The sequence below is a fragment of the Thunnus maccoyii genome, chromosome 10, assembly GCF_910596095.1.
Source record: "Thunnus maccoyii chromosome 10, fThuMac1.1, whole genome shotgun sequence".
NCBI lineage: Eukaryota > Metazoa > Chordata > Actinopteri > Scombriformes > Scombridae > Thunnus > Thunnus maccoyii.
This window is the reverse complement of record NC_056542.1, coordinates 6,251,921-6,396,099: the sequence shown is the minus strand read 5'-3', so window position 1 is coordinate 6,396,099 and position 144,179 is coordinate 6,251,921. Positions and strand designations below refer to the sequence as shown.

General features: G+C 39.5%; 2 protein-coding genes and 1 long non-coding RNA gene across 8 annotated transcripts; all 3 read right to left on the bottom strand.

Moving 5' to 3' along the window:
* Window positions 1-29,001: 29,001 nt before the first annotated feature.
* etv1 (ETS variant transcription factor 1) lies at window positions 29,002-53,441 on the bottom strand. Of its 4 annotated transcripts, XM_042424966.1 has the most exons (15): window positions 53,023-53,441; window positions 52,473-52,599; window positions 51,975-52,199; window positions 51,568-51,671; window positions 50,896-50,986; window positions 50,518-50,565; window positions 45,932-45,985; window positions 38,747-38,876; window positions 37,301-37,489; window positions 35,860-36,107; window positions 33,397-33,468; window positions 33,233-33,301; window positions 32,975-33,144; window positions 31,238-31,339; window positions 29,002-30,541 (listed from the first exon to the last, which is right to left on the bottom strand). In XM_042424966.1, the coding sequence occupies exons 3-15, from the start codon at window positions 52,117-52,119 to the stop codon at window positions 30,320-30,322; spliced, it is 1,644 nt and encodes a 547-aa protein (XP_042280900.1). In that variant the 5' UTR covers window positions 52,120-52,199; window positions 52,473-52,599; window positions 53,023-53,441; the 3' UTR covers window positions 29,002-30,319. The 4 variants fall into 4 exon arrangements, with proteins under 4 accessions (XP_042280900.1, XP_042280901.1, XP_042280902.1 ...); XM_042424967.1 differs by lacking the exons at window positions 33,397-33,468; window positions 53,023-53,441 and having other exon boundaries at window positions 52,473-52,843; XM_042424968.1 differs by lacking the exons at window positions 52,473-52,599; window positions 53,023-53,441 and having other exon boundaries at window positions 51,971-52,096.
* Window positions 53,442-55,829: 2,388 nt separating this feature from the next.
* LOC121906150 lies at window positions 55,830-57,469 on the bottom strand. The gene is made up of 3 exons (XR_006098546.1): window positions 57,200-57,469; window positions 56,514-57,123; window positions 55,830-56,399 (listed from the first exon to the last, which is right to left on the bottom strand). It is a non-coding gene; the product is annotated as an uncharacterized LOC121906150 (long non-coding RNA).
* Window positions 57,470-59,884: 2,415 nt separating this feature from the next.
* Window positions 59,885-139,631, bottom strand: dgkb (diacylglycerol kinase, beta). Of its 3 annotated transcripts, XM_042425249.1 has the most exons (24): window positions 139,305-139,631; window positions 136,406-136,545; window positions 129,208-129,284; window positions 127,596-127,743; window positions 123,634-123,771; window positions 119,338-119,387; window positions 117,812-117,886; window positions 117,209-117,328; window positions 115,041-115,158; window positions 114,305-114,393; window positions 113,813-113,929; window positions 113,433-113,531; window positions 112,312-112,413; window positions 110,005-110,078; window positions 109,295-109,369; window positions 105,941-106,026; window positions 105,176-105,265; window positions 104,326-104,486; window positions 94,764-94,828; window positions 80,273-80,363; window positions 77,741-77,936; window positions 67,018-67,138; window positions 66,646-66,706; window positions 59,885-61,175 (listed from the first exon to the last, which is right to left on the bottom strand). In XM_042425249.1, the coding sequence occupies exons 2-24, from the start codon at window positions 136,473-136,475 to the stop codon at window positions 61,068-61,070; spliced, it is 2,331 nt and encodes a 776-aa protein (XP_042281183.1). In that variant the 5' UTR covers window positions 136,476-136,545; window positions 139,305-139,631; the 3' UTR covers window positions 59,885-61,067. The 3 variants fall into 3 exon arrangements, with proteins under 3 accessions (XP_042281183.1, XP_042281181.1, XP_042281182.1); XM_042425247.1 differs by lacking the exons at window positions 127,596-127,743; window positions 129,208-129,284; window positions 136,406-136,545; window positions 139,305-139,631 and adding an exon at window positions 124,664-124,710; XM_042425248.1 differs by lacking the exons at window positions 127,596-127,743; window positions 129,208-129,284; window positions 136,406-136,545; window positions 139,305-139,631 and adding an exon at window positions 124,279-124,417.
* Between the last annotated feature and the right edge of the window lie 4,548 nt (window positions 139,632-144,179).

Sequence of the window (144,179 nt, the reverse complement as noted above, 5' to 3'; positions counted from 1 at the left end):
TTTAAAAACTTTTTTTTGTATTATGTTACAGTATATCTACAACAACCAACATAAACTATCTGAATTCTTCCACCTCTAATGATTGATTTAACCCCCCCCCCCCCCTTAAAAACTTAACAAGATGCAAACTAAATATAGAGGCACAAAAGAGCGGAAAGGAGAATAAAAGAGGGTGGGTGGGGGTTGGGGGGTTTGGCGTTGGGTGGAGGTCCTGCAGGTGAGGGTTTAGCCTGTCTCTCTTTCTCTCTCTCCGCCTGGCTGCAGCTTGGCGTGCCACTCACACCAGCGCCACATTTGCATGTGCAAAAAAGCCCTGTGCTGAAGTGCTGCGGCGGGTAGCCTCTCTCTCTCTCTCTCCCCCCCCCCCCGCGCTCGTCAGCGTGTGTGGTCGACCTGTTTGCGATTTGTTTAAGTGCTTATGAAAGCTCCTCATCCACAGCCGCAGCCTGTCTCTCAGCCCCTGATAAGTTGTTTTGACATCTAATACCTGCTTTTTCCAGGCCCCTGGGTTTAGGAGGTGTCTCTGTGCAGCGAGGGGGGTTAGAAAATGGCACGCAAGTCACAGTTGTCTGTCACGGTTTCTGCCCTCAATGTTTGTCTTTCTATTTCCATACTCTGATTCCATTTGGATAGAGCCGAATTTAGAGCCAGGTGGTTGTTTTTGAAGGTCATTCGGGGTATTTCAGGAGTACCTGTCCGCAAACGTACGCCTGAGGGCCTAAATTTAGGCAAGTGGGTCCAGCTTTAAGACCTGTTTTGTGGCCGTCTGTTTTCGTCCGTTTTACATTTGACATTTAAATTCGACACGAATCATTCAATTACAAGGTTTTGAGAGGTGAGGTAGATGTGTGTTAAGATGTATTTTTACACTTTTACAACCTTGTGATGGTTAAATGTTGACAACATAAGAACAGAGAGCAGGTCTGTGGGGTCTTTCTTTTAAATTATTTTGGTGTAGAATACACTGCGAGTCACTGGGACATTTTACAAATGTGTTTCTGTCTAATTTCATTAGGATGTCATAGAGAGTTCAGTATGTTTTAGTTCAGAGTACTAAACACTGTCCTGTTGTGAAGTCAGGTCACAGGTCTTTGCCATATTAGTGCTATACAAATCTTTAAACTTAGTGATTTTACTTTTTAGTAATAGAAAACTTTTAATTGAAGTGTATTTTTGAATTTTCATTGATGTTAACAGATTAAAATCTTTTTAATAAGACACAAAAACTCCCGAAACTCCTTCAAAATACACTGGATAAAGAAGTGGTCACATCTGTTTCTGTGCTTACATACACGTGGAGATACGAGGTTTCCACCTGACAGCAGTATAATGCAGGTTAATGCAGTGGTTGGTCGCCCGCCTGTGTTCAAACAGTAACCGGGCATCTCCCTGAAGAAACGGTGCCATTAATCTCAGCCAGGCCCAGACAAAAACCGCTCCTCGGCTATGTAAACAGTCAATTCAAAATACTGGTTTAATTAATTTCCCTTTATGATAATGATTTCATCTGGGCCAATAAATAGTAATTTTTGCTGTTTTTTTCCCCCTCAGTGTAACCCCAATATTATTTCTGCCGTTTAGTTGAAGCTAAAAACGGGGGCAAACAGGATGAGCGCGTCATTAACGCCACACGTCGACATGCGGCAACGGGGGGAAAAGCATCCAGTCTGTTAATAAGTAATGACTGCCCGAGATCACAGGAACCTTACACTACAACAAAACAAGTTAAGCACACGCTTTGATAATGACTGTTAATAATTCAATATGTGTAATTATTGCTTTACAGGAAAGCACAATGGCGGCGGTTAGCTGTAGGGACGGTGGTAGCAATTAAAGACGAGAGATCGGGGTCAGCGGATCGGCGGGGGGTTTCTTGTCGAGTCGACGAACGCTGACCTCACAGGTGTTGTTATAAAAACTTGTAATTTTCATGAGAAGAGTGAAGAAAAAAGGCTGGAAATAAAGAGCAACAATGATTTATTTTTGTTCTCTTCTGTTTTGATTGAACATCTTCACGTCTTCTTGCACAAAAACTTAAATTTCTTGATCAACGGGTAACCCTTCCATGATGACATGCACAGCACCCCTCACTGCCGTCTCTCTGTGTGTGTGTGTGTGTGTGTGTCGTATCTGCGACCTACTACTTCCTCAAATTTGCTTCTCCATTGTCCCTTACACCTTGATTCGCACTAGCCAAATGTCGAGGTTGCGCATTTGCAACTCAAAACTAACCAGATCAATGATAAACGTAATCACTCTATTTGTCATCCCCAGATTTGAATTTCACAATGAGCGTGTGGAGAAGAGGAGGGAGAGAGAAGAAGAAGAAAAAAAAAAAAAAACTGGAAAGATGTCTGACTTCTCTCAAAATCAATGTCTTTCAACAGCCCTCCGCTCCTCTTTGACGCGAAAGGGCATTCACATGCATTTGGCGGCCATTGTCGGCTGCAAAATGACTAATCATAACATCATTGATGTGTTAAAAAAAAAACGACTACAGACGACAGAACCATTGACAACCTTTGCTCCCATCCAGAGAGAAAGAGTTAATTTGATCATGATGACACCGGTCTCTTTTCAAGCCCCTTTTCAGGCCAGCAGCAGCAGCTGGGGCTGGAAGAGCAAGAGATGGGATGAATCCTCGGCAAAGTGAGGGGGAGAAAAATAACAAGAAGAGTCGTTATTACGTCTCCATTTTGGGACTGAGAGGGGTTTCTGAATTGCCCTGGATTGCGCTGGTGCGCTCGTTCATTCCTATATAGGCCCTCAGAGCGGCAAATGGGCCTTGGGCCAGTGTGAGGCGCTGGAGCTGGAACAAGAATAAGATCACAATTGCATTTAAAGCCCAGAGATGGAAAGAAGAGGAGGAGAGACAGAAAGAGGGAGCCTATGAGCCCTAATTGCCAGATGGTGAATATTTTCGCTCCCTTTCAACGGCGCATTAATTGCAGGGCTGCCCGGGGGTTGAGACGTACTGATCAGTGTGGCAGAGGATCCTGACCCTGATTATCCCCCCTCAGACTCCCCCCGCTGGAGAGACAGTGAGCAGTAGGGGGAGTGTGTGTGTGGGGGGGGAGGTCTGAGAAGGGAGAGGAGGGGGTTTTGCAACAGTTACTCACCCAATCGTTTGCCTACTGAGCCACCTGGGCCTTGACACTTTTGAGTTTGGAGTTGGAAAGGAGGCAACGGTGAGGAGGCAGGGATGAGGGTCTTTATGGGGCAAGGAGAAGGGGCATGATGAGGATAGGTAGTGCGGTGAGGGGGAGGGAGGGAAGACAGACCACCCCCCTGTGCTCCTCTCTCTCCTCCCAGTCACCCACCTTTCCCCTCCTCCTCTTCTACCCCCCCGCCCCCCTTCTCCTCAGCCCCTCAGCTCCTCGGCTCCTCGTTTACATATCTCCAAAAGATGTAATTGAATTAAATAAAGCTTTCCTTCGGGGCAGCTGCCACAGCTGCTGTTTGTGGCATGTCAAAAGGCCCGCCACTTTAAGAGCACTTACATATGCTCCAAATTAGCAGGTCAGATAGGCGGACGCACGATGACAGGGCCGAGGCTGCCAGCGCGACAAGGGGCCCACAGCTGTGAGCAATTCACTAACAGAGTGGGGGCTCTTTCAGACCTCTGATTATGAAGGGCAGTGGTGCACGTGCTTATACAAACACACACACACACACACACTTACAGGCATGCGTGTAGACACACACACGCGTAACTATTTATATGTAGACACAGGGGTCACTGCAGTATTTAGGAAGCATTACTGATTTATTAAAGGACGATAAACACAGCGACACTTTAAAAAACATGATATAATTAAAAAAAAAATTGAAATCACCAAAATTGTCAAAAATATTGATGGAAACATAACTGTATTTAATTGATGGACACATGACAGATAATTGGTGTGAATCAACGCACGTCTCTGATTTCTACATTAAGATAAAAAACAAGAATTGGTCACATGCACAAAAATAGTGAGTGAAAGGTGCAGAATTAGGAGCAAATTACATTTATATTGCTGTATATTTGACAGTTCTTTTCCAGTAGCCACCTTCCTATTGAAAAAGGGGTTTTATATAGCAATTATACTACTAACAGGACAAACTAGTGACATTTTATTGTCTTGTTTCTTGCAACACACACACACACACACACACACACACACACACACACACACACACACACACACAAGAAAATTCACTTAAAAACAAACCAGAGATGGTAGTTTAAATTGAATATCCTATCAGTAACCATAAAGATGATTTTCCTCAAAAGCTAAATAAATTGTGGTTCCAAGTGTCGTTAAGTTTAGGGAATCACAAGGGGAGGTCAGAAAATAACACATATGAAAAATATGAAAGTGTGAAAGTGTCACATAAACTAATAATTCACATCTCAAGTTGCTTTTTTTAATTTTTTTTTATATATACTTGTCACAATCTCATAATCCCCATAATCCATGTTTAGGTTCAACCTCTCTGAGAAACAGTGATGCATCAATCAAAACGTGTGTTTATGTGTATTTATGTGTGTGTGTTTACACTGTATATGCGCCATGTGTGCAAGCATGTTTGCGTTTATGTGTGTATATGAATAACTAACTTTTATTTTCTGGACTGTGTAGCTTGTTCATAAATGTTCAGATTTGGATCATGAAAAGGAACTTTTTCTGTCTTTGATTCATTATTTTGTGGCTGTGGCTTAAATACCCAAATAAAGATCTATCAATTAGTCAATCAATCTCTGTGACTTCCCACAGTTGTTTTAAAGGTGTGTACAATGCTGAACATGTGTATAAACAGTGACACAGTTGTAGTTGTTTTGACAGCAAAGTGCTGGATTTAAAAGGAAAATATGACCAGGAGGTTTAGTGCTGATTGTCAGCTTTAATTAGATAAAGAGTGAGTGACATTTTATACAAATTCCTCTGATTTTAAGGTAAAGAAAGTAAGAAATGTTTGCAAAATTGTATAATGGCATCAAATTTAATATTTGGTATAAAATCCAAACTCTTGGTATTTTCCCTGGTGGTTTATTTTGGACTTTTTGTCTTAAAAAAGGTAAAACACACAATCACTTTGTTTGTTAATTGCACAATATCAAATAGAAGATAAAATATAAAACGTCAGATTAAAAATTAATTCAGTTGGCTTGAGGTTATTTGACTGACTTGGCCAGTCAAGAACATTACACTTCTCGGTTGCTGCGCCTGCATGTTTTACATGCACTTTCCTCCTGCATTGTCCAAAAATTGGGTAACTATGTATAAACCAAGTTACAAGTCCAATAAAAAGGATGTAAATAACCTCAAACAAGTTGAAAATACCACACAGTTTTAGTTTTCTTTAACATCCAATGTGCACTGCCCATATCGTAAATTGTAAATGTCGCAAAAATCATAAAAACAACGAGCCAATATTTATGTTGTAGCAATGATGCTGCTCATTGAGGGTTTGAGTGTGATGAGCAGAGGCCTCTTTCAAAGGATGTCAACACTTTAGTTGAGTCACTGTACACTATGTATCCAGTGAGACACGTCTGTCATATCGTAATCAACTGTTGTGAACAATCATCTAATGACTTGTCACTCAAGGTCTGCTGGGCAATTATGTAGCATTTGCATGGCAGTGAATGGTGTTTATGACAAATAATCCATGTCCTAATTGCTTGTCTGTTTTCCTTAAGACGTGTAGTGCTGATAGGATGTGATTAGCTGGAGGCTGAAGAATAAAAACAAAGTTGACACTGATCATACAGGTTATGTTTAGAAGCAGAGGGAAGACTTTTAGGATTGTCTAACGTATAGGGAAAAGCTTTTGTGTTGCTACATTATGTTTTTGTACAAAGTTTCAGCTCTCCAGTTTTTAAAAAGTTCATAACAAATCATATTTTCTCCTTCTTCTGTCTTGTGAAGACTTCAGTAACTCTCATTGACAAGAAAATATGGCTCATAGTAATTTTTGTTGGCTGTATAAGGCAACGTCACCTAACTGCAGATATCACAATCATACTGGATGAAAATATTTAAAAACTGTTCAGGGGAGAATTGTACGGAAGATCGAAGAAGACACGTTAGAGATTGTGATCATAAGAAAACTGTCTGACATTCATGATTGAACAAATAATAATTCAGTGATCACAAAAAAGGTTTTGAGATGAGATGAGTTTCTTATGTTGTGATAACAAAACAAGACAAATGTTTCTCATGATCACACACAACAAATGATTACAAGAAAGATTTCTTCTTTGGTCATCCATAGATTTGATAGATTTGAGCTTCATAAAAAATAAACTAAAAGTTGCCTGAGTGTCAGAGTGATCCGCGTCCTTAAATCAACATATTTATGATTGAAACTTTGCGGTGGGACAAAGTGGAGAGAGACTGTAAAAGAGTGATTTGTGCATCATTTTTGAGGTGTAACAAATTCTGGATTGTTTACAATGAATAAGTTATGTCAGCCATAATCCTTTTTTCTGCTAAAAAGCTGTTTGAAACTGTTTTTAAGCATGCAAAAGTATAATAGACTGATGTCTCAATAAACTGCATCTTTCTTTTTTAATCATGCTAACCATGGCTATAGGGATGGCAATGTCATTCAGGCGATGGATTGTAATGACATATGGTACAGAGTTTCCCAGAGGATGACTCCTACTGACTTTAGTGATCCTCTGACTTTTCCTCTCGTGCCACCACGAGGTTGACATTAATGATTTTTTACTGTTGGATGGAGTTCCATGAAATTTGGTATATTTCAAACATCCATGGTGCACATGATGAATCCCCTGACATTCCTCTAGCGCCATCATCAGCTCAAAATGAAATTTGTCCAATTTTTTGGTTTATTTTTATTTATATTTCAACAGAACAAACATAGGTACAAACATACAGGTAAACAAGAGGTTCAGCATCACAAGATTCATGTATAACAGGTGTAAATTGTGATTGTGATGAAAAATAGTTGATATAAACATAAATAACAAGATAAACATATAAACATAAAAAATACATAAGAATAAAAAACAAAAACAGTAACTCTTGAAACTTTTCCATCAACCTCAGTTGTATTTTGTGTTTAGAGCTAATTAGCAAATGTTAGCATGCTAACATGCTAACCTAACACGGTGAATGTGGCAGAGACTCTTAAGCTTGTTGAGGGATGAACCCAAAAATGTTGTGAGGTTGAAGGTTTCTGACGGTATGATGGGCGTGTTGGGACAGATTATTTAAAAACTAAAAACAATGAAGAATGATTCAGTTCACAGAACCAAACAATGCTTCCATGTACCCACACCGACTGTTTGCTGGCTGTCTTACACATTTGTACCAAACAGTTTGATGATTGCTGCTCTACCACTAATTATTTCTTCCCAGCATCCTTTGCTTCAAATCATAATATGAAATGAAATAAAAACAGTTAAATTAGAGACTTAGTTGACTCTTCATACAAGTCAACACACATGGAGAAATAGTAAATGACAACATCAGGCCAGACTGCACACTGAAATCATTTTTCATGCTACTGTAAGAATTTAAAGTATGAGGAACCAACAGCTACAATATATAGCTATGAAACTTTATGGGTTGTTTCTTGTCACAGACTCAGTAGATTCTTGCTCAAACTGACAAACTTTGAGGAGGACTGAAACAGATTTTTGGGGAATTGTGGTGTGTTTTTTAAGAACTAAAAGAGTGAAAGGCTTTGTTGTCACCTGGAAAATGCAACCAGACTCAAAGAATAAACAGTTCATACTTCAGAAAAGAGGCACTTTTTATTATTTTATAAAAGACGTGCACCAGTAGAGCACAAACTGAGGAGGATCACAACTAATCCAGGGTCCCTCTTCTGTGTCCTCTTCATTTAAAAACACATTGTTTGACTTTATTTGCAGACTCCTGCAGGAATAAAAGGCTGTCAAACAGAATTTTGAATAAATAAATCATCTTTGACTATATATCTGTATATTAATACTCGGCACTATAATTTTGACTTTGAGGGCGTTATTGTTTTTTGTTGTCCTGTGGCGGGCAGAAAGGCTGTGACTCAGCTGTTTGCATGCAACATTGGAGAATAATGGATGTGAAGGCACACCAAACACGCCCTTTAAAAATGCATGAGCGCCCCCCAAAAACCACCCTCTCCCTCCGCAGAATAGAGCTATCACTGGTGCCTGTTATCTCCCCGAACCCCCAGGTAGAAAATGGTAATGATACCACTTAACATCGCTGCACATATGGAGGGAAAATGGAAATGCCAACAGCACCTCAACTATAAAGCAAATCAAATTGAAATATTAATCCGCTGATTAATATAACATTATGAGAGCCCATTCTCTTTGTTGTTAAACAACAAAGGGTTGCAAAATAAGCAACTGCCTAAGAGGTAAGGGGTTTAAAAGAGTCCCACAGAGGTGCTAAAGCCCCTTTCAAACATCATTACTCTGCATAATGTATTCCCTTCCACAGTGCTGAGATTTGATATTGATGTTTACTCATTTATTTTTTAATTAACGTTCGTTGTTAATGAATTCTTTGATGAGAGGCATTTTGTAAATCATTATCCTTGGAAGAGGGAAAAAAAGGATGCAACGCTCTTGCCCCTTATACTCGTGACAGAAGAAAAAATGCAAGGTGTAAGGGGAAAAAGTTGCAGATGAGAAGTAAGGTCATTGTTTAAAGTTTGTTTTTTGATGCGTTGATTCCCCCCTCCCTCCCACCCCCCCTTCCATTCGCCTCCCGTGTTGCTGTTTTTCTGATTGCATCTTCTATCTACAGGGATGAGCGTACGGAGCCGACAGGGACTCATGCAGGAGCTCTGTGTGTGTGAGGGAGTCGGTGTGGATACTTAGTTAATTACAGGAATATAACTCAAGGCTTTCAGCAAGACGCTCCATCGGGGAGGAGGGGTGCAGTTTTATCCACGGAGCCCTTGGTGGAACTCTGTCCTTCCCCTCTTTAATATTGATCGCTGGGGATCTCTTGGAGGACACAAAATAGGCTTGGAGGTTGGGAAAGTTTGTTGGACCAACAGTTTACTCTTTCTCACAAGTGTCACAAGCATTTCGTATTATTTCAGCATCACGGGCCATAACGCTGCTGCCCCTCATCCTGTCTCACAGCCGACATGACAGCCAGTTTGTTTTGTACCACGTCGGTGGAACCAGTTAGTGCCTCTCATCTATTACTATTACATTCAAGTCAAAGCATCCGATATTCCTAAAAAAATAATTACCCAGCCATCTTTGAAAAACCATTCAACAACACTTACCGCTGTTCTTACAGACTCTTAAATATTCAATCTGTTGTATGATAAAAAATTTTTTTTAACCTGTTAAATTAGCTTATAAATTAAACTATATATTTGTGACCTATTTTTTTTTTTTTTTAGTAGGACTGTATAGTCTTGGAGCTGAGACATGGCTTTGAAAGATGGACATTGAACACGTTGGTTTTTTTGCGTTTTCATTATATTTATTGACAATCAGAAAAAATATAAAATAACACCAACCTTGTCTGTCAAGATTTTCAGCATCAAATCCCTTTTTGACATAATTTATGGCCTGCTTAATAAAAAAAAGCCTTTTGATGTACAGGTACAACAGTTTTTGATGTTACAGAATACACCTTTCCTGTGCAGGATTCCCATTGCGGACCAACACATACGGTATTCCTTGGAAACCGTGCATGCACTATATGTACTGGACGTAAATCATAATATAAAAACGTTGTACTTGACTTCTTTCTCTATTAAAAACATGGAGTGATGAATCCTCTGTTTGCCTGCGTTGTAACAGGTGTCCAAATTGCTCTTCTTCTGTTGCATCTCTAGCCTGTTGCAGCAGCCATTCAAGGCGTGTTTGCTGCCCTCAGCAATTATTAAAACACACTTCACACTCTGACCATTAACCATTGTGTTTCAAAAGCACTGAAGTCTTAAACCTGCATTTTAATGATTTTTGTTGACTGCGGTGGGGCAGCACAACAAGCCGTAAACACAACACTTGACACCCTGTGAGCTTATAAAGTTGTTGTTGCAAAATGGTTGTCTATTTGCACATGCACCATAAGTATTCTTGGAAGTCATGGTTAAGGTTACCTGACGAATGTAAGTCCAATATTGACTTTCCTTTAGCTCTAAGAAAAACATCTGGCTGCTAAATGCTCTACTATGTTCACCAGCTGCTTGACAACTTAGTCTGCCTGCTGTTTGGTGCTGGTCAGGCAGTGCACAATTGGTTTTTCAGAGCTTTTTTTTGTTGAAAACACCTGCCTGGAAATGTCAGCAATTTACCAAAACAACAAGTAAAAAGATGCTAAAATGCTCCGTAGAGCTGGAAAGTCAGGTGATAATTCTCTATAGGTTTGTCACTACCAGTGACCTATTTAACATTACATTAAACATTGTCATTTAATCAGTCATTAATATAAAATACTGACTAGAGCAGCTTGATTCAGTTTTTATTTTGTTCTCTACTAACATGCGTGCAAGTATATAGGATACAACACAGATTCCTGTCACCACCGATGTGTGAACAATTTTTACGAGGAAGGAAATATATCGAAAAACATTTTTTTAGGCCTCAAGGTTACACACTATGTGTTTAAGCGAGAGACTGTTAATGTAAACATAACTGTTTGTTTACAAGAAAATTCCACGGGGTGCATCTAAAGAGAGACAGAGAAAAGAAAGGTCAGCAGGGAAATGCATCATTTAACAATTATTTTCCAATATTGACAAGAAAATGCAGCAATCGGTTGCTTCACATTGTTCAGGGACTGTGGGTGTATGATACTGTAGGCTAGTCTCTGTGTGAGGTTTTGGACCAGTTGGCCACGGATGAGTCTCAAGCCCCCAACCCATCTGGAGCCATCTTGGAGATGAAGCAAAAACCTGGAGCTTGTCCATCTCTTGGCAGGGCCGGTCTCGTCTCTACACATACAAGGTTGATCGTCTCTAATCCTACCAAAGAATTAATTGCTTAATTGGATCAATTAGGTGTCCCAATAGGTCCCGATGACGTGCAGTGGGTGCATCAAATAATTATGAATCAATATTTGAAAGGATTGTGTGGTTGAGGCATTCAGGTCGTGGAGTGCTGAGAGTTATTTGCGTCTCACCGTCGTGTGATGTTGAGACAATTCTAGACAAGTTTCAAAATCTTACTTAATATCCATTTGCTCATGTCACAATCTCATTTCAATCATGCAAGCACTTTTACAAGTTTGCTTCGCTCGACGACATTATGCAGTGCTTGTTTTTGAGACAGAACTATTTTCATGACTTATGGCATTTGCAGTATCTCAAAGATCGCACTGCTGTTTTTCTTCCTTCAAGCCAGTTTTAAATGGAGCCAAACTGCACAGCTTTAAAGGCACATTCATCAAAAAGCGAGTATGAGTGCAATGCAGATGCTGCCACTTTTTCTTAAAAAAAAAAAAAAAAAAAAAAAAGAAAAAAAAAGATTGCAAGTAGAATTATGGCTTTTCATCAGCCGATAAATTTCACTTGTGATTAATTGCAACACTCACTTTTGGGATCACTTCTACACAAAAGAGCATTTCTGCTTTGTAAAATTCATATAAAAGAAATGCAAATCAATGGTGTTCTTGGCACCAAACATATGCTACCACAATGCCAACAAGCCTGCCCCTGACAACCCCAGCTGGGGGCTTGTAAGACTTGCTCTTGGCAAAAGACGTTTTTTCCACCCGCTTTGCAAATGATCACCAATTAATACGAACAGCATCCAATTCTAATTTTGCACCTGGTAAGATTGTGAGTATCTTGTAAAGCTCTTCTAAGCTATGGATCAAAATTACTGGATGTTTTTTCTCCCCCCCTCCCTCCCTTTTGGGATCACAGCAAAAAAAAAAAAAAAAATAAAAAACGATGGCAAAAGTCCATAACCCATCAAGTCCAACATCAGTGGAAACCATGAAAATGACCGTTTAGCTTGAAAGGTGTCGTGTTTCAGATGATGAGAAGAGAATTTAGCTGAAGGGGTTTCAGAGGCAAGAAATGCAAGAAAGAGAGGGATCTTTTATTCTAACACAACAACATGGTGTTGATACAAGAATAAATCTGTAGAAAAAGAAAAAACCTGCTCCACCTCTTATGAAAAGATCTGAAAACTGTCTTGTTTTCTTGGATCCAAACAAATTTAGCCATTACTGTCCTTAAAAAACACACAGGTTTCCTTGTCTTTTCACTGTAAAACCTTCAGAGGGGTAGGAAAGAGAAATTAGGGATGTGTTTATCACTTGGTAACACAGCAGCATCCATCCATGTGATGAATTCCACATATTTCCCAAAGAAATGAAACTATAACAATTCAAAGGCGTTTCACGTCACTAATTGCTCATCAGCGTTCTGAGCATCTCTGCCTCTCTTTCTCTCTCTCTCTCTCTCCATCTCTCACTCTGAAATTGATACTCGCCATACGACTTATGATGGATAGGAAGCTTTAATGAGCTCTTACAAGCAATTAAGTAATCAGGGAACCCTGCTGCTCAGCGCTGGAGCTAGCAAGAGCAGTGACAAACGGAGGCCCATCAGTACTGTAATCAGCACAGGACACAGTCACCGCTGCTCACCACTCCCTAACCAAGGGCAGCAATGGGCCGAGCAGCAGGCTCCCATCTCATGTTATTGTTTTGTCTGCAAATAGTCTCTGAACTTTGTGACTTGGAGACGTGATCTCGTTGGAGTCTCCACATCCAAGATGCTTTTTCCGGAAAGTTACACAGTTGCCTTGTCAGCATGAGGAAGAAAAACAGAACATACAAGATTAAACAAAAGTTCTAGTTAAAAATACCAACAATGGACGTAGTGCGTAGTGCCAAAGAACTGTACATGACTCTCAAAGTTAGTGTCAAACAGAGCCCTGTAGGGCCCACACAGCTTTATAATGGAAGAGCAGTAATGGGCAACAGGTAACAGGTGTGGAGGAAGGTCCTATTAAGTCCTGATCAGGCTCATAAAGAAACATGACACCTTTTTGTAGGAATAAGGGGAAAAAGACACAAAATATGAAAAAAGAAATCAGCAACTTTGAACACAGTCACATAATTATCAATTACTGCAAAAGTGGAAATCTATACTTTGTACTTAATTCATGCTTTTGTTACTTGTTACTCTAAATGATTTTAACCAAATACAAATCCACCAGTTAAAATTCACTGCAGATTACCGAACAGATTTTGATGATTTGTTCTGAAGAAACATCTCATAATAATAATATTTCAGTGCAAAACAATCTTGCTGTCATATCATACCTAATTTGTTTGTGGCACTTGGTTTTCTTCTCAGTTTCCTTTAAATGTATTTTTCTGTCCTGTTTTAAAGGTACAGTGTGTAGAATTTAGTTGCATGTAGCAGAAAGGACTTCGCAGAAATTGTATATAATATTTATAAGTATGTTTTCATTAGTGTATAATCACCTGAAAATAAGAATTGTTGTGTTTTTGTTACCTTAGAATGAGCCCTTTATATCTACATAGGGAGCGGGTCCTCTTCCACGGAGCCCGCCATGTTTCTACAGTAGCCCAGAAGGGACAAACCAAACACTGGCTCTTAAGAGGGCCTTTTGCGTTTTTCGCGAGTTTAGTGGCCACCATATGTTCATCTACATGCTTGGAAGGGGAGGGTGAGGGGAGAGGTATTCAGTTGGTTGCAATGTGCAACCTCACCACTAGATGCCACTAAATCCTAAACACTGCACCTTTAAAAACAGTCAGCAGTTGTAAAATCTATTACAGAAGGTTTTGAATAGATTAAGGAGGGGAGTAAACTTTAAAGGAAAACTTCACTTTAGCATGTTCTTCCACTTTTGCAGGGCACAAACATGTTTCTAAAAATGTGATGCCACATAAAAAAAAAAACCTGCATTGCTCCTTGTTTTTGTCCTCATGCTGTCGTAGTCTGTATGGGATTTCTTTCTGTATCACTGTTAAACATGCAAAATCAGTGGCCTGCATTTAAAATTAAATAAATTTAGTTAGTCAGTTAGCTGGCTAACATTTACAGGAATATTAATTAATTTAAGTTGCCCTTATAAACAAAGAAATCATCTGTGTTGAACTCTGATTAGAAATTACCCACCAATTAATGCTAGCTGTGAGCTAGCTAACTATAACACAGTTTTAGCTAAATGCAAGCTAAGGAATAAAAATGAAAAATGTCTTTCACTGTCACATTACTAAAAATCTATATTAACAAAATAATTTGCAATGATAGTGACTTCTTTGGTGAACACATCACACTGATAGTGCTTTGCTAACTGACTCTAGGTCAGCAATATTTCTGTTTAACATGCAGTAACATTACCCAGTAGCACTGAAGGTACTGAAGTAAATCAACATTAAATAATAAAAAAAAAGCATTAATGCATTGCAATAATAGTTTGACATTTTGAGAAATACCCTTCTACTTTCTTGCCAAGACTTAGATGAGAACATTGATACCACTGTGGAGCTACAGCCAGGAGCTTAGCTAGTTAGCTTAGCTTAGCGTAAAGACAGAAGGCAGCAGGAAAACTAGAAACTGCGTCCAGTCACTGGTTGCCAAGCTAGTACGTTAGTACACTTTTATATTTCTGTTTGTGTACGGATTAAACAAACATAGGATGCTCTAATTAATGAGCTTTGGAGGTGCTTGAACAGTGGCTATGATGAACCACACTTAATAACTATTTGACACCTGGTGTTTGAAAGGTTATCTCACTTTTACCAGTTTTGTATTGAAATCCTCAAAATCTCTGAACAATTGTTGCAGGACAGTTTGAGCTTATATGTGTTGAATGTGGTAAACAATTCATGTTGTGACAAGGAAAATGAAATCTAATTGCAAGACTTGGCGTTCTCAGCTCCCCGCTCACCTGGGGCGTCTGAGCTGGTGAGCTCTGTGTTCTCAGCTCGGCATTCTCACCCACCCAAAGCATGTTGGGCGCCCCAGGGCGGCGTGACACCTCTCCCACACTCTGCAACTCCTCTGAATAATTCTGCCCCGACCATACGTCTCACATCTCATGCCGTTTTGGGGGCCTGAGACGATGCGTTTCACATTGAAAATCAAATATGTTGCTTATTAATAGGACGACTTTGGCGAACGCTACCTGGAGAAATGCCGGAGGGGGGAGCTGGAAGAGAGGGACGCCTACAGTGTGGTGCACTTTCTCTCTCTTCTGTGCAAAGGGGAAAACAGCTGAGGGTGCAGATTTTTCATCGCTAAACTGGCACAGTTGATGTAGGTGCACGCACGCACACACACACACACGTGCACGCACACACACACGCACACACTGTATGGAAATCAGAGAGCCAGGGTGTGTTAGTCAGCCATGCATGAAAAGCACAGAGCTTCATGTGTTTACTGTACGTGTGGGGAGAGAGAGAAAGACAGATAAAGGGAAAGAGGAGGAAAGGGGACAGAAAAAAGTGGACTCCAAGATGATCCATCACACGGACCCACACATGAGCTCTTCTTTGCTTCAAGGCAGACGAGAAAACATCAACAACACACAAACACACATGCCATGTCAGTCAAAACAAGGCCTGATATTTGGGTGGCAGCGCTACCAATAAAAAACAGTGCCAGTTATTTTTGTTCGCTACCATCTGGTCCATTATATTCCTCCTTATTCAAACATGGACTCCTGCTCTGTGCAGTTTGTTTGTTTCATGTTACTGACACAAAAAGGCTGTTTTTAAGAACAACAAGGCTGCCGATTTCTCTCTCAGGCTAAACGGAGAGCGAGCTGCGCCTCGCCGTGCCGCTAACTTGGCGTCATTTCCTCAGATTCCGTACAGATTGCACCAGCTAATTATGATCTAATAACTGGCAGACTGTCTGTTTCAATATTATTACAGGAAGAGTAGGTTAAATGAATAGCTCATCATCTGCCCCCTGTATCAGTCATGTTGTTTTAATGATCATAATTCCACCATTAAATCTTAATAATATGTCAAGATCATAAGGGAGACATGTCAATTTGGGGCTTCAATGAGAATTAAGTCAAGGATTGCTGAAGTTGAGCCTGTTTTTTTTTCTTCCCTGTGAAGGCTTGATTTCGTTAGCAGTGTCCACACACACACACACACACACACACACACACACATATACACACACACCGCACCAGAACAGACACAGAGTTGCTTCTGAGTCAATCTTATATTCAAGAAATTAATTTCTAATCCCTGATTGATGTGTGGATGTTGCACAGGAAAGAGGTAGGGGTAAATGTTTTCTAGCTTTGGCATGCTCAAGAACCCAAATATGCTTGTTCTCATTTAGTTAATGAGATTATTTTTCATTTATTTTCCATCTTTTCTTTGAGATCATTTAAAATGTGTTTTCACTCAGGAGCTTGGAAACAAACAGCTGGTTGAAAACTCACCTCATGGTCCGTTTTGTAGCTGTTCTGGAGCCCAGTTGTGCTCGAAATGTTGGTGCTCAGATGTCTTTTTTTTCCTGAAAACTTTAAAGACTTTTTGTCCATTTTGAGTGTCAAAGTTTATTCTTTACTTTGGAAACAGTCACTTCAAGGTCCATTTAGTAGCTGCTAACTGGAGTCTTGTTAATAAAACTTTAAGATAAACTATAAATCAATTTTTAGGTAAAAATTACGCTTTTGAGAAAAATTCAAATAGGATACCATAACAGTTAGCCACCCTCTGAAGTAAATAACTTGTTAAGGGACGAGCGTGTCGGATTTAGTGGCATCCAGCGGTGAGGTTGCAGATTGCAACCAACTGAATACCCCTCCCCCTCACCCTCCCCTTCCAAGCATGTAGGAGAACCTACAGTGGCCATAAAACTCACAAAAAACTTGAAAGGCCCTCTCTAGAGCCAATGTTTGGTTTGTCTGTTCTGGGCTACCGTAGAAATATGGCGTTTCATCATGGCGGGCTCCGTGGAAGAGGACCCGCTCTCTATGTAGATATACAGGACTCATTCTAAGCTAATGAAAATTCTTGGAAAATTCTTAGTTTCAGGTGATTATACGCTGATTAAAACATACTTATGAATATTATATTCTATTTCTGCCAATAGAGCCCCCTGAATCCTACATACTGGTCCTTTAAGTGACTAAAATCCAGGTGTGTTTGATGCTGGAAGATTATTTCTTGGAAGACTCTTTGGATCGTCTGTTGGAGTGTAAATTACAGCACATTAAACTTTGAAAGGTCTCTAAGGACCCAGGCACTTTCTGGATGGACTTCTAGAGTCCCTGAAAAAAAAAAAAATCACCGCTTTAAGGTACAAACCTGTATTCTAATCACTCTTCCCTCAAGGTTTTCTGTTTGTGAGGTAGAGACAGTCACTGCATACAGCTCCCAGCTAAGAATAGCTGCAGGAGAGGGGAGAAAGCAGCAGAAAGTGAGGCAACACGAAAGGCAGAAAGAGAGAGAAGAGAAGAAGGGGAGAAAAAAAATAGGAAGCGGGTGACAAAAAAAAAAAAAAAAAAAAACTCAGGAGGGAGTGTGAATGAGACAATGGCTCTGTCAAGGAGTCAAACGAAGTAAACATCATCAGTGCGATTCAGCAGTGACTCAGTCTTGCTCTGGATTAAACACGACACTGGAAGTGCGATGGGACGATCAATCTAAATCAATCAAGTGTCTGAGGGGGTGGTGTGTGTGTGTGTTGGTGTGTGTGTGTGTGTGTGGACAGGCGTGGGGCCTATCAGTGCGGTAACGGGGTGTACCCTGCCCCGAGGTCACTGCTCTGGTTAGAGGGAGTGGAAATATAATGTATATATATCTGTGTGTGTGTGTGTGTGTGTGTGTGTGTGTGTGTGTGTGTGAATGAGTCTATTGAAGGATAGCATGCTGCAGAGTTGATAAAAGAGCATTGTGTGTGTGTGTGTGTGTGTGTGTGTGTCTGTGTGCAGGAGGGGGCAAATATAGTCAATGAATCCATTGAAGGACAACAGCCTGTATACAATAAATAGGAGGGATCGTATACTATAGTTGTTGTATATTGGGCCATATGGTGGAGAGGAAGCTCACACAGGAAGTTCACTGCTACATTGTCAGAGATGAGGTCGTGATGGTGGCATGTAGCATGTCTGACTTTCATATAGGACTTAACCTTAATCATGCTGTAGGTGCCATGTGCAGATATTGTAGCAAGAATTTTTAAAATGTTGACGTTCTAGTCTGGTGACATGGTTGCAGCTCACCAGCTCTACATCTTGATTTTTTTTAGAATATATATATACATACACTCAATAGATTTGGTGCCAACTTCTAAATACTAATCCTTTTCAAGCCAAAACGTCATAAGATTTGATCTTCCTCTGGGAACGTTCATTCCTGTCAGAGTGAAGAAGCCTCTGAAACAACAAGAACACAGCCCAAGTTCTTATTATTTTGTGTTAGCAGTTCTTGAATGCACATTAGATAGACAGATGGTCACATTTCCTGATTTATTCGCGATCGTTATACTCAGGTCTTCAACTTCAATTTCAGCCGTCTGGCCGTCTTACATGTGATACCCCCTTCTTTCTCCAAGTCTCATGTCTGTCTCCACTGAAAAAAACGAAACAAAAAAAAGTACAAAGTAACATACTGAGAGTTACAGTGTGATATTTTAGTTTTAACATCTATCTAACCTACCTAACTATCTATCTATCTCTCTATTTTCCCCTCTCAGCTACCAAACAACCCTACTGTTGAAGTGGACATCTAAAATAGAGCGCTGGCAAAAATAACAATGTCGTTTCACATGCTCTAATGCCAGTTGATCAATAGTAATTACCTACCTGTGGACCTGGCTAGCGGAGCTCCTTAGGCCCCTGGGGGTTTTCACTATAGACAGCTCACAATCCAGTCCCAGGTAACTCCATAGGACAGACCTTTTAATTGCTTTGTTCACTGTGAGTAATTGAGGGTTGGAGCGTGTTTGCCACGAGGAGTGTGACTTCACTTGGTCTCCGTCTAATTAATCCCGTCACACAAGCTTTCTGCCTTTAATTTTCACTTTGCGCGCGGCATCGTGAGGTGCGAATACAACTGGAAATATAGGTTGGTAACTGTATACGGCACGCTGAGCCAGATGCACTACAAACGCAGCCATATGGATAGACAGAGAAGTGTTTCTGTGTGTTTTTTCCTCAGTGTGGAATGAACATATTGCCAGACATTCGATGCATCTTTTTAGCACAGCAACTGTCCCACTGCTCTGATCTCAACCCTCGCTAAGCCACAAACCAGATACATAGAACAGTATCAATATGGTTCCATTAGCATACTGATTAATCAACTGGTTAATTAGACAAATTTCCTATAGGCTGATTACGCCTCCTGGACCTCTCGGTGAGAAGACATATAGAGTGCATGAGTAATTTAATTATTCTGACTGTCACACAGACATGGCATGGTGAGATTTTTTTTTGTATAGCACTGTTGAAACACAAAGGCAGTTCAAGGGCTTAAGACTTCAGTAGAAACATAAATCCTAATGTTCCTATTTAGGTTTATGTTTACATAAATATATACAGTACATATGCACTCATTGTGCTGCAGGGCCAGTGGATAAAAATGCACACCAATCCCATTCTGTATGTTAAACATTAGACAGTTTTGTGGTGGTTGAATAAGAAAAACAACAGCATCGGTCTTTTATTCAATCACTTAAAATAACCTGTGTCTTTATTAACCTTATCTCCAGACAAGAATGTCAATATTGGATGATTCTGCTCCAAAACCCTCGATTATATTCCCTTCTTCATCATAAAAAGATCCAGAATCTATGAAAATGCAAATATTTTTCATTTCAAATCTTTAACTGCTGGACACAAGATGTCTCCTACTTCACTGTCAAGTCCATGATCGGCTTCCAGACTAGTTGTGATGTCACAAAATCAGCTCTTATACGTCTTCGAGATTTAAGGTGAGCACTGAGAAACTTTGTGTCAAACTCTGAACATGCATTATTCTGCACAGTGAAGCTCAAACATCCAAGTGAAAGAACAACAAGCAAAACACATTTTTAAATGGCCTTAACCATTTAGGAAACATCATGGTTATGGCAAATAAACTATGGTGAGGATTTGTTTGATACTCTAGGCAACTAAATATGAACTGTGATGGGAACTCAGCCCTCCTGCATAAAAGTCAGACATGCTACACATCCATCCACAGAATTGATCCATCTAACAAGTTCCATCGACCTGAAGATTACGGTTACGTAAGATACTGTTATTAGTCTTTGGAGCTGCTCCTAAACAAACTAACGTGCCCATACTCTTTGTGGTGAAGGAACATGTCACCCAGTGCAGCGGTGCGGTTCATTTATGTGTTTTTTTTGGGCAACAGTGGAGGTCGACAGCACACAGGAATGAGATGTATCAAGCTTTGGACACACACACACAATACTTGGAAGTAGATCAATTCATAGATGGTTTGGCTCTGCACATGAGATTTGTTGACAATAAAAATAATATAGAAAGTCGTCTTTAAGTTTAGGTGACCGAGGCCACGTGGTTAACATTAGTGAATGACTGTGGTTGTGGTTAAAAAAATAAAAATGTCAACACTACACTGACTAATAATGAATGACCAGATGTGAACTCTGGACTCATACTTGTATAACCATCTAGTTTACCTCAACCTCCAATCAGGTTTCACTCTCCTGGTCCAACATCTTGGTCCACTCAAATGTTACTAAGCATAAAGCCAAACTCGAAGCTACAAATCATGCTATCACAAACCACTGGGTGATGTCAGCAGATGCTCTTCTACTTTTTTATGTGCAGTCTATTCATTTGACACAAGAGTAGACCTTTCTTAATGCTACTTTAATCATTTTTTGACATGAGAATGATCATTTTTAACTGAAACAAATATTTGGTTTGGTTATCAGCCTTCAAAAACCCATCTAACCTTTCCCAGACAATGATTCACTTACACTTTTCCTTTAAACCTGTAATCTGAGATGACACAGTTTGTAGTGAAATGTTATTTTGTGTTGTGTTTTTTTAGAATATTACGCAGCATTGAACCACCTTTGAAACCTCACTTGACAAAAATGCTCAGAGCTCAAATGAAATATTTGACATTTCACAGGACAGCAAAAATATTCCACCCGAGTATCATCCTGATCTGTAACTTGTAAAATATTCTGAATATTCAACACTCCATCTTGAACCCTACCCCCGTGCTTGTGGCCTCTGTTTGTCCTGTAACCCACACTTGCAAAAAAGTGAGGCGGAGCGGGTGCCGCCGTGAGGTGCGATGGGTGCCGGCGCTGGCACCGCCAGGCTTGGGTGGCCGTGCAACAGTATCTGCAGGCTGCCATCCTTCTGTTCGCAGAGCATCTGAAGAAAGCAAACTGCACTGTTGCTCACACTCCCCGATCCCGTTGTTGTCATTGGCCGGCAGCCACCAATAGTGAGCCAACTGAGTTAACAGACACTTCCGCTCAGCACATAAGGAACCATCTGTTTTAAAAGCTAGAAAGAAATAAATAAAGAGCCCTCTCTCTCTCTCTCTCTCTCCCTCTCTTGCGTCCTCTCTCCCCCACTTTCTCCTTCTACCACAATTCTGCAGTATGCAGAGCTCTGCTATTATCCTGCACCCCACTCTTCATCATTTGCAATCTACAGCTAGCTACCAAAATTACTGCTGTGACTACAGAATATTGAACGTCTACTGCCCTGTATTGGCCTTTGAAATTGTGCCAGGAACGAGAAACTAACCAATTTCTTATTTGAGAAAACAGTTTTATTCCATTTGTTTTCCTGGTAAATAACTAAATTGTTTATTTGTTTTTGTGCCTCGTCTCCGAGCTCATAATGCTTCATCAAACGTGGCATTGCAGCAGTTATCGCGCACAAAACTCATTTGTAATTTATTGGACATTAGCAAGGTCAGAATCATATTGAAGCCTGATGTTTGTAACATCTTGAAAATCACGGTTGCACGCCCTTCTTGGCTGCAGCGAGCTCCTCAGACGTGCCAGCTTGTAGCTAAATAAATATTGGCTGAGGGGCATTTGAAAAAACATATTGTCCTGGCTCAGCACTCAGTCCCCCTGCCCTCTGTTGCCAAAACAAGACGACGGGGGTCCAGAGCAGAATCTCTTCTCACATGAACGGTTTCGTAATGGTCAGCCCGCTGCCACGGCCTGCTCCTGCAGCCTTTGTGTCTGTGCTTACAGGTCCTCAAGTGTAATATATTTACTCGGCTCTTCACCGTGTGGCCTGCGGAGGATCCTGGAAGCGTGCCATTTGCGCTATCACACTACGCCTTTGTTTCTTATGCGGCTTACGAGAAGAAGGACGTGCTTGTCCTGTGTGTTTTGCAGGTTTTGTGATAGCCAGAGATATCTTTGTCGCTCCTATTTATGACATGTGTTTTGAGATAGAACCATAAATATGACTGTTTACCCCAGCAGGGTTTATTTTCCTGGCATTTTTTTAGTGACTGTGAACTCCTTCTGTATGTTGACAATTGTTTGCTTATTTTAGTTTATATGTATTTACTGTACATGTGTTCTAGTTAAAGCCATGACATGATGCTTTTAGGGTTTAGCTTTTCAAAATGACTTCTGAGTGTTGTTGGATTTTCAGTATCACGCAGGGAAACAGTAGTTTAACTGTATTTGACTGTTTGATGACCCCTAAAATCCACTTTAATCCCTTGTACAAACTCACAAATCCCCTTTTTTTCCCTTTACTTTAATTGCTGCATTAAAAAGAGTCCTGTTTACTTTCTAATACTTCAGCACACACGTCTCATTTTTCCGTCTTCTTCCCAGCTTTCCTCACGTTAGTCTTCATGGTCGAACTTCTGTGGAGAAACACAATGACTTTAAGAAAAATATTACTAAAACATTACCGCCTGCATTCAATTTAACCGAGCGAATACCCCATGAATTCTGCTCTCAAAGAAATTAAGGTGTATCGTAACAAGTGCATTATTTAGTAGATTTGACATGGCTGCCACATATTCGCAGAGAAGGAATTAATACGCCTGTGGAAACGAAAGCAAGAAGAAGAAGAAATCTACTGAAAATAATTAATTATGAGAGCCTATTTCTAGTCCTCCTCTTAAGCCTATTTAAAGGGCATTAGGTATTATGAATGTGAGGTGGTCTAAATTTACCCCTGTAATATCTATCTTCATCTGACTACATTAGTATACTTTTCCAGGCTCTGCAGGCTCCTCGCTTGCTATTTAAATCACATTGCATGACTCTGAAATCCAGACTCATCTGTTTTTCTTTTTTTCTTTTTTTGTGTCGTTATTTCACACACACACACATTTGTTTCCCCACCAAGCTTAATCTCTCCATGTAAGGTTTACAGCAGCTGCAATCAGATTTACATACGTGAAACTGTTTTTCTTTTAATAAAATAGATAAACCTGACATAAGTATTTGCTAAACGGGTGAAAGGCGCCCATAAGTGACTTCATGAAATGAATAATGTATACACTAAAAAGAACTCATTTGGGAATTAAGGAGGATAAGTAGCAGTCCATTTTGTGCCTGTTAGGGGCCCTCTCGGAGCTACTGTGGCTGCATTAGGGAGAGCTAATGGGCCCTGGGAGGGGGTGAGGGTGGGGTGAGGATGGAGGGGGGGGGTTGGGCCCTTTGCCGCCCAAGGTCTCCGGGCCCGGTGACAGATGGTTGGCCACCTCGCTGGGTGGCTGTGGCTACAAGGTCTGTCGTGAGGCTGATCCGCGGCGTTGACAGCGTCGCAGAGATCAAACGACATTGTGGAAGGTGAAGAGACGGGTGGCGTGCCAGGCCGGAGCAGGAGAGACGGGGTTAGGGTTCCACCAATTTAGGAGTTTTGGAGATAGTTGCCAATACTGATATTTTTAGACCCAACTACTGATGGCTGACATTTTGTTCTGCTGTTCAGTAACCGGAAAAAGATACAAAATTTGGGTCTTGGAAAAGCCTAAAATAACATTTGTGTGTATATTTTGTACCTTAACAAAAATAAAAGATATAAGTCACTCTAGTCCAGTATAAATCTGCATGACCACAGGGCATAAAAACTGTTTGTCGAACCTCCCCTACAACTTAATTTCCTTTGTAACCTTTTATTTATTAATCAATAATGTATCTTGTTAATTAATTCTTGATTTAAAGGGAGTAGTACATCCCACAGATTCCCCTCCGAAGAATAAATCTTGTGGTTCCCAAGCCTGAAAACGCTGCTAATGTACAGATTTCATGTTGTTCTTGGCTTTAATTCAGCGTTTTAGTGTCACATGATGATCTAAATACCGTGTAAGAGGACTTGTTACACTTTGACCAGAATAAATATAGGAGGAAATGATGGATTTATTTTAATTTTTGTACAGGAAAACATATGTTTATATTGAATATACTGGATACTGGCAGCTGTAGTCAAATAGGAAACAAGCTTTAGCCTCTTCCCAAGAACATTATTTCATATCACGTCTTGTATTATATAAAATCCAGAAGGATATATCTATCTATCTATATATATAAGGTATATACCATCCAAAAATATTGGTTCTGGTGTAAGTAGAATGTAGATTAATGCCAATTAAATGTGAAAACATGGGACGAATTCCTGCCTATAAATATTAAATTCATTTACAACACAAATAAAAGTCTAAATAAAAACATAAAGCAAAAATTAACATCATTGCAGGTGTTACGAGGTGTTTTTATGTAACCGTTTGTCAGAGAGAAACCTTGCATCACATCAACAGAGAGCATCATGAGTGGCCAATATCCAGTTTTTCATTAAAGCGAAGTAGCCGCATACTGTGTTCTCATTTTTTTGGGTACTGTTTATTAAGACGCCAACGTTACAGCAAACAGCTTTCATCAGGTTTCATCACGCTCTGATGAAAGCTGTTTGCACAAACACGAGCGTCTTTATAAAGTTGCAGAAAATAGGAAGATAACATGCGGCTACTTCATTTAAATGAACTTTTTTTTTTTTTTTGCCTGGCCAGCACCTAAAATATACTGTAACTGGGTGTGCCCTCTTTTTTCTTTTCCTTTTCTACTTTTTTCCCCCCACAATATAGTAAAAACATTTCACTTGCCTGAGGTGAGTTTGTACATACAGATTCACTGCAGAGCTTTAGGTAGTTTTCACAGTGTGTTGGGTGTAAATGTCGGTTTGAGGTCTTTTGTCAAATCTTGTTACTTTAAGAAGCCTGTATGTTCATGCACCATGAAGTTTTATATATTTTCAGTTTTCTGTGATATTATCTCTTGACTAGTTCAATGGGTAGTTGTGTAAATGAGCATAATTGGCTAAAACTGTGGCAATAAAAAGGTCTTCTGAATGAAATCTCTTTATTATAACGTCTTGGTTGAGGTGTTTTTCTCTGTTACGGTGCAGTGGATGTAAAAACATCATATCGTTCATCTAATGTTCCAACGTTTTGACTAGCCAAAGAAATAAAAGTGTTTTTATGAGTGTCTGTGAAACTAAAGACTTGATAAATCCCCATTCAAAACGAGCACAGCATCAATTCCCCTGCACCGATGCCCCGTGGGCACAAGAGACAGGGCCCGTTAGGCGATTAGCCCGTCTTACATTCCCGGTGATCGGATTAGATGATTCCCACAGTCTAGTCTGAAACTACTCCCGACCCGCAGCTCCGGAGAGCATCTCAATATCCAATTTCACAGCTTTCTAAACCTGGATCACGGAGGCTATTTATTACTGTCACAGGCTTTTGTGTTTGGAAGGGGGAAGGGGGGGAGGTGGGGTGGGGTGGGGGCTTTTGTGTTTCATCTGCTCCGGAGCAGGAAGATGATCAACAAGAGTATAACGAGTGAGGAACCAGTGGCGTTGCCTGAAACCCAGCAGCCTTGCTAAATTGGGGCGTGACGCTTGTTTCAGCAGTCAGCAGCTTCTCCAGGACCTTTGATCCACACGCTGGAGTGACTGCTGCTGAAAACAATTATGACCGCAGTGTGTGTCCTACAGCACATTGTAGTGTGGTCCGTAATTGACAAAGAAGAAATGAAAAACAAAAAGAAAAAATGTTGACTTGAGTCTGGATTTGGGAATCGTAACTTCTAAAGAAAATGGGGATGTTTTTGGAAGTTTTCCATTACAACTCAGAATTGTGCTCAGAAGTGCAGTAAAATAAGTGATTTTGGGGCAGATGTAGCTCTAATGCTGGTTGGCTGGCCAAAAGAGAGCCTCCTAGATAATAAAACCATTTATAAGGCAGTCTTAAACCGAACCAGCAGCTATAATAGGTGCCACCATTATAGAGGCGTTATAATTTCCCTGCTTTTTCCTCTTAGAGCCTCTGTTGTTCCTCTGAATTACCCCTGAATGATTTATGCTCACTGGTCTGGCCACTGATAGACCCTGGCAACACAGATAGAAACACACTTAGGGCTTTTTGGTGTGTAAACACACTGTATTAAAAGCCAACTTGTTTCAAACAGCCAAACACATTTGCGCCGGCGGGGGCCGCTCGGTGTCATTTCGCTCGTCAAACACCGCAGTGTCACAGCCAATCAGGGGACTCGACGGGCAACACAAGCCATTTAACCTGAGCAAACACAGTGTGTCACGAAGCCTGAGGATGACTTAAGAGCCTGAGCAAACACTGGCGAGAGCCATCGGGCACGAATCAAGGCGGCCCGGCTGAGGACAAGTCACTCTCGTAATGGGTTTGTGATGACTCAAGATCGAGCGGCCATCTGTCTGTTACAGTGGGGGAGGACCACAATTCACAGTTCAGATACACAGAATATTAGCCGGTAGTGCAGAGGAGGGGAGGATTTGGCTGGTGGCACAGGATGTAAAGCATATGTCCATAAATGGTAAATATGTTGGTAGCTGAATTCTCTGATCAGGGGCCAGATAACAGGATTTGCATGGTGATTTTCAGCCTCAGTGACATGACACCTTAAAAGGTGTAAGACAAGTAATCCTGCGAGTGACCTTAAGGCTCTTCCCAACATTACAGGTGTATAAATGCAGCAGCTCACCACTGACATGAAAAGCTCACCGCATATTTAAAGCACCGAGGCGTTTTGCATGGGATTTCAATGACGAGAGTTTGAATAAACCGCAGTCATTTGTGTCCGGTCTGTAACCGTGAAGTTCATTTGAACAGCAAAAGTCAAAACCACATGCGACCTCGGAGGCCAAGACTACTTGTATTGTACAGTGAGGTCCCCACAGCGTTACCATACCTCTCTTAGAGAATGAAAAGTCTGTAAAATGTCTTAATTATGTGGATTTTTCATGTTATTTATTTAGCTAAATGTCTATATTGTGTGTAATTTCATAAAAAACACCTTTACACTGCCAGGAGGACAGTTCTGGTGGGAAAATACTGATTATTTTTTGACCCAAATGCAGTCAAATTTAAATGTATTGAGTGTAAAATATCTTCCATGTTTAAGTTTCAACTGTAGAAAGTAAACCTCATTCAGATTCGGGTCCAAGTCCCCAAAAAATATCAAGGACATGAACACAGTTTCCTCAAAAAGTAGCTCCGTATCGCCAGTTATTCAGAGAGAGATGATTTTCAAAATTAGGCTACAATTTCAAGGATTTCCTTGAGCAAACTGCACTGAAAGAATTACTCTTACATTATTATTTCTTTTTTTCCTCTGAGTGCATTATGTGCTAGGCAGCTTTTTATAATGCACACACTGTGTATACAGTATTTTTTTTTTCATATTAAAAGCTTTACTGCTGTTTTCAGTTTTGTATGTCAGAATAGATGTTGTTAAATATCATCAGGGAAGCAATCAGGTGTTTAAAGTTAAGGGCAATTCCCTGTGCTACAGACAATCAATAAAAAATCTAAGAGTGGGAACTGTAATAGGGTTGGCTTGTAACCTGCTCTGACAAATTAAGGCAAGTACTGTTTTTTCATTACTTACACATCCGTTTTCATTTTTCCCATCAGTGGAACCAATTAAACAATGCTTCCTTAAATTAGTCATTGATTTTTAGCAATAGTGACACTTTATAGAAGGAAATAATAACTTTAAGGGAGTGTTGTTGTTTTTTTTTTTTTTCTTTTTCATTACTGCCAGTCTTGTAAGAGCACCAGAAACAAAGGACAGAAACAATTCACCTACATGAAAAAGTGGTGTCTTAAATTAGCCATTGATTTTTCCTCAGGTGTCACTTTGGTTAAATGCTTTGTGGTTGGGAGTTTTCTCTCCAACCTGGAAATTGACAAGAGTCCATAATCTATTAGTCTTCACACACACAGACAGACTTTACACATTTGCTTGGTTTCCCTACAGTGTTTTTTTTTTCCAAGTGCCAGTATGTAAATGTAAAAAAAATGTGACCTGAAACTAATCTTTTCTCTGTCAAGAAACAAGTGATAAACGGAGGGTTTGGTTGTGGGAAATCACCACAGAATTGCATTTTCTATCACATGCAAGCGATTGATAACACTGCCAAGAGAGAGGCACGATTTAACAACAAACTTTTTACGTCATGATTAATTACGTAAAAAACACCTGAAAAGTGGTGATAACTTTGTTTTTTTTTTTCAGAACTATTTTATTACAGAAGTTTCGCTATTGCCAATCCCAATCCCAGAAGACAACGTGAACCTCGAGAACAAAACTCAGACAGACCAGATTCTTTTTTTAATGCTCAAATTGAACAAAACAAACTTAAAAAAAGAAAGTCAAAATGGAAAAAAAAACAACAACCAAAAAAACATGAGAATCCAGAATTAGCAGACCACAGCTGCCGCACTTTTTTTTTTTTTCTTCTTCTTCTTCTTCTTCTTCTTCATGAAACTACAAAATACACTTACAATTTGAAGCAGCAACAAAATGTGCGTTTACCTGATTATACTATGGAACACTATTTTTGTTATAACATGAATGTTTTTTCATCACATTATAAAACTCTAAATATTTCTTATACCTTTTTTTTTCTTTTTACCAAAAAAAAGCAACCCTATCAATGGTAATGCAACGGGTTTGAGCAAAATATACACCTCATGTTCACCTGGAACAAAAAAAAAACAAAAACCCAAAAAAACAGGGAAATATTTGATTTTATATTTAATTTTTTTTTGTCTTTTTATAGTCAATTAAATCACTTTCTCTATGTTATTTGGGGGATGCAAATCATATCCTGAATGTGTTGATTGATTGCTGATTTAACTGTACATACACTTTCACCTGTTATTCATTGAAAAAAAACTGAACACCGTAATGAGAAATGAACCACCGCTGCTTTGATGTACAGTATTTCAAAATACAAAGGAAACCGCTCTTTACAGTATATTCAGTGAATGACTTATTTTACAGCGGCCCAGTAAGCTTTATTGATTATCCTCGACACAGGCCGTTCACATGTGATGCAGAAAAAAAGTATTTTCATCCGCACACAGTTCAGTACGATTTGAGTGCATCCTCGTGTGCCAAAAGTCTCATCTTTACCGCCCCGCAGAGTTTTCAGCCGTTGAGAGAATGATCCCGAGGAGTTAATGTTGTTACAGCAGAAAAAAAAAAAACACCTACTTGATGAGATCTACAGTTTGAGTGGATGAGGGGCAGAGATTACTGACAGACAGAGATGCTGTTTTCAATCTGGCGGTGAGGCAGTTCTCACTGATGGCAGCTAAATGTCTCTTTTTTTTATTATCACATTACTTTTTCAAGTCTATAATCATGTCACTTCACCATAAAAGTATCGTTACAATACGTTGCCAGTAAATGAGCATGAAAGTACATGATGGCTGTTTGAGAAACTAAAAAAAAGGACAGAACTGATCATCCTTCCGTTTGCTGCACGTGTGAAGACGAGACCGTTTTTTGTTTTTTTTTGTTTTTCTTCCTGTGAACGTTTGCAGGAAATCAAAAGTCTTGGAATATGTCCTTGTCCTGTCTCACCAGGGTGCCGCATGCTCAAAATCATAAGGATTTAAAAAAAACAAACAAACAAACAAACAGAATAAATCCCACATTAATGTACAAACATAAACAACGGTAAAAAGCCAACCACATAGCTAGCCCCTGGCAGGTTAACACCGCGCCGTTCCTGTCCATAAAGTGCACTCTCCATCCTGCTGTGCGGCTTGGACGTCAGAGAGACGAGAGCAAAAAAAGGAGGATGTTCGTGTGTTTATGTGAGCGAGAGAGAGAGAGAGAGAGAGAGAGAGAGAGGGGAAGCTCCGCTGCATGTGTGTGTTCAGTCTTATTCCCGGAGCGACTGTGAATTAGAGGACATGACAGTTTCAGGTGTACGGAACAGGCGGGGGAGGAGGGTCTGGGCAGAGTAGAGGTGTGTGTGTGTGTATGTGTGTGTGTGTGTGAGAGAGAGAGAGTGTGTGTGTGTGTGTGTGTGGTTGTGGGGCTGACGTTAATAAACGTAGCCCTCGCTGTAGGGGTGCGGCTGGCAGTAGGGCCCCTCCTGTACGTAAGCCATGTTTTCATCGAAGTGCGACAGCGGCACCGTGTCCTCCTCGTTGATCTGCCGCTCTATATCCGTCTTCAGCACCGGCCGCTGATTGTCGGGGAACGCCATGGAGAACAAGGCCTCGGGGTCGCACACGAACTTGTAGACGTATCTCTCGCCGGCCACCTGGAGGGAGGCAAACACGAGGAGGTGATAAATAAATGGGTGGCAAATTTTGGTTTCACAATCATTTCTTAGAAGCAAACACAAGCAATCACAGTGAGCATATTCTACATTTTTGTCTTTTATGGGTTCCCTCCTTTCCCTCTTGCCCCTATTTTCCTAAATACTGTAGTTCTTCAGCTCCATCACTGCAGTTTAAATCAAACATTAACATGAGCTGTGTCCCAATTCCAGACTACACACCGATTCTAAGCAGGTTTTAGTCTGTATGCATACTCAAAACCCCTTTCAGTGTGCTGTTGATGTACACTATTCTCCCACAATGCACTGCACAAACAACGGTGCAACCAAGGAACTGCTCACATCCACTAATAAATTTTTGTTAAATCATAAAGTGCACATGAACAAAGTTTCAGTCTCCTTTGATCTTCACCAGATTCACTATGTTTGAGACGCTCCACCTCCTTATATAAGCTACCTTGTAGACATGCCCCTCCTTTAACGCAGGTGGTATCAATCAGGTCATTTAGTTTGCACATGAGTCAAAACTTTTCATCTTAAAATGGTGAACTACTTTCATAATATGTATACAATATATCAACAAAGATCCAAACAGAGATTTGGATCTCCTACAGTGTTGCAGATGTTCTTTATTTTTTTATTGTTAGTATAAATTCTCTGTATTCATTTTTTTTTTACCTTTTGCATGATTCCCTTCTCGTAGTAGTAGCGCAACGATCGGCTGAGCTTGTCGTAATTCATCGCCGGTCGATTCTTCTGTATCCCCCATCGACGTGCCACCTTTGCAACAAACAGATAAACAACACAGAGACAGTCAGTTAAACATAAGCAGAGAACAGGATGCTAAAAACTTATCAAATTTGCAGACATGCACGGTTGACCTGATTTCCTGACAGGAGTGTTGCGGCAGCTGTAATGTTAAGCAAACTTATTAATCCATATTTTCCTAATATCAGTAATTAGAGTGCGTCCAGCCTGAGCAGACCTGACCAGGGATGTGTTCATTAGGAGCTTGTCACACACCCAGCGGAGGAGGCAGCAGATGTTACAGCACCTGTCTACCAGACCACCCACCACCCAGCCTCGCAGTCCAAACCCACATCCTCACGGCGCCTCTCTTCAGCTTCTCTTGTGCAGGTTTTTTATTCTATTTCACACTCTTCTCTTTCTCCTCGTCTCATTTTGTTCATCTTACCTCTCTCTTTCTGCAACCCCTTCACCAAATAAGACAAAAAAACAACATCAGTGGATCTGCTGTGTTTTTTTTCTCATCCTCATGACATGCTACACCTGCCCGCTGGAAAGGCAGAAGCTGCTTGCTCTAACGTTTGTCTGCAACATCCCAAAGCGAGTGGTCACCTGATGGCATGAATGGGCCCCCCTGTTAGCTGCAGCTGGCCCGTGACACCGTCGGGCTGTGTGGACCTTTGCCAGGTACCCCTCTATCACCTCCTTTCTACACTCCCAACCCCCCGCCTGCACCCTGCATCCTCCTCCATCCTCCAACAGTGAGCAACAGTGACTGAGCCCCACTGTGTGTGATGTGGGTGCACACAGACCCAGCCTCTGTTGCCATTTCAAAAGGCCCAACCGTCAACATGAGTTATATTTAAAGGAATATGTTCTGTGAAATATTTAGCAGGGGCTGGCCATGAGGGTGAGTTGGTTAGATGTGGTTAAGTATAAGAAAAAAAAAAAAACGGTTAAGGCAAACCAAAGCCTGACCTGACTACTTAAAAATCACAGAATATGATTCATTCCTCTTCAAATGTTGACCTTTGACATTGTCTGACTTTGCCTGGATTTACGATGCAACCTGTTCTTTCGTCTCCCTCGTGTACTTGCACATTTATCTGCAACATATGACTGCAATTCAATTTCATTTATTTATTATAGCGCCAAATCACAAGAGAAGTTATCTCAGGGCCCTTTTATATAGAGCAGGTCAGGACCGTACTCTTTAATTTACAGAGACTCAACATTCCCCCATGAGCAAGCACTTGGCGACAGCGGCAAGGAAAAACTCCCTTTTAATGGGATAAACCTCGAGCAGAACTGGACTCTAGGTGGGCGGCCATCTGCCTTGACCAGTTGGATAACACACTGAATGGGCTGCAAGTAATGATTAATTTTATTATGTTTCCTTACGTTAAAAGAGTAACTGTTTCGTCTATAAAATGTCAGAAAATAGTGACAAATGGTCAGCACAACTTCCCGACCAACAGTTCAAAACCCAAAGATGTTCAATTTACAGAGATGTAAAACTGAAAAAGCAGCAAATTTTCACATTTGCAGAGAATGTTTGGCATATTTCTTTATTAATTAAACACCTAAATGGTTAATCCATTATCAAAACTGTAAATACTCTAATCTGCTAATCATTTCAGCACTAAACTGGGTAATCTTTTCTCTCACCTCCTCTGGCTCAATGAGTTTGAACTCCATGCCGCGGCCTGTCCAGGCGATGAAGTGGGAGTTGGACGGGTCGTCCAGCAGAGCCACCAAGAACTGCCAGAGCTGCAGCGAGCCTCTGCGCTGGTACGACGGGCCCTCACGGTAGAGGCCTGACTCCTGCTTGATGTCACCTACAGACCACATGACAGACCATCTTTGTATGACGTCTCAAAATAGCATTGAATTCAATGACATACGCTGCACTTATGGAGGACTCACCTTCAACCTTTTCAGGCACAACGCAGGTATCATCGTAGAAATGCCTCGCCACTTTGTCGAACATACAACCTGGAAAACAAGTTAAAAAAAGCAGCGTTTGTTGTAATACCCTGCAAAAATCCAAAGTGCACCATCACAACATTCACACGTATCATCGGTGGTACCTTCAGTCCTGTTAGTGTGAGTCAGATAGCCGTCTTGCCGTAAGTAGACAGAATGGCAGCTAGGCACTTCAGCTGAAAGCCAGGCAAGAATGGAGAGTGGGTGTTAAAGGGCCCGAAGGCAGCATTAAGAACACTATCTCAGTTATCTGTGAGCAGTCAAAGCCTGTTCACTCAATGCACCACTGGCTCTGATTAAAGAATATGCCCTCCAGCGCAGGCATCGCAATGGCTCCCAGCCACGGGCGAGCTCACTATATCACACTGCTAATACACGCTCCGAGCGTCTCCACTCAGAGGAAGATTTACTACCGAATAAAACACGGCGCTTGTGTGAAAACACAAGTTGACATGATGTACACGTTTTTTTTTCATCATGCGAGGGCTCCAGATGATGCTTTTCAACACTTTTTTAAGACCCGGAGATGTTTGTTTTCAGGACTTTTCCCACTGAATATTGTTCAACAGCGTTAGCTAAACACAACTAAAGGTTGTGTCATTTTTGATAAAAATAAAATGTGCAAAATATTTGTGATTTTTTTTCTCATATCGAAGAAGGTTAAATTAAACTGGCTTGGAGCTTTATTTATTTATTATTTGGTACTGTCATTAACATCATGGATTTAACAAAAGATTGAACTTTCACCTGGATTCTTCTGCTCTTTTCCAGAAACAGACACATTTCTGTATGATTTTTAAACCAAAAATATAAATTAATGCCTTTCATTTGAAAGATTTTGAACCAATTACATGATTAAAATTGTTAAACTTGACAAGTCTAGTCACTTACTTCTCAGTGCTTCTAAAACTGATGTGCACTTTTGCACAGAAGCACGTATTTACAAGTTTTCTTTGCCTCACAGTCCACATCGGCAGTCCGTTTTTACTGTACATGTCAGAACCTCCCACACAACTCAGACATCACGGCCGTGGCTTGTGATCAGAAACGGCCAAACAAGTTACAAAGTGAATGTTCAATAAACAGACTGAGGCCCTTCATTTAGGCCCATAAACATTTCTCTGAACTTCATCAAAGTAATGGGCTTGTGGAGGAAATTGCTACTAATGAAATTACCAGCTCCCCGCCCATCCTTTCCAACAGGCCTGCTCCAGTCAACATGCTCCTCTGTGACTGCTAATAAATTCACTCTGATGCTCCATCTCGGATATATAGTTCAGTACAGTACTGGACATGACATTGGCAAGACGTCTTGGCACTTGAACTATGAACTAAAATATATCTTCTCTCTATTTATAATGTCGTCAGCATAGTCCTCGGTGACCTTTATAGCCTCTTGATGACAATGTAAGATTCTACGTTTATTCTACTGCAGTGCTCGGTGTAAATCTAACATGCTGAAACAAATTACAGAAAATGTAGATTTGATGACTGATGAATTGTTTTAGTCAGTTATTGGGAAAAAAGTGCCATTATTTGCTGATTCCATCTAGCTAAATGCAAGAATTTGCTTATTATTTTTAGTTTTTACATCTTGCAAGTTAAATATCTTTTGGCTTTAGGCTCTGAAGACATGAGATGTATATTTTTATTTTATTTTTTTTATATTTATTTTACTTTTTTTACATACTGCTGCTAATTGGCTACAACTTGGTAGTTTCAAAAGAGCTGCAAAAGCTACAAAGGAGTTCCAAGAAAAAGGATGTCTTTGCACTGAAGCCCAAAATATGAAATTATGCAGTAATTGGTATTTAGGAGTCACTTAGTTGTGTAACTCAGTAAAAAACAAAGTAAACTTGCCACTGGAAAGTGAGAAAAACACCCAAATCACAGTTGCCTGGCTTTTCTGTGACAAAAACTACCAAGCTGCTGTTAGGAAAACAAAGAAAGTCTAAAGGAGAGAGAGAGAGAGAGAGAGAGAGAGAGAGAGAGAGAGAGAGAAGACCTGAAAGAGGCCCACAGTGTTTTTCTTGAACTCATCGCCATGGGAAGAGGTAGCTTTTCTCCATGACTGGTCACACAGACTCTACTCCAGCTCTGCCTCTCCTGGGTCCTCTCTGTCCGCCTTGTGAATGAAACCAGCAGTCATTCATGTCCTGATGTAGCCTCAGGCTCCGCAGAGGCCTCAGGCTGGTGATAAGGTCCCTTTACTCTCTAACTAAAGGGAGCGGACAAGCGTGGGAGGGCGGATTTTGGATTGTGACCAGGCATTGCCCCCCCTCCCGCCCCCCCTCTTTTCTATTAGAGCACCACAGGAAATGGCGACCGGCGCAGACACCCGGCCCAACCAGATCCCCTGCCCTAATAATGGGCAAACTCAATAAACGCTACCCCCTCCTCCCATGTCCTCTCCCATTCCTGAAATGATAATGCTCTGGCAGCAAAAAAAAAGAAGGCTGCTGTCACTTTTTAGTTTTCATTGAAAGTTAGTTTCTTGGGTTTTTTTTACTTACCAGTTATGAGTTACACACAAACCAGCACTTTTTTTTTTTTTTTAGATTTCTCACCTGAGTCATAGGTGAAGTCCCGCGGCTCCTGCTTGATCATCATGGTGGCGGGGTATGTGTGGGGTAGCGGCGCACCCATCATGGCCGGGTGTTCAAACAAGGGGTCGGGGTACTCCTGCTTGAAGCCTTGAGGAGGGAAGGGGATGCTGGGCTCTGACATCTGCCTGTGGTAGATGGGTCGTCCGTCCCGAGTTATCGTCGGCGGGGAGGGGAACGAGTGGCACGGCTCTGAGAGCTGACGTCGAAATCTGAGGAGGAAGACGAAGATCAGTGGGTTCATTATTATCAGCTGAACAGAAAGAGCCTTAAAACCTCATAATGTTTAGTTGTACTCTGTTTGAAGAGGAGAAATGACAACAATGACAAGTAACAACAATCAAAATGAAATTGAAATAATTTTAGAATACATATTGCAAGGTACAATTTAACTCTTGTGACTTAAAGGTGAAAATATAACAAAATACTGTAAACTTAAAGGCCCATTTATTGGCTATCATTGAAGAATGAATGAGGACTATAAGAGATGGTTGAAAGTAGGGCTGCAACTGACGATGATTATTTTCATTATTGATTAATCATTAGGTGTATACAACATCAGAAAATACCCATAACAACATCTTAAAGCCAGTTATAAAGTCTTGTTAAATCCAACTAACAGTCCAAAACCCAGAAATAATCTCTTGACTCTCACATAAGACAAAGAAAAGCAGCAAATCCTCACGTTGAAGAAGCTGGAACTGGAGAATGTTTGCCATGTTTTGCTTGCTCAGATTACCAAAACAGTTGCTGATTATTTTTTTGTTGACTGGACTGTCAGCAAGCAAGTTTGAGCTTAGTTTATTTTGTCACATACACATTTCTCAAAGGTCAAGAATGGACTTCAATTCTAAAATTACACTAGAAATAAAGCCTGAGTAGCTGAACAGAGAGCCTAAAACATGAATTTAATGCTCAAATATTTAAATACTGCACAATTTTTAATACATAACAGTCTTGTAAAACTGTGGCGATGACCCTTATTGATTTTACAGGCTGAATAATGGTTACGATCGAAGAGGCTGGAGTTGTCGAGGTAAGGTAGCTAGCCTCCTGACCCTCTATGACCAGGATACAAATCCCGGAGGTCAGGAAAGTGTTGCAAGATAAATCTGAGCGAGATGTTTAACAGAACAGGAAAGCAAAATTAGAAAATATATAAGCCTATTTCCTCTAACTGCTAACTGAATGTATGTAAAGCTGTATTTCTTTGCTCCGCCCACTGAGGATTCACTCAACCAATGAGATGCGACACCTCTATAAAAGCCCCGCCTTTTCAAAATGTCTCTGTAACCAAAACTCTGATCTGCTGCATCTGCTGCTGTGACTTTATTATAATGTGTTCTGAGCTCAAAGCCGCAGATGTAAATGTGATGTAAATGTAAAAGGCTGCGGGCTGCAGTACCTGTGGTCCATAGAGTAGGCGTTATCAGGGAGAGGCTGTGAGGACGGTATGTGGGTGTAGGTCCTGTCTGGCTTGGGTGTTGGGGCCGCTGTGGGTGAGGCATGATGGAGGGGGGACACGGGGGTGCTACAAGGGGGCGTCACTGGGCTGGAGGGCTTCATTCCTGCAGGCTGCTTCTGCTCATAGGCACTGTGGCAAACAGAGCGGCCGAAGCGTCACTGAGAGGGTTTGATTTCTTCTAGAGATGACGTTGAATTGTTGAATTATAGACTTCACCTTGCATTGTGTAATTGTGTTGGAATAAAGCTTTATCCATACACTTACACATGAGATGCTTCTGTTGGTATGCTTTAGGTGTTAAATGTGTTTGACACCTGACTGAGTGGTAAATTTAGATTATACATTACTCTGGTTACATAGATGCTGCTCATTGTTGGAAGATATTAAAGAAGAAGAGGAACAAATATCAAGAAATTACAGAAAATGTAGATGCATTTAAAAAATTGTATCTTTATTGTTATTTTGGGGAAATTGCACTTTATTTTGTTGGTTTTCTTTTTGTGCAGGATGTCAGAAAAAAGACTTTGAATTTTTACATTTACATTTATATTAATGGTTGCTTTTGCATTCTATCACATTAAATTGGTATTTTCTTAAAGGGAGTTTGGTAAAAATATTCTCCACACATCCGTCCTTCCACAGTATAATCTTTAAAATGAAATGTGTGCTGGTTTATTTCAGTGGTTATATTAATGAACACCACCTCTTGGCATACATCTCTATATGCATCTGAGCAGATGTCACCAGGTAAGCAAATGAACCACACATATGATTCATCACTTATGAAAGACAGTTTCAAAATTACTCTCTTGCATACAAGACATTATACAAGCGTGCGAGGAGAATGAATGTCGTGTATTACAAATCAAATCAATTCGAGATTGAGTGTAACTAAGCAACGCTCGGGTCCAACAGGCCCCTTAATGTTCATTTGAGAAAAAAAAAAAAATTACTCAACATGACTGTATTTGTCACAAGGTGCCTTGGATTTACATTGAAAAAAAAGTGATGCCTGCAGTTTCTAGTGCATCTAGTGTGTAAGTGTGTGTAAAGTCATTTTCAGAAAAACAACTAAAGTTTATTATTCAACATACCTAAAATATTCTGATGCTTGGTCAAAGTGTAAAGTATAAAAATAGTGTCATATTTTTCAACTAAGGACAAGAGCTGCTCCATTTCATTTTGGGTTTTTGGACACATTTTTTCACCATTTCCAATAAAACTGGTGGTTAAAAGCAGAATATGGAGCCAAATAACAGCAGCTGTGCTTATAACTTCTTTTAAATGTTGCCAATTTAAAGCTGTGAAAAAGTTCTTTCATGGTGATATTTTAAGTCTTTCGTGAAGATATTTTAAGCGTTCGGTCGTGTGTCGTGCGGTGCTCACCTGACGTTATACGGGCACTTCTCTCCATACTGGAGTTTGAAGGGCCGTTCTTGACTACAGTTGGAGCTCAGCTCTGAACACGGGCTGTGCAGCTCCCTCTTGATCTTCAGCTGCAGTCCGTGGAAAGCCACTACACCGGGAGAGGAAGAGAGAAAAAACAAATTTAGGTTCTGAATGATGATAAACAACACCCCATTAAAAAAAAATTGAGAAGGTCAATAATGTAGGTTTTGAGAGCAGCTGCAAATACAGATTTTTGTGACTATTTTCTGTCAGTGCTCAGCATTTTTGCACATGTTTACAGCAGAAAATTACATTTGGCAGCGTGAATAAGCCACCAAAATAGAATATATACAATCACTAGACAGAAAAAAGGTTAGCAGCTATTAACGACAGGTTGATCCACCACCTCTATGTCCACTTATGTCACTTTGCACACATTCATTCATAAAAAAAAACAATACTGGAAAGACAATGCTGCTGGCTTTACACACTGCCATTATGTATCTATAGTGGATGATGTGACTGGCCAATATCCAGCATTTGACAAAAGGACAAACCAGACAAACTGACCTGACAAATATTCTTCTGTGAACTATGTACAACACGCAGCCGTGTCCTCCGAACTGGAAAACAGCCGTATTGTATTACAGATACCAGTATGTGTACCTGTATGAATGTGAACCAGCCCATTACTGATTAAGAGGATACATGATGTATAAATTGAAGTTAAAAGCATCCGTTCTCCAAAGGATTTGACATCACAGGCCATCGCTTACACAAACAACTCACTTCAAATCTCATTTGTTCGGCCCTTTCCTGACGGGGACTCTGTTAGTGAAATATGACAATCATAAAACCGGGTGTGCGGTGAGCTCCTATAAATGCTTTATCTGCTTTCAGTTGGCTGTCAATATGATCCAGACGACAACAACGGCGCTCATTGATCTGAAGGGGGGGTGGGGGGTGCCTGCCTGTGCTCTCTACCTATGGCCCCCACAGTGAGCCCGGTGCATCTGAGAGGCTGTTAAGTGCCTGATCAGTCCTGATTAACATCCCATCATCTCGAGTCATGATCAACGCTAATCCAATTGGCTGCGCTTCTGAGGAAAACCCAGTCAGTCAGAATGAAGTCAGGCTCAGACTACCTCGCCAATCACCGTCTCACCGCGACAGCACACAAAAGCAGCAGCGAGGCCATCCCACAGTGCTCTATCAAACACACGGGAGAGGGCCAGTCGCGGTTAAAAGGGATAATTTTTGACTGATGCTTCAGGCTGAGAGAGTCTGCCTTTTCCTGAGTTGAAAACAAAGCCACCAGAAAATTATGAATGGAGAAAGGAAATCCATCAATCAACTCCTGGTCGACCGAAGTACAAACATTTAGACATTTGATGACCCAAAACACTAAAATTTGTGGTTTGGTAGTGTTTTTCTTTAAAATACACCCACCAGCCAGGAAGGTCTCTAAGGCTACAAGGAGCTGAAAGAGGAGGATGTTTTGGGGAGTTTCTCACGGCAGACTGACAGCTGCCGTACGAGCAGGGGTCGATCTGCCAACACCCCATCTGACGCACAGCCGAACCCCCGGGGGACGGGCCACACGGGCCCGGCATGACAAAGCTCAGGGGTTGTTCGCAGCCCTCGCTGGGGGCCTGACCTTTCTGGGTCATCGATCGGAGGTCAAAGAGACACTTCCTGAGGGGAGACCTTTGACGACGCTGGCATGGCAGAGTGTCGTTAAAGGCTTACGGTGTCAAAACAATACCTTAGTTTTTCCTGTCGAGATCACAATCAGTGTCACTTTAATTACCAACGACAATAAACATACATGAATTTGTTTTTCTGAGGCTAGGGAGAGTTAATTCCCCTGACTTCTGGTGCTGCTAGACTACATCTATCTATCTATCTAACTATCTATCTATCTACAATAGCTTCACGTGTGCAGCAGCAGAGTGCCTTAAATTAGAAATGGAAATGTCACAATAGATTTCGTCAGTGGGGTGCCAAGGTACACAAATCAATAGTGAGGGCATTGCCTCTGACTAAAACAGAGACTTCCTTTTTAGTCCAGAATGTCATGCCCATCACTGCTTGATTGCTCTCATTATCTACATATTGATTAACCGAGATGGTAGGGTGTTTAAAAGAAGCAGTTAGAACAATTACTGGGTCTATTTTGAATGCAAATGTGTTTTTTTTTTTCTCCTCTGTGCCATTAACTTAAATATTCTGTAATTTTCTTTGGTCTTTGGTGAACAGATTCAATAGCAATCTTTGCCTGAAACTGAATAAACAACACATGTTGAAAAACACAAGTCATTGGTCTTCTTACCCTTTTTTTTTTAATGTTTATCATTCAAGACAAATTTTTCTATAAAACGTGGTTCTAATAATTTAATTTTAGATGTCATTTTTCTGCCAAATCTTAAAGTACTTTATCAATAAAGCCCTTGGCCCCAACTGTTGAGTATTCTCAGGTACAAATTGTGTGTTTTGGCAGAATCAGAGCCTGCGTTTGGCAGATATTTCTCCAGTCCATTCATAAAAAAATACAGGTCTTTTGGCAACAGCGAAAAACCTTCCATTCCATTTTCACCTACTGTAGGTGCTCGCCTTTGCTGTTAAATGATGGAGGCTCAGATCTGCTGGTAACGTGTGGCCTCATTTTACACCTCCTCTACTCCTTCGTTCCCTGCTAAGTTATGCTAATGGTAAGCATCTGTGTTGGAGTTTGAGACAAAGAAAATTCTCCTTCTCCTCCTTCAGCCTGAGGACACTTTCGCTTCGAGGCCGCTCACATGCTGCTTCTGTGCTGCATGGATGGAGAGTGCGAAGGAAACTGCCACTGCTTCTTGAGAGGTGGTAACTCTGAGGCCATGAAAATATAAAATAGCGCTGAAGGAAAAGAATTTCAAACCTGCTTTTTAGGTACAATCTTTGAATGTACAAGACTCTTAAAGATTCATTTCTTTCTCTCCACCTTTGATTATTTTCAGTTTCCAGCTATTATTCTCACTCTAGCTGTCGACTGAAAAGAATATTTGAAAATATAAAAATACTGTTGCTTTATTAAAGCTCTTAATTGTACTGAAGCAGAGATTAAACTTCCAGTGTAAAAGTAAAAGTAGCTAAGTGGAGTCAAATTACCGATATAAAAGAAGAAAATACTGGAGCTAACATTTAGGGCTACTCAGTTTTCTCGGCATGCACATTCAATAAATTTTATTATGTTTTAATCAATCCTCTTTCCTAAAAATAAGATTCTGTAATTCATTAAACTCACGTCAGAATATTTTACTATGACAAAAATGCAACACTGTTTCAGTTGCTAATGCTACCAAGCTAGCACAGACACAAACACAACTGAACAAATAGATTTTTTTTGGTTAATTCTAATCCTACTATCATAGACATTTTTCAGCATTTACAGTTAATGTTAACAATAGGTTCACATGAAATTTGAGGCAGACATAAGTTGTCAATGCTTATATAAAGAGTGATGAAATGTAAACCTAGCTAAGCTAATATACTGACTTCACAAAAATAGGCTACTGAATTATTTTACAGGACAAGAAGATGAGCGTTTATCTACATTTTTCTTGTCAACAAATTCAACACACCTCAGTCCATCCCTCAATAACACTTTCTGACTTTCCTACCCAGTCTGAGGCACCCAGTCCCAGGCCCGTTCGTTACCACTGGGGACCCAACTCTTTAAAAAAATGGGTCACAAATATATAATTTAATAATTAAAAAAAGGTTATACAATTCCATAAGTCAGCTGGACATTAGCAAACTCGTCTCAAACAGGAGTAAACACTTAATTTGTCGTTGCTAGTGAGTATTTACAGCAGGACTGACTGAAAATAAAATCCAGTGCCCATTTTCATGACAAAGAAGAAACGTGTCACCCAGTGAAACAATGTGGCTCATTGAGGAGTTTTTTTTTTTCTCTGTCTCCAGTTTTTCAACAACAATGGAGGTCTATATGGCACAGAGGAATATGCTATATTAAGAGTCGACCATACAGACAATACTTGTTCGTAGGATCAATTCACTGTTTGTTTTGGTCTTTCTTGGGATTAAATGACCATTGGGAAAAATACAGTATATTTCCGGGCCCATCCCTTAAAGAACCAGTGTGTAGGATTTAGTGGCATCGAGCGGTGAGGTTGCAACCAACTGAATACCCCTCCCCCTCCCCTCCGTTAGAGTGTGTGTTAAAACCTATGGTGGTCGCGAAACTCGTGAAAAACATGAAAGGCCTTCTCTAGAGCCAGTGTTTGGTTTGTCCGTTCTGGGCTACTGTAGAAACATTGCGGTGCAACATGATGGGCTCAGTGGAAGAGGACCCGCTCCCTATGTAGATATAAAGGGCTCACTCTAAGGTAACGAAAACAATGATTCTTATTTTCAGGCAATTACAAACTAATTAAAACATACTTATGAATATTATATTCCATTTCTGCCAATAGATCCCCTTGAATCCTACACATTGGTCCTTTAAATGCACATCAATTATCTAGTTTGTTGCCTTTATATTGATATATATAACCTTTATTTAAACAGGGAGGGCCTTTGAGAGCAAGCTCTCTTTTATAAGGATGCCCTGATTACAGTACATATAAAAACAATAAAAGCCCACAACAGTTCATCAACAGACTATACAGCAACAATCAATTCTAAGAAAACACATGCATTCACACTGCTCTGTGTCCGTCAAGAGATCTAAATTGATTTTAGCTTGTCTAATTGTACAAGCAGATTGTTCCACTCGTGTAGAACTCAGTAAAGCCAGTTTCCCAGTCTCACTGATAACATGTTGATTTTCAAGAACCAAATAGTCTAGGGACCTTGTGCGCTACGACAATGATCTATAGTTAAAAAGACATGTGCGATACCCAGGAAGTTTTCCAGTAAGTGCTTTGTAAATAAACAGAATGCAGTGCCTTTTCTCCTCTTACTGCCAACCAATTTACAACATGTAATTGGCTACTTCCACCTGCACTCACTGTCCTCTCCTGTCTCTCTCTCTGCTCTTTACATTCAACTCTTCGCTTTCTCTTCATCTTCATCTCTTCCTGTCTATCCCAACGTCCGCCCCTCCATCTCTCAGCTCGGTGAAAACCCATATGGGAGAGCTGCCGGCTGGGATGCCTGCTCGAGCGCCCAACCACGGTGCCCTCACCCTCCCGCCATCTGTTAGTGCCTCTCCAGTCTGCTGCAGGTTTGCCAACAGGACAATTCAGATGGTCAGCAGACTCCTGCCACTGTGGCCACCCACCCTGGCTACCTCTGAAGGACAACAGGACAGTCTCGGTGACCTCTGGTTCTCTACTGTACACTACACCGCACCTCCATCTTGGATTTTAGGGAAGGTTAATTCACTACCAAGGGTTGAGTTTGTGGAGAGGTTTGTGTTGAGCTCAATGTTGTAGTGAACAAGACAAAATCAAGCAAGATTAATGGAAAGAATTCGCAAAATATTTGAAGGATGTAGTGAAGATGAGGTTTAATTGTTTTTACACCCCTGCGGTTTAACATAATTAAGTATGGTATAATTTAAGTCTACTTTATTCAGTCTCTGGAGCAATGTGAGTCACACAGTTAAGTATTTGTAAAAAAAAAGAGCAAAATTGGGGTAAGACGGGTCATTAAATGGTAAATGAAGTTTGTTTCATAAAAGCAGGAGTTCAAAAATGACTTTTCAGAGGTATTTAAAGCCTGAGCTCCTCTGATTGGTCTGGCGTTTAAGGTGTAGGAGTATTGATAAAAAAAAAAAAAACAGAAAGAGAACATAGACCCCCTCTGGTTTTTAATCTACACAACCAACAGGAACCTGCTTAAAGGCTGTGATCTGGCACGCATGGGGTTAAAAGGTCTGTGATCTACCTTAAATCCAGATCCATCCTCGCTTGTTATCTGTGATCACTAAAATGTCCCAATCTAACGTAGAACAAAGAGCTTTACGAAGCAAATATCAAACGTAATTATCTCTTTGTTCCAGTTAAGAATCTTAATTTCTGCATTTTGTTCAACTTTTGTTTCCAGGTTAAAGGGCATTGAGGACATAGGGAAGACGCAGGGTGTGGACACACAGTTTTGTGTCTTTTCTCACAGTTTCATGGGTGTTTTGGCTCATCTGATAGACATGTGCTCGCTCTGGGTCCCACTGAGCTCCACTCACTCCATTTCTGTCCCTTCCTTGGCACAACTTCCTTCAGAAGTGGACGGTGCCAAGTCACCAGTAACTGCGTGCAACCACCGTGCACAACCAGGTGAAGTACCCCTAAACTACCTCATCCTTATCGCTGTGAGCATAAATATAGATAGATTTTTATTTTTATTTTGGGGGATTATTCTTAGTAACATACTTTGATATTTTGTCTATAAAAAAATAGGGAAAGAAAAAAAAATCGTGCTTTTACTTTCATGCTGTAAAATCCCCAAGAAAAGGTTGGTGAGAGAACCAGAAGGCCAAACAAGCCTTCAACTGAAAAGGATAAATGTGGTAGTAACTAATATTATACTGCCCGATTTAGAAAATCTAACCACACTGGATGGTTTTGCACAAAAAGTACTTTGAGGAAAAGGCCATGTAGTATCTTGTAAGATGAGATTTTTTTTTTTTTTTTTTTTTTTTTTTAAATTCAAAACAGCCACCATCAGTTGACAGCAGTTTGGCCTTCCCACTGTTAAAAATATCACTTCAGTTCTCTAAAAAAAATCTGCCACAATATTTTGATGTTCCCTTATGCAAATAAGTCACAGTGCAATAATATCTCAGTGGTGGTGAGAGGTACATGAGCAACAGAGGGAAGGGAGAGACAGATAGAGAGAGAGAGAGAGAGAGAGAGGGAGAGAGAGATACCCCCCCCCCCCTCACCCCCACCCACCCATGCACCTGTCTGCAGACCCGAAAGACTACTGCAGCTCTCCAGAGAGCACTTGTGCGAGCAAAGGTGAGGGTACTGAGAGACACGGAAAAACACACACCGCCACGTGCACTCTCTCTCTCTCTCCGAGTACAAACACACCAGTTGGGACGAGTGAAGAAAAAAAAAAAACACACACACACACACACATACACACACATACACCGCAGATGTTCACACAGACATATACGAGCACTAACACATGCACAAACACAGAGAAAAAAAAGCGACGTGGTCTCTTACTCACAGTTTTCAGTCTGGAAGTCTGGAACAAACTGCTCGTCATTGTCGGGAACTTGAGCTAAAGATACAAGCAGAGAAGAAGAAAGGGAATGATTGTTTCTGATGTTGATGGACAACACGGCATTGATCACAGTTCTCTACAGTCCAATACCCTCCTCTGGCAAACAGTCTCCAGGGATATTAGGTTGGCCTATCCGAGCATTGTTTGCTTCTGCTGTCGGTTAAAGAACACAGCTGAAAAAAAAAAATGTCTTACTAGAAATTAGGGCAAGGATTACTCCTGTTCTCTTTGTTGCCCATGTATGTTTTCTTGGTTGAATATGCTTTAAAATCTTTATCTTATCAAGTCATGTTTGCCTATCATAGCGTGCTTAAAGAGAAATAGTGAAAAAAATATTAAGAATAAATGAGACTTTTTTAAAAAATACAAATAAACTGTTTTAAAGAATTTTTAAGAATCAAGTGTGATGTTTTCTTGATTCTAGTGCTTGTTCTCTTCTACATAAAGATACTGACACTGAAAAATGATTAAAACAAGTTGATGTACTAGACAAAGTTAAAATAATCTGAGTGGGATGGCACATTTTTTTTGACTTGTTTGACCGAAAATACGCCAAAACCATAGAGAGGAAATTGCAAACTACAAAATAACCTTGAAATGTTTTAAAGCAATATTTCTCATAAGATTTACTAAAGAACTTATACAGTGAACCACATTTTTTCCAACAAGCACCAGCCTGCGAGGGAGATTACATTTTGCTACCTCCTAATTCCACTTCCTGAGGTCGCCTTGTCCATTGACTGCTCCGTATCCTCGGCTCTCACTCCTTGCCAGCAGCCAAACACCCATTGTTAACAGTATCTAATTGGCTTCTTCCCTACTGGTGAATCCACCTGTACCTACCGAGTTAGGTCTGTTCCAAACCTCCCAATACTTCACCTGTGCTTCAAACGCCCCTGCACTCAGGCTAATGCTAAAATAATGAAGCCTGCTCCGCTCCGCTTCCAATTAGGCATGTACATTATTTACATGCCACATATTTACACTCAGTGACAGTTTTCCATGTCCCTCAAGTTCAACTCTCTCTGGTGAAAGGCAAAAAAAAGGAGATTTAAATGTGTCATTAGCACGTCTATTTATACACACAATGAGGTGGATCCTCATTATCACAGGATCAGTAACATGTCTTGACATGTCTAGAGATCTTTAAAAAAAAAAAAAAAATCACTGATTTTCCATTATTGTCACATGATCTGGGGTGTTTTTTTTTTCTTGCCAGAGGTGTGAATTGAGGAGAATAAACAATCAACAGATCAAGAAGAGAAATTTCTCCATATTTTCCAACAATGTCAAGCGGTTGAAGAGAGCATCAATCAAAGACGTAGAAATTATTTTACACAAGATTGTAGTTAAAGCTACAGCCTCAATGAATTACTGTTGATCTGTAACCTTTTATATAAATATACTTTACTGGACTACTCCACTCTGTTACAAGCTTTCTTAAAGGGCCATGACATGAAAATTTGGAAAATATATTAACCAAAAAAAAAACATAAGCGAAAATCCTTACACGAAAAGTCTTTCTTTCATCCTCAACACTTTGACTGTAATTATATTTGTTCCTTTGTCCTTTTAGTGCTCAAAAACCCACAACAGACGTATCTTCCAAACCAACACAACAATGAAAAACAAGAGTGTAACTCAGTAACAGCTCTCGTCTCACGATTACACCAACCCACAGAAACTTCAGAGAACCTAAGAGTTGGAAAGGGGACAAAGAGAGGAGAGGATGAGAAACCCAAAAAAAAAAAAAAAAAAAAAAAAAAAAAAAAGAGGGCAGCAGTGTCTCTGTGTCCAAAAGGAAGTACAGGATGGATGAGTCACCGGCCTCAGTCTGTGAATGAGGCAGCTGATCTCTGCAACAAACTCCTGGGGAGAACGGCAGAGCTGGAAATCTGCCGCCATTCACAAAATGAAAAAAAAAAAAAAAAAAAAAAGGAGGGTCACGGACAGAGAGGAAAAAAGGAGTGAGGATGAAAAGAGAGAAGTTGTAAAAGCTGTAAACACAAGGCCTGAGCGGGACAAGACTGTTGGAGGCGTTTACCAAATTTATGCTTTCAGCACCAGAATTTCACAGAGGAATCAGTGCAAGCGAAATAAAAAGTCAGAAATGTGTAAAGAACAAGACATTTATTCCTGGCACTTAAATGAGTCCAAAAAAACCTGGGTGGAGGATAGACGTAGTTTCGAGGGGGTCAAACATATATATATATGCCTGTCAAGCTGAAAAACCCCTTCAACCTCTCGGTCTTGGAGTCGGAAATTCAGTCTGTCTCTCATAATTCCTCCTCTTGTTCCAATTACCTGAACTAATAAATCTTAGAAATGGGAAGGTATTCCTTTTCATCTTAATGGACAGGAAGTCATTCATTAAATCTACAATCTTGAAGCGTACATCATCACATTGATCCATGACAGGCAGAACCGTAATCCTTAACAGTAATACCTCTTATCAGCCGCCGCCGTCTCTTTTCTCACTTTGGATACTGAAATATTAAAATCGTGTCTTATTCTTTTTTACACGCCCTGCGGTGTGCGGCCGCACCGCCTCATAATCGAACTGCTGCTCAGAGTCGGCTCAACTAGTCTAATATCTGTTTCAAAGCATACTTTTCATTTTTTAAAAGCCTCGGATGGCACTGCGAGCATTTTCAAACGTGTTAAAGAATAGACGGATCCTATAAATGATTGAGAGTCTTCTTCACCTGTGTAAATCGTGTGAGCTAAAATTTCCCTCAACACTTTTTTTCCAGGGGATGTATTATGACTCAATCCTTAAAAAAAGAAGTATTAAAGTTGATTCAATTATATTGTGCACTTGAGAGTTCTACTTTAGAGCGAGAATTATGGCTTTACAACCTGAGCACTGACTGATATGCTGAAATAGATATATTTTTTTTTGGGGGGGGGGGGCAGGTTGGCATTTAATGTTGCAATTGTATGATGGAAAATATAAAAATTTACGAATCACAATCGACTCTTTTTATGCAAATAAAACTAGGTGATATAGAAAACAAAACAAATATTTGTGCTTTTTACAGTAAATATCTGTTTGTCCACATAATTTCTAACTGTCCACTTTTTAATATCACATAATTAAAGTATTTAATTATAACACCTACAACAATTTCACACATTTATACAGATTTTTTTTTAAAAAAAACAATCCTTTCTTCACAGTGGATTTTTATATATTAACACATTTAAATATTAAATAATTAGGTTTTAATTTTCATACACTACAGCACTGTCTGTCTAAGCCAAGTAGGGACAGTAAAGCAAAGACGCAGTCTGCTGTTACAACTGCGGAGACAAATGTTACAAAGTGACTGTCAAACTTAATTTTTTATACCAGTGCTGGGACCCATTTACGGAGAAAATAGTAGCATTTAGCTTTACTTTTCAGATGTTTATAAAGATTTATATACATGCAAAAAAGATCAAATCATCCTTTCCAAGGAATTATGTCCTTTCACTCTACTTGCTCTCTGATTTCACACTGACAGCTGATGAAACTCTACTGATGCAGTTCAAAAATGCCCAACTCTCACTCTACTCAGATATAAACTTTCAGATTACATGCAATAATCAAAGTAAGTTGCATCTTAGTGAGATTCAAATACTTCAAGTCAAGGCAAGAAGCCAAGTGGAACATGCACATGCACATAAAAACACAGCAAAAGATTTTTTTTTAAAATAGATGAACAATATTCACCACTGACCAAAACTTCGGTGCTGCAGACATGGAGGAAAGAGGACACTCGCACTTAAATCCTGAAGCATCACGTCTCAGTTAGACCACAATGAGCAAGTCTTGCCATTAGAGAAAAAAAAAATTAAAAGGCAAAGAAATGGATAAATATATATATATATATATTTAAAAAAAAAATCAACTGTCGATTTGAGAGATCAAGCCTATTTTTTTGGAAGTCTGTGAGAAAAAAAATTATAGATCCATTCTTTTTTTTGCCGCCAAGAAATGAAATTGAAGAAGACAAGGTGATGGTACAGCTGTAGAAGATAGAGAGGTGTTCTGAGAGGAAGCAAAGAGAGAGAGAGAGAGAGAGAGACTGGGAAAGAGAGCAAATGAGAGAGTGTGTGTGTGTGTGTGAGAGAGAGAGAGAGTGAGAGGGAGAGAGAGAGAGAGCGAGAAAGAGAGTGAGAGAGAGAGAGAGAGAGAGAGAGAGCTGGTAGGTTACAGCAGAGCTCTGGTGGAGGTGGAGGTGGTGGCGGCGGCTGGCGTGCAGCGCGTTAGCTCCTGCCAAAAGCAGAAGAGACAGTGAGCGTCGGAGAGCCTTCTCCTGGTAATTTGTGATGACACTCTCTGGGTAGAGCCTCCTCGGTCTCCCTCAAGACCCCTTGCTCACAGTCTCTAATGTATGCATGACACACAAGGTGCCTCTTCCACACAGGCTTTTAATTGGACTGCGATGCTAGGCATGTAACTCCAGGCAGCTTTTTTCCCCCCTCACAACCTATCCATTTTTACCCATCTCTCCTCCTTTTTGCTCGAGATTTAAAACACTCACCTTCTGCCAGCCAAGTCTCCTGTAGCTGACTGAGGTCCTGGAAGAGCTCTGGAGGGGGGAAACCAAAGCAGAAAACAGGGCTTGAAGGCAGTTTTAAAAAAACACAGTCAAAAGCCAGGAGAAGCATAAGAAACGGCTGGCTTCATTACGGCAGGCTGATATGTCGTCAGAGCCAGTGGAGCTCATTGGGCACGGGTGCGCCTAATAACAAGTCAATTTGTGTCTCTGACCACTGACAGAGGCTTGTGAGAATCATCACAGGCCACTGTGTTGTAATTGAGATTCTGTAGTTAGCGGTGCAGGTGGCCACAAACCAATTGAATTTTGCTAAATGTTTAGGAGCCGTGAAATTAACTTCTCCCCCTGCCCTCTGCCTACCTTCAGTGTCCAGAGCCAGGTCGGACTTAATGAATTTTCTCTTTCTGTTATTTGCTGGCCTCTCGCAGCTTGTTGTCTTTTCTTGCGTCTTCTGCAAAAAAAACAAAAAAAAACACAAAAAGCACACAAATCAATCTTTTTTTTTCTTTCCCTCACTGGAGCAGTGATTATGTTGTTGGCTGCAGCACACGTGCAACTGAAAGAGCAAATGGAAGAGCCTCAATGAGCCACTCATTGATGCCTCACGCACCTCTAAAGCCTGACCCGTGCAAAGGGACCCGTGCTTCACTTATCAGATGTAATTAAGAAGTTGTAACATGGTGCATATAACCAAAGAAGCTGTGTAAAGCAGTGGCCACTTTGTTTAGCTGTTTATCTTTGATGATTAGATGAAACGTAAATGGTCCCTGAGGGAGAAATGAGTTTTGGCAGCAGCAGCAGCAGCAGCAGCAGCAGAGAGAAAGACAGAGATGAGATCAGAACAAATAGAAAGTATTAGAGAGAAGAAGAGACATTTACGACAAGAAAATATATTGAAGATACAGTGAAAGAGAGGGAAATAAGGTAAAGATAAAGCATTTATGCATTAAGAATTAGAGGAGGGCATACAATGTGCATCTGTTATCTGATTTGCTTCCAACTTTTTTTTTTCCCCAGACTATGAACACTCACTTTGGAATTACAGTAAGGCACTTGCTGGTCGTGAAATCCATCCATTCTGTTCCGTTGTGGCTTTAATTGACGAGCGATCTGCAAAGACTCCACAGTCTCCCGTCCTGTGCGAGATGGATAGAAAGCAGAGAGAAATGTGACATTAACGATAGTTTCTCATGTTGCCCAGACTGGCAATGCGAGGTTCATTCATTGAGGCACAGTTCGGGAACCTCTTACTACTGTTTTGAGACCGAAATTAACGACAACACCTCCGGCGATGCTGCAAACTTAAGTTGACAATCTGCAGATTTCGTGCGTAAACGAGGAGTGCGCCTAGCTTTAGGGCGCACCGAAATGTTTTACAGGATGAGAAGAGGGCTAAACTTCAAAAGCAGAGGAAGTGTGAAAAACTAATACGCACTTACCAAGCGACCTCGCGCCGCTTTCATCCGCGTGTAGAGTGCCACAGAGCGGCTGCAGGATCTCCACAGTCCCGGCTGCTGCCTGCGCTTCTCCCAGCTCTCTGTGTTGCTTTCTAGCGGCTTGGCATCGCCTCCCGGGGCCTCCCATGGAAACAAGCCGCACTCCGCTTCCTATTGGTTGTCAATGTCTTTCACTGGATCAGATTGCTGGCAGTCAATCACGCACGGCTGCAGGCGGCAAGCACGAGAGAAGTCAATGGCAATATTGAAGTGTAAAGCGGTTTTTTTTTTTTTTTTTTTTTTTTTTTTTTTTTAAAGTTTTGACTGTTTGAGTGATTTAAATAGCAAAAAAAAAGGCACTAAACGTAAGCATAATTTAACATGCATTTAAAGTTACACTTGAACAAACATGCAAACTGCACCTGCACACCCCCCTCCCCAAACACACACACACACACACACACACACACCGTCCTGTTACCCTCTCTCCGTCTCTTTTACCTCGCACACAGTGTAGCCTACAGACAAACACACTCCTCAGTCCTCTCCCGGTCAAGTTTGTGTCCATGGTAACAGTGTTTTGAAGAGCCTCCAGAGGGACTTGCTGAAGCGCCAGCTCTTCGCTCTCCTGTAAGGGATACATTGTTGAGAGTGCTGCAGACCTGCAGAAGGCACTGACCTGGAAGTAAAGCTGAGGTCACTGGGCAAAACTGAAGACAGCTTCCAAAAAACTAACTCACATGGCCGATAAATAAGAGGCAAGTTACTAAATCTAAAAGCTGGTGCAGTGGGGAAAAAAAAGTTTGAAGCATGTTGTTTTGCTGCAGCTTTCCTGCTTTACAATGATGCAGTTAAAAGTATAAACACATGAAAGCTTCTGAATACAACCACAGTCTGCTGTTGTCCAGGGAATTGTTAAATTTCTCAGAAAACCCGCTGAGGGTTTTAGTTACACAATACTTCTCAGAGGCTGAGCTGCTCTGGAGGCAGAATTATATCTTATTGGTTGAAAATATTCAGTAGGTGGCAAACTGAGTTTTAAATATCTTACTGTAATTAAACTGTAATCCTGACCAGGGGCATCATGCAGTCATTTCTTTTTGAGGGGGCACAGTTTCATAATGCATATGTCAATGTTCACACCAAACCAAGTTATTAGTAATTCTCTGCTTTAGCTTCTATGTTTTCGATCAACCGCCCCCCCTACAATAACTATCTAGAACTATAATGACACTTAACATTATACTGCATTTAGCAATACTGAACAAAAGACTGTTAGCGAAAAGGCTTCAAACTCAGAGTTAACGTTAGCTGGTTAACGTTAGCTGGTTAGCCAAGCAGCACCCGTTGATTGTTTAATGCTGAGTTAAGAAAGCTCACAAACATCTACTGTTTGTACTGGCTGTATTTAGCTCTTAACTCTTCTAATGTCAACCCCTGTTTTGACAAGAAACAATAATTTAGCTACTATGAATAGCAAAGGACAACAAACTAATGCTAATTTTAATTGCTTGTGGGTTTTAGTTTAAACCTTTGATGCTAAAGTCACTTTAAAAAGGGAAATTCTGACACTCTAAGTAATTTACAAATTCATCCAAGTCAAGTGTTTTATGGCATGATGATTATATTATTAACATTAATTAAAATATAGCGAAAACAGAATTCAACAGTTTGTAAAGCCATCCAATCACAAATGTTTGAGGGGACACAGCACCTCTGATTGTGACGCTCCTGATCGGTAAAGTGGGACCTCTGCTCAAAATAAAAATATAAATGGAGCAATATGTGAACATAAGCCAGCTGTTGAGGGTAGTTACTATTGATTGCTAAGGGATAGTGTGGCTAGCCTGGAAAGTCAGCTAAACTAACACAGGTAGCTGTTTCACTGCAGTTTTTGCAATTGTTCTACAAATCTTTCAGCAACAGACTTCATACTGTTTCCCCCTGACGTTGTAGATTGCAACCAACTGAATACCCCTCCCCTTCCAAGTGTGTAGGAGAACCTAAGGTGGCTGTAAATCTCTCAAAAAACACAAAAGGCCCTCTCAGGACTCAGTCTAAGGCAATAAAAACACAAAGACTCTTTTTTCAGGTGATTAGACACTAATGAAAACATACTTATGAATATTATATTCCATTTCTGCCAAGTCTTTTCCACTAGAGGCCACTAAATTCTACACGCTGCACCTTTAACTCATTACACTTAATATTGGCTTAATACATGTTGTAACTTATACTATAATTCTGTTTTATACACAGATAGTAATTCTACTACTGCACTTCTGTCAACTCTGCAGACAACATCAGGTTTCCCTCCCTTTTTTTCCTGTCAAAGGATTAATTTCTGGAGATTTACTTATCCAAACTGAGGGACCAAGGAAAGGTGTATAATATATTGCAGGTTGTAAAACCCTCATAGACAAATTTGCCTTTTTGGGTCATAAAGATAAAATTTACTTGACTCTTTAGTTTCACTTTTAGTGTCTTTCTTTCTTTTTTACTAAAACATTTTACTGTTTTTTTTTCAAACCACCAAATTAATGACACCAAGTTTGTGTTCCCATGCAACAAAAATTAGCAGTGGTGCAGGACAGATCCAGGATAAATCCTGAAAAGGGGACTTTACCATTGCATTAAACACTTGACTGAAAGACGGACATATCGGAAGCCAGTAGTGGTCACGCTGATGCCATCTTGGATCCAGGCAGGGTTCCATTACCAGACGGGTGAAGTGGATGTGAAGTGAAGTATCGTGTCATTCCTGCTGAACCCCCCCTGAGGACGGAGAAACGCAGGTCAAGTGCAGGCGTCCCCCCATCTGACACTGAGACGTGAAGCAAACCAAGTGCCACACCAGACAATAGGATAAATAGATTTTACATATCCTTGGTGTTTATTTTGTATTGTTTTGGTTAAAATTGTAATTACCAAAAAGAGGAAATTTTACTTATTTTTCTGCAGTGATAGATCCCCCTACATTCGTGTTCTTTCGTGTGGGGGCGTGAGTCTTCAGAAACGACTAACAACGTCAGTACTTGTAATTTCATTGGTGCAGTGTCTGTGTGGGAGGGCACTAAAATGGTGTGTAGTATTGTTGGCCTTTGCTTGGTCCCATCTCTGATTTATTTGAGCACTCCCTACATTACTCCATGTCCTGATTCAAGTCATGGGGTAACATACAGAGTGCTGAAGTTAATGGACTACTCATTGCTATGAGTTTTGACAGTTTGGTCATTATTTTTCTTATTGTCAACAAATCTCATGCGCAGAGCCAAACCAACAATGACTTGATCTACTTACATGTATTGTATGTGTATCCAAAAGATTGATATATCTTATTCCTCTGTGCTGTAGACCCCAAAAAATGTGGCTCATTGACATGTTTTTAATAGTTTTTGGAGAACAATGGAGGCACAGAAGATTACTATATATCAGGCTTTGGATACACACACAGTACTTGCAAGTAGGATCAGTTCATTGTTGGTTTGGCTCTGCACATGAGATTTGTTGAAAAATATAGAAAATATCCAGCCATATCCTTTAGCCATCACCGCGACTGGGCCCATGGAAGAGAGACAGAGAGGGGGGAAAAATGTCTTCTAATAATGGCTTGAATCTTAGAAGCTGTATCCACAAGTATGACAGAATGTGAAAAACATTTTTATCCTTTTTTGAAAAATGTAAAAGTATGCAGAGTAGCTGCTGTACAATTATATTTCCTTACACAAAAATAGAAGAGAATGCACATTTCATTTTTCTTTAAATGAAATGAAAATGAAATGAATGAAATTTTTCTTCAATTTCTTTACATGTGTGTTAGAGGGTCAAAGGTAAATGTACAAACAGCAGAAAACCATGTCAAATAACAATAGTTTTATTATTTCCATTATCAGCTGTTTAGTCAGCAGGCACTATTTCTTTTAAGCAGAACAACACGTCGGTGTTATTTCTAGAGTGAAGCAATAAAAGCAGAAAATTAATACTGTGTACAAAAATACAACCTCACTGTACAAACGCTGCACTGTACAAAACAAAGAGATGCAGACTCATCGGACTTCAGTCTCTACTGGCGTACTGGGGAGCACTTTTAAAGACTGAAACAGTCAAGCTAAGATTATTATTTTTTTCTTTCAATGGATCTTATTTACTGCATTTCCGGATGAGCAAAATTCATACCAAAATGACACCTACAATCACAACCTAAGCTATACACTATACGCAAACTCATTAATTAAATACATCCAGAAGGACCCGTTGGCAAAAATACTTTTATTACAGCCGCAGAATTTGTCACAATTTACTTTCACTCTTTTTCTGTGTGTGTTTGGTTGAAGAATACACTGACTACAGGCTTTTCACTACCCTCCCTTGTGTTGATTTCCTGCATACATTATGGTCTTTCCCTCCACTTCTTCACTTCTTGACTCACTGAAATTACATAACATAAGAACAGATACAGATACAGACACACATAAGCTGTGATCAGTTGGCGCAAACGCGACAGGAAAATATTGGTATAGTAATCTTCACAACATGCATTACCTTTTGGAAGGCTGCTGTATCCTCCTGTGGCCAGAGACATCCCACTGCCTCAAAACTCTCTCCTTGTCAATTTTCACTCTCTTGTGAACATGTGTAAGCACCAGTCCTGTGAGCTGTTCATTGGACATGCTGGCTCTGAGCCAGAGAATGACCTTTTGCAGGCACATGTTGTCACTTTAAGTGTAAGAAACATTTTCAACATACATTTTATGTTGGGAAAGAAGGCCATTTATATTGCTTGCAGAGTTTCAAAAGCTGATGTTGGCAGGGACTCATCTTCTGAGTGAAACTTGTGCCTCCAGCGTTCTATTTCCTGCTCCGCTGTGTCTGGGTCAGGTAGGTCTTCTCAGTACCACTCTACCAGCTCTTCCTCCCTTTCTGCTATCAGCTTTTCTTAGAGCTTTTGGTACTTGGTGAGCTGCTAGCATCGCAGGCTTATTCCTTTGAGAGAACCTGGCATCCAGCTCACTAGTGATTTGGTCTATAAATGGATAAAATACATTTACCCTGTAGTGGTCTTCCACTGAGTCTGTGGATTAGTTAGGCCTGTATTTCTGTTTCACAGATCTTCTCCGCTTGGCTGGGACCACATCGACAGAGTTGGGCGGGGCTGTGGGTTTTCAAAAACATGCACTGAATCCTCACTCACATCTTTGTTTGGCTATGACTTCACGTACATTTATTACCTCTTCATATGCTGTGATGATGTCCAAGTTAGTAGCATGCAATTGTTTGGTGAGGGGCTGCATGTCACCTAGAACATGGCTGGTTATCACAGCAGTAATGAAAGTCTCGAATGATTCCATACTATGCCAGAGATTATTAGCCTTTCCAGAGATGGAGGTTGGTTCTGTCCCCATGAGCAAGCACTTGGTGACAGCGGCAAAGAAAAACTGCCCTTTAGTTTTAGAAACCATGAACAGAACCGGGCTCTAGGTGGGCAGCCATCTGCCTTGACTGGTTGGGTTGAGAGAAAAAGAGGGAGGGGGAGATGAGAGAGAGAGACACAGAGGAGCACAGTGATAACAATAATAACAATAACAACAATAATAATAATAGAAATATGACTAATAATAATAGTAGTAGCAGTGGGCGTCAAGCTGGACTATGGGGGCAGCAGGTGGTCCACAACCGAAGGTCCACACCTGAGAAAGTACAAAACTACAGGGAAGATACCATGTTAGTAACATGCATTAATGGGACATGAATGCGTAAAGATGGAGAGGAAGAGGAGGAGAGGGGAGCTCAGTGCATGATGGGAACTCCCCTGGCAGTCTAGGCCTATAGCAGCATAACTAGGGACTGGTCCAAGGCACTACCAAATTGAGAGCATGGCTCCTACAGCAGGTGTACACCGCCCTGGGGTACAGTTCTTGGATTCTCTTTTGTACCTCACTCACTTTTCCACTCATTGCAGAGGCCCCATCATAGCCCTGACCCCTAAGCAAGGTTGCCTGAAGACCCCACTTTGTGAGCTGTCTGAGAATGGCTTCAGTTATTGTTGCTGCATCTTGTTTAAGTAAGGGACAGAAACCATGAAAATCCTCTTATCTCAGTTTTTTCTTCCTCTTCACTGATGTAGCAGACATATATGGACATCTGTTCAGTCCCACCTATGTCCATGGACTCACTGGCGAATACAGTGAAGTACTTTGCCTCCTTTATTTTCTTTAACAGAGTTTCTCTGACTGCTTCTGCTACTCATTCTGAGTTTGGGGGGAAAGGTAATAGTAGTAATAGCGTTCTTCCAATCAGCGAGGCCCTTTGTAATGACGCCAAACTTTGGACACTTGGGACCTTATTAAAGGTGAGGCAATGAGCACATTAGGTTGCATCTTGAGTGAGTGCATGAGGTGAGTAGCGAAGCCGTTCATATTTTTTTCTCCCACAAGACATAATATTTTAGCTTCTTTCCTCCAAATGCCCGCTGGGGATACTGCGCTGTTGCCACCCACTTATTTTGGAAACAAACAAGTTCCTCTGTATCTGTAAATACGTCACTCTGTGTGACTTTATCCTTTAATTTCACAGGATTGAAAGGATGTAAAGTGACTCCTGTTTCTCTGTTCTCCTCCTCTGTTCCTCTGTCTGTCCTGCTCTATGTTCTCCTCTCTGTCCTCATGGTCACATTTTTCTCTGGTTTCTTACGGTTTAGGTTTTTTTTTATTTAAACAAATAATCTAACGTATTCTGTCATAATCTTTTTGGCCTTCTCTTCTCTCACTGGTCAGTCTCTCACTGTTTTCTGTGGGAGGAGGGTTAGATCTTATTGATTACATCACATTATGTTGCGTAAAGATAATTTCAAATAAAGGGTTTGAATGAAAGCATATAATTATTATGAAAATATAGCAAGAGTAATACAGTGATAACACACAAAAAAACCCCAACACATCCAGGGTCTGCTATGTAGGTGTATTTTAACATTTTAAATAATCTGAGCACTTAGAGGGTTTTAGTGTTTTAATTTCCATACTAATTTCTATAGTTGTAAAATTCATCTTTAAATCTGTGCATTTAAAAATGTGAAAGGACGGGCACCTATTAAGCCAAAATATTTTATCAATGTAAAACACATTAATTACAGAATTTCATTTGAGAAAACCAACTCTGAGCCTGGCCTCTCTCTTTGCTGTTAACTAGTGTTTACATGTTCACTAGCTAGTTAGCTATCATAGCCTCAAGCCAGTTATCATTGCTTGAGTCCTGCACTGGGTGAAATTCTGCATACTGTATCAACACTGATGCTCTAGTTAATGTTGTTCATGAAAGCTTCTTATCTGTTACTTAACCTTTTACTTACCGCACACAGTAGGCTGCCTGGTCGATGCACAGATAGGGTAGAGACTAAATACCCTTGTTGGGCATACTGACCCAGTACGCCTTGTGGTACCGATGAAGATGTCCGAAGGCAGACACTTAAACAACGTTTTCAACTCCTGATTATACAGTTATATAGTGGTGATTTTTTTCAATTTAAAAAAAAATGCATACACACACACACACACACATATATATTCATAATTTTTTTTTTTTTCTTTTTTCTTTTTTCTTACCAAGGTCCGGACCTCAATGACTGCGGCTGTAGTTGTGCATATTTTTCTTTGGTGAGGCCTAATGAGATGCATTACCTTTTAAATGCAGAAATGTACTGAAACCGTTACCATCTAGAATATTGTCCACTTTTTGTAAAAGGAAACTTTTACTGTATACAAAATAAAAAGTTTACAATTAATTGATTTTTTTTTTAAAGGTTGACTATAAAATAATTTATAGATGGCATGTGCACACAAGTGGCTGTAAAACGCCTGTAATAATTGGATGGGATTGATTTACAGTATTGATTCTTTAAATCAAGCCAGTACTATATATATGTCAATAGTCATTTTGTATTTAGACTTTAATTGGTTAATGTACGCTTGTATGGGCAGCAGACTGTAAACACTCAACATCAGACATCAGAACAAATCAATGACCAGAGGAGGTCACAAACTGCTTCTTGTGAATATCCAACAATACAGTAATTGCACCATCATGCAGTCTGACTGAACACTGGACTCTTTTCTGCTGCCTTATCACTGTTTTTCACTTGCAAAGTACCTGAGTACCTGTTCAGAAAAACACAGGATCTCATAAAAATACAGCCATCTCATAGATAAAATGTGATATGATTAAACTGAGCAGCACTGTAGATTCAAAAATGATCAATTTCCACAAGTGTCAAAACAGATCTTGGTCACTCATGCAACAGAAAGTGTGCACACAATTGGTAAAACTGTCTGGAAATCTCTCGTGCGACGTAAAACAAAGAGTGTCATGCATTTTTTATGAACAATCAATAATCATTCCTAAACTTTCCACTGACGGAGCAGCAAAACAGCAGAGTCAAAACATGACAAGAGTGATTTGCAAGAACCAGTAAAAGAAAGCAAAAGTGATTCTCAGTCTTTTCACTACTGAAAGCCATACATGAGTGAAGCCCAAACAAATACGGGGCAAAGAAACTTCACTTGTCACTAAACACATTTGGGAAAGATCAGCTGCAAACTCCAGATATGTCAGCTCCAACAGTAGCTGCCTCTTTCGCTGTCCATCATGCATCAGGGGTATGCAAATGCAAAAAACTGTTAAAAAACATCAATAGCAGCAAAATATGAATAAATAAATGCATCATATCACAAAACACATTCATCTGTGGGTTTGTTCCACGTGGCACAGATCACAACAGCAAAAATAAAAACAGAATTATAGAAAAAATTTTTCAGAAGTGGACTTCCAGAAATAGCTTCAGTAGTTTTGGAGCTAAACTGCACTACACACTGTAGATCAAAGCATCAGTCCTAAAGACACCTCATTCTGGATTAAATGAGGGCTTCCCAGTGATGTCTTCATGCTGAAGGCAACACATACTGAACCTACAGTTTGCTACTGTATGCTGGGCTATCAAACAGGCATCGATGGCCCCCCTTCACCAACGGGCCGAGTGATGATCAACTTGTGAGCGCTGCTCTGTAAGTGCTTTTGAGGACCTGAAGGTCTTGAACCATGACTTGATCACTCTTTGCTTTCCGTGCGTGTTCTTCTGATGACTGAAGAGAAGAAGCTTCGGCCTTGTTGTGGTCCCATCAACATTGGAGCCTGATTCTTGTGGATGATCTCAATCTAGTGTGAGGAAGAAGCAAAGAGTTGAGTTTTAGTTTCTGCAAGCTGCTGGGCAGAGTGACATTTAGAGAGACATTGAAGGAAATGGCACTGTGATGAAACATTGTCTGTGTGTCTGTAGGTTCCTTGTTTCAGGAGGTCAAGTCAACCAACTGCTTTACTTTTATCAACCAAGGCTCCAGTATACTCAATCAGAGGTGCTTGTTGAATGGTCGAATAGCTATGGACACTTCCTACCCCCACACCTTTCCATCTGGGGCTGTGCACGACAATTTCTGTAACCTCCCAAAACTGACAAACTGACATTCACACTCACTTCATGCAGTGATTGATCAGGTGTGAGAAAGGAGCCAGGGTTTGAACTTTCTAAAGCTCTTTGTCATTGTTTACACACCTATTTCTGTCACTTTTACTGTAAACAACCGAGTGCAACACTACGAATGCCTGAAAATGTGTGCTGTCATCCCCATATTTAAACATTAACGCGTCTCACCCCTCTCTACGATCGTCGGCTTTACACTCTGCTTTTGAGTGTGACTATTTAGAACAGCTATAAACACTTTTGCCCTCCAACGCAGTTGGACAACACATCATACAAACCAGTTGTTTTTGAGCATAACCTGGTCTTTATGAGTCACACCTGGGTAGAGGTTTCAAAAGCCTTTCCACCTGGGCAGAGTGGTGTTAAATTTACTAAACACATTAATGCTGTCAAGCTTCCTTCAGGAGGAAGATCACACTTTCAGCAACACTAATGATTTGGCTTTATGATGACAATATTGTCAATTGTTTTTTACTTTTAAAGTGCAGGGTGTAATGCATATTGCCAACTCTAGGGCTTGGTAGAACGGCTTAAGACATTTTGCCAAATACATGTAATATCTCGTTTAAAGGTACCCTGTGGAATTTTTTTGTTAACAAACCGAGTTATGTTTACGTTCACTGTTTCTCACCAAAACTTATATAGTGTGTTCGAGGCCAAACAAATGTGTTGAATTCATTTCCTTTCTCGAAACATTTGCAGAGTTGATTTTTGGAAGAATTGGAAACATTCATTGTTTACATCCATTATTCTTTCTTCTAGCCTTTGTTGACGCATTTCAGCCACCAATTGCCAATAACTGGAATAGCGTGAAACCATCGGCGGGACTGTGTATCATTTCACCTACATGCCTGTGCGAATGAATGGTGACCTTGTGTTTGTGCACAAAATAACTAACAGTGACACGCTCTTAAAAACATTACTCCATAGCGCTACTAGTGGTCAACAACTCCACAGGGTACCTTTAATATATCCATCTGAATGGCACTCAAGAACATTGGAAACCATGAATCTTGTTAAAATGCTAATAAAGCTGGTTCAAAGCTGGTTTGTGTTTAAATTCACAAAAACAGAATCACACAGAGATTCTACAGCAATATGAGGAACAGTTTATATAAGCAGCAGTTAAGGGATATTCTATATTTTTGTTATTGTCAACAAATCCCATTAAATGAAGTGTTTTCTGTGTAGCCAACACCTGATATAGCTAATTTCTCTGTGCCATAGACCTCCAATGTTGTTCAGTGAGCCGCACCGGTGCACTGAGTGACATATTCGTTCATTATTATGGACATACTCATTCTTTTTTTTTTTTTTACTAGGTATTAGGTAGTTTATTTTGAGTCAATCCACATACACTGTCCTGCTGATGTAAATACCAAATCTGCCTCTGAAAGTGGTCCAAAACAAATTAATTATTAGTCCAACTTGAGTCATAAATAAACACAACAGTGCCCTGCTGGGTTTTTTTTAGCTTTTTAAAAAAAGAAACTATATACTGGATTCCTGAGCTACTTTGAAGGATTTATGTCTTTGAGTAGGAGGAGGGAAAATAATGAGAGAAAGCCTAATGCATTGTTGGTTTTAGTCTTTCATGGGATTTTGCTGATAATAACAAAACTTTAGAATATCGCCAGCCTTATCTTTTAAATCACTCATATTTATCCAAATGAAACAATCAATTTACTGACTATAGTTTCACACATCCCACTGTTATCTCTCTTATAACAACAAAAAGTGTCCCATATGGGTCCTGGGTCCATATGGGTTCTTGTCAAATGGGGTCTGTTTCCTAATGAGTGCATATATGAGGGTCCTTAATGTGACAAACCACGAGAATCCCTGAGGTTCATGACTCTGAATAACAAATGGTTACACACATTTTGGTGGATTATGGTAAAGTATGGGCTTTATGGATATAATTTCTTACAACATCCTGTTTCCCAACAACGATGCCATTTCTGTTGAAGGTTGAAATTGTAGATCAATGGACTAACAAATACCAACCATCAAGGGATGTCATATTAGGTGCACAGTTCATTACACTGTTGTACTAAGAGTATAAACGCAGTAATGGGGAGAGGAAATGCTACCATCTGCATTAAAGGGACCATGTTCACTTCAAAGGAAAGCTGCCATTTATTGTACTTTGACCCACAAGCAATTACATGCTTTTGAGGGCTTTCCGTCATCATTAAACATGATTGAACTTAATGTTTCTGATGTACTTTACAAAATACATGATAATCTTTCTGGGTAAGACATTGGTCACAAACAGAGGATCTACAGGAATATTTGAATTAATTTGGAGGGTAACCGGGTTCTGTTTTAAGGATGTGACATTAAGGGAGACCCATTACGCTCATTTCCAGCACTACATTTTTATTCTAGGATCCCACTAGAGTAGCTTTGCATGATTCACATTTCAAAAAACTCCTAATTTATCTTATACTGGCCTTGTATGCAGCCCCTCAGTTCAGCCTCTGTCTCTAACAGGCGGTCTTAGCTCCTGTCTCTTTAAGGCCCCCTTCCAATGAGCCCACTCTGTTGGCCAGCTTTCTAGAAGCCTGCCAATGCGCAGCCATCAGAGCTATCAGAGTTGTGTTAAGTTACCGCTGATGCAAAGCCAACATATGCTGCTTTACTGCTTCCTATTAAAAGCTTTTAAATTACTAAATAACGGGAGACTCTTATTGTCAAGAATTTAGAGGAAATTAAATGTATTCCTCACCGAATTAGCAGAGCTTCATTAGCAGTGCTAAAAACCAGTCGACACAATAACATATGGAGATATTTGGAGCTATTTGTTCAGCGGATCAGTCAGAAATAATGCAGGGAGGAATACTACAAGCTGAAACAGCCACAGTGATGATAATGTTTGATGAAGGGCTGCAGGCGACCAACACACCTCCAAGACGTGAACTGCTTATTTTACTTTGCCGTGCTGTGTAATGGAAAAACACTCATAGAGTGACTAACACTCATAGTGACTACCCCCAAAACAAGGGGAAAATGCTATAATCATGTGCAGTCTGAAGCTGGTGCTTTTTGCTCACAGGGAATACTTCTTCATATTTATACCTCATGAACATCCCACCATGTAACATTATATATATGACTGACAATAAGGAAAAGCATAATAGGTTCCCTTTAAGCATTTAAAGCTATAGTGCGGAACATATAAATGAACGTCCATTACAATCAAGTCCTTGCCAAATGAGTTCACACAATGCTGATTATGCCTACAACCGCCAGATAAATCACTCTGTATTTCACAGTATATGGAGTTTTTAAATCTGGTGTCTGTGGCAACACTCCCATGCTGGCCAGATGAATGATTAGTGCACATGCTCCATGGGCAGAGCATGCACACCAGAGACTCCCGCTAGCTGAGCGGCTAACTTCCCATTAGCCCTCAGCTAACTTGAATGGGAGATAAAATAATTGAATTGTGTGGCTCTTCTAGACTTTCCAAATGTTATCGGACTGAATGGATCAAAATCTGATAGTGAAACAAATCATTTCGCAGGACGCTCAAAACAACTGTGTGTATCCACTGTTTTACAGCTGCAACAGTAGCAACAGAGTAGGCTACTGCAGAGCCGATGACCTAAGCATGTCTTGACAGTGTTTTTGTAATTACTCTCACTGCGAGGAGGGGGAGACAAAAGTTCTGCACTGCAAGTTGAAATGCACCAAGAGCCCTAGAGCAATAAGACTATCAGACAGAAATAAAAGCGATTAAAACAAATGAATAATGTCTGTAATGTACTCCGTAGCCATAAAAAATCACCCAAAAGCAAAAAAACTAAGAGGGCATTACATTTAAGACATAGAAAAGTGGAATTTTACCAGATTCCTGTCTGAAAATAGAGTGCAAATTGACTTCATAGCAGACCTGGTTATCAAGGAGACAGTGATACATGTCATATGTCGCTTCAAAATGCAAATGGTTTTAATGGTGTTAAATATGTTATGCATGCAGAGGAACTGAGAAGCATTTGCATAGTTGTTGTTGTTAATAATTAGTGGGATAACATTCCATTTGAACTGTGATGTTTTTATAAGCATTTTACAGGTCGACTGATTCAAATTCAGCAGCAACATAATTATGTATTGTCAGATCCTAACTTTGCTCTGTGGAGTTGTGCCAGCAGATACAAGAGCACTTGCAGGCTACTTGTTTTGTCATGCACTGTGTATTTTAGCTTTGCCTGGATGATCCATATGTAAATCTTGGCAGCACTTCATCTGCAGTGGCATTGTAATTAAAGCTAAACACAACTGTAATCAACACAAACTGAGGAGTTTCATTTTGAAAAATTGAACATCTTGGACAGAGAGCAAACACTTGTGTACTTGCGGAGGTAGATGTTTGAGATGTAGACGGTAAGCAAATTAGAAGAAGTAAGACTTGCATCATTAAGTATTTGTTATCATAAATTACAGCACAAAAAAACAAAGCAATGATTTGTGTGAGAAATGGAAGGAACAAAAGACTGCAACTGATCACAAATCTTTCCTATATTTTGAAACCAGTAGTTTGCTTTTATTGTGCCGTAAGCAAAAAATGTCATACAGTATTGGCTGTGTTTTGTCTTTGTTTTTTGATTTTAACATCAACCTGCTCAGGGACTGCAGCCATTGAGGTAAAATCTGGCACATTTGTGTCATAATGACATAATTTAATGTGCCCCTGATTAAGTGATACTACTAGTAAAGTAAAGCGACATAAAGTAAAATCAAGTTTTAATCAGTCACTAAAGCCTGAGGGACTTTCGTACTTTTAATTTGTAGGATTGCAGTTAACAGGCCACAACAGTACTATCAAAGAATGACTCCTAATACAAGAAAAATTGGATTTAATGATTTTTATATAATGTTTCCATTAGAAATAGTATTGTGTCTACTACACAGTCTGATGTGATGAAATTTTAACCTGTCACAGTTACAAAAGGTGATGCTGCAGATTTGATGCAACACATTCAAAGATTTGGGTTAATAATATTTCCCCTGAACAATTAAGTATTTGATTTAATCCCTACAGTAAACAGTATGTTACTGCTAAATGGTTTGGCTCCTGTTTGTATGAACCACCTGTGTGTGATACATATTGAGGAAACACAGTGGATACATTCAGTGACTTACGGTGCACGGAGTCTGCATCCACGGTTCACCATCAATCTGCATCGGAAGTGATTTACTGGTTCTGTCAGTGAAAAACAAGAGAGGATGTTCTGATTAAACTGTATGAAAATGTATTAAACAAAAAAACTGCTTAAAAAACAGTTTGCACCAGGCAACTTAACATGTCCCAGACAGGAAGTGATAGTTGCTCAATATTTCAATAACCAAATTCTGTATTAAATGTTTTTGTTTTGCATTTTTGACTTCAGGCTTTTTGACTTGACAACCCAATGCTAAAAAAACGATGCAAACAAAACAAGACCAACAAAAATGATAAAATCACACATTTGACCAAAACTGTGAAGTAGAGTTGTGTTCCAGTTTAAAGCTGACCTGATGGTCACAGAGGAGCACTGTGCCAGACGTCTTCCAGCGCTCTTCAGGCCAGTGTAGATCTGACCCATTTCCATGGCTCCTTCCAGTCCAACCACCTCCAGCAGCTGGTCAGACAGGTCTAAAACACAAAAATACATCTTTTTTTTAAAACAAACTTAAGGCTCACTTTAGAATAAGCTCAGTTTATGTAATGGCTCCAGATGCATATTCTGTCAAGACATGAGTTCATAAGTCGGTTACTATATGTATGCTAGACGCATTAATGATATGCTCTCATAGTAGAACCATTTCAATGATGTAGTGTTTTAGACTGCAAACTATTCTAAAATGTTTCAGTAAGTGATTTAATATTGAATAAATACAGCATTTGTATTCCTTGTTGCCCTTCAGTGTTGCTCATTCTATTTAAAAACCAATAAGTACACAGAAAAAAATCTTCCAGTTAGTGAGACTGTGAGAAGAAGCAAGAAATGAAGGATAAAGGGAATTTGTGAAAGTGAGAAGGAAAGAGAGGATGAATAACAGAACATGATACGTCACTTCAGACTTTTCCTTCTGCTTCTGAATCATTTAACATTCACAGTTTAAAAAAAAAAAGAAAAAAGGTTACAAGAGCAAGCTAGAAACAAAACAGCTATTAATTAGATTGCACCGGCAATGCAAAGCAATCTTGTGATAATATAATTATTAATTTCTCTTCTGTTTTGCAGTTATGAGCATTGATTTTGCCCCTGCTGGAAGCCCAGTGTCATGCAGGGCCCATCTGTTTCAGACGCCCGTTCTGCCTCCGACTCTCCATCGACTCGTCCCTCCACAAATTAAGAAGCTGCTGCCTCGCTGCTGGGAGTATACAGACACTAATTGAAACTAGACCCATTTTTAGGCACTTGGTGCGTGCTAGCGAGTTAGCTCGCTGTCACCGACGCTGCTCCATCCCTGTCTTGTTTATCTCAGCCGTGTTCCTGAAGGAGTGTCGTAGGTAATGTTACTGTTGCCGTGAGGTGTTGTTGTCGCTGCCGAGCTGTGGTGTCCAGCTGTCACCATGGTGATGGACATGCGTCTGTCCCTATCTCAGTGCAAGACTGTGAGTGCAGTACTTTCCAGGGTCGGAGTGGAAGAGTGTGTGTACAGACACAGTAGTTTGACCTCCTGACACTGGACTTTAAAGCTGCCCCCCCCTGCCCCATGACTTCTCACGTTAATGCAAACAGCTCACACAGGCCCACGCTGACACGTATGATGGACAGCGTCACCACGGCGATAAGTAAACTGGCGGGGATTCCTTGTTGCCCCGGGCTACAAAGATCCCAAGTATAGTGCTTACTGTGGGAAAGACCATAGAGCCTCTCTGCCAAATATAACAAGGTCAGGACATCTATGTACAACTGGTGGATGTACAAAATATACTTGACCTGCATGTTTTAGTTACAAACTAAATATAAATGTACTATAAATACATAAAATATATCTATTTATAGAAGTTAAACTCTATTTATAAAATAAAGAGTTTAACTTCTAGATGACATGGAATTTTTTTAAACCAATCCTAAGTGAGAATACAAGTGTATTTCACTATTTGAAGACATTACAAATGCAAACTCACAATTTATTTATTTTATACCACTCTCTTATTTGTCCACTTATATGGAGCTAAAGGAGATGATTAGTTTGGCTTAGCACAAAGGTTGGAAGCAGGGGGAAACAGCTAGCCCGGCTTTGTCCAATTATTATTGTATCTCAATTGTTTAATAAATACAAAAACAGATTTTTTTGTGAAACTGCTAAAGCTACTCAAAAAAAATAGTTTGGCATTTTGACAAGTATGCGTTCGCTTTCTTGCCTGAAGTCTTGTTTGCGTAACACGGTTGCCAGGCAACCAGCAGAGACTCCAGGAAATCACTGTTCCCGGCCAAAGTGTGCCACATGTAACTAAAATTACAAATTGTCATTTTTACACTTTGGTTTCTATTTCCCAAAGTGTTGATATATTGCTTTATTTTCTTTTATATTTCCTTTTCTTAAGCAGAGAGGTGAGGTATAACATATTATAATGTTTTAATTAGATTTTTAAACTAAGCTTCAAATTAGCCTACATTCCATTATCTGTCAGGCTCTCTTTAAAAGTTATTTTCACCTATTTTAATAAAGTGAGGACACATGATTTTAATTAAGATCTTAGCAAATGAAAGTCAGAATTCATCTAGAATGATTTATTGGTGAATTTCCATTTTTATTTGAATCACTAACCATTATTTCTTACATTAGAAGTGCCAATAAAATACCTGGAACAACAATCAAAAGTGGAATCTGCCAAATATAGAAAGAGCCATCATGTTTACTTCCCCAAGATAAACTGGGAGAAAGAAAGAGGTAGCCAATGGCCAAATATAAACCGAAACACCCCTTACCTAACCTACAATCAACATTATGTCCCTCCCTCGAGGGATGAAGGCTATATTTGGCTGTGATAAACACACAACACGCAGACACGGAGACACTGAGGGTGACAATTCAGAATGAGTGAGACAATCATATGAACGAATGTCCATATGGGAGATCCACAAAAGCAGTGCTGTGGCTTTAATCTCTGAGCGTGGGATGAGAAACGGCGCCCTTGTCACTGTCAACCATCGAGCTGTCGAGGACGGTGACCGCGCTGACACATGTGGAGCGACAGGGTGAGAGCGGAGGAATAAAAGAGGGACAGCGAGGGAGTAGAGCAGGACCAGCGGCAGATCAGGTGAAAGTAAAACTAAAGAGAAATGGCGGGAGGAGGAGGAGGAGGAAGAAGTGAAGGTGTGTGGGGGCTGATCATCCAATGAAAGCTTCATGGAGCTTGTCACGGGACATCAGTCCCAAGCAACGACCCCACCACCTACACATGGACCTCCCCCCCCTCCTCCTCTGCAAAATCTCAGTCCCATTCTAAATAATTCACTCCACAGCCATTCCCTTCCACCTGAGGGGCTTGTCTCCTGGCGTCACCAGCGGGACGATTTAACAGCTCCCGAAAGGTCAGGGTTTTTTATCCCCCAGCCGCCCTCCACACATTCACCCATCCACCCATCCATCCACACACACACACACACACACACAAAGTAATCCCTGTCAACAGTTTGATCTGTGCGTTGTGCTCGGGAGGTGCCCCCTCTGGGCTAATGTACTCCTGTGTTTACCTCTAAATACACCATTTTCTTGATCTGACAAGTTAGGCCGGCTCACCTTCCACAAGGGCATCCATTCACACTTACAGGTGCACACCCATACACACACACACATACACACACACACAAACACACATCAATAAACAGGGCACAAACAAACACAAACAGGCACAAACACACAGAGACGTAGTGGCACACACAAATACACACTCCCCACTTACACTAAGTGCATTCCCAGGTTCAGTCTGTGGCCTTTTTTTTTTTTTTAAAACCGCAAACAGCAAACTGATTGATTTTTATTCAGGGATTAATGGAGTGTTCATCATAGCAAGGTTGGGCTTTGAATTGATCAAATATCTCCCTCACAGGCTGCAGTCCTCTGTGCCCCACTCACTCACATCATCTCATTAGGAAACTCAAATCAGCAGCCTCACAAGCATCCCGACAAGCTACAGCACTTGTGTCGAGATTGTCTTTGTTTTGATTGAGTTAATTATTTTAGAACTGAGGTGTTTGGTTTTTTTTTTGTCTTTCCTCTTTTTGCGTTCCCTCACTGTCCCTGCTGTGATTTATTTGATTTTGTTTTCTCTAAACTTTACTAGTATCAAAACATTTATTCAGTTTTTTTGATCACAAGTACATTAAATGCTGCTCCTGTAAATTAGCCTGAATAGATCACCTGGAAAAATCAGTTCATGCAGCATCTGAGAGGATGAAGGAATTTCCAAAGACTGAATGATTCATTAAATCAGCACTTGTTTTGACAGGTACTGACATATTTAACAGTGTTTTATGATCAAAACCCCTTAAAGGCTGGAATCACATCAGGGAAAAAAAAAACAAAAAAACATCTGTTTTTCCAACAATCATGTTTTCACCATTGAAGTCTCATAAGGGATCATTGGCGCCCATGTCTGGAGAGCCTCACTGACTCGCCATGTTTCAAGCTTGACAACGATTGTAACATCCACTTCATCCCCAAGTACAAACACATCATCACACCAGGAAACCTAAAAACATACTGTGTATCACCTGAACAGGCAACTGAATGCCCATTCACATGCCCCACCGGATTTTTTATATCTGGATTATTTATATTTTTATTTTATTTTATTAAACTATTTTTTTTTAATAATATGTAGTTATGATCATTTTATAGTATGAGTCAAACATATTCTTCTAATTATGTCATAAATCATACCTCAAAGTCACACCCCCTCTTTCCCTATAGTATTGGTTTCTTCCAAAAGATGCAGGATGAAAGCGGTTCACAACAGCAGCAAGCTGATTTTTTTTGCTCCACTACTGCAGGTTATAGTGAGCAAAACACTGAGTTCCATTTGATTAAATCTCGCCATTCTTTAAAAAAAACAACAACAGAAAGCCCCAGCCCTGTCCTCAGTCAGGAGGTTAATAGTGCAACAGGTAGGTCATCTTAGGTGAGATTTATAGTGATACGCTATTTTTCCTTCATGGAGAAGTACGTTGATTTAATTGAAAGATTTGTTCCCTATTTCATACGACCATTTCAGACCAATCAAGGGATGATGATGATGATGCTGATCTGTCTGAAGCGGGTAAAGATAAGTGAATGGCCTAATAATGATTCTCACAACATGATGATGATAATAATAATAACAATAACAACAACAACAATAGCAATAACAGCAACAACAACAACAATAATAATAATAATGTTGTCAAAGTATTGTATAAGAGGCAGTCAATTAGCCTATTTGGTGGTAAGAGAACAAAATGAAATGGTCTGATGAAAAGAAAACCACAAAAACAAATTTTAGCAATTAGCATTATGTAAGGATTCTAATTTTCAGAGGAAGATGCTGATTTTATTATTATTATTATTATAAATGAGCATCTAGCAAGGGACAGTTACATCAGGGGAAGGCCCATTCAAAGAGAAGAAGAAAGCTAAAACATAGGAGCTTCAACAAAACCTGGTTACAAAAGTACCAATGGTTGGAGTACAAGAAAACAACAGATGCAGCTTTTTGTTTTCCCTGTAGAGTGTTTAGATGCACTGCAAACCATGACAGGAAGTTTTCTGTTGAGGGATTTAGGGATTGGAAGTCAGCTTTGGAAACAGGGAAAGTTTTGACAATCACAATGCAAGCCAACAGCATATGGAAAACTGTCATAAGTGGCAGATGCATTTGTTGACTACTCCAACTGATGAGCAACTGTCAGTTCAGAAAGGCAATCAGATAAAGCTGAAGACAAAAGAAAGGGACAGCAGATACAGAGCTGTCTTCAGGCTAGCACACATAACTTCCACAGTAGTCCTGCTTGAGATTACCCTTTTAAGGCCATGATGAACCAGAGACTTCAAAAAACAAAGATGTTTTCAGGGAAATCACTGATTTGGTTGGAAGATATGATGAAGTTCTTCGTACACACCTTGAATCTGCCAAGATAAACCCTAAAAGTGTCCCCAGTTATCTATCTGCATAGAGTCAGAATGAGATGATTGCATGTATTGGAAATTAAGTCAGAGGTAAAATCATAAATTAAGTAAAAGTGGCAAAATTCTTCTCTACGTGCCTTGATACAACTCCAGACTCCAGAGTCAAGATACTGGAGTGCCTAATCAATTTAGTGCATGTGAAAGATACAACTGGTGCTGGTCTTGTCAAGAAGCTCATGGAGACAATGGAGAAATATGGCCTTGATGTCAGCAACATCAGGGGGCAAGGATACTGTATGATGGCTGTGCTGTCTGGAATATATAGGGATGTGCATGCTATCATAAAACAGAGCATGTGCTATGAACTTCGATTGAACCTAGTGGTGATTCATATGTGTTGTAAGAACATAACCTCAGGCAACTTCTGTGGCGTCACTGAGCAACTCTACTCCTTCATGGAAGCGTCCACCAAAAGACATGGCTTGTTCATTGATGTGCAAAAGGAGCTGGTGGAAAATGACCCCAAGAGACCTGAGACACTGAAGGCTTTGAGTGTTGTAAGATGGGCATCACGAATTGACAACTGCAGAGGTCTTCTCATTACCATGGATCAGTGATGCATTTGACGGGACACATCAGGAACTTCAATGGCACTGGGGAAAGCCATTGATTTTGAGTTGTGTCTCCATCTGGTGGCCTTGAGTAGAATTCTCACAATAGCTACGTTGACATGGACTCTAATATTTTACTAATAATCAAAATAATAGCCTAGAATAGAAAAATGCCTCATGTTACCACCTCAATCGGAAGAAACTGGCCCGATCCGGCCCGATCGGAAGGAATTTTCAATCGGGTGGAGAGGGGTGGTGTAAACCTTTGATAATCCGTTCACTAGGAAAATATTAGTGCTGGATAACCATGTAAACACTTAATCCAATCATTTCTCTCTGGTTGGAATAAATATATTCTTTCTGTGCATGTGTACCCCACATGGAGGTAACATTAGGTGATGTGATGGTGGAGAGAGCGAGAGAGAGAGAGAGAGAGAGAGAGTGTGCGTGTCTGTGACAGAAAGTATGAAATTAGTAGCTGTGTAGGAGTGCAGTATGTGTACAGTTTAGGCTATTTGTCAGTAAATAAATGCTACACCTCCTCAAGACCCAAGCCAAGTTCCTGTGTCCTGCTTGACACCTGATGATTAAAGTGAAGGGGGTTAGCCCCAGAGTTAGCGACAATGGGTTAGCCTAACCTGACCAGTTCACTTCTCATTGTAGTTACAATCTCAACTGCTCCTAAACAGAGAGTGGAGAAATGTATGGCTGCTGAGTCCAGTTTTGCTCAGCGCGCCCCACTAACCACCCCTGGTTGTTGGGCTGACAGTGGCCGGTAGGAACATTTTGACATATCACCCTGATGTAGTCATCAGTGGCCGGTAGGAACGTTTTGACATATCGCCCTGATGTAGTCATCACTTTTGCACATGACACACAGCTGTTCCGATTAAATGCGTTGGCGCATGTAAACACCAGAATGTATTAGATCACATCCCGTGTAAACAGTTGACCCGAAATTTTCAGTCGGAATGATTTCAGTCAGCATGAAAAAAATTGTGCATGTAACCACAGCTAGTGACTGGTATTCTCATCAAAATACCTCCAGGGTGAAGACATAGACATCAGCACAGCTGCACAGCTTGTGGATGACTGTAAAACAGTGCCGTCTGTTCTGAGGACAGATGAAGTTTTTGTGGAGATGTGGGGTGAAGCAGAGATGGAAAGAAGGAGCAAAAAGGTTTCAAAGAGACTGGAGGACAAATGGCGAAATTATACACAGATGAGTCCAAAAGAAGAAATGAAGGTTTATTTTTACTTTGCAAACCTTGACCTCTGCATTCAGAGCATCACAGACAGATTCAGCAATGAGACCCTACCTCTTCTCAAACACTCAAGCAGCCTCATAAAGCCATCAACAGAGAAGATCCCACACCTTCAACAGTTGTGTACATACTACAGTGGGGATGTAAATTCAGAACAAGCTCAAATAGAGTACAAACTCTTGATACAACTCTTCTATTTGAAGAGTTCTCTAAAGAGAAGAAACACAAAGATGATGGCTATTTACCATTTCATGGTTGAGAATAATCTTGAAGTATATCCTGAGATCAGCAAGCTCTACCAGCTTATCTTCATACTCCCAGTCACATCATGCATGCAATGAAAGATGCTTCTCTTCATTTAAATTCATCAAGAACAGACTGCTGACCACCATGTTGGAAGAAAGTATGTCTTATCTGATGGTCAATGCAGTTGAGGCAGACTGAACCCAGGAAGTGAACTTGGAGAGAGTCAGGGATTCCTTTTGGAGTCTTTGACACAGACAATAAGGTAGGCATCCTACACTTTGCTATTGTTGCCCCCCCCCCCCCCCCCCCCCCCCCCCCCCCCCTTCTAGTTATATCAGTGTGTGTAGGTGTGGTTACAGGTTATAATGTACTTAGGCTAGTGGTGATGATGGATCTTTCAAGGAGGCCGAGCAGTTTCGTTACTACTGCTCAGTATGAACTTTTATTGGCAATGGAGCAAACACTGCTATGTGATGTCAGTACAGTCTCATCTGTACTGATCCTGCTTCTTCTGCATTGCGTTTGAAAATATAGTTGTTACCATGTTGGCAGTTTCTTTTCATCTGTGGCTTTGTTATCTATGTTCTCTAAATTAATTGGCATTTATGTGAATTTATGCCTCTTAAATTTTTTGGGTGAAGCGGACAAGATTTAGCTCTTTTTCAAGAAAAGTGACAGCAGTGTAGAAGCTAGTGTAGAAGTCATTTTCAATAACTACAACAGCACAAATAATTGACATGAAAATCTACAAATAAATATACAGTATTTACTCTAATATAAAGTGGTAAATTACTCAGTTACAAAAACTGATTTAGTGAAGTTTTGAAAAAATCCTCCCAAAGTCTTTGGATAGCAGTAAGCTTCATCTTCTGGGGACCATGAATGTCTGTACACAATTTCATGGCAGTCCATCAGAACATGAGTAAAAAAAAACATGAGAACATTATCCTGATCTGAAAGGATTAAAATCCAGCAGCAGCAAAACAATCCTCTACTCCCTTTCACTGTAATTATGATGACTTTGAATACTTGAATGTCTTCTTTTTCAAATTCTGAATGCATGACCTTTACCTGCAATCAAAAATTATTCTATTGAGGTATTCAGACCCTAACTTCAGTAAAAGATGGAAGGAATTCTTCTTCTACCATCGCTTTCAGGATATGTTTTATTTTTTTGTAAGTCCTTGAGGGGGCTTGCGCCATTTACCAGCTGTTACCAGCTGACTCATTCTGCTTCGTTCATTCATATATTCCCATTGACGGGTTTCCTTTTGACGTAAATGGATTCAGGGGTATGCCCAACACCCCCCTCAGTCTGCTCCTATTAACTGAGCCTGTCCACTGGCGCCTACAGAGACCATTAATACACAAGTGACAGTTCCAAACAGTGACATGATTGTACCTTTTCTTAGCAAACACAATCAGCTAGCTGTGATTCACCTTGTCATCTGTGAAATATTCATGCACTCAGGGAAAGTTTGGTCAAAAGTTTAGTCTTTGATCTATCTGATAGGAGAAAGGACACAGACTATCGGTTGTTTGTATCTATGTGTGCTTCAGGGAAAACAGCCTCCTACACTGTAAAACCTATTTCACTTCAAGTATTGTTGACTGACCACAATCTTCAGCATATGCAAGGCTTTGAAAGTACTGTTGGCTACTCACCAATTGCCTCACAATGTGTTGAATTTTCAGACTTTTCAAAAACATATTTTTTAAAGGAGCGTGTGTTTAAAAGACTTTAGTCTACAGCCATGCTAGCAGCTTTGCAAGGCTGTACATAGTCACTTTGCTTTGAACCAAATGCTAACATCAGCATGGTAATGCCACAGTAACAGTGTTAACTTAGTGATGTTTATCAGGTAATGTTTAAGATGTTTACCCTCTGAGTTTAGTGTGCTATTGTAACAGTAATGAAAGACCAAAGGATTGACTTATCATTTCAATGTGCAGAGATGTGCAAGGATGATCATTACTTCTCTCCTTTGTTAATATGTGCAGGAATTTGACTTAGGAGGCCCACTCCTCTCTTTCCATCCTGGCTTAGGCCCAAATAAGGTACCATTCTGGGTCTTAGTATAAGCAAGACATGTTAAGTGGTCAAAGGCCATACATGGATTGGGCCGCTTCCCTGATTTGTGTCTTTGGGAGATGTGGCTCTTATATAACATACATGTGCATGTAAATGTATATCTCGTGGTTGTTTGCTATTGGCTGTAATCCATAAGTTTGTATGATTTGACCAAGCGATGATCATTTCTTTGTCTCTGAAGAAGGTCAGTTTGGCTTTGTATAGCGAGACAGAGGAATGATTCGCTTTGTGTGAGTTCTGTCTCCTTATAGTGCAATAACAATTTTTAATCTCTTGTGTTTTGTGTATTATTTCATATGTGTGTTTAGTGTTTTCAGACAATTTCCACGACACTATCCAGCTAGCATCTGTTTATTAGCAGTAAAGACAAAGTACAGATGAGGCTGATGGGAATGTAATTCGTTTCCCAGGTATTAGGTTGTAAACCAAAGAATTGGACAGTTAAGAGATAGCCAAATGGATTACAATTCATCCTGAGGGGAACACGAAAGTCCAAACCAAATTTCAAGGCAATACATTCAATAGTTGACATTTCACTCAAAACCACAAATGTCAATGTTATGGTGGCACTTGAGGAAAAGTCCAGGGATTACCAAGGTCGTTAGGGTTCATGATCTGGGAACCATGCATGTCTGCACCAGTTTCATGGCAATCCATCCAATAGTTGTTCGAATATTTCAGTATGGACCAAAGTGGTGGATTGGCCAACCGACTGACATTGCCATCCCTAGAGCCATGCTACTCTCTCAACAGTTTATTCTATATTATCTATATATGTCTTATACAGTTTCCAGTTTGGATTTGTACTCTAATGGGCAAGTTCACAATCCAGTAGTGAAATTGCAACAGCAGGACTACGCCAACTACAGACAGTCATAAAATGGTTAAACATGTGTTAATTCTAATGGTGTCAAAACTACCTTGAACTGCAAACATGAGCTCTTTGGGGTCGATCACTGGTGTCCTCTTGTCTTGTCCCTTTTTTCCCCCCTTCCGGTGACCCCTCCTCTTCTTGCTCTCGCCCCAAAGGTTGGACCCCCCATGCATGCTGGGAATGTTGAGAATGGCGATGCCTTCTAGGGAGATGCTGCTGAGGTCCAGAGTAACACCATCACACTTTTAGGAAAGAGAAAGAAATAGAGGGCAAAGCAAATAAATCGGCTAAGCACACATCTGTCATGATAGGATTGATATGAATTGGCAAGCTGCATTTTCCTGTAGTTTGAACAATGACAGGCTACAAATACCTAGAAAGTTTTAAGGTGTTATCTACTGAAAACACTGACTTACTGGCAGTCTAAAGAATCGTCTTGTTTTTCCTCCCTAATAAATTGACAACTTATTACGCACAAAGGTTGAAAGTTGATATTCTTATATATTTGGTGAAACGTCCATGAGCAGAGAAAGCGCAGTGTGTTTATTTAAAATTTGCTAAGTAAAATATCTGAGAAGAAGTTCTGGTCCAAATATAAAATCTATGCACTTGACCTTTGAGAACTGGGCACCCACAGTTCTCCTGATATACAGTATATGCATACACGTATGTTTGATGTAAATATGGATATCCACCATTTGGACAAACTAGTGGATGTAATTCCAAAATAGTTTTGCTGCTTACCAGATTATCTGGTAAGCAGCAATAATTCAAAAACTACATTGTCTTAAAGTAGGAAGCTAAGTAATTAACCTAAGATTTAAGTTTGTAAAATGTTTTGAAATCACCCTAAAAACAAGTGGCACAGGTGAGCTACAATGATGGTGACTGAATGACTTTCCATTTAACCTCTTATGAAAACTGTCTCTCTCAAACAAAGAGGCAGAGCCTGACCATGTGTGCATCTTTTTTCTGTCTGAACCTGAATCTGTCTCTTTCTGATCCTGAACCTGTATCAATCTTTCTGTCTGAACACAGATCTGTTTCCATGTCTGAGCCTGACTCTGAATCTGTCTCTGTCTGAAACTGAGCCTGAGCCTGTCACTCTGTCTGAGCCTGAGCCTGTTTTAAGTCTGAACCTAAACCTGAATGGGTCTTTCTGTCAGAATGTAAACCTGTCTCTACATCTGAGACTTAGCCTGAACCTGTCTCCCTGTCTGAGTCTTAGCTTGAACCAATCTCTTTGTCTGAGCCTGAGTCTGCAGTAGTCTTCCTGTTGAATCAGTCTTACTGTTTGAGCCTGAGCCTAAACCTGGTGTCCCAGCCTGTCCTTCTCAGCCTGAACTTGAACCTGTTTCTTCACCTGAACCTGAACATTTCTCTGCATCTTAGCCTGAGCTTTAATCTCTCTCTATCTTAAATTGAACATCTATCTGAGCCTTAATCTGTCTCTCCCTGAGCCTGAGCAAGAACTTGTTTTTCTGTATTATACACCCTTCTCCCTATCTGAGCCTGACCCTAAACATGTCTGTCTGAGCCTGAACCTTTGTCCTAGTCTAAGCCTAAAACTCAATCTGTCTCTCTGTCGGAGCCTGAAGCTTTCTTTTTGTCACAGCTTTAATATTAATCAGTTCTCTATCTAAGCCTAAGTCTGAACCTTTCTTTTCAGTCTGAGCCTGAGCCTGTTTTTAGATAATTCTCTCCATAGGAAGCACCAATCCTGTCAATTAGATTAACCTTAAAGAGTAAACCAGAATCGGGGCTTACCATCAGCTCTTTAGAATAATCTTCTGTCAGTTCTAAAATCGTAATGCTCTAGATAGTGGATCCTATACCAGTCTAGATCTGTCTCTAATTTCCAGACAAGCTCTCTTCCAGTAGGTACTTAACCAACACTAATTAATAAAGACCTCTGCACTGTGTGGATAGCTCTGAGAAGGGGGAAGATGAATCGTATAGACACCATCTTCATTATCACTCAATATCACACACAGCAGGGTCGTGTAGGGCTAATTACCTGTGGTTGAACTGAGGTTCAGTGAGAAGTGGGTGGGGAGTTGCACAGATAGCCTTCACACATTAACACTTTGTCTGGGTGGATCTGAAACTAGTACAAATTTTGGCTATTTATGGAACAAGCGTTGACCAGAATATTTTTAACAGGCACTAATATTCTTACCTGAGTACTTAATATTCTTAATATCATTAAATTAAGGATGTATGATTGCTTGGGATTCAAACTGGATGTTTTTGCTGCTCACTCATCCATTCACATGCACTCACAAACCAATGGTGGCAAGCTACGATGCAGGGTGATGGCGCAAACCACCAGGAGCAATTTGGGGTTCAGTGTCTTTCCCAAGAACACTTCAACACGCAGGCAGGAAGAGTTAGGGATCGAACCAGCAACCCTCTGAGTAGTGGACGACTCACTCTACCTCCTCAGCCCTAGCCACCCCATTACATAATTTACAAAAGCAGTGACTTTCAAAAAACCTTTCTTTGCTTTTGTTTCTTTTCTGTTTTTTTCTTCTCTTCCATAGCTCTCTATAAATAGAAAATATGTGGTTCGGTTTACCTCAACCTCCAGAAAGTCGTGGAGCTTCTTACATGTGGCCGAAAAGGTCTCCGAAGTGCCAAACTCAAAGTACCACAGCTTATTCTTTGTTCTGAAAAAAAAACAAGACAACAGAAATTGCAAAGGGACTGAGAAAAGAGGAAACATAGGAGTGTTTTCCCCACATCAAAATATGGAGCTTGTACAGTCATAACATCTCTTTTGCTCTCTGTCTCTAGTCCCCTATATTCTGAGCTTATGAAAAACAAAAAGAAACAGACAACCATTCTGCAAAAGTGCATCTGTGTTTGATTCAAGCTTGAAAAAGGGATTTTCTAAACTACACAGGAAATACAGCTCTAATGTTTACCGCTGAACAAAATCACACAGTCATTAATCTCTACAGAATGCATAATGTGGCCCATTAATCACATATTGAAGCATAATGATGGATATACAGCCAGTTAAGGAGGCATCTGAGGGAGCACATGGGGTGGCCAGTGGGTACCTATGCCCAACATTAAGGCCCAGTGTGGGGTGTAGGAGGGTAATCTACCTGCCCCTGCAATTAACAGAGGACTGGGGTGCTGCTCCCCTGGCTTCCTACAGCACACACTCCCATTGCTAAGGCTGATGATCAATGACCTCTCCGGGGTGAGTCACCATCTGTCCGTATACTGCCATGGTTATATTCTCTCATGGCTACAATAATAAAATGCCATTGTTTTTTTCATATTAGAGTAGTGATTAGGTATTGTATCACTTTTATTATATGGTTTTATTTCATAGCAGTTCGTGTATTCATGCTAATCATGTAAACAGAGGTCTGACAGTGCAACCCATACCTTCGTCATGATGAAGATGAAGTCACATGGATGTATTTCAACAAATTTATATATATGAAGGTAGCTGATTGAACATTTTTTTTCCAGCATGGGGTTGGAATTTTAATTATTCTCTTTAACATGAGTGAGCATAGTGCATCAATTTAGATTTGAGCATGAAAGGGAACAACAAAAAGATTTATAATTGATCACTGTAGAGCTGAAATTAACGATTATTTTTCAATTAATCATTTTGTCAGAAAATAGTGATGTCCCAATCTGATCTCAAAGATCGATATCAGGGCTGATCAAGCCATTTGACTGGTATCAGCTATATTCAGCAAGAATCTAAGCCCGATCCTTTATTTTACGTCAGCTGTCACACAGGTGTCATAAATGGAGAGCACAGTATTTGGCAGGTCGCCGAAGCGTACTCTAAAATGTAAAATGAAAGCAGTCCAACATCCACTTGTAATGTCTGCAATGCAAGCATTTTGCAAGGTGGTACTAAAAGAGCTGCGTTCAATACTACCAATTTTATATGGCACCTAAAAAAATAAAAACTCAACGGAATACAGAGAGTTCACTCAGGTAACTCAAAGGCTGCACCAAAGCAACAAACACTGGAGGACATTTCAGGCAATTCTTTTCTTAATGCATTGCAGAGCTATTCAACTGTCAAGCATATACATTTGATTGATTCTAATACCTTTAATGTACTTGAAGTGTGCACTGTGCAGCTGTATTATCTAGGAAAATACACGTATCAGCAGATACTTAATATGAAATGACCCTAATTACAATGTCCCACAGTCCAATGTCTTCTTTTTGTTCAACCAACAGTCCAAAACCAAAAAATATTCAGTTTACTATAATGTATGACAGAAAAGCATAAAATCCTCACATCTGACTTGCATTTTTTACTTTAAAAAATGACTAAAATGATTATTCTATTATTAAAATAGTTCATGGTTAATTTTCTGTTGATCTGCTAATCAGTTAATCAACTAATTGTTGCAGCTCTGAATCACTGGCAGAAGGTCAGACCATTAGGTAGAGGAAGGGATTGGATCATTGAACTGTGCTTTAGTTTTGTTTAGTTGGCCAAGTCAAAGCATTGCCATTTAAACTTTGGTGGCAGCAAACATCTGCACAGAGATGCAGGTCTAAGAGAACTACGGTTCAACTAACAGGCTCATGGTAGCAAAAGCACAGGTGTAACTAATAATGTTAATTTTATTCAAGTGTTGCAGTCAACCATGACAGCATGGCCTGAGCCAACTAGGATCCTGAAACTGAAACAGCTAATTGGAAATCAGCCATCATTAATTTGATTACTTACACCTGTGTTCCTGCTGTGGCATGTCAAACTTTTGTGAAAGAGGCAATAACGGGTGGCCAAAACTGCCCAATTATCATCAGTCCACAGCTGTGTGGCTGGTGTGAAGCTGTGAGGATTTGTGGTTTTTGTTTTGTTTATATCAGTTTTAACTTAAATATCTTTTGGTTCTGGACTGTTGGTCAGACTAAACAAGTAACCTGAAGATGTCACTTTGGGCTAAAATTCAATTTTCTGACATTTGGACTAAAAGACTAATTGATAAAGCAATTGGTATATGAATTGATTATGAATATAAAATAATACTTAGTTTTAGTCCTACATGAGTCTGCTCTGTACATTTCATCCACTGTACACAAAGGTGTCACTACAGAAAATGTCAGAGGGTCATTATTATCATGGCAAATCATCTTCTGAGCATCATTAATTTCTGATCAAATGTAATGGCAATCTGATAAATTGCTGAGGATCAAAGTGTTGGATCAACAAACTGACCAAAATCACAAAATGAAGAATTGTTAGATGTTATGTCAAATCGGTGTTATGCAGGAAAAGGACAATGGCTACAGATACAATAAAGGAAGATGTGTCGGTTCAAAGGTGCTGAAAATAACTGTTAAACCTTTCAGAGATATTATGACTTAAACATATATGATAGGAGACGCTCTCACAGTATTGATTCATCTTCAACATCCCAGCTGATTTTCAAACTGCTTACTAGATCCTGTGTTTTGGCATTTTATTTACATTTCTAGAAGACTCTTCAGTGCACATACAGTACAGTAACGCTGCAGATGAGCTTTGAAATGAGTCAACATTAACTTTTCCCACTCACCCCTGGTCTGAGGTGAATCACTCAATGGAACGTGTTTCCTCAAACTTTTCGTGGCAGATATCCAAACCTCTTCTAAGTGCCTTGAGTGAAAACAGTCTACACCAAGCTTCACTGAGGGTGGGATTGCAACAAGTTCATTAACTGGAATCTATTTAAAATCACTGAACATCAATACTTACTTTTATTGAAAATGTTATTATATTTTATCTCTAAGGCTTTCGTTTATCCTTTATCCTTTAATGTAACTGAAATAATCTGCAAAGTCTCTTAGAGTTTCTCAACAAAAAAAGATTCCAGGTTAATTTTATACTGAAGCACAAATAACTGAAGGCTTTTGATCTTTCCAAGAAACAACAGACAACAGCACACAATTCATCCAAAAGCTTCAAGGACAGAAAAAAAAACACCCTACAACAGTGCTGACACGCAGAACTGAATAAGGTAAAAAATGGCCTTCTCTTAGCCGAATCAAAGCACTACAAGAGGGACGTATTAGTATAAGCAGAGTAACAATCACTGAATTATTGATTTCCTCATTAGGACTTTTGTCAGGACCATTTAGCCACTTTATAAATGAGCTTTCATTAGGGTACTTGCAAGGTAGCCCAACTCGCAGTTGATTTATAATGTGCAACATGGTCAATAGCAGAGGGATGAGAACAGAGGGAGGTGGGAAGAGGCAGGAGGGCGACAGGGCTATGCTGAGAGGCTTTACGCAACAACACATCCTTACATCTCCTCCAGCATCATCATTGCCACCACCATCATCATCATCATCATCTGTAAGCTCAGCAGTCAAGAGGGCAAACTGAGTGCACCTTTACAGTAGAGCATGAACACATCTCTGAGCGTGTTTGCAAACAAACAAATGAAGGTGGCTACTTCGAAAAACATATTCAAAACTGTTGGCTGGTGATTTATGGAGAAAATGAAGCCACATACAGGCAGTGTTTTGGATCCTTTGGCTCTGTTGCTTTCAAAAGCCAAAAGCCTTTGACATCAGATAGAATGTAAAGTGAGTTTTAGAAATGAAATCAAGACATAAAAAATCAATGGAAAGACATGAGTGGATGTGAAAAGATACGTCAGCTTGACCAAAAAATGTGCATTTATTCCAAGATCACATGACTTCATTTGAGGGACAGAAGAGGAAAAATGACAAAAACTGGAGGAAAGTAACATAAAGAGCTGGGATTTGTGGTACATTCTGCACTCAATCAGATTCTGAGCTTTCATATAAATACAGACATGGTCCACACAGATGTTGTAGCTACAGCTCATGTCTGTACAATAGCTAAATTGTTTTTGGAGAATAAACATAGATTGCACAGTCGCGTGATCAAACTGTGCAAATTAAGTGAGGCGAAAAGTTGCTTCAGATCAGTGAACTGAGGGGAAAAACTGTAGTTCACCTGTTGAGTTTAACTGAGAGAAAAAACAACTTATCATTCAAGAAATCTCTTGAACCCCACCGATACTCATCAAAGTTGGATCTCTGGGACTAAATGCAGGACACTAAAGCACAATGTTAGAACAGATACAGCAAGACAACATCTGACCGTCCTGTCGATTCCCACCACTTAAACTAACAAGCGCACCATGGCAACAAATCACCTTATGTCCTTGTTCATTAGGTAATTAGGAGCATCTCATTGGCCGGATCGGATTGTCATTTATCTGCTGACAAACACTGGATTCATCTGACAGACTGACTGTGAGGAGCATCTTCAACAGTGGCCAGATTATCCTAGGATTAATAGGGAGTCCATTTGAGTAAGATGATACTTTTAAGGTAGATAAGAAGATCTGACTTTATAGTAAGTGCAGTAAAAGTGAACATAAAACTCATTTCCTTAAACTGTTTGCTGATTTTAAACCCCTGTATCCCTCCAGGACATCTTAGAAGTTCATCAATTATACTATCTGTGGGAGCGATTTGTGTTGTTGTTTTTTTTTTTTTCAGGAAAAAGTGCTGTCACTGAAAACCAGCAGCATACTGTATGAAGCAGGTTTTCAATTCTCAGAGTAGCAACAGTGCAAAGCCTCTTTGTGATTTTTTACCTGCAGTGTATCAATGCAAAGTGTACTGCAATAATAACTTTAGCGGTGTGCATATGAGATCAGCTGTTGTAGTCACAGCTGGTGCGCCAAATGAAAACAGTGGCTCAGGTTTCCAGAGCCACTGAGGTGTCTTTGATTTGCACAAACAAATCATAAAACAAAACTGGAAAATAAGACAAATACAAACTGCGGCTGAGAGAAAAACCACAAAGAGCTTTAGGAAAACATCTCATACCAAAAAAATACAGGAACAGGAAGACAAGTGCAGCTCAAACAGCCTGAATCTAAACAATACACCCATGTTCATAAAGCCACCGCTGCTTGGTCACCATATTAAAGGATGTCACAGGTGATAAGCTTCAGTGTAGCATCGCTGTCCTGAGGCCACAGCACCTTTACACTGTAGATGCACTTTCCACCGGCCACACTGAACAGCGTCATTGATTTTCTTCCCCTCTGACACTTAATCTAACCCACAATGATCTACGACCTTATTTTCACACTAATTTCTTCTTGATCAGAGGTGATAAATATCGCATTGACATAACCAACTCTTTGTGCATTGCATCAATGCACTGTTTTGTTTAACATGACACCGCCTAGAGCGCTTCGACTTCGCCTGGCAGTTTGAGAAATGATCTGAGTTGCATCGTCTTGCCTACAGAGATGCGGCAAGCAGTTTGAAAAATGTATTTCTTTCAGTTGCTCTGCAAGGATTCCTGGCTGTTCTTTTTTTTTTTTAACCAAAAATACTGATACTGATATAAAATATCCAGCAATGTTAAGAGTAAATACAAAAACAGAACTGCCTAAATAACATAGAAGTGAAAGGGTAAGCATGACATCTGAAACCATATTCTTTTTCCTGTATTGTCGTTTTGCAAACCGAGCTGCTGCTGAGGCAGAAATAATGTCAGCAGCTGATTTAAGCCTCAACGGGCAGAGCCAAAGAACCACTTTTGTTTTATGTAAGTAATGTTGGACCACTGTTGCCAACGTGAATACACAGTCCCCAGATTTACAGGGTGATATTATAATTTTTACAAAGTGACTATAAACAAATGTATTGCATATTTCTACATCTCCCTGGTTTGCTGATATAGTATGACAGTCAAAAGACGTGCAGGCATCTGTTTTTTAGACAATTTAAATGACTATATTTCAATGTGAACCAGCTCTTAAATATAATAACTGAAATGCTCTTGAAACAATGGTTATATTTACCCAAGAAGTCTTCAAAACTTTCACACTTAAACCTAATTTAAATTACTGTAACCAAGATGTCTTCTGATGCAAATCTCTTGCTTACCACTCAGGAGTGGGTAACTGTGGCAAACATATGAATTTTGTAATAAAAATCTGACATCATAATATTCATCACCTGCCAATTAACAGTTGGTGACACTGCATATGAAACTATATGAAAACAATTAAAAACAAGTATTACAATATTTTAAAAGTTGAAATGAGACCCAGAATCTCATTAGTGGTACCGTACCACCATGATATACTGGAATAAAACCATTAATTTTGGAAATCGTGAGAAACCTCACATGAAATTAACAAAGCAATGTTGTTAATTAATGATTTCATATTGTTTACAAGGCTCGGGGTGTTTTAGCAATCTGTTTATCTAAGGTCTGACACCTCCAACGACACATCAGCTGGGAAAAGTGAGTCTGTTGGTTTCTACAGTGAAAGTTCAACTGAGTCAGTGATCTTTCTCCATTAGCTTTTGAGAGTAGCCTCTTCAAAAAGCCCACTAACGGTCAGTTATGACTCACATCTTCATTCAAAAGCAACGTTCAACATGATGAGTGAGATTCCATCTTCCACCTGCTGGTTTTACTCCACCAGCGACTAGACTCAGTGGGATTCTTACTATCTTATCTTTCTTTCTATCTTTCTGCTATCTTTATGGGCCTGTGCTTAATGAAGATGCATCACGTTGATAAGGTCTAATCGTCCTCTCTGTTGTTAACCTCAACACCAACTGATGTCTCCTTATTGAACTGAGTGTCTGCAGACCTCAACTTCGGAAACTAAATATGCACTTGAAAGTCTTATATGAAATAATTTGACTGGCTAGGTGCAAACTATTTCTCTGATTACCTAAACAGAGGAGCAGACTGGTTAATGCACAGACAAAGGTTGCTGAAACAAACAAACAAACAAAAAAATCCTCCTTTTGGTTACTGACTCTTTTTTTTTTTACGAAGGAGAATACATGATTTATATTTGTTTTACACAGCAAATTTATTGCAGCATAAAATGCAATTTAAATTCAGTTGGACTGTTTCAACAAATCATACAGTGCAGAGTTGTAGCATCATGGAGCTATAAGACATTGTTTTTGAATCTTGAGATCTTCAGTTTATCTTTATCATTATCAAAGTATATTTTTCATGATATGAATTTTTACATATGTCTCAGCCCTACTACTTTAGGTGCAATGTCATATCTGTGTTAGTTCACTTGAGTTTGTGTATGTGTGTGTGTGTATGTGTGTGAGTGTGTGTGTGTATGTGTGTGAGTGTTCCCACTGAGCTGGGGGACAGGGCCACAGGTGAGATCCCTCTAAATTACATACAAGTGGTCATTAATTATAGATGACACTTTGGTCACATAAACGATTTCATCCTCAAATGAGGTCTGAGGGCGGCCGCTACTTAGGTCCACCATGCATGTGTGTGTGTGTGTGTAAATGAGTGTGTATGCATGTGTAATTTAGAGCAGCATCACCTGTGGCCCTGTTCCCAGCTCAGCGGGAAACACGCACACATGTACACGCGTACACACACATTAGCATTGGTGTGTTGATGGGTGCGTATGTTGGTGAATCCGGCGGCCCCATCCAGCACACCGCAGTGCTTTGATGAACATACTCATTATGCTAAAGAGTGCTCCATGCCTGGGCTTCCCTGTGCCTTCAGGAAAGGTTAACTCAGGATGGTTACACAGCACAGCGAGAGCCTGTGGGTGCACAGGGGCAGAGCGGCTCTGGAGGAGCGCGCTGACGGTGTTAGATGTCTCAGGACCAAAAATAGATCTGGGTATGCAGAGCAAATATCATGGGAGCATCAAGGTGCCATGATTGATGCCACAGAATAAACAAACATTGCAGGTGAAGCCACAGAAGCTTTCACGCTGCAGCTGAAAGGTCCCAAATCAGATGTTTTCCTTCACAGATCTGATGTTGTCTGATTAGTGTGGAAAGCAAAAAAACACACAAACACACAGAAAAGTGGTACAAAATTGGATCCTGAGGGATGTAACCTCGATGTGAGGTAAATTTGTCATATTTAAAAACTGGTCTCCAAAAAAAAATCTTATAAGTAAATTTTTCCATTAATCACTTGAGAAAGATTTATGTTATTTGTATTTTCCCAGTATCCATTGGACTTCTGTCCATATTATATTTCACCTCATGATTTATGTCAACATTCAGTATCAATGCTGAAAGTATTGTGTCCTATATGGAGTGAGGTGGAAAGTAAGGTTCCATTCAGGCCGAAAAAAGGCCTTAAAACAATGCAAGGGGCTGCGTTGGTGGGGGCGTGTTGTGTTGTATCAGTGAGATAATGAAAAACGATCCAGGAAGTCCACTGGAGCTACAGATTAATGCCTTTAAAGGTCTATCAGATGCCAAAACATTGTAACACTCATGAGGTAAACAATAGAAACACAGCATTAAAGTTACAGGTATGTGTCAACCTGCATATATGTGACGTTCAATGACCCTGCGTTATTTGCTGGCACTCTCTGTGTCGACACCCCCACTGCATTAAAGCACATCCCCCATGCAAATGAATGAGAGGGCTGTGTTTTTTCACACAGGGCTAATGTTGGCCTGTGTCTTTTTGTGCATAGTGCTCTGGTAAAAAGACACAAGGTCATCTGGCAAAAAAAGTTGAACTAGGCTCAACTTTTTGCAATTAAACGTGACGTCATCCAGCAAAGGTGCTACGTTAGCCAATCACATACATGCAAGCAAACATTCCAATTTGATTACTTTGTCATTTTCATGTTTCGCTGGTCCATGAGGAAATGCAGTCTCCTCCATTGTTTCAGCACAGGGCTGTTTTCCATCTGAGTCCCTGTACTAAGGGTATGGTGGCCGGGATGGTGAATGGGCGTGTTGCACATCTAACCTTTTTATTATCTGTAACTACAATCTTTCCTTAACCATGACCGAGTGTTTTAGTCGTCTAACTCTAACCAAAACTTAACCATAGTGTTTCTGATATAACCATGATCTTTCCCAGACTTTTGGGCATTTTTCTTTGGCTGACAGCAGAGAGGCAGACAGGAAATATGGTGAGAAATGTGTATCACATGCAATAAAGCGCCATATGCAGAAATTAACTGGGGGTGTTGTTGTTACATGGCATGTTCCTCAACAATTTAGCTACCGGGGCACCCATCTTTCCCCAATTTTTAATCATCTATTGGCTAAGCAAATTTTCCAAGATAAGCTGGCAGCAGAGAAGATGGAGGACATCAGCCATTACTGTCATCCATATACCAGTTTCTTGCCTCAGGACCTAACATGTCATTGAATTTCATTAAAATCCGTTGACAAGGTTTTAAGATATCCTGCTCACTAAAACATGGAAAAGAAAGTGAAATGGTTTTCTTGATTGTAAACTGCACGGACCAAACAAGGAATCTACAATAAATACAAATACAGAAATGATGCCTTTTGTTACACTGTAGAATAGATATAACCTGTCCCAGGTTTAGAAATGGGCAGAAAGAAAGTGTAATTTGTGCAAAAGTCACATGGTTTAGAGCATGAAAGAAAGTGATCTGATCAGTAGTATCACCTATACTCACTGTCTACCAAACAAAAGTTCAGAAACTAAATAAAAAAACAAATTGTAAATAAAGGAAACTGTATAACAGCACAAAGTTCTTAATTTATTGAACCCTCTCTCTTTCTCTTCCTCCACCTCTCTTTCCTCGTTCCTCTTGCAATCCATCTCTTTCCCCTCAGAGTCAGAGATTAGTGTGTAATTACATGGGAGATCAGCAAAAAAAGTAGGGGGGAAAGGGAGTAGTATATTTTAACAAGGCGGTCGAGGAGGAGTGGCGATGGGGGAGGAGGTGGCGCAGCCCTCGTCACGGGCCGACTGATTGTCTGCTTTTAATCCTCGACCTCATTATCACCTCCAGGTCCGGCAGTGGCAGTAAATGAATCTATCTGCCGAGTGTCAAATCTTCACACCTTCACCCTGGTAATCACCCCAAGGTGCAAATACAAAAGATGGATAGAACGAGAGAAATGAAGGCAAGGAGCGAGAGTGTATGACCCCTGCATTTCATCAACAAAATCTCCTCATTTCATAATTAAGAAAAGCTACATGATGTTGTTTGGTTGGTAATTAAAGCTGATTAAATATTCAGTTTCTTTAAGGTCAAACCAGACAAAATGTATAGATTTGGTACATATGGGAAGCCATTACTGCTGTCAAATTAAAACCTAATAACTCAAATTTTGACATTTTCCTTTTTCAAACTTATACTGCAATTTAACATGCCTTTGTCGTGACCTTGAAACCTGTCTGATGGCAAAAATACAATAAAAAAGGAGAAAATAAATGAAAATAAGCATTTTAATTCATATCAAAGATGCTAAAATAATTTCCGAATAAACATAATTTTATTTATTTTCTTTGCTTGCTTAGTTTTCTCTGACTTTTTGACCCTACTGTGTGATAGATAGATAGATAGATATGGAAGTCATGTGGGACCCTAGAGGGGTGAAAAGACTGTAAAATACTTAAATGAAATACTTTAAATTGATGTTTAATGGTACTCTGGACTGAGAAACAGTAGATAGTATACCCAGAATGTAACTTATAAAATTGTTTTTGATAAAAATAGATATTCCAATATTAACATTTTGTATGTGCACAAAAATTGGTCCGAAACATTTTTCTACTTCCCACTATTACATCAGAAAATAAAATTAACCAACGTAACTCTGCATTAGTAACTAACTGGATGCATTTAAAACGCAGAAAAATGTTTTTTATATTTTTTTCAGTTACAAAATATATGAAAAATGAGTCAGGTATAGTAGAAATGTATCTCTGGAAGAGGATGTGTAAGAGTTGTAAGGTGTTAACATCAAAGACTGTGACTGGTAGGGTGCCACAACTGTGAAAATGTGTGTAATATCACATGTGAAGCTGCTGTATCTTCAGGTTTCTGTAGATAGGAAACTTATTTATTTAAAACTGCATTTAATGGAAAGATTACTGGTCATATTTTATATAAGTTCTATAAATTTACAGGAAAGCCTTAGTTTAAATATAGTTGCAACATGTTTATTCTCCACAATTATCTATGATTATTATTATTATTATTAAGTTTCAGTTTTTAGGCCTTTTACTACCACTTTGGGAAAGCTTGAATACCGGAGTTATTACTTCTTATTTAACTGAAAACCTCCAGCGCACTGATGTACTGAACGAGTTCATGATGCCTTGAACCATGTTAAAAACTCATCAAAAACATGACAGTTGCTGTAAAATTCTTTTAGTCTTTTCATTTATTCCTGACAAATACACACTTATTGCTGACTTGATAAGGGCGAAATAAAATCTTTCCTCGAGACTCGCTTCACTTCCCTTCTATTGTCACTAAAGACCTTCCAGTTCCTGAGAAAGAGCCTCCAGCTGCAGCAAAATGACTCTGTGATAAGTTGCAATATACTTCCAATGGACACGAGCCCTTTGGACAAATCCAACAAAATCTATGCTGCCTTGAAAAACTATAATCATGCATTATTGAATTGGCAAGGATAGTGTGTAATAGAGAGATCCTAAACCCATTCCCATTCGTGAATTATTAATAGAATTCAAATAACAGACAGAATAATTTTCTTAAAATATCTCAATCATTTTTCACAAAGACTTAAAATGGTGTAAATCAACAGGGATGCAGTTCATGTGTCCTGTATGTAGATGTAGGAAGTAAATAATATTGCATTTGATAGACAAGAACTGTTCAGGTTGATGTGGATAATTTGAATTTTGAGCATAAGGTACCAGACGCAAATTTGGACTTAACAAACAGTACCAGAACAGGAAAAGAGGATACCAAAATCTATGAGCAATGTGCCGCAATGTTGAGAAATAAAATGATGATGACAACTCAACAGCCTCTTTGTTTAATTGGGAAATGCAGGATTAATAACGTTACAGTTTCTCCTGCTGGTTGGCATTTCTCCAACATGGTGGCACATCCCTCATAACCATCGGTAACCATTATATGACAGGACTGTTGTTTATCTGAAAGCCCCTTTACTTCCCTTTGGACCATTTCACTGTCATGTCTGCATGTACGAGCAACGAGCAGCAGAAAGATAGTTGGCTAAATGTTGTACTAAGACCAGGGTAAAATATGATAATGAGTACAAATGGGATTATTAGGAGGCTGTGTGTCATCAGTCTGACTGATCCATGATGTCAAACTAGCCAAGCAAATTCAATTAGGCCTGCAATTACTCCCTGGCGCTAGTGGAGACGTATTGGAGACGTTAAATATTGATGGAAGCATAGATGCCACATTTGTTCGTCTCCAAAGGTGAACGCATCTCCTCAAGGTAATCACAAATGCTAAATATGAAGCCTGTCCATTCGTCATTCTGAGCTCCAGAGAAGCTACACTGTCTGTTGTCATGAAGGAGCCACGCAGAGGTTCAACAAATGAACTGCAGGTTTATTTAGACTGTGAGTATAGTTTGTGATTTGATTTCTGGGACATTTTCATTCAATCCTAACCCTTTTTTTTTTAAATGGTCTTATCCTTGGGACATACATCTCTTCTCAAGAGATAAAAAATGTTTTTTTCATGAATGAAATTCCCTCTAAAAAGTGAAGTTTATGTGGACCAAAAGCAGCACTAAAATCAGCCACAAAGAGGAGGATTTTAGATAACGAAGGGGTCAGTCCGATCTCCTGAACATTTTCAAAATTGTCTCAACAATGTAAGAATTTACTCAGATCATGGCAAATGATAGAAATGTGCCGCTTCAACTTCAACATTGCTGTTAAAAGCAGCATGTTTTATCACGAACCTGTGCTGCCACAAGAATAAAGTGTTCGAGCAAGCCATTAGTCAATATAGGTAGATAACTGCCGAGTACAATTTGCCTTGTGAAGCCAATTTGTAAGTTTTAACATTCCCAATAAGCATAATTAAAATAAAAAAATATTAGGATGCTGATCATGGGAGTTGGAAGATATATAGACCCTGTATTTCACCTCTTGAGATAAATACACAGGGAACCTTGAACTGAGACCAGAATGATAACGAGTACAGATACGACACATATGTAATCATTACAACACCAATTTAAAATCAACAAACGGCATAACAGGTTAATAGTGGGTCATGAGTGGGTCAACTTTGTCAAAAGAAACTTTCATTTTAAATGCAATAGATTTCCAGCATAGAGCTTTCATTTTGAAGTATCATTTCCAGCTTCCTAGTGAGTAGTAACGCTACAACTTCTATCTGTGCTGACTCTGTCAGTCATGTGACCCTCAAATTGTTCCGATGACTGTGGCGGTCTTTCAAGAATCTGAGACTCAGGAGAAGTTAGCTTCACACACAGAATATATTTAACATGGTTTTACTTAAACTGATTTCTAAAGTTTTAAGCCCCACCTGCACTTTTGTTATATTAGCTTTATTATTACTTTTGCATTAAAACTGAAGAGTAGTTCAGTGATAAGCATTGTTTCTTCACAGCAAGTAGGTCCTGGGTTTGAATCCACTGACAGGCAGAACAGATGGATGGAATTAAACTGAGTAGGTGTTGAGTTGGTCTGCGTGGACTGTGACCTGAGCCCCTTTCACACATGCACTGCAACCCTGAAGTTATCCGGACATCATCCGGAGGAGCTGTATGTGAGAATGCCAATGTCTGAATCAGCCGGACCGGAGTGAATGAGCTCATGTGTGAATACAGCAGGTCATTTTCTGGAGAATTCATAATGAGCGAGTGGGTGTGTTGATGACATCTCTGTCATGCGACTGGCATGAAACTGTAAGAGTAGAAACATCTGAGGGTGAAGAAGGAGGGTCATTTACACAAAGACGCCAACGGAAATGTCAAACTGGAGAGACAACGAGATTCATGAACATGTGTTGGTAAGGGACAACACACAAATTCAAGGAACGGCAAGAGACTCAGTAATAGGCCAAATTACAAACTGGCTACATGACCACGCCTTGCCTAAACCAAATGGAGTGTTTCCAGTTGGACAATCTCCTGTTGTGTGCTACATGTGTGAATCCTGACAATCTCTTGACCTGATTCCCCAGAGTTCATATGAGAAAACTGGCTCTGGTGTCTAAGAGAAAATCTTTACCTTGAGGTTAGACCAACCACTGAGTTAATATGTTACCATTTCTGACAAAAAAAAACGAACAACATACCTGCTGTTAAACTTCTCAGGGTGCTTCTCCCTCATAACATGGAAACGATGTGCAATCGATGCGTCCTGAAAGAGAGAGAGTCAAATATGTAGTTATGGTGCTGACAACATTTGAATTATGAATTTTATTCAAGTCTTAAGATTATATTGGTTAAAAAAAAACAAACAAAAAATACATCCATCTTATCTGCTAACAATGAGACTGCAACATCAAACTTAAAATCTCTTGTTTTGACCTTTTTGCCCAAATTACATCCTGGAGTCAGTGTACACTGTATGCTCGTCCACTAAAGTGGGGAAAAACTTAAGAGCTCCTGCTTACTGCTTTAGATTTTTCCCTTTTTTGTCCCTGACACATTCAATGTGCTATTTTCAGTTTAGAAGTATGTCACTGTATGATTTTAGGATTAAATTTGTATCCCGCTGACATTTGGAGATGCTAGCATGCAAAGCTACTCAACACCCACGAAAGAAATATAATTATTTGCAGGCAAATATTAGTTTTAACATCCAAGGCCAACTCTTCCTCATTACCTAACTCTTCCAACTTCCCAAACAGTGCAGTTATACCTCGCATGTCCCTTGTGTATATTTCTATAAGATGAAAGGAGCTGTGTGCAGGGGGTGGCAGCAGGGTGGAGCTGGGGATGGAGCCGTATTGACAGAAAGCCTGATGAACAGTACGCTATCTCCACACAGGCTAATTAATTAAACACATTGTGAGTAATCACAGCTCCCAACTAACCTACAGGATGCTGCAGACACCCCGGCAACCAAGTTATTTTCTCTCTCCCTTCCTCCACCTCTTCTGCCTCTCTCTCGTTCTCTATAAGTCACTCTCGACCTTTCTCTCACCCTTTCTGATTTTTTCCCCCCATCTCTCTATCTCTCTCTCTCCCTCCCTCTCTGTGACCTGGGGCAAAAAAAGTGCAGAAACATTTGAATTCTTGGTGTTAAAGTGATACAATTCATGTTACATATGCTCGTGTGGTGTGACTGGTGGAGACACCAGTATCTTAACACCATCTCAGCCTGGTAAGACTGTTATCTAGTATTAAAGCATGAACTTAGAAAAAAAAAGGTATATTTATAGTAAATCCATATGATGTGCTTTGCTAATAGAGAGCAAATTACTTTAAATGAGACAGAGAACTCACTACACCTCTTATTTACATGTGCTCCATTTCTGGGTATTTTATCTGGATCATGAAACACATGTTAATAGAGAACTCCGCTGATTTAGCATCTCGTTCCTGGAGCCTGTTTCACAAGAGAAGATTTGCCAGCAGTGCTTACACGTAGATTGCAAATAGTGCCAGTGCCCCGTTTCACAAATGACTGTCATTCGCAACTTGCAGATAAAGTGTGGAGTTTCTTTTGATTAGTTAAACATGTTAAAATTAACACAAAGGAAAATGATCTCATTTTGCAGCCTTTTTTCACATGTGTAGTAGTTCTTCCCGAGAACAGACTTTGATACCAACTGTAAATGGGATGAGAATAACAAAACAGGGATGAAGTATTTAGTTAAATGTCCCCTCCAGACAAGTTTTAGGACAAATATAAATCATCTGCTTGAAATAATAAATTGTGTCCAACATGTTTTGTACACAAAAAATGTTCAGGTACCTCATTAAAAACACTTAAAATGACATCTGCTCCCTCTCCCTCATTGAAAAAGTCCAGAGTCTATGAATATGTAAATATGTTTTATATCAAAAACGTAACTGCTGGACACAAGATGTCTCCTACTTTCTGTTCCTAAATCCATTCTCAGTGTATATGTACTGGAAGTTTCAAGTTTCCACATCACACTCGTGTAAGCTGCATACTGGCCCTCGATTGGCTCCAAACTAGTTGTGATGTCATAAATCATGCTCACAGGTACTCGCCTTAAACTCGGATTTAAGGTGAGCACAGAGAAACTTTTCTTCTTCAACAGATAAATGTTAAAACAGCCTTCTAGCGTCAAACTCTGCACATATCATATCATCGTTCTGCACAGAGACGATCAAACATCCAACTGCAGTAACATTTTTGACTAGAGGGGGACTTTAAGCGTTAATTTCCGAGTATTAAACACATGTTATCTTACAAAAGCCAAACTGATCTGTTCTATGGAAGTTTCAATGATTATTTGATTATGCTTTAGTTCTCATTTTTTCAAAACAGTCTGGTGTCCGGTGCAAATGAAATTATCTGAAACACTTTACAATGGCCTTTTTTAATTGTGTTAATCTGCATGTTTGCTATTCAAATGTATCACAAGAATGCAAAAATGCTGCCTGAGTTGCTGTAAACTATATCATTATACTATAATCATACCTTTTGAACGTTTTCAGTTAAATGAAAACTAAATACGCAGTATATGAGATCAATTACGTCATTTAGCATGCAGAGGACCTCATGAACATATTGTGAAGCCTTAAGTAATGTTCTATACAAAGACTAACAACACTGACATTTCCTTTAATTTACACTTCTAAGTCAGCGTTTGCAGAAGAATGCTGGCAAGGCCTTAGTTAAAAAACACAGACCAAAACTCTGACAAACACAGCAAAGTTGTCTGGCTCTGAAAACACCTCAAGAAAGAATGAGAGAAAGTTGTCATAAACTTTTTGGGCTTGTTCCTCTCCCCCTCTGCTGAAGCAATCTGTTTTGACCCGCTCCATTTTGAATGGCACTATTGAAACAGCACCTACAGGGAGGACCCCCTGCCAGCTCTCTGTACAGAAATTTAGGAGAAGCCAAAAGAGGAAAAAAAAAATCAATGGAGCTTCTCTTGATGTCTCTTCAAGACGCTGTAAGCAGAAGACCAAAAGAATTTTTCAAGATCCCCGCAGACTCGCCTCACACTTCCAACGCGAGCCAAAAAGGTGAAATGATGGATATATCTGAGAGATTGTAACTTGATTTTCTTACAAACAGGACAATAGCTGCAAACAAGAGAGCAAAAGTGAGGAGAGGTTGTCTCCCCTTTGGTTTGGGGTCTATTATCTGAGATGTGTACAAGTGGAGCTGTGGCTTTGCAACAGTAAACAGCGATTTCAAGCAAGTGGATAAAGCACTTTGTCATCCAACACTGATGTAGCATTTGTATGCTTTAAATGGTAAAACTTTTTAAAATAAACCAGCCTTACACTGCCGTATAGCTGAAATCAATATCAAGAAGAATAGGATATTTTAAGGTGTTAATATTTTAAGAATATTTTTAATATAGATTTACTATATATGGAAATATGGCAAATTTGAAACATGCCATACAAAATATTAAGATTGATATTGAGTGCAATAAACTGCATTACATCAGACAAAACTCTACAACTGTATAAAACAAAAACCTAACTTAATTTGTTAGTTATCAATTTCTATCTGCTTAGAATCATTCATTCAGACATATTTTTAAAACAATAAAACAATATAATAATATCATTACAGTACGATTCCACTAAAAGTCAAATTTATTATAATTTTTAATTTTGTCGAGCCCTATGTTAAAGAGCAACTTAACACCAAATGAAAATCTTGTTTCAGTAGTTTAATTTCTGACCTTTCTGCAGTGATGCACAGGTGTACACGAGGGTACACTGTGACATCACTGTTGCACGTAGGTGCAGGTGTAACAGACTTGAAACTTTCAGGAGTCCAGTGAAACAGACCTTTTCATCCTGGTATTAAGTTACTCTGTAGCAGAGCTTTGGTGCAGGAGTTCATTGTTTATGTTATGTGTGATCATAATTATGTCATTTTTTTCATTTCTATTTTTATTTTGCTTTTGAGTGACTCAATTTATTGAGTTTTCACCAAAAACCTCAATGCATCCTTGGTGGACTATTTCAAGCCAATAAAGAATGAATGACCAAAGTTTGACCCTCAGGCCAGTTTGCAGAATTTGACCGGAAAATTCTCCATCAAGAAGATTTTACCCTGTTTCAGTTTGCTGCCGTTGTCCAATCAGGCTCCAGTATTGATAGACTTTGTGAATCAATAAATAAAATCAGCTTTAACTAAACTGATATACACTATTGAGGTTCAAATTTCATTATTGACCTTAGAATCAGCAGTTGAGGAAACAGTCTCACCACAAAGTCCGTTCAGTAGCTGTTCTGGAGCTTTCGATCAAACCACTTGATCTTCATCAGCAGATCAAATTTGCCAAGTAGTCATGAAATTGTAGATCTTAATTTCTACTTTAAGGACTTCCTGTCCACGTTGGCTTAAAAGCTAAGGTTCATTCTTGATAATAACTCCACCTGCTGATGAAGATCATTTCATATGATCAAATTCTCCAAAACAGCTGCCAAATAGATCTTGTAGTGCAAATGTTTTCTTGTATACTATCCATTTTTTTTTCAAACCATCATTTAAAACTGATTTAGATGTTGATTTTATATATAAAAACAAAACCGTAGTATAGGAATAAGAGATTACGAGTCAGTCACACCATCAACACATGTAGGACACATTCACATCTCCAGGCTTTGACACCCTTGCGGCAGCAGGACGTTGTCAGCTCACTCACTCTCTCTCTCTCCCCCTAGCTGCCCTCAAATAATTACCAATGTAAAAATCTGGCACCCAAATTAATACAGGACATGTGTAATGTCCTCTCATAGCTCAAAGTTTAGTCCAATTATGAGTGGGCCCCAGCGGTTTGATGTGCCTTTCACAACGGGGGAGAATAATGGCTTTGACAGGAGTGCCAGGGTCATTAGGGCGACTGACTGCATTATGGTAGTGGAGCACGCTCAGTGATTAGTTCTGTCTCTCACCCCTGGCCCTGATTGAGATCATTACACTTCACGTCACTTCCACATCCTCCCAAAGGGATGGCGTCATTAATTCTCAATCCCACTGGGCCGCAGCAGAAGGTTAGGTTGGAAGAATTCACACAAAAAAAAAGATGGTCCTTCTTTTTTTGGAAGAGTCACCTGGGATTGAAATGACTTGGAAAATGAGGTTGTAGTGAGGATTTTTTTTTTTTTTTTAATTTTGTTTGTCAGCTGCTGACACTGCTGATGTGAGTTGTATGAGAGAAAACAGACATGTTTCATCCCTTCTACTTTGTTCTTCAATACCACATTTTATTTGACTTCGACTTTTCAATAATTGACTTCAAATTCATACGTTGGTAACACTGACTGTCTGTGGTGGCTGCTACTGCTGATCTTTTGATTTCAACAGTGTCATTATAGAAACAATCCTCTCTTCATCAGCATAATCTCTGAGGTAATTATGAGCTTGACTTGTCGCATAGTCTTTATTGTATTTTTTTTTCATTCAACGGAAAGCTAAAAATTTGATGCAAAATGTGTCACAAAATATTATATCACACTCAAATCCATAGAGAGCTCAAAGTCTTCCTAATCCCCCACAAACAACTTCATTTGTCATCATCACGCCTGCTGGGTACTAATCCCACTAACAGAGCAAAGACAAAAGGGGTTATAATGACTTCATGAACCAGCCGGGCCGAAGCTTGTTGTCTTTTAATGTTCTCGTACAAGTTTGGTTCAGCAAGAAGGAATCAGCAGTGGGGTATTTTAGCTTTAGTTAACAGTGTGTGTTAAGGAGCATTCAAAAGAAAATTGGGATGTGTTAAAAGCCCAAATTAGAGCCAACACCAGTAAATTCAACATTTTAAAAATGAGAATTATCCCCAAAATTAGAGCAATTTTTGCTGTTTTCTCACATGGAGTCATTCACACATTCATGTCTACTGTAACCACTAACTTCTGGTATTTTTCAGACATCTACACATCTTCTCATATTCCAAAACTCACTGTATCAAGACCCCAAAACTGGGGCCATATAACTCCTGTTCTGCCTTTTCACTCTGGCTTATTTCTCAAATATCAGTAACGCTTGTTTATTTTTCAGGTTATGTTGATGTTGTGCCATTAGGGTTCTGGTGGTCCTAAGTTCCTGAGTGAATGTGTTTACTTCCTGATAAAACATTTGTGATGCATATTTTTAAAATAAACCTGCATTGTTTACATCGGCTAGCGGTCCTCCCTGCCATTGTTGGCACATTGCAACGTTTCTTACCTTGTTACCGCCACAAACTGTCAGTCAGTACATTAGCTTGAAGACATTGGAAGGAATGTGTTTCTGCATCGTCTTGCACGTGTGGGACATACAAACGTGATGAAGAGTGTCCAACTGTAGCACCTCAGACCCCCCCTCGTCAGGCCCCTCTCATGCAGGAATAATCGCCTTTGCAAAAAGTGCTTAGCTGCAGGAAACTCCTGTTTGCTTCCCGTTTCGAACCGCGAGTGTCATGTTTCCAACCGCGTTGGAACATATTGTCATGGTGTTTACTGTTGCCATGATGACAAAAGCTGCGTAACTTTAAGAAAGTACTAACCACGTTTCAAGTAATCATTTTAACCCAAACCACGGTCTTTCCCAACCCTAACCAAATGGTTTTTGTGCCTAAACCTAACCAAACCATAACCACAGCATTGTCATACCATAAAACATAATTATTAGTTGTAGTCGTTTGGGGCTTTAATGCTTCGCTTCAGTGTCCCCAACAAGCTTGAAGCACAGCCAAGAAGCAGTGGCAACCGGCAGTGCGGTAGTGCCTTTGCCTTACGAAAATTGGGACAAACTTTTAAATTAGGCCTTGTGGATCTAACATGAGTGAAGATTTCTCGCCTCAAATTTGTCCAGAAACAGACTTTGGTGGACTGCTAAGGTGAAATAAGTGAAAGTTTACGTACTTCATACAACGGAACCCTACTACTCATGCTCAAATCCCATTGGCTCACAGAAATGGGGCCTCAGAAGGGAGGTCGGCAGTTGGACCCTTCTCAAGGTGACAGGTTCTGACTCATAAACACATTGCTCCATAGAGCTACTTGTGGGCAAAAGCTCCACATGGTACTTTTAATCTGGGTTAATGGTTGATGAAAAGGGTCTTTGGCAGTCCTGAGAGTTGATAGTATAGTTTTAGTCTAGTCTATCTTTAGTTAGTGTGGTGAATTATATTACTTATTATTACTTTTTAGAATGGACTATGCACATACTTATAGAGCTGGAGTTACAGTACATGCAGGTGACTATATCGTCTTGTCTCATTACTGAACAGGAGAAAACTGTAGTGCAATTGGCATTTTTACGTTGTTTCATTCACACAAAGTGACAAAACGCATTGAGCGTAATATTTGCAGTGGAGAAGGCTTTGCTGGATGGAGAAGATAACTTAGCTACTTCTTCAACTTGCATAATGTCTTCACTATCAACAATCTCCACCGGCATCGTAAACTTGCTGGAGAAAACACAATCAGCACAAACTGACGAATCACACCTCTTGCCGTCCCAGCGCAGTATCTCCATAGCAATATTTTTGAAGAGATGCATGTCAACTATGGCGTAGCTACAGCACATACGCATGTAGGCTCCCGAGCTTCACTGTAACCTCTTCATACACAACTATAAATCCTCCTGTGTTGGGATTTGCATGGTTGCACAAAGACAGTAGCTTCCCTCACTGCAGCAACTCATTCATCCAGCCAAATCAGGAGAAAATTTAAATGTCTATCTTAAAAGTTTTTTAGGGATGACAAGTTGTTTTTGTGAAACCAAAGCACTTCACATACTGCAAATGAATGAAGACATGATCAAGTTTTTTCTAAAATCAATTTTTAATTTGCCAGTCTTTATTCACTGTTCTTATATGCTACACATACCTACATCTTGAATTTGCTGTTGATACTTTTTTCTTTGTTTTGGAAACTAGCTTTTTCATAAGACATTTTGGGACACACTCATTTTGGTTTTTAATGTAGCTGCGCCGTCCAAAAGAAGCTCTGAGTCATGCCCAGTCACAGCAAATTTACAGAATACACAAAGTTGTTTGGAAAAAAAAAAAAGATTAAGTAACTTGTTATATATCTGTTGTGTTTTTTGACATTTATACTGGGAAATTAATGTGCTTAAACAGCAGGATGAATGATCAGAGATTTGTTTCATACTGTACCCACTTCCCCCTGTACACATCACCATATGTTCAACACTGTAGACTGATTACAGCCATTGTTCTCCTCTATCACAATGTTAACAAGACCTGTCCTCTAATATCCTCTAACATGGTCATTAGGGGCCCAGGCTGGAGGTGTTATTCAACTAACATTTGTAAGGCCATGCATCACTTATGTCCCTGCCACGGTTCATACGAAACTCACAACACTGAGTGGCTCCCTCCTCTGCCACCTGCAAATGTCAATTACCATATTTCCCCCTGACATTTATCAGTAATGCCTAACATGAGCTACGTGAAATCAGTGTCATTATGGTGGAGATGGACAGGGGGGTGTTGATGGGTGCGTACGACCATGCATATATGCAACGAGCCTTGTTTATTGATCAGAGAGTGTTGAAGCTTGAGTACATCTCAATATAGGCCTAACTAGAATGTGATCAAAACAAATAAATTGAGTGATTATGCTGTTACTCCAGGTACTGCGTATTGTTTTTATTCAACCCTTAATGACAGAACCAAGATTTATTGACAGAAGGAATTTAATTTTCAGAATGTTTAAGTTGGGTTAAGCTGTTTACTTGCACCTTTGCTATTCTGTGACTGAGTCTGTTTGTCACCATGATTTAACCAAACTTTGGTGTGAAAGGTTTGTAAAGGTGCCATATGCTTTTTTTCTTACCCGCGGATCACAAGTGTGCCATTATTGTAACCCTGCATTCACAGTCAAGTAAAGTTTCCTTTGTAATTTGTTCATGGTTGTGGTAATTATGGAACTCATCTTATCTGATACCAGCTTGCTTTAAAATAACAGTCCATGACTGTTATAGAGTCTGCTTTCCTTGAAAATGATCCTTTCGCTAGAATTAATTAGTAATCAAAGTAAAAAAAAGTGATGCTATATTAATAACTAGACTAGATGAGTTTTTTAAGGGCTCATATGCTAATTTTAAGCAAACAAAATGATAGAAAATAAAATTTACATGGTAAAAACGGGACAGGTTCTCTAACAGTAATTGGTGTTCTCATAATTGGAGATTAGTTTTGGTTTATTTGGATTATTAAAAAAAAATGTGTAAAACGAACCTGATGAAACAATCACTATAATAATCTGTGTGAAATCTCCTTTAAGGAGCATCATTTGAAGTGCATTTACTACACAGTGATAGGTTTTTGTTTTATATTTTTTCAGTCCCACTGGGCATTTAAAATGTGAGTGACTTGGAAGTGCCTTTCCTGCTGCATTTGTTGTGGCCGTTGTGACTCTAAAGAGTACTTATTCATTAAATCCTGACCTTTACTTCTTGTCTTTAAGGCAAAGACACACATCAGATCTCTGAGTTTGAACTAACCTTTCTTTTAATTTTTTTTTTCAGTGTAAATTATGGAAAAATGAAAACAACAAGCCTCAAGTATGAGCCAGAATGGTGAATTATGACATTCATCAACCTGAGACTCTATCTGTAACTTCATAACACTGGGTAAAGACAAGAATTATCTCTGCTTGTTAATAAACTTCACTGTTCATTCATTCCCCTGCTTGATCAGTCCCATCAGTGTTGATTGAGGTCAGACTCACCACTCCGATGGAGAAGTAGTTGTTTACAATACTGTAAGGCACCGGGTCCCCTCGCTCCTCCTTGTCTGTGGGCGTGACATCAATCTTCCAGCGATCCAGCATCACCTCCGTACTGTTCTCGATGTCCCGCAGGATCTTCAGGAGGCTCTCGCCCTCATAGCCTCAGGAAGAAGAACATTAAGTGTTAAAATGGGTCTAGGACCCCCTTGCTGATGTTGTAAGTTAAATATCAGACATTGGCTTAGCATTGGTTTACTGGTGTTAATGTGATGATTCCTCCCAAAATTCGGCTGCAGAAAAGGAATTTGTGTGTTTTTCATTATTTTCCTGGTGAGTGCTGATTTTATTTAATGCTCAATTAAGTTCTTGAGCAACTTTTAAGCTCTAATGTATCGCAGATCTTGTCATGCCAGTGATTAGATGCTGTAGGTCTTGCTGTCTCAAGGAGATGCTAAAATTATAAACCATAACTTGAAAAAGTGAGTTTTAGTGCCCATAACAGTCTAAGTCCTGCATTAAAGGCTTTATTCACCCTGACAAGATTAAAAGAAAACATGAAATATTTGCAATTTCTGAAAATCGTTATATTTAAAAGATGATGAATACACATAATGGCCTAAAAAAATCTTCCTTTCTATTTAAATGAACTGCATTTTTTTTTTTTGGGTTTCCCCAGTGGGTATGAAACTCCTGACAGTTTTATCTCACTATTACCACCTGAACTCTGTATAAACACTTCTAATAGCATTAACACTGAGTTTAAGCGTGGTGTACTTATATCTTTAACTATGAACATAATAAAGTGAATTCATGCCATGTTATTTCACTGTTATGTCTTTAAGTCCGGTACCTCCTCCCCATCGCAGACATCTTGCCAGGTCGTTGCCCGTGCCAAGAGGAAGTATACACACAGGGGGGTTCCTGTCCAGGTTGGCCTTATCTGGAGCAACGGGACAAATATCACAACACATTGCGAAACAAGGCCAAACCAAGAAAATAAACTCACAGCCAGACTTGCAAAGAAAGCATCAAATCCATTTTGCAGTCCCACAAGTAAAACTACAAGTCAATACGAATGTCCAGTTGTACAATCTATTTCAAGAGACACATTTTGTCTGACAGTTATTACCTCTCTTTGTTTTGATTGATAAAAAATTGAGGCAATTTTTGAGAGCCCGAACAAGTAACACGTCTTCAAGACCAAATAGAGGAGGCCAGGTGATTTGTTTTTCTTCAAATGATGACTAATATGTTGTTTTCCAACTCATGTAATCATCCTATTTTACCACCCCTGAATACGCAGGCTCGGACGTAATGAAAGTGTTTATATACAAACCATAAAGTACGCTTTACCATTTCAGGCTGAACAACAAGAGTGCTGCCGGTTTTGAAAACTAATAAAAACAAATGCATCTTTTTCCAAAAAAGGAAATGGAGTGTTGTATATTATCAGAAACTGAAGACAGTATGAGTAAATATACTGTAGCATCCCGGGAGGTTTTGGAGTCCGTATTTCTTCTAAAAATAAACATAATTGATCCTATGGAAGCAGTGCAGGGACCGAATTCTTCTTAAGTTTTCTTGCATATTATAAATTGTACAACATATTCTGTACCTATGAAGTCCAGGATCCAGCCCACTGTGCCGTCCCCTCCACAGGCCAGCACTCTGAAATCAGGAACATCTCTGAAGAAGTTCAACCTGCAACAAACACAGTCAGCTCTGCACATTACTGCCACACAACAAGCTTTATTATGTATTTTATTCTCTAAACTTGTAAATGTTTCATATGCATTTTCTTGTATTTACACCTTTTCACTGCTCTGGTGAACTCTTTTAGCTGTTAATACTAGTGCAATTCAAGTCAATCCCTTATTATCATGTAAGTCAACTTATGCTCCTTGTACTTTAAGTATTATATGAAATTAACTTCAAAATGTACTGTATTACTACATGTTTTTTCATGTTAAATGTAAATAATCCAAATCAAGGGTCTAAGGAAAGAAGCTGTTATTTGTGGTATAGATTGTAAAGCTCTTTGAAATTTGTGATTTTGGACTGGACAAAAACAAAATGACCTCACTACTGATACAGTAATACATGTTGGTGCTTAGTGAATATTTTGTATAAATACACCAACCGTGCACTTTATTAGGAACACCTGTGCAATCTAATGCAATACAATACAACAGCTCTGTCATAAATTCTACTGTTACCAAGCTGTAAAAGTAGAAATTAACATACTTAAGGGTGGCAAAATATTAGGAACGCTTTTCCATGTAATGCACTACAATGTCAACAAAAACTGAAAATCTATAACAAGAATTTATGGCAGAGCTGTTGTATTGGGTTGCATTAGATTACACAGGTGTTCCTAATACAGTGCATGGTGAGTGGATATGTACTTGTTTATTCTAATTGTTATCACTTATACATATATTTGGCTACCTCATAAATAAACTGTTACTGTGCTTTTAAGTTCTGAGGAAGCCTTGTTGTTGCCACATAGTCTGTTTATGAAATAAAGTCTGCACTACATATCCTTCATGTTAAAGCGCTTCCTTTTCTAGGTTTTAAAAACTTGTCTCTAAAGTGATACGTTATTTTACGATTGAATCCCTCCAGTTATTTATTTTGTTTATATTCTGACTATTTTGATTTAAAATGACAGGCTGTTTAAAGAAATAAAAGGTTATTAAAATCATCTCAGCTTGAACTAATTTCTCCCTTTTGAAAATAAGAGAAAGTGTAAAGTGTGTGCTCATCATGAGCATATTTTTGAGCCCACTGCCACAACACACTGTTTCCCCCTCTAATCCCACAAAATAACACATGCCACATTGACAATTACTCATTCAACGAGCTAGCCTGCCTGGTTGAGGGCTAATTGGATCATGACAGGCAATGTTCAGTCCAACTTCTTCCGTTCCTTCACAATAACAAAGCCCTAACTGAATGAGCCAGCCTCTGAGCCTCGTATGGCGGCTAAATGATTCGCTCAATTACTTCCAACTGGGATCACAAACCATATTAGACGCAAAACAGACGGCCGCAAACATGAAAGGCAACTTTGGGGATATTTAAATACCAAGAAACAAACACTTAATTTGCCATTATTGCATTAGCGTGGCAGCTAATTGACAGCAGTGCGTGCGGCTGCCTCGGCCTGCAGTGTCCGACGGTGACCGTTCACCTCACTAATGTGCGCTGCAGTGCGTACACTTGACAAAATATTAACAAGGTTACAGTGGAGCAAGGTCATCTGGAATGTTCTCAGCTCTGAGGACAAGGCTCTGGTTCAGCTGGTGATGCAGGTGATGTTTGGGCCACGTGCAGGGACATCAATAAAGGAGAAACAAAACAGTGCACGCACACAAGGTCAGTTCCAAAAAACTTTGAGCTGCGTTGGCACAATCTATGACGTGAGAGCTGTCCCAGTTCCTCACGCAGACAGTCAAAACCTTGTGGAGTTTTTTTTTTACCCTGCGTGTGCCGCTGTGTATTTATTTTTTATAAGGCACAAAGATTCTGTTTTCAGATCTAATCAAAGCCAAACAACATGGCAGCACGGCGGCGAGGCATTCCTGTGTGTTGAAACGCTGCTGAGCGCAAACAGCAAAGTGAAGGAGCCTTATGCATGTAAATGATCCATTCATTTTCTTAATCACAGATGTGAACCATAGGAAACCCGATGCTGCCCGCACCTACAGCCTGTGGTGAGCTACTTGTTTGTATGCATGATCACATGTGGTATGGTGAGAGTTTCACCTCTCTCTATCTGTCAGTCATCCAAGTCACCGTCTCTCCGTTCACATACAGGCTTATGCATATGGAGCTGCCGCTTGTCTGAGGCTACGGCATGATACTGTCGTCTCCAGGATTTGTTATGTGTGAACTCACCTCATTTGTGCCTGTGCTGTGTGAAGGAACTGACTGAAGGGTCTAATACTAAAGGCCTCTCTTGCATGTGATGGTGGTTATTATATGTAAGCAACAGAAAACATTGTGTTTATAAACAGAAGATCATTAGCCAATATGATCTGTGAGGTAACTAACAAAAGGATGAATTGTGACTCCTTCATTCTTCTGTCTTTCTTTATTTCTCTCTTTCTATTTTGATGTTAACAATTAATAATGTCATATTAAGTATTTAGAAATGATTAAAATGGCTTTTAAATGCAACTTGAGGCTAGTTAGAACATATTTTGTGTCCAAATATTCAGTTCTCGAGGTTAATTTATTATTTATTAACAATCTCTACCCAGAAATTGTCGCAACCACCTAAAAAAATAGGGGTTTTTTTGCAATGCAATTCTTAACTGTCCTTGTGTATTTTAGAATAAATAAAACAAAACAAGTCATAGAAGATGCAATAATGCACTTTAGGTGTATTTTACTATTGAAAACCACTAAAACCACTAATCAATGTAGTGTGTAACATGCATCAATGAAGAGATGTTCTGAATGGAATAAACAGTAAATGGACTGTATTTGTATGCGCCTTTTTAGTCTTCCGACCACTCAAAGTGCTTTTTACACTATGGATCACATTCACCCATATTCATATGCTGAATAGGTACAGGGGCCACCATGCAAGGTCCCAACCATCAGAGGGAAACTAACACATTCACACACTGATAGCACAGCCATCAGGAGCAATTTGGGGTTAAGTATCTTGCCCAAGGACACATTGACATGCGGACTGGAGGAGCCGGGAATCGAACCGCCAATCTTAGGGTTAGTGGATGAATCACTCTACCTCATGAGCCACAGCTGCCCCTAAAGAAATGCATGAGAAATGCATCTTTCTATTTTGCTCTCTACATGCAATATATGTTATTTGTCACTATCCAGCATATAAATATATATATATATATATTACATTTACTATAAAAAACCTCAAACACAGAAAATGCACTTCTGATCTTTGACAAACCTATGTGACCTCTGTCCTACGTGACCTACGTACCCTGGCATGGGTCCATTCTTGGCCAGGTTGTACACTTGTCTCGGATTCAGAAGATACTGGAACTTTCTGTAAATCCTACAGGAGTGAAGATAAAAAGATTAAAAAAAAAAAAAAAACATCTGTCCACAACATAAAAACAACAAACAGAAACTCACAGTGTAAACATCAGACTCAGATATCACAGATTTAGGCTCAAAAGGCCTGGATTTTGTGTCAGATCTTGTCAGACCAACATCCAACAACATCAGAGCGTGACAAGGCAGTGGACTGGGCAGCGGGGTGGGACATACCCAAAGTCCCCTTGAGGAGAAACCATTAGAAAGACTAATTCATTTTAATTTCAATTTCATTATATCAACTGGCTGAAGTCATATTTTGATCTCATAATTTAAACAAATGAGGGCCGGCGTAATAAGGAGTGAATGAATATGTTTCAGTAATAACCCAATTAGCCCTGGGTTAAAGAAGGGGGACCAGCCAGAGACGTGACAGCTAGGAGGGTGTCTGAGGAGAGGAGTGTGGGGGGGGCGTGTATGTGAGCTGATGGTGGAGGCGACCAGCGCTTTAGGTAAATGTTATTGTGTTTTTATTTGACTAAGTAAGCCTAAAGCACTTGGCAGCCAGAGGCCATGCTGCAGCCTTCCCTCTGCGGCTCAGGAGCCGGGATTTAGAGGCCTCTTGTAGCATGTTGAGACAGATTGTGTACTTACCTCTCTCCCTGCTTCCCCCCGCTCTTCGGATTGACAAACACTAGCAGAGGATGAGTGCCCTCTATTGTTGTGATCTGAATGGGAGATGTCAAAACAAACCGTTGGTGTTGGGAGACTGCGGGATGCTTCACAGGAATTCACTTTCAAGCCACATCCCTCAAACATTTTATCACGTATATATACAACACTTCCAAGCAGTGCCTGTCATCTGATTCATTTTAATAATAATAATAATAATAATAATAATAATAATAAATAACACATTTAATTTGTACCACACTTTTCATTCATAGTGAAACTCAAAGTGCTACAGTATAAATAACACTTTATGGTTTTCCTGTTTCATTGCAGAGATGCACAAGTGGTACCTGGCTATGGCAAGGTGTGGGTGCTCCCTATTCCTTTGCCTGATTCTTCTTCCAAATTGAATCTTGTGTTAATTATAATATCTAATTATAGGAGGAGAGCAGTGATAAAGTCACCTAAAATATATTTTAAAGCCAATATCTCTGAAAATAAATCACATCAAATGTTCTCTGCATGTTATTCATTTTGATGACCTGATCTAGAAAATTTAAAACAAACAACAAATCCCATGAAAAATTCAAGCCAACAATTCATTAGTCCGTCTCTCAATGCTGTCAGAGTTTCCTACCCCCGTCTGTGGCACTCAGCCCTAAACCCGCTGGTTCCTCCTCAAGACATAAGTCATTGAAAACAGGCCGCAAATACATAGTTTTACTTTATAAAAAGGCTCATTAATTTCCTCAAACATCTGGGCACTGTGTTTTTTAGTAAATGTAACTCAAACAGGAGTAAACAGTGCAGTTTGTTGGGAACTAACTTGTGTATACAGCAGCAGGTAGTATACCTTGGATTGATTCAAAACAAACTACAAGTGACCATGCTCATGGTTAAGAAGGAACATCCAGTTCAACGTAATGGCTTATTGATGTGTTTTTAGTAGTTTTGGACAATAATGTAGCTTTATGGCACAGATTGTTGACAGTTGCCAATTGTACTTTAACAATTCATCACACTGACTAAATAATAATATAAATCATCAGGTTTTTCCTCCGGTTTTGACTAAAAATTTATCAGACATTAGGTTTTTTTTTTTCTTTTAAGTTGTGGTGGTGAATGATTTTACAGCAGATGCAGATTGTTCTTCAGGTTTCAGTAACCGGACAACCCCTGGATGTACAGTACAGTACAGTAAAACAATCCATCTATCTACAGTAACAGTCAATCAATACTCTTAACCTGATAACTCATGATTCACAATTCAGTCGCAATAGTAATTTGTTACTACTTCCTAATTGGCGAGGCAGTTTGTCTCGTGTGACGTGGGAAAGGTTTTTTCCAGATTCTGTGGATAGACAGAGCCCGCAGTGCCGGAGGCCAAGCTCACAAAGCGTCACATAAACAAGCTCTAATCCAGCGGCCCCTGTTTGAATTGCCCTTCCTGCAGTTAGTCTGAAACAACTCGCCCAGTGCTCTCCCTGACACAGATGAAGCGCTTAACTCCCCCTGTCTGCTATCCCAGCAGGCCAAGGGTGAATTAATGAGCTCCCTGTCCAGTCTAGAGTGATCCATTACTTCCTGTAATTATAAATAATAATCTTGATTATTATGCTGGTTAGCCGGCGAGAGGCATAGATGGATGTGCCTGGGATATGATTCATCATATTTCTCTCCCAGCCACGCGTAGACGAGCAGTCGCCACAGACGGCGGCAGGTTTCCATCGCCAGCATGCTGGCTGACAGATATTAGAGAGGATCAGGCTGGACTGGGCTCTGCTGTATGATACTGATTATCAGCAGGGCCTGCCGAGCACCATCATATGTCCCAAGACCAACTGCAGAGGTTCATTTCAAAACATATTACCATTTGAGAAAACAATTATGCATGCATACTCTCTTAAAATGGGTATTACTTACTAATAAAGTTGTGAGTCATTTTACAACCAGTGCTTACACAATAGATTTACAAATGAAGAATTGAGAGATGCTATCTCATGAGAATCTCATGAAATACATCCAGCTTGTTTATTGATTTGGAAACTGGAAAAACTCATCCACAGTTGTAATTTTCCATAAAAATATGGTTGAAATGGTTTCAAAAATCCAATTCTGTTGCAGTTCTGCCATTTCCCCAAACTACAGTTTATTATCACTGAGTTCAGTATGTCGAAAAGAAAGTAGATTAAGTTTGGTTAGATGAACGATCGCTGTATGTATCTATACTGCAAATCAAAGCAGGAGAACACCACGCTGAGGTTAAAGAGACTCAGATTTGAGTTTTACCTGCAGTCCTTGGCCATCCACTGTGACTGAATTGGCTCTCTGCATCTTCCCTCGGCCCGACTGGCTGGACCGAGAGTCTTTCCTCAGCGTTGACTGCCTTTCCTGGGGTCAAAGGTCAAACGGCAAGGTTGTTAAAGAACCCATATTTTAGTTTCTTTCCAAAAAGGTGATGTCCCACTATTAGGGAAATGTGACATCTATTTTTGAGAGATATGACAAGTTATGAGACATATTTAAAACATGTTATGGTACTTTCATAACATTCTTATTGCTTTTACTTTATTTGGATCCTTTGGAGAACTCAAACTGCAGATAACTGGATATAACAGTTGTCTTAACCTGTTTATGTCATTGTTTTGTATTTTTCTCTGACCGCTTTTAGGTCAACAAAATAATAAATAAATACATTTTTAAAAAGAATTAAAAAGAACTTTACTCCTAGCAGCATGAGGACGGCTTTGAAATCCGTAAATCAGTGACGCTTCATTTTACTGGGCTGTAATTTCCTAGTAATTTTCCAGAAAGTTACCTTGAAAGAATTATTGAATCTGGTACTAATTATAGGAAAAATGAAGACACTGTTCTGAGACAACTGTTTTAATTATAGTTGAGTTTATGGTTTAGTTCATAAGCAGATGTTAATTTCCTCTGTTTAAACAAAACATGCAGAAAATATACTGTAATTGAAATAAATAAAATATAGAAAAATCCAAATAAATGAACAAAAAAAAGTTTAGACTTTCCTCTTGGTGTCTTGGGGGGATGTTGGGGCAACTGGCTTAATGTTTTTATGCTGCCATGCCTCATCTGCCATGACAAAGAGATTCTCAGTGTCTCAGTGAGATGTTTCTTAATTTATAAGATACAAGGCTTTTACAATAGACGTTACAATGATGACACGAAGAAGTTTTCGAGATAATGAACAATTTCAGGTGTATTTTTCCCTGGAATAAACTTGTACGATTTTGAAGATAAACACCTGAAAAAAATCAAGCTTTTGCCATTTCAGAGCTCAGTAGGGGAACACAGGCTGATGATTGCATCCTCAAATAACACTGTGCCAAACAAGGTCAGACTCACTCTGCCACGGGACCGCTGACCATTGAGGAGTGAGGACTTACCAGGACAATGGGGCAGATTGAGTTGGGGGGCAGGATATGATCCTTCAGGGGTCCACAGTCACACTCAGGTTTCACATGGGAGGCACACTTGTTATGGAGCTGGAGGAGGTGGCACCCATCATTAACAGCCAACTTGTGTCAATAACAGAACATGTTTAACTGTACATTTTCAGGTGTATGCTCAGGATTTATTTGCATTACATGTGTCATTGCCTCCGTTTTATTTTCTATTAACTTGCAACCACAAACAAGTGTTTTCTGGGTGTAAATTGGTGGAATGACTTGTGAGTTATCAGAGGTGCAAAAACGAAACCCTAAACAACAAGAAGCAGTGGGAATATAATGAGGAGGTGGCTGCCTCTCCTCGGGTGGCGGCTTACCGTGATTTGACACCACACACAGTGGAGCCCAGTCAGGCCCTGGTAACACTTAATGGTTTTGTGACACTTGTCACACTTGGTGGGGCAGTTCCCTTCCACCCAGAAATGATGCATTACCTGTGGAGAGAGCGAGAGACAGCATACAGGGAGTGAAAGAAGTGAGAAAAGAAACATGGTGCAGAAAAACAAGATACATACAAGGACACAAGTGACACAACAATTAAAGAAAGCAAGGGAGAGAAAACAAGCAAGAGAGAAAGAAGGAGAAAAAAAGACACAGAAGAGAACAAGAAAGAAAGATAGAATGAGGCCAAACAAATGATGCTGTCTGTGTTTGTGTCTTTAAACCAGGCTTATCCTTGTAATTAGCAATGCTTTGTAGCAGACTGAGTTGTTTAAATTCCATTAGAGGAAGAGAAACCCTCGTCCTAAGCTCCATGGAGCATCGCTGATCCAAGCGTGCTCACTAGTAAACACTCCAATTGGACGCACCTCTGTGTTTTTCTTGGATTTGACATAGGTTTTGATGCAAGACGGCGGAGCACGAGCCACGCAGCGCTCGTGGACTGTGTACTTGCAGACTGGGAAAGGAAAAAAAAAAGAATCATTTTAAGACCAGGAAAACAGCAAACACAGAGGAGAGAAAACAGACTTTTCATACAGTTATAAGTGTTATACACAAGGGTTTGAGTAACGTGTTTGTGAGAGCTGTACTGAAGGTGTTAGTTGCCAATATTTTGTGAAAAACAGAGCAAGCTGGAAAGCTTCTGTAGAGAGTGTAGAGTTGGGCACTTTGTGGGAAAAAGGAAAATTGACAGTGAGGTTGAAATACATGCAGGTTTTATTGTTTCAAAATAAGAAGAAACATAGAATAAAGGATGTTTAGCCAGTTGTAGAGTGGCTCTCTTTTCCTCAGTTGATATTTTGTTGTGATCCTTCCGTTATCAGAATTGTTTCCCATTCACAATTGTGTCTAGTTGAAAAAGCCTCTGAAACAAACTTTCATGGGACACTAAAACTCATGACTAAATGCCAGGCTGATTATATATTTGTTTAGGGCCAGGTGGAAAATAAGACTCCATTGTTTTATGTAAATTTGATCACAAAATAACATCCATCATTCCGTCACTGCAACGCATGACCAGACAATACTTCCCCAGTATATTGTATTGTATCTGTACAAATCAATGCATCTGTAAAAACCCTTAATGGTGAGTGAATTACTCACATGAGCAACAGAGTCCCTGCTTCCCCAGTCCAATTAGCATGTTGAGACACAGGTTACAGTAGGCTGGCTTGTTGAAGTGCTTCAGTCTCCACACATGTTGCCCGTCATCTTTAACATTCTGCAGCAAGAGAAATAGACCAAATGATTAATTGACTGGTTGATTGACTGAATGAGAAATTGATTGAGTGCTTTGTTAATTTATTTCATATTGTGGTGGGAGAATCATCAGCTAATCGTGATTGATTTATTTGTCTATAAATTGATTGTTTTTTTTAAAACTTTTATTCTACTTTTGTCACTTCCAGACATGTGGTCCAAATACAGTAAAGACAGTAAAGGTGCAGCTGTATTTCCTTTGCAGTAATATTCATTCATAAAAAAAAAAAAAGATTTCTGGTAGGGATTTCTACTGAAGCTGGTCAAATGCTTCCATCTAGTGGACAACTTATGAACTGCAGAGAAAACTGATGCTCTCATTAGTTTGGGGGTGCAAAGCAGCAGTATGGATGGACACACGTTTATGAATGGTTGGGGAGGGTGTGATCTGTTATGAGATCAGTTATGAAATGTAACTGTTTTAATAATGATGAGGAATATTTGTGGAATAGAGAATAATCACTGGCTTTAGTCTTTTTCAGATAATCAAGTACAGCACGTCCCAGATTCACATTTTGAAATTTTAGTAATTTAGCTGACACTGTGAATCACAGTCATTTACAATGAGTCAGAGCCATTAGATAATAGATGTAAAACTACTCCTGTGACCAGAGTGATTAGCATAATCATCTCGCAGAAGAGAAATGGAATGAATTGAAAGAAGGTAAAAAGAGCTGAGGAGAGACTGAGACTGATACAAAATTTACACTCTCAGGATGCGAGGCGAGATTTCTTCATTTTGGGGGTGCTACTGAACCAAAAACAGCTTAGAACCACCAAAATACCTGTTCTGAAATAGCAATATGTGTCAAGTTCAAGTTATTAATAGTTGTTTTATTTACAGGAAAAAAAGGAACATTAAACTAAACCAGGTTGACTGAACATCCTTCTCACTGTCGGCACAACACTTTACCCTTAGTTTCACTCACTATTAGCACCTGCAGCTGTTGGCCTTAGAGTCCACAGGGGAAGCTTGAGGTTAAAGGACCAGTGTGTAGGATTTAGTGACATCTAGAGGCAAGGTTGCTGATTGCATCTAACTAATCCGCCCCTTTCAAGTGTGTAGAAGAATCTATGGTGGCTGCGAAACTCGAGAAAATGCGAAAAACACAAAAAACAAGTAAGTCCATCTCTAGAGCCAGTGTTTGCTTTGTCCATTCTGGGCTACTGTAGAAACATGGCAGTGCAACATGGTGGACTCCGTTGAAGAGGACCCGCTCCCTATGTAGATATAAAGGGCTCATTCTAAGGTAACAACAAAACGATTCTTATTTTCAGATGATTATGCACTAATGAAACAAACTTATGAATATTATATTTCTGCCAAGTCTGTTCAGCTAGACGCCACTAAATTCTACACACTGGACCTTTAAGTGCCTTCCTCAAAGGCATACTGTGCAGTACAACAGCTGTTAAGGAAGGAGAGAAATTCACACATTTCTCCCCTGTGATGTTTGTCCAAGTGGTTCAGGTAATTTAACTTTTTGACCTGAAGTTAGTTACTAAGCATTAGACAAATTTTAAGCCTCAATGCCGGTCTGTCAGTCCACCACTTTGGACCAGACTAAAATCAACATCTATTGGATGGATTGTCATGTAGTTTAGTACAAACATTCATGATGCCCAGAAGATGAATCCCACTGATTTTGGTGATCCTTGACTTTTCCCCTAGCGCCACCATGAGCTTGACATTTGTATTTTTGAGTTAAAAAGTGACTTTAGCTTTGTTAATGGTAATTTTGATAATGTTATGTTATTGTTAAATGGCTACAACATAAGGAAGTTGATGTACAAATTTTGATATACTAGTTGATATGAGTATGTACATCTACTCCTGTTTGACTATATATGTATTAGTTTAATGCCTTTGTCACTCTGATGAAGACACATTGGTGTAAAACTAGCTGTAAATCAATCAGTGTCCACCAGGCTACAAAACGCTTTATTTCCTGGTTCCAACAAGAGCATTGACTCGAATCACTAGCATATTCAAGTGGTCTCTGTGCTCTCACTGTCTCCAGGCCGAGCAGAACCAGCAGTGGGATGGTGGTCATTCCTCCCTGGATCCACTCCTCCAGTGATACTGTGCCATCGTGGTCATAGTCAATCTCCCGCATCATTTCCTGGAGGATCTATGAATTAAAACAAAGGTCAGAAGAGAAGACATTTACAGCTCTTAACATCAATAGTGGTTTGCAGATTGAAGCAATTTTGGCTTCACATGGAGTTGAGAAAAACAATTTGTAGGAGGTCACACTTTTATGAGACCTGAAAATTGTGTTTTTAATTTGAGAAAACAATTTGACCACCAGGTCCATTTAGTAGCTGTTCTGAACCTTTCAACTTGTGTATTTTTTAATCCACATATGATTATAATCTTTGTGAATAAAAGTCATCTTTTTTTAATGTTAAAATTTTAACCTTCATTCATTCCTGTTTGCAAATGTTCCACTTATATTTCCATTTGAATTGTTGGGTGAAAACATATCTCAGTATTTCTCAACATTTCTAAAGTAGAGGGAAAGCATCTGGTAACAATTGTCACACATCACAGAATATTATTTTAATTTAATTTATCACAGGTTTCTGTTAACTGGGTGAAATTTCTTTCTTACTGGTTTCAGTTCAGTAACGTCCCATTCCAGGTACTCTGCCACATGCATCATCTGGGAGATAATGTGCTCCAGCTCCTGCAGTGAGACCACAGACAGTCATTACAGGCACAAAAATACTGTATTTACCTTTCGGTATATTGCAGCCTTACAAGCTGATGTCGCTAAATGTCTTTGGCGTGAATAGACTGATAAACAGCGTGTAATAGCAGGTTGGGAATGTCATTCTTCCGCACAGAAGAGTTGGAGAGAGAAAACAAAGGCAGCGTGGGAGGCGCTGCAAGGCTGATGGTTTAATTACAATGGTTGCTTTTTTGGGGGGCAGAGGGGTGTGACATTATTATCAAGTGGCGGACTGAATCACTATGATGCACTTTGGACTTCTTTACAGCAATATGTTGAGTATCAGTAATGGAGTATGAGTGTTTCATCTCAAAACGAGACTCCACACATTTCTAAAAAATGACTAGTTGTTTTTTTATTTACTCTAAAATCTACAATACAATTTAGGTCACACTGAATTGGCACAGCTCCCTTTTTTCTATGCTCTCTCTCCTCTCTTTATTACTCTTTCTATCGCTGCTGCTCTCCCTCCCCCAGCCAATAATGGAATACTAATAATGGGTTCCATTACACAGCCTCTCCACCCACCCCACCCTTGGCCTATCTCTATTAACCCTCCAAATCAAACCCTTTCTATACATACCGTATACACATAAACACCAGTGCTCTTTCATTCATAAATATACTGTACCCCAAATTATTTCCTCATTCTTGTTTTCTCTGTTGTTATCTTTCCCTTTCATTCATCCATTCATATACAGTATTTGTACCATGTTTTGAGGTATCCCTGTACATAATGGGGGCCTACTGACTACATGTTTATATTTTTTACCCATAAAGTACTTTATAAGATATGATAAGGATGGGTAGATAGATAGATAGATAGATAGATAGATAGACAGACAGATAGACAGATAGACACCTCGATATATAGATAGGTATGTAGGTCATATAAACATTTTACCTATTCATAAATCTGTAACAAGTATTTTAATTGTCAGTGTAGAGCAAATTTAAAACATTTAGTATATATTGGATACTCAATATTATTGGGCAGCTCTATAGTATAATTTATATAATATATTATCTATAGTTGTCTGTGTTTTGTTAATTGATTAATTGATGTTTTATGCAAAAAAGTGTAAATGTAATAAAGTAAAAAATAGTAGTTTAGCAGAAGTAATATAAAATGGAAACACTCATGTAAACAAACACACACACACAAGAATACCCTCTCTGAAAACTCTTTGTAACTGTCTTGGTGATGATTCTTCTGACTTAAATGTTGACTTAAAAAAAACCCCAAAAAACTCTTGAGTACACTCATCAAAGTATAAAAAGACACATTAGTTAACTGAAATCTTTTGCGCATGAAAACGCTGACATATTTGGGTATGGGATCAGTTATGCTTTTGAACAATGAGAATTCAGGTAAACAAATATAGTTTAGGAGGACAAATATTTACCGAGCTGTCCAAAGACCCGTTTCCATCTGTGTCATAGAGGCGAAACATAACTGTGGAGACAAAAACAAAATGTCAAGCCACAGTATTAACAGTCTGTACTCTACATCCTTCTCAATGTTTGAAGTGAACATTAAAAGTTACACTACACAGCAGTTATTGGCAACAGAAACCTCTGCACTCACTGTTCAGTAAATCAGCTTTTTTCTCTGTATGAATGTCACTGTGTACTTCACTGCATGCAAAAACCACATATTAGCACTTGTAAGCATCTGAATGCTGCAACTTTAAGTGTCCCCCAATTACTACTCAGCAGTGTCACCATGGAAACAGACAGCTCCCACATCATCGGCATCATGATTGGCTCTTGTGCTTCCATCATGGCCAATACGTAAACACCCACAAGTCTGAATGTAACAGAATCGTGACAACAACAACAACAACATGACCTGGTTGCAGATCACTTCCATACTAATGGCTATAGATAGAAGTGCTCTAAACCACCGCTGCCTCTCTTCCACCCCCGCTCCGGCCTCCATGTGTAGTGCGGTTGAGGTGCAGCAGTGGGAGGGTGCTGACATCATAAGGAGTTGACGTCAGATAGTGGTCCGTCATGCCACTAACGAGGCGTTAATTGTCAGTTTCCTGAGAGGGTGTGACCTTTTTCGGGCAAAGGGAGAGGGAAGTGATGCTGGTGTCCGGTGTTGGGTGTTGGGTGTTGGGTGGAGGTTGAAAGTGTCACAAGGAGGTGATTGTGGTGACCCAAAGAAGCCCCCAAAAGGCAATAAAGTGCAAAAGTTGATGGGATTTGTTGTTACTTTTGCCTGCAGTACAAATGGATTGGACAGAGAAACATCTCATGGACTGTTCCCAGGAAAGGAAAATCTCTTAAATCATTTTTATGAATTAGAATGAGACAAAGTTCCACAGTACAGTAGTTCCAGCCAAAACCAGTAGTTTCCAGATAAGTTCTGGTCAATTTATTGTTTTTTCGTGTGAAATGATGGCTTTTTATAGTAATAATAATATACTTACTTGAAATTGAAGCTCTGAACAAATTGTGACCTTTTTTATGCTGGCAGCCCAATGCTAATAAACATATTACTGTATTACAATAGTGAAAACATATTTTCCCAATAGTGTGAAAATTAGTCAGCAGAGTTTGGACTTAATTTATGGTTGATTTCTTTGTTGGGCTTAGATAAAGCTGTAGATAAGCATCAAAAACAAATGTGTGTACAAGTGAAACTCAGTTGTAAATATAGATAATATTTAATGCCTTGGTAGTTAAATATCAACACTAGCTTATGAAGATTGATTTTTTACTGTGAACTACAGATTTTGACTGGATATCAATATGAATTGTAAGTCTTTCTCTAAGTTATTGACTTGTTCTGTTTTAACTGTTGCCACCATCCTTTTTGGATTTTCCTCTCTTGACTTCTATAGAGTATATACTGTATCCTCAGTTTATTTTTCCTCCATATTTTATGGCTTATTTGACCTAATGACTTACTTGTTTTGTTTTGGGGTGTTTTGAAACATTTCTAATTATTGTTATTACAGTAAAACATTTTTGTGAATGTGACAAGACATATTTGTTGAAAACAAAAGGTATTTTAAGGTCAGTCTTTTTCACACTGACACATCATCCTCTCAAAGCTATTTTCCTGTGAGATTTCTCTTTCTGCAATGAGGCAATATGTTGGACTGTGACAAAAATAAACTGGATCTTAACAAGACAACACTGACTTTAAAAAAAACATCTGCCAGTGGGATTAGATTATATTGCTTGTGTCCAAGTTTTCGGTTTGAAGATATTTTTCTTGGTGCAGCAGTCTGTCATTATCTGTCTCTTTTTATTCTGCTTTGTTTCAAGATACTGACACTGATTTCAAGAACCTAAAACAAGGGAAACTGCACTTGAAGCAGGAGGAATTATTTTACCACGATTGGCAGTTTTTCTTGTTTTAAGATGAATAACCTTGCAAGGTGCATCTGAGACTAACTCACTTTTTAACAAAGATGTTTTTGTCATCCAGACATTTGTACTAATTTGCTACAAGCAAACAAGCTGCATTTAAATCTAAGCAATTCTCAAACAAACCAGCAGAGGGACCCGTCTACTACAGAAATAACCGTGAATCACAGAGGAAGAGAGACGAGGATGTTCAATAAGATATCGTACGTAGTTAAATCCATGATGTGCTCACATACAGGCAGCATCAGTTGAATTATTTAGTCATCCCTGTGCTTAATGAGTGCTACTCTACTCAATAATTCAGCAGATGGATGAGAATTACAGCAACACAGAAAAAAAAGTCTGTCCAATTAAGCAATGTAACCTTGTGAATAAATGATGTGATAAATGCAATTAAGAGATTTGGGTAGCAGTGTCAATAAGGCATCAAAAATCTGTTCAGAAAGATCATCTCTAAGGAAGTGAGATAACAAAGAAAAAGAGCAGAAATTGTTTAATGTGTTGGATTTCCTTTGATAATAAATTAAAAATAAAGGTTCCAACCAGAGGGCACCTTTGAGACCAGAATATTTGAAAAAATAAAGTATAATAATTAATAATTTAATAATAAGAGACTATTTCAATTATTGTTTCAACAGAAAGAATAACAAAACAAGAAAGATAATGTTTGATAGAATCTGCTTCTTGATCACCAAAAGAAAAGATGTTGAAAAAAAGAGTTATTATAAATATACTGTTTGTTCACGTTGTCATGTCAACCTCGCAGACAAGAAACAGACACAAAAAGAACCTCATTGGTTGAATTAAACCTCAAGTGGCAGAGCCAAAGGGGCACAAATGAATAACTATGATCAAAAGAGCCAAACAATTATGAAATAGCAATTATTTATATTTTCGTCATTCATTTGTGTCCTTTGTACCTGGAGAAGAGCACCAAACTTTCCGTCATGTCATAAAGAAGGAATTTTAACGGGATCAGATGACAGTATTGTGAGTCATTTGAGAGATATAATTCACAGTTACAGTTCTTTGGGACCCGCACTTGGACAAAATAGATGTTTGTGTATTTTCACACTGGTTATTTCATCCGTTTGTGACCATGACCAGACTATAGTTGCAAATAGGGGAAAAGGGGACCAAAAGCTAGTTTAAACTGACACAGGCCAGAGTGTAACATGAGGAGGTCATTTTGAATTTCAGCATTATGTCACCAAAACATGCATGCACACAAAAATGCACTTAGATAAAGCTCAATAACAGTTGACAGAAAATACTTCTGATTGTCTGATTGTACAACAAGACACCTCAAAGAAAGATCTGGTCAACAGTTACGGTAAACCATGATTCAATGTCAGTGAACAAGGTTTGTTAAACTGTGGGTAACCACAGCAATGATGCTTGATGATTTGTTACCAGATAGTAATGCTTACTGAAACTGACCTCACCATGAGTTAATCTAACCAGAAACAAACTTTAAAAAAAGAATGATGAGTTGAACACAGCCTACCTTGTTGAGGTGGCAATGACATAACACAATAAAACACTCTGAGGTGTTCTGATATTAAAAATAACAGACAGCTAACAACCTGCATCTATTATTTTTGCATATTATGACTAGGGCTGCAACAATCACATCTTCATTTTTCATCAAACTGTCTATGAATCGTGAAAAAAAATGTGAGAAATACCCATCATGATTTCATCCAAAAATAATTTAATTATTATCATATGAACATTTCTTGATGAAGGTCTGAGGACCAAAACGTCGTTAATAAAGTGAGAACAAGTGATTGACAGTGTGCAGGACTTTTTGTCCTTTCACAGATATGATTACCATCACATAAAACATAGGAAAAAGCAGCAAATATTCACATTTGAGAAGCCAGAGGTTGCAAATGTTCTGCATTTTGATTTATTTAGTCAAACAGACTGTTTCTATTATTATTTAAAACTGAAAAGATCAGCTACTTAGTTTGGTTTGATAATGCATTTTACCAAAAAGCAGCAGAGCAAGGATAACCTTTCTCCTCACTTTCCTTTGCCTTTTTCACTGGGCTTCAGTCTGACCTTATTTAGCCACCCACTGACTCCATCTGTGACATTTCCTCTGCTTCCAAAGCAGATATATGGGTACATGGGTCCTGATGACGCAGTTGGCTGGTTATATATTTTGTTGTTTTATTCATGTAAACTAGGTTGCCAGTGTTTCTTGCTTCTGATGCTAGTACTAGGACCTATCCACCCTCTGCACATTACTGTACCTCAGAAATTTGTTGCAGATCAACAAAGGAACCAAGCATGTGACATGTGATACTCACACTCAAGCTTGTCCTCAGGACGTCCGCCCTCGAGCAGCGAGAGGTAACACACAATGTCCTTAAGCTGCACAGTATCCAGAGGTCTGGGCAGTGCAGGCATCTTCAGAGGGGTCGAGTTGCCTTTGATCAGCTTCAGCCCTGTTGGAAGATGAGATGAAAGGTCAAAACATCCTCCACAATGCCTCTAATGTTAGGCCAGCAACCTGCTGGGTTAGGATGCCTGACATTAGTCATACAGTCGGATTGATCAATGGTGGGTGGTGTCCAGTTCACCAAAAAGTGAGAAAACAAATGCTCCAGTTTTAGTCTTATCAAAGGTTTGCTTTGTTTTCAGAGCAGGGATGTATTCTTGCATGGTTTTGAGTGGATTCATTGCCTATAAACAAATGTTTTCAACCTTATCTCAATGTGTTTAATGGTAAGATAAATATCAATACATGATGTAAGGTCATTAACATTCTCACTATCGATTCCCCATTCAGGTTAGCTAATAAAACCAACTAACATATATGGCTAGTCGTCAGTTGTCAAGTTTATCAAGTTTATAGACCAATAACATAAATGGGTTTTTCAGTGGCCACTATGGTACCTACAGCATTGTGTTTACACATAGACGATGTAAGACAAACACAAGGTAGCTTTTACTCTAGTACATGTTTGCATGCTAATATATTAGCCTACATTAGCATGGTAAAATATTAGCTTAGCAGGCGTAACTGGCATGTTTAGGCTGTGGTCATGTTGATCCAAAATTCATGTTGATAGTGCTCAAGCCAACATTTGAGTGATGACTGAAAACTAGGAATCTCAGATTTTTCTAAACGATATATCTAACTTGAACTTAGCTCTTAATTATACCGAAATGCCTGAAAACCAACAAGCATGGACAGCAAAAGTTAGTCATTCAAGGTAATTAAACCCAAATTTAATGCATATAGAGCTACATATAGTTGTTACACAGTATTTCTAACCCTCCCTCATCCAGATTTGCCTTTGCATTATACAACCATCTTGAGTTGTCCTACATGACCTGACTGTTTTACGATCCATCCCATATACACAGCATTAGTACTGCGCTCCAGGCCATGATGCACAGTGGACTGCAGATGAATGCAAGGTATTGTGGGAATGGTTGAAACAAACAGGACAATGACAATAAGAAGAGAAGTGTTATTTTCTCAGTCAATATTGGGTGCATTTCAAATACTTTTGCTTCTGTAAAGGTAGATTAAGAGAGATTACTGCTGAAGTGAGATGAGCCTGAAGGAGAAGCTTGAGATTTAGTGGTCAATCTACTTTCCGAGCTTTGGACAGCGTCAGAAAGACTGAGATCACAGAAACAAGTGGCTAAAGTAAGTTTCCCTTGCCGGATGGCTGGGTTCACCCTTAGAAATTGGGTCAGGAGCTACAGACATCTGAGTAGCTCTAAGTAGAAAAACTGCTATTTCGCATTGAAAGGAACCAGTTGAAGTGGCTTGTGCATCTGATTCAAGTGACTCCTGAAAGCCTCCCTGTTGTTTCTGACTGGGTGGAGACCCTGCAGCAGACCCAGAACATGCAGGAAGACCTACAAGTCCCACCCAGCCTGGGAATGCCTCGGGATCCAGCTGGAGGATGAGGCTAGGGAGAAGGAGGAGACCTTGGCTACCTTGCCGTGACTCAACCCAGACCCGGGTAAACGATTGAAAATGGATGTATATTTGGATAGAAGATCATGATTGGCCTTGCATCCATAACAAAGAAGTGAAAGTTTTGAAACTCAGTGCACATTAATGAATATATGCGATTATTCTTCTTTTGTTATTACAGTACTCTCACCAAAGAGCTATGGTAATTAATTTAGAAAGTAATTGTAAATTATAAACAAGTTAGTGCTCTGTTTGCTTATTAAAGTCCTTGTATGGTGCAATAAACCCTCTAATGATATGAGAATGCATGCTCCTGTATGCACATAGGACTTGTTGGCTCCCATATCCCACTTTGATAAATAGCCAGGGTGGTGGGAGGGTTTATAGCCAACAAAACTAGATCAATGAGGTCCAATCAACACACTTGCATAGCCTGCACTGATCCAGTTCCACACATGCTCCATCATTTAAATGGGGCAAAGAAATATTCATTAAATATTGAATTCACACAAGTGGAACCACTACTAAAATCCATCAATAAAGGTGATGTCCTTAGTTTACCCACATTTTTATTTACACTATGGGCTTCACATCTTTCAGCCTGTAATGACATTGTTTTGTTAGATTTACACTGACTGTGCAAAATGTTTGGGTTATTTACTCTTTATGAAATACACAAAATGTACTGTATTCAATAATTTTACTACCAAGAAGAAGATGTGAGAAAAAAGAGAAGCTGACAATACAGTTAAAGCTTTGAGACAATCCAGATGTGGATTTTTGCAAAAATAATAGATAAATAAACAAACGAAACAAAAAGAGCTGCAAATATCAGGGTGTCTGTAGTATTTTGTATCATATCATTGTAACATAGATACTAGAAATGAATATCAAACTAATGATATTTCAGGATGTTTTTGCCTTTCCAGTTGCCTTAATGATGATGACTCACTTTAGATTATAGTTTATTCACTATTCACTACACTGCTGGTCAAGCACTATTATAAGAAAAGGGTAATAACTCGGAAATATTGTTCAGGGTTTGAAATGTTGCCAGTGTAGGAATTCCCAGCTGAATTTATAGATTTACAGATGTAGCAACCTCACTTTTTTTTTTACTGAGAATATGATTCAGTACTGCTCAGTCCCCACAGGGAATGTTTTCAATTTCCAGACTCTGAGAGTTTACCAGCAATGGTGACACATTTTTTGTTGTTGTTTTGTAATACACTCTGTTGATCCTGCTGTTCAATGACAGAACAATCTCTCTTTAATGCAGGATAAACACACAAAAAAGCATGAAGGCAACTATATTACTTCTACCACTGAATCTGTGCTTTTTCTGGACATCACATCTATTCATAACTGCAGCTTGTTTACACACTACATGCTCAGTCGTTTCTCATTAAACATCCAGCAGTTGTCAGCCTAACCTAGCCAGTTGTAATTATTAGTACTGTGTAGTTCTGTCAATGAAAATCTCACATGGCTCTAGTGACTGTTGCTTAGATAATGATTTCTACACAAGCATTCATTCATGCACCATCCACTGTCAAACAGCTGAGTGTACACATTTGCTTTAGTTTAACATCTTTTTGAAGGTATTTGAGGTTCTCTCCCTTTCAAGATTATTTTTCTTGTAGCTGTGAGATATGATAATTTGGTTTTGGGGCCTTGGTCATGTCCTATTTTTGAAGTAATCTGAAATTCATGTCAGCATATTTGTAATATGAGGACTTAATTGTATGTACTTTCATCAGAAGGTGACATTGGAAAGAGTTTAACACACAATTAAGTGTGGTTAATTTGAAAATGTTACATTACAGGTTGGGTAAAACGTCAAATCAGCCTTATTATTCACATGAGCTGTTAAGCAGTCAGAAGGAAGTGTGAAGCCCATTTGTGGTGCAGGGAAATGCTGGCTGAACCAACAGTGGCCTGGAGCGTTGCTGTATGTGTGCCATTTTAATATTAATAACTCATAACCACACAAGAATTAGATATTAGTATAAAAGCTGTAAACAAACAAGACCATTGCCAAGACAATTGGCAGCCACTACACTACTATTTACATTGTGTGCCACTGGGTTGGACTTGGCAGGAAATCTGTCAGATTGTCTGAAAGCACAAAACAGAAAGATAGTACTCTTTTTACACCTCAAAGAAAGTTCTCAGTAGATGTAAGGTAACTTAAGGAATGCAGTGAGTGACAGGCTGCACTTGAGGAGAATATAATATCCGCTGCAAGTGTTTCTTATACATATCAGTAACTTCAAAACACCTACTAGCTGTTTATATAGTTTGTCAGGGTAAAGATTTTATTTCTATACTTACCAGAGACTTTGGGTTTGTCAGAAGATGAGGGACTGGGTTTGGGTCCCTTGTTGCTAAACGACATGAAGAGGTGTTGACAGAACTCTTCGGAGAGCTCGCTCTCCAGGAACGTCTGCATGAAGACCTTGAAACCCTCAAAGTCAATCTCCTGAACCAAGACAGAAATAGAGCATGTTGTTTGTCACTGTAAGCTGTAGTCCATGCCTTTAAGGCTTCGAGAATATACTATTGATTGTCAGAGAGTATGCTGCATTGTTTCACCTTTGTGGAGAATCTGTGATCATTTGCAAAATGTTGCAGAATTCGTGTCACAGATTTCTGCACTCAGAAGAATGCCTAAAGTGTTGTTTGGGCTGTGGGCGGCGAAGATCTATTTTAGAGTAGTTTCAGTGGTTTTGCAGCTTTTGCTTCGTGTTCAGTAAATATACTATGTCTTTCCTAGAATGCATTTCTCTAAAGCCTACAGCTTCAAGCTTCTTAATTAATTGGTTGACTGGCTGAAAGTGGACCTGTCTTACATTTTTAATAACCAGTCAGAGGAAGACACTGTAGGTAAGCAATATCCATCTGTCCTATAGAAATGCTATTAATTTTGTTTCTCGCTAAACACTCTAAACATTGTTTTTTATTGTTTCACAGCTGCTTGAGAGAGTTGAGTTATTCAGTGAGGAGCTGTATGAGCACTCGGCAAAACACACCAACAATAAATTTGACAAAGGAGGAGATAGCAGTTACAGTACCTGGCTGAGGATTTCCTGCTTCTATAATCCGCAGCATTGTGGAAAGAGAAAAACCCAACATGTTTATGGATGAATCATGCACTTCTGTATTCAAAATGTACTAAATGTCTATATAACAATGTAATGTGCTACCACAAACACATGATGTTTGTAAATGCAGCTTTACAGTGTTGGTAGGTTGATTAACTGCCACTACATTAAGGGTATTATAACTGTCATCATAAATTGTGATTAACCGGGAATTCTAGCCAAAATTACATCCCTTTTCCCAGGAAATTGTTGCCACATGAGTGTTTGTGTATCTGTGTGTGTCTGCGCCTCCACTATTGTATCCACTGAAATAAAAGATCTCTCCTCCAGTCCTGATTAAGGCTGCCATGCAACTGTCATAACTAAATGCCAAAGTCCAACCATGAAATGCTGTTATTATGGTGATATAATTGGACCAATTTATTCCAATTACTTTTTAGGCTAAAATGTCAGCTTACAATTTAGCCATGTGTCAAAATATAATGAACTGTGTATATGCAAACTCTATTAAGAGTATGAAGAAAAAATTACTACCACATAATAAAATATATATAAAAGAAAAATGAGAATAAACATAATTTTTTATAATTTGTTTAATTATCTGCAATTCTATGTTTAGAATCAAACTTTTACGACATAGAGAAAATCCCGGGTTTTCCAGTGAGAGGGGCAAGTCAGCAACAAGAACCAACATAGCAACCAAACATAGTGATTAGCCAATACTCCAAGAAATAGACATTGTTCCATTTTTGCAAATGTGCAGTTGCTGAGCTGTATGGGGACTATTAGCGCAGTTGGACTGAAACATGTCTGTTGCATAATACAGTATAAACTGTACATACCTCCTCTGGATTGTATTTAGCCAACACGCCATCTCCATGGAACTCCTGCAGCACATCCTTCAGCTTCTTGGTTGAGTCTGAGTAAAAACATTGAGGACATATTACTTTATTTGTGTGTTGTGTTCTACTGTTTATGTTTTAATAGATCTGGCTTCCTCTCGCAGTGAGTATGCATTTTAAATATTAAACATTCATGTGGTATAACAGTACAAGTATGATTTATGACTACACTCTGCAAGGAATGGTATGTGTGAGGATTATAGCTCCAGTTTAAACAACTGTTATTGCAAACGACTTTCTTCTAGAAAAATTACAAGGTAATGGAAACAAGTTTAGACTAAGTGGTCACCCAAGCCGCAGTCTTATTTATGGATCTGATTTTTCTGAACTTTCTCAGCACCTGTAAGAGCTACAAAACTGTGTAGTGTCATGCCACACTCCCTGTTTGGATCATATATTTGGCTTGGATGCAGCATCATAACATCTGCAGGAAGATTTGCACTTCCATTTGTAAGTCAGTGCTGTAAAAAAAAAAGCAGTCTACACTCCTGACTGCTGTGGTTATTTCAGTACAGGAAGGGGACCTCACTTCATATCTATTGTACAGTACTGTGTATTAACTGGCAAACCTTTGGTGGTTTTAGTGATATAAACTATTTATTATTTATTGGAAGCTTGGAAAATCAATAACTTTAGTTAAACTTCAATAGGTGCAACAATAACCACTGCTTTTCGTGGCAAAAGAAAGCTAACAGGCAAGTTAAACTGCAAACACATGTAGGAAATTAAGATAGAATCAAAGCAATCCTGTTTCGTAGAAATTACATTTATCTAGGCTATAAGAAATTTGCAACAGTACAGACATTTTGAAGACAAATAATGCTGCCCAGATTACATTTTCTACATCAACATACTAAAGGACTGTTGTTAATGTACCTGGCAATTTGCAAAATGTTGCTGCTGAATGTAATATTAACCGACAGCATATTTCATTTTTATCCTGCAAAATATCCAATCTTGGCAATACAATATCCACTGGTAGCAACATTATTAAATATTTTAATGATAAGTCACAAGTGGCTGCTTTCATATTTTCTATTCATGTACAGCTATGTTACATGAGTGAGATACATGTTTATCATCAGCTTTAGAGGTACTGGTCATATTTCTGAACTTTGGACAGAGCCAGGCTAGCTGTTTCCACTTATTTCCAGTCTTTATGCTAAGCTAGGCTAACCCCATCGTGACTCCAGCTCTTTGTGTATCGCAAAGACATGAGAGTGATATCAATCTTCTTACTCTCAGAAAGAAACCAAATAACTCAATGATATCTTAAAGACATTAAAATACTGTTGTTATGAATAGGACATTTATTTTGAAGGGTCAACTACAGCAATGAAACAAGTTTTAAAAGTCAATTAACCCACCTGGATTAATTGATTTTTTCAATTGTATTTATTTATTTTACCTTTCTGGTTGCAGATTTACACATCCAGCAGTTACAGAGTAACTGGTATTTTAATTTAAGTCCAATATTCACTCTCTTTTCAGCTGTTATGTTTTTGGTCTCCAACTCCAACTGCGGAGTCTGGTGATAATTATCTGTGGGTTAATCATTACAACATACTTTACATACAAGAAGTCATGATCCATTATTAATATAAAAAAAATCATTACAGTCACTTTAAAAAGTAAAAAACAAAACAGAATTATCCAGAGTGATGAAACTGTGTCATATCAAACCAAGAAAACAAGTTGATTTCTATAAAACAGATTGAATGCAGGTTTTTTCCATTTGTTTTAAGAAAACTGTTTTTTTTAGTACTCTGTTATAGACAAAAATAACTCGAACTGACAGAGATCGGCTGTGATAATTACTGCATGCTGCAGAGCGTTTATGGGCCCTGCTGCTAAATCAATTTGCTGCACCACAGATACCAGGTTCTAATGTTACTGAAGTTAATTAGAAGTACCATTTTCTCACAAGCACTGGAGGGTCTGGTTCATCTCTAAGCATAGAGCCGGCCCTGTATTTGTTACCTCTTCACAACCTTGGTTAACCCAAGAAAAGATGGATTTTTGGCTCCTCCCATCGATGTTTAAAGTTTATAGGGACAAAAACATTGGACCAGTGCAAAATACTACATCTTTAACTCAACTGATAAAACTATGTCTGCTCCTGGATCAGCTCTGCATTGGAGAGATGTTTGTAGAACTAAAGCGTCACCCTGCCATTAGCTAAATGGAGCAGCCAGAGACCCTGAGGTAAAGTTGTTGTTCATAAAACTGAACAGCATGTCTCTGATTGGTAATCAGCAGATGTATTAGGAGTTAGACCTTGCAGGTAAGGACAGAAAGTGTTTGCTTGGTTTTCATTTTCAAAAGCAGTGTTTTGTAAACTCCACAGAATATGTCACCTCAAATCATCTCTGAATGATTAGTTTTATGTTAGTTTTGTATTAAATGTATTAGTTTTTCATCAGATTACCAACCAAATATCCCAAAAATATGCTTGTGTATGCTGTAGAAAAAATCACAGAAAATGTAAGTATTAAGTTATAGTTAATAATGACTGATATCCTGCATCTATTTACAGTAGATGTGTATTTGAGCTCCTCTTTATTGGTTGTAACATTTTGTCACCTCTTGCTCTAATGGCTTTGAATCTTTAATTTTCTCATAATGCATTTTACCAACAACGGGTAGAAATGAATGTCTCACATTGGACTGAGAGTGTGTCATCATTATTGACCATCTTTATTAGCATGCCCTCTACACAAAAACCATTATCGAAGAGAGTGATTATGTATCCACTGATTGCCTGTCACATTCAGCAGGCACTGCTGAATTACAATGTATTTCCTCAATCAGGCTAATGATTTAACTGTTGTGTGGCACACAGTAATCGGAGGACAAGGCTCATTTCATGTTTTTTAAGGTTCGTAAACACACTGGAGATGTTCTTTGCCTTGAAAGGTGAAAGAATCCTCCTTCTCGAAAGCAGCACTCTGCTACACTACGCATATTAGCGATTATATCACATAAAGAGAAAGTCTAATTGTTGTGAGTCAGATCTTGGGTGCCCGACTAGGCGCAGAGCTATTAAAATGTTATGAAGGTGTGTACGGCTCACTTTAATGAGAAAGAAGGGAGACATACAGTAGGAGGGGAGATGACGGGAGAGATGAGGAGGGAAGGTGAGGCGATGCGATGCCCATTGTGTGCAGTTCAGAGAATGGGATATTTTATAGCGCACAAAGAGTGCGCAACGGAGCCCGTTGAAACATGATTATCCAAATCTGCCTACCATGCACACATGCCTGCACGCACATGTGCACACACAACAAGACTCTTTAGTTCTCTCTTGCAGCTTTGCTTTTTTTTTTTAACTCTGCCCTCTGCCTTTTATTCCTACACAGTTTTCATTTCAAGCTACATCGTGAAGCTCATGTCTCTGAAACCATTTCTTATGTAATTCAACAAACTCCTTAGCCTCCCACAAAACAAATATTTGCAAAACATGGAAAACAACAACCAGAAAATGATTGGCTCTTAAACATGGTGTCTGCAGAAGAGAGCTGTAGATTCCCTCAGAGTAAGAAACAATGTTGTCACCAGGAACAGGGCAATTAAAGGGAGAAATATAATTACCAACGCTGGTACAAGGGTGAAAAGCATTAATTATTAAGAATCATACTCGGTGCTCTGAATAGCAAATAAAAGAGATACCGTCTGCCTCCAAGATGTCGTGTTTGACACGGAAAATAGCTCTGAATTATATTCAACCACTTTGCTATCGTACAAAGACAGCTGATGCAAAAAGCACTTAGGATCTAAAAAGATGAACACTTAACAATTGTATCTCTTGTCCAAAGTAAGTTCCATCATTTGTTTAACAATTTATTTGTACATTCAAAGTCTGTCCAGAACTACATGTGGGTGGTGCACAACATCCTGCAGTTAGCCTACCAGGTATAGTCATATTTTCCATCCCTGGTACCATTTCAGATGATGAAATGTGTCAACATCTTGGAGCATAACATAAACTCCAGGCACCCAGAGCACAGTCTGGTGAGCAGGGGAGCCATTTGTTGGTTTGCGAATGAATCATTCAGAGCTCAAATGGCACCACACAGATTAAATGCTTTATCAGCTTGAGCTTGCTAAATCAGCAAGAGAATCATACAGTTGCAATATCGAAATTTTATCATTACAACAAGGGCTGTTGTAGATGAGTGCAGTGAATTGAATTGTGCTGCAGTTTACAGCAAAGGAATGCTTTTGTTATGGTTAACTCAGGGGTTTGATGCTATCAGAGAGTGTGTTTTTGTGTGCAGGGACTTCTATGCATGCACATTTGTCTCCATGTGTGAGTATTACTGAAGGTAGGAGAGCAGAGACCTTTTCTGAGAACCTAAAGTGGAGAGATGAAAACTTGCCTCAAGTTAAAACAGTAGTAATAAAAAATTTGTGGTTTAGGCAAAACTACCACTAGGGCTACTTCTAACAATGAACAAGATGCAACCTAAAATGTATTATCTTGTCGCGACCAACAGTCCACAACCCAAAGATATTCACTTTACTATCATAGAGGACCGGTATTGGGCAGTAACACATTACAGTAATATTTTTCCTTTCCCCAGTAATGAGTAGTGTAAGGGATTGCAATTTCCAAAACAGTGGTTATAATACAGTTACTAATCCAAGTCCTAGGTTGGTTATCTTATGATGACATGTACATGCGGCAGGTCAGGGCCAAGCCCCCGGGAAGTGTGCCGGGCTTTGAAAAACCATGTAATTACAACTTCCGGGTCCAACAGGGACCCAAAAAGCATTTTTCCCGCACACATTCATGGGAAAATGAGTGGCTGTAAAATGATGGATAAATTTTTGAATGTCACAGCCCCCATGAAATGATTCATTTCACTATCAGAATTTGATCCATTTAATCTGATAACATATGGAAAGTCTAGAAGAGCCCTATGATTTAATTGTTTTTTTCCCGGTTCAAGTTAGCGGAGGACTAAACTGGACGTTAGCCGGCTCAAGTCTCTGGTGTGCATGTAGTTGGGAGGTGAGATTAAAGGAAACGCTAGTGCGCTTGCTCTATGGGCACCACAACATGATGTCATCCATGGTGTGGAAGCTGTGCGGAGGATCTGAGTAATTTTATACCAGCAGGAAGTTGTACTTTTTTGGCTTCATGCACCACTGAGCAACTTTCATAGGAATCCAGGTATCTAGTTTTCTTAATACATCCGTGGTCAGGACAGGTCATGTCGGCTACAAAAAGCTTAACGAAGGATGGAGGATGAAGGAGAGGGGTAGAGGCATATTTTCAACAGCTGGAAGTATTGTTATTAGTTGGAGTTTGTCTCAGTCAAAGATGCAAAGAACATTGTCATCCGTTGTAAACTTTGTGCGAGTAGCAAAATGCTTTCAACCGTGAAGAATACAACATCTAATTTATTGAAGCATCTGATACAGCAGCACAGCAATCTGAAACTTGTTGAAAAAAACACTGGCGCTGACAGAGAGGCCTCTGCTGCCAGTGATGCATGCACTCCACATAAACAACAGAAATTGGATTGTGAGGGAGCTTCTGACAGCAGAGTGTCACACAACTGCTCCTGCAGAGGACTCTGCCTCCGTGTCCACGGCGTCAGCCAGCCGTGATGAAATGGACTTTTTTGCATTTGAGACAGAGCCCGAGGATAGCTACTTGGCAGAAAGGGAAGTAATGGACTATTTGAGGTCAGGGGCATATGACTCTGAACTAGTTCTCAAACATCAAAAGCATTTACATGAAGTAACTTACAACACTCCAACCCCATCTAGCGCACCTGTGGAGCAACTTTTTACTTTAGGAGGTTTGGTGCTCACTGCTAGAGGCAACAGACTGTCTGATAAGAGGTTTTAGAAGCTTCTGCTAATGAGATACAATCATTGTTTCACTTCTGAACATTAGGACCTTGCTTAATATGTCAAGGCAGAGATAACAAAAAAAGAAACTGCTATCAGCCTATATGTGGTGTTATGCAACGTTTTATGTTTTGTATAGGTCATTGTACGGGGGGGGGGGGGGGCTTTTGATACCAAGTAATAAGTAAAGTAATATTATTACTTTTTAAAGGAGTAATGAGTAAAAAGTGATTTATTACACTTCCTGAGTAACTTGCCCAACACTGTAGAGGTTTAAAGAAACCAGAAAATATTCACAGTTAAGCAGGAACCAGAGAATTTTTTGGCATTTTTTCTTAAAAAAAAGAAATGTGCGTGTTATGAAACAAGCTAGCCACCAACACATTAGTTTTTTTCAGAATTATGAATATGTGCAAAGCCGCCAACTTCATGATGAAGACAGGACTTTTATGTGGAGTCCCTGTGCCCAGCTTTTGCTAATCTGCAAGTACTGTGTTACCTAATCAGCACCTACGTAGAAGAAGTGCAACAATCTGTAAACACAACACTGACATTTTATCACCTTATAAAACTGTAATGGTGAACTTGTTAGCAAACAGTTGCCTATTTACATATGAAGCAAACTGGAACAACATCAGCATTCATGTAAAGTTTCTGGTCATCATTAACTCTGTACAGACTTATCTGGCTCTTTAGCTGCTAAATGCTCCGCTCCTCACCAGCTAATCACTAACTTTGTCTATCATTTGGTGCTAGGTGACTCGCTCACAGTTGGTTTATCAGAGCTTTTTGGTTGAAAAGGAATGCTACTATTGGAAAAGGGTTGAGAGAGGCTGTAAAACCAAAACAATGAACTGAAAGATGCGAAAACACTCTACAGAGCTGAGGGGTATTAATTGTCTATGAGTTTGTCACTATGAGAAACCCCTTTAACATTAAACATAATAACTGTATCACATAAAAATATAAATTAAAAATACACGGATTTCGTCCCATATGATGAGAGACAAAAGAATGAATTCCTAGTAAAATACATCCCCGAAATTAACTATTTCTATTCTGTTGAGATGCACAAGTTGAGGATTTAAAAAAGTAAAGTAAAACGCTGTTAGAAACTGTTGAATAGCTTCAGTGCTGCCTGAAGGTGTGATGTCACCTGGAAAATGACTGTTCTTGAAGAGTAGGATCACACACACACACGCACAGACACCTACAAAAATGCAGAATCTCCTCAACACAGTCGGACACAAACAGAGAGTGCCTACTCTATACTCACACTGAGCGTATTCCTGTAGCAGGGCAAACTCAGCTGGGGTCAGTGTGACCCATTTGTCCTGGCTGCTCATTGTGTTCAGGCGTCGTCTCTCCGTCCACCGAGCATTCCCCGGGCAGCAACACACAGCAGGATGTCACACGCTGGGAAAATATCAGACATCAGATCCCGTACCTGCTCCATTACTGTAACAGGCACAGACATTTCTCTTAACATGATGGCAGAAAAAGACTTAGCACGTTAACTGCCTTAAATATGTGGCTGAATTGGACACAAAGCTTGAGATGGTTGTGGTTTGTAATTAGAGGCTTTATTCTAAAAGGTCAGAAATAGATTTATCAGTACATATACTCATTTGGTTTAATTCCTGTAACACTGATATTCTGGACATGTCAGATTTCCCTTTTTTTTCCTGCCTGTTTCTCTTTCTGCAGCTGTCATTTCAACAGCCGGCAGATTGACAGCCAAAATGTCCCTTGCCTCCTGATTGCCATGTTTTTTTAAAGTTGTTGCAAGGACTTGACATTTCAGGCATCGACATTTATGTTTGTCAGCCAGATCGATGAAGGATGAAGAGTTTAATGTTTAACGCGAGCCAGAATACAGAATCAAAAATGGATTAATACATTTCATAGATAGAGATAAATGTTAACGGGAAAGTTAAAATCACACTGAGAAACATTTCACCAGGTAAATTAAAAAAAAGAGTTGATAACAGATGACATTTGACTATATATATATATATTATAATAATCTCCTTCACATGTATTTATTTACTTATGTTCATTATTATGTATTTATATTTTTATTTCTATGCAAGAGGTATTTAAAAATTGTTAATTTGATTTCTTTAGTAAAAAAGAAGTCACAGATGGCCGCAGCAAGAATTAAACAGTCAAGCCAGGGAGCAGGGAGTGCACGATTACTATAGTGCTACGCTCTATTAAACAACATAATGAGACATTAGAGATGTCATGGCAACATCTGGAAAATGGAAATATTACCCGTGATTCTATTTACTATTGTTTTTTTTCTTAAGTCTGCAGGTGTTTGCTCTCCTGTAACACTTGGGATGTCTAGATAATCCATGCATACGAGGATATTTGTAACCGATAAGAAATAAAATGCATAAAAACAGCACACAGGAACATGTGTGAATCTACCATCAACTCAACAGTTTGGTTTGGAGTGAAGCTTCATGAAAGGGGGTTTGCAACAAGTGGAAGGGAAGTGGAAGGGTCCTTGTGTGAGAAAATGCCTAATTTGGGCATTAAAAGCATTCAAAGCTGCGTTGGTGCAGCTTTTCAAATGACCTTGCGTCAGTCTGACTGGTTGCTATGATGACAACATGATCAAGTTCAAGCAAAATGAGCTTTTATAGGCGGGTACTTACAGTTTTGAACTGAGTCCAAATTCCACTGTTTCACTAGAAGTAAACTATTAGCTGTCAGTGTTTCTGCTAGAATATTATGTTTGTTTAAAGCTATTGAAACAGCATGTAGACCATCATGGCGCATGCAATATTTTAGGGTTTTGCAGCTGTTTTAAGACATGATGATGCACTCAAAGCCAAAAATTAAAGCATCAATCAAGGGATAACAAAAGTGTGCCAAAAAATTAATTAATTTAAAATTAATTTCAGGTTTTACAGGCTTGTACTATGCAGCTGTGGCTCACAAGGAATCTCCATCATATCAGAGGATGGAAAACATGCCTCACTGATATCTGTCATTCGATAAAAGCCAAATGTCAGTCTGATATATTGTATTGCCAAGCTGATTAATCAGCTCAACACAAATACACAGTATGTGATTAGTACAACATCCCTGTTTTGCTGGTGAGATTTATATGACCTTGCTTTCCCTCTCATTTGTGTAGAATGAGTCTGCATGTAATTGTATGTTTGTGTTGGTGTCACTCAGGCATCTGTGTGTGGGTGTGTGTGTGTGTGCGTGTGTTTGTGTGTGTCACATCACCAGTGAAGCATTTGCCCCAATTACTGGGAACTGAAACCCTGGATCAACAAGTAGACATGCTCATTCAAGTAGAGGATAGATGTGTGTGTGTGTGTGTGTGTGTGTGTGTTGTTAGGCATAAATGTGTCTGATCTTTTTTTTTTTACTCTCTTGTGTGTATGTGTGCGTGTGTTAATGCAAGTGTATGCGAGCATCCATGCCTGAATTCATCGAGAAAATTCCCCTGTGATGCCATATTTTACCTTGAAGGACCACTGGACGAAGAGGTAATTGTATGAACAAAATCTGTATAAATTATTAAGAGAGCATCATTATTATTAAAAAGACTACACAGAAAAGGGAAAGCAACAGTCAACGCAATGTGCAGCCACCAGTGTTGCTGTGTTAACACGCTGGGTGCGTGGGAATCAGCCTCCCTCGCATAAACTTTGATCTACCGCTGGAGCTTAAACTAGAAAACGTTCTGCAATGTGTTATTTAATGTTTCACACAGATAGCAAGAAAAGAGCTGGTGGAGAATCTTCTTATCCATCTTAAATCTTCAATCCCAACACAGTGATACCATCTTTAATATAGTACTGATGTGTATAGTGTATTCCTACTGTGCACTGCACTGTAATCATCCTCTTTCTCTTTCCGGTATTGCCTAACTGCAGTGCATCCTCACACAACACTTGGCTGCCATCCTCTCAAACAAACCAAATCCAGCTCCACAAATGTTATCAGATCAGCTTAATTGTCTTCCAGTGGTGCAGTGAGGAGATTCAGAAGCCAAGCAACGTCCCTGCCTGTGGATCCATGTGCTGCAACCGACTGACAGAAGATTTAAGCTGAGAGACCACTGGTGCCATGACACACAGATACAATAGTGGCCACTGCGACACGGCAGCACCATGAATGAGATGAGATATCAACATGCCGCTCACCTGCTGCGTAGCTGGAGAGAACCGCCAAGAGAGCTGAGAGAGGAGTCCTCCAGGCAGATGTTTTCAGATGAAGCTCCTCAGTCACATCCCGGCTGTATCTTCCGCTGGATCTTCTCTCAACTGCAAGGCAAGAGTGGGTGTTTGTAATTAGATGGAGTGTGAGTATCTGTGCGTGAAAGAGAGAAGGAGAAGCAGCAGCAGCAGCTCTCTCCGCTGCATGTCAGTGTATGAGTATGTGGATGGTGTAGTGTTTGTTTTTCTCCGGCAGTGTCTGGTCAGAGCAGCATCGTCAGGGATGTGGAGTGGTGAGAGAGAGAGAGAGAGGTGGTGGTGATGGTGGTGGTGGGGGGGAGCAGAATTATCCAACACTGCTCTGCCTGCAATGATCAGTTTCCATACTCCCGCTCACTCACGTCACATCCCTCTATCCCTCCATCCCTCCCCTCACTCGCTCTGGTCCTCACCTTCCCCTCCCTCCCCTGAAAACCCTGAGGTCCTATGCTCCTCTGCTTTCTCTCTGTGTCTCTCATCTCTCTCTTTCTCTATTCTCTAGTACTCATCCCCTCCCTCCTTTCAAGCCATTTCTACTCCGGTCACCGTGGCACGCATCAGCCAGCCAGCTGCATTAGCATTCAACACGGCAGGCGGTAAGTGCAGCAACCTGTGGGATATCCTCCCCAGAGGGCTGAGAGAAGGTGGGAAAAAGAGGAAGATTAAGACAGAAAGGGAGGAGAGGGTAGATGAAAAATGGGGACACACAGAGATAAAGAGGAGGACGATGATGAAGGAGAACAGGAAGTGAAGGCGGATGATTTTGTGGCCAATTTCTTTCCTTTTCACATCTTGTCTGGTGGGGACACAAAGACATGACACAAAAGAGATTTGAAAGCATTCATATAGAGATTGCACACTCCATAATTAAATATGCATTCTCATCAAAAACTGAAAGCTGCAGACATCTCTATCCTCGATCTTTACAACATGAAAATCAAAAACCTTGGCTGTATTCAAATATATATATGACAGTATTCACCGTTTTATTTGAGTATTTATGCCCTATACAGTAACTAATTGTGAAACATCTCGTGTCCAACAACAATCCAACAATGCAATGCATCACATTTTATCGTTGTGAGACACCGCACCTGTCAGTGATGATAATTAAGTGTTTGAAATCTCAATTTACAGCTCACCATGGAGTACAGCACTGAGTGTTTTGTTCATATTTTTCTATACTTCTCATTGCTTTACTGTTTCATTCTGTGTTCTTTTAAATACATAAATGTCATCTAATTATTTTTAGAATTTTTACTGTTTACTCTGTTGATTTTTCTTCGTAACTCTGTTTAGAATAGTGCTAAATAAATAAGGTTGTTAATATTATTATATAGGGAGTAGTGAATGGGTGAATTTTGGACACAGCCATTCAATTGCAGCAAATAAGGACCCAATGTCAGTGCCTACCTTCCCCACGTATCCTTTATACCTATAAACCCATAGCTACAAAGACGGAAGAATAAATAAATAAACAATACATACGATCACCTTCAATCAACTTCATTCACCTCCAATATTTTCAAACATGTAAAAGAAACATAACCATAAATAATGTAGATGTGCTGTGGTCACCAAGCACAATGTACATTAATAATATATGTACACATAGACAGATGTAAGAAATTCTTGTAACAGTTGACTCTTGCTCGCTGTACAGGCTTGGCAAGAATGTATACTTGAAAAAATAAATCATGTGGAATAAGTCTTGGCAGCCTACAAATGGAAAATCTTAAGCAATATGATTCTGCAAAACCAACGTCAATATTTCTGAAATTCTTGTTATCTACAATATTTGTGCAGGGCAGCTACAATATGGTTTATGTTAGGTGAAGATGATGGCAATCAACCTGTGGGTAAGGTATGATTGGGGCTAGAAGCTAGGGAAAGATCATAGTTACGGTTAAAAAAAAAGGCAAACATTATGTGCAGCTTTGTGATGGGACACTATCTTCAGTCTCCTGCATCAAAGTCAGTCATGCTACACGAAACTTCACCTAACTTCACGCTCAAACTTTCCACCTACTTAAACGGCATAATATATATTGCATTAGCGCTGATCGATCGTTGGCATTGGATGCGAATCGGGGTGTAAAATCATCAAATGTGAACATAATTCCCAAGGGTATTGGGCTGAGGATGATGAAGTATATGAATGAAGCATTTTGAGCTCTTTTAAAATGTCCATTACACTCTGTGAGATCTATGTTGGCTTAACAGTCAGTGAAAAGGCGATTGCTGTATAAGAAAAAAAAAAAAGTCACATCTCAAGGGATAACATAACCTTTTATATATAATTTTGTTTATAAATGAAGGTACAGCTACTTGAGGCAAATCGTGCTCATCCATCATTAATATTCCAAACTGTATCATTGACATTTTGGGTATTTAGCTGACATTCTTATCCAGAGAGATGCATGATGAGTGCACACGTTCTATGAGCTCAGATTCTTAGGTGGTCTCACTGGAGGCGATCAATAGTAATGAAGTCAGGGGTTAGAGCCACAAAATCAAAGCATGTGATGTCAGAAATCTTTCCAATTAGTCTGAATTGATCATCCAGGTTAAGAAAGGCAAAGAACAAAAGGAGCAAATGAGGATCCCAGAGCATATTTGAAAAATTTGACTCGAGTCAGCGTTTATTAAAGGTGAACACAGTTTTTTCAGCATTGCCTACATTAATATTAAATAGATCAATGAAGCAGAGAACAAATCAATAAAAACAACAAATATTTATAACAGCACAATAATTTAAAACCACAGTGTTCATAGAATAGAATAGAAAATACTTAAGTGTCTACTTTTTGAGTGCAAAAGGCAGGAATTTGTCTTTGGCTTGCGTGTGCAGAAATCTGCTATTAAAAAGAGTACATTAATACACATCATATCACATCCACAAAAGGACACATTAAAACACATTAACTTGAAAACCTAGTGCATCTAGGGCATTACTACAGGCTTGGAGGAAGGCCTGAATTGCTTGCGTTAGGGTTAGGGTTAAGGTTAGGTTTAGGGTTAGTGTTAGGGTTGGTGTTAGTGTTAGGGTTAGTGTTAGGGTTAGGGTTAGTGTTAGGGTTAGTGTTAGTGTTAGTGTTAGTGTTAGGGTTAGTGTTAGGGTTAGTGTTAGTGTTAGGGTTAGTGTTTGGGTTAGGGTTAAGGCTAGGGTTAGTGTTAGGGTTAGGGTTAAGGTTAGGGTTAGGGTTAGTGTCAAGGTTAAGGTTAGTGTTAGGGTTAGGGTTAAGGTTAGGGTTAGTGTTAGGGTTGGTGTTAGGGTTAGTGTTAGGGTTGGTGTTAAGGTTAGGGTTAGTGTTAGGGTTGGTGTCAAGGTTAGTGTCAAGGTTAGGGTTAGGGTTAGTGTTAGGGTTAAGGTTAGGGTTAGTGTTAGGGTTGGTGTTAGGGTTAGGGTTAGTGTTAGGGTTGGTGTTAAGGTTAGGGTTAGTGTAGGGGTTGGTGTTAGTGTTAGGGTTAGTGTTAGGGTTGGTGTTAAGGTTAGTGTTAAGGTTAGGGTTAGTGTTAGGGTTGGTGTTAAGGTTAGGGTTAGTGTTAGGGTTGGTGTTAGGGTTAGGGTTAAGGTTAGGGTTAGGGTTAGTGTTAAGGTTAGGGTTAGTGTTAGGGTTGGTGTTAGGGTTAGAGTTAGTATTAGGGTTAGGGTTAAGGTTAGGGTTAGTGTTAGGGTTAAGGTTAGGGTTAGTGTTAGGGTTAAGGTTAGGGTTAGTGTTAGGGTTAGTGTTAGGGTTGGTGTTAGGGTTAGGGTTAGTGTTAGGGTTGGTGTTAAGGTTAGGGTTAGTGTAGGGGTTGGTGTTAGTGTTAGGGTTAATGTTAGGGTTGGTGTTAAGGTTAGTGTTAAGGTTAGGGTTAGTGTTAGGGTTGGTGTTAAGGTTAGGGTTAGTGTTAGGGTTGGTGTTAGGGTTAAGGTTAGGGTTAGGGTTAGGGTTAGTGTTAAGGTTAGGGTTAGTGTTAGGGTTGGTGTTAGGGTTAGAGTTAGTATTAGGGTTAGGGTTAAGGTTAGGGTTAGTGTTAGGGTTAAGGTTAGGGTTAGTGTTAGGGTTAAGGTTAGGGTTAGTGTTAGGGTTAGTGTTAGGGTTGGTGTTAGGGTTAGGGTTAGTGTTAGGGTTGGTGTTAAGGTTAGGGTTAGTGTAGGGGTTGGTGTTAGTGTTAGGGTTAATGTTAGGGTTGGTGTTAAGGTTAGTGTTAAGGTTAGGGTTAGTGTTAGGGTTGGTGTTAAGGTTAGGGTTAGTGTTAGGGTTGGTGTTAGGGTTAGGGTTAAGGTTAGGGTTAGGGTTAGGGTTAGTGTTAAGGTTAGGGTTAGTGTTAGGGTTGGTGTTAGGGTTAGAGTTAGTATTAGGGTTAGGGTTAGTGTTAGGGTTGGTGTTAAGGTTAGGGTTAGTGTAGGGGTTGGTGTTAGTGTTAGGGTTAGTGTTAGGGTTGGTGTTAAGGTTAGTGTTAAGGTTAGGGTTAGTGTTAGGGTTGGTGTTAAGGTTAGGGTTAGTGTTAGGGTTGGTGTTAGGGTTAGGGTTAAGGTTAGGGTTAGGGTTAGGGTTAGTGTTAAGGTTAGGGTTAGTGTTAGGGTTGGTGTTAGGGTTAGAGTTAGTATTAAGGTTAGGGTTAGTGTTAGGGTTAAGGTTAGGGTTAGTGTTAGGGTTAGTGTTAGGGTTGGTGTTAGGGTTAGGGTTAGTGTTAGGGTTGGTGTTAAGGTTAGGGTTAGTGTAGGGGTTGGTGTTAGTGTTAGGGTTAATGTTAGGGTTGGTGTTAAGGTTAGTGTTAAGGTTAGGGTTAGTGTTAGGGTTGGTGTTAAGGTTAGGGTTAGGGTTAGGGTTAGTG

What these genes read in the sequence shown, in the direction of transcription:
- etv1 (XM_042424966.1), bottom strand. Translation starts at nt 52,119, where the DNA reads ATGGGAGGCCCCGGGAGGCGATGCCAAGCCGCTAGAAAGCAACACAGA. An exon ending in AGACTTCCAGACTGAAAACT is followed by an intron (nt 38,877 to 45,931) that starts GTGAGTAAGAGA and finishes CTCCCGGTGTAG; the next exon opens with TGGCTTTCCACGGACTGCAG. An exon ending in TGTGCCTGAAAAGGTTGAAG is followed by an intron (nt 33,145 to 33,232) that starts GTGAGTCCTCCA and finishes TGTGGTCTGTAG; the next exon opens with GTGACATCAAGCAGGAGTCA.
- dgkb (XM_042425249.1), bottom strand. Translation starts at nt 136,475, where the DNA reads ATGAGCAGCCAGGACAAATGGGTCACACTGACCCCAGCTGAGTTTGCC. An exon ending in TGACAAACCCAAAGTCTCTG is followed by an intron (nt 123,772 to 127,595) that starts GTAAGTATAGAA and finishes ATCTTCCAACAG; the next exon opens with GGCTGAAGCTGATCAAAGGC. An exon ending in AATCCAAGAAAAACACAGAG is followed by an intron (nt 113,930 to 114,304) that starts GTGCGTCCAATT and finishes CTCTCTCCACAG; the next exon opens with GTAATGCATCATTTCTGGGT.